Source organism: Dreissena polymorpha, chromosome 5 (genome assembly GCF_020536995.1).
Source record: "Dreissena polymorpha isolate Duluth1 chromosome 5, UMN_Dpol_1.0, whole genome shotgun sequence".
NCBI lineage: Eukaryota > Metazoa > Mollusca > Bivalvia > Myida > Dreissenidae > Dreissena > Dreissena polymorpha.
This window is the reverse complement of record NC_068359.1, coordinates 24,649,476-24,793,654: the sequence shown is the minus strand read 5'-3', so window position 1 is coordinate 24,793,654 and position 144,179 is coordinate 24,649,476. Positions and strand designations below refer to the sequence as shown.

General features: G+C 36.3%; 3 protein-coding genes and 1 long non-coding RNA gene across 6 annotated transcripts in view; 1 reads left to right on the top strand and 3 right to left on the bottom strand.

Annotated features, from left to right (window-relative positions):
• The window catches only part of LOC127880683 (uncharacterized), a 9,186-nt gene extending 2,933 nt beyond the window's left edge, over positions 1 to 6,253 (bottom strand). The window contains exon 1 of the long non-coding RNA XR_008049695.1: positions 6,101 to 6,253. This is a non-coding gene — a long non-coding RNA (uncharacterized LOC127880683). The remainder of the gene's footprint in view (positions 1 to 6,100) is intronic.
• Positions 6,254 to 11,871: 5,618 nt separating this feature from the next.
• LOC127831106 (uncharacterized) lies at positions 11,872 to 25,030 on the top strand. The gene is made up of 3 exons (XM_052356097.1): positions 11,872 to 11,980; positions 24,091 to 24,282; positions 24,867 to 25,030. The coding sequence occupies exons 1-3, from the start codon at positions 11,929 to 11,931 to the stop codon at positions 25,028 to 25,030; spliced, it is 408 nt and encodes a 135-aa protein (XP_052212057.1). The 5' UTR covers positions 11,872 to 11,928.
• Positions 25,031 to 33,465: 8,435 nt separating this feature from the next.
• Positions 33,466 to 89,740, bottom strand: LOC127880680 (nonsense-mediated mRNA decay factor SMG8-like). The gene is made up of 23 exons (XM_052428014.1): positions 89,572 to 89,740; positions 78,391 to 78,511; positions 77,661 to 77,696; positions 76,660 to 76,779; positions 76,079 to 76,162; positions 75,220 to 75,287; positions 73,507 to 73,681; positions 72,740 to 72,828; positions 67,801 to 67,925; positions 65,096 to 65,226; positions 64,423 to 64,562; positions 63,162 to 63,249; positions 62,190 to 62,345; positions 60,367 to 60,507; positions 54,678 to 54,815; positions 45,312 to 45,411; positions 44,780 to 44,902; positions 41,008 to 41,154; positions 39,118 to 39,300; positions 37,871 to 37,992; positions 36,794 to 36,855; positions 34,819 to 34,998; positions 33,466 to 34,188 (listed from the first exon to the last, which is right to left on the bottom strand). Exons 1-23 carry the CDS (start codon positions 89,631 to 89,633, stop codon positions 34,074 to 34,076), a joined length of 2,706 nt encoding a protein of 901 aa, XP_052283974.1. The 5' UTR covers positions 89,634 to 89,740; the 3' UTR covers positions 33,466 to 34,073.
• Positions 89,741 to 96,321: 6,581 nt separating this feature from the next.
• Positions 96,322 to 140,583, bottom strand: LOC127880676 (multidrug resistance-associated protein 1-like). 3 transcript variants are annotated; one of them, XM_052428010.1, is made up of 20 exons: positions 140,488 to 140,583; positions 139,956 to 140,022; positions 134,458 to 134,584; positions 133,492 to 133,668; positions 131,665 to 131,832; positions 130,843 to 131,032; positions 128,481 to 128,574; positions 127,724 to 127,883; positions 126,171 to 126,317; positions 125,513 to 125,603; positions 124,169 to 124,313; positions 119,915 to 120,080; positions 117,569 to 117,768; positions 115,587 to 115,713; positions 113,692 to 113,793; positions 111,036 to 111,179; positions 101,559 to 101,725; positions 100,059 to 100,253; positions 98,057 to 98,179; positions 96,322 to 96,587 (listed from the first exon to the last, which is right to left on the bottom strand). In XM_052428010.1, exons 1-19 carry the CDS (start codon positions 140,573 to 140,575, stop codon positions 98,059 to 98,061), a joined length of 2,676 nt encoding a protein of 891 aa, XP_052283970.1. In that variant the 5' UTR covers positions 140,576 to 140,583; the 3' UTR covers positions 96,322 to 96,587; positions 98,057 to 98,058. The 3 variants fall into 3 exon arrangements, with proteins under 3 accessions (XP_052283970.1, XP_052283969.1, XP_052283971.1); XM_052428009.1 differs by lacking the exon at positions 113,692 to 113,793 and adding an exon at positions 106,591 to 106,749; XM_052428011.1 differs by lacking the exon at positions 133,492 to 133,668 and adding an exon at positions 106,591 to 106,749.
• Between the last annotated feature and the right edge of the window lie 3,596 nt (positions 140,584 to 144,179).

Below are 144,179 nucleotides of genomic sequence, written 5' to 3'. Positions count from 1 at the left end.
TAATGATTGCAGTGGTCGTTGTAAGCTATCAAAATGGAGATTTGGGAATGTAAAAGGATGGTCGTTGGTCTTTGTTCACAGGTGGGCTTTATTCGCAGGTTCAATATATAGTGAAATCGTTCGGGAGGAAATCGGTGTGGTCGTTATTGACTGTTGGTCGCTATTAACAGGCGGTCGCTCGGGCAGGTTGGACTCTAAGTATAAACGGGGCAATAATTCTGTCAAAATGCTTGATACAGTGGTCTGCTCTTGTTTATAGGTTGGGATCATGTTGGTAAACAAGAGTATGCAAAATATGAAAGCAATATGTCAATGGACATTAAAAATATTTGGGGTATTACGCAAACTTTAACATTTGCACGCTCACTAAAACGCCAACGCCGGGGTGAGTAGGATAGCTCCACTATATATAATTCATATATAATAGTCGAGCTAAAATACAGTCAACAAATAAAGAGTTGTTGTCACTGGGAATGTGATCTTGCATATATACACTTCATGTTGAAAACATATTTTTTTCAATTAAATTGTTAAACAAGAGCTGTCTCCATAGGATGACGTATGCCCCCAATAAATGCTTTGATAGAAATTATGAGCATTTTTCGAAATCTAAATGCATTTTTCGAACCCTAAACGCGGACCCTAATGTCAAGGTCATGGGGTAAAAATTTGTGTGCGTATGGAAAGGCCTTGTCCATATACACATGCATATCAAATATGAATGTTACATCTGAAGCGACAAAAGAAGTTATGAGCATTTTTCGAAACCTAAACACAAAGTGTGACCGACAGACAGACATCAGATGGAAGGACAGTGCGATCACTGTATGCCCTCCTTCGGCGGCATTAAAAAAAGTTAATCCAGAAATGCAAAATAAGTCCCAAACTAGAGAGCGGACACCATACTTAATCCTTGAAATGCACTAAGTGACCCCGTGACCTAGTTTTTGACCCGGCATGACCCATATTCGAACATGACCTAGATATTGTCTTGATACAACTTCTGACCAAGTTTGGTAAAGATCAGATAAAAACTACTTCAATTAGAGAGCGGACACCATGCTTAATCCTTGAAATGCACTAAGTGACCCCATGGTCTTGTTTTTGACCCGGCATGGCCCATATTCAAGCTTGACCTAGATATTGTCTAGATACATCTTCTGACCAAGTTTGGTAAAGATCGGATAAAAACTATTTGAATAACAGAGCGGACAAGAAAAGTGTGACAGACGGACAGACAGTGCGAAAACTATATACCCACTTTTCTTCGAAAGGGGGCATAAACATGTGGAGTAAAGTATACAAATGTGTACTTTTTCTTTGCAGACTGACTTACAGTACCTATCAAAATAAATACATAAACAAATATGTATAATCAGGGATCATATTTTTTCGGTTTTGTCGGTCCTAGACCGATTGGGGTCATGAAAGACCGATTGAAAATCCCAAACAGTCGGTCCGATTCTATTTGCTATTAAAATTCTCATGTCATGAAATCGATTACACAGTGTACATGCTAACACACCCTTATGGCATTCTTATCTCGATAAGATGTGATAAACCATTCGCTGCAGTCTCTAAACCGGTCAGGACCGGTTTATTGCACGTCAGACCAAGAACCAAAAACTTGTGAACAGCGGATTAAAGACGCATCCGAAAAGACGCGTCTGAACGCACGCGCTGTAACTAAACAAAACATGCCGATACATTTTCCACCAGCGTAATAATCCGGTAATATAATTATGAATGAAAGTCGCGGATCTGATCGACAGAACAGCCGAAAGTTATTTTTATGGGCGGAACTTCACATAAAATAGTACACAAGGAAAATAATATACATAGAATAAATCTTTAGTAAAACCGTGTTAGAATCGAAATAATTCGTGTACTTTATACTTTGTTGTTTAATAACTCACGACCGGAAAATTAGATGCGTGGTTTCAAATGCTTCGCTCTCGTGATTAAATCCCTACGCATCTAAACTATCGGCCGTGGGTTATTTGACAACACATTATTTATTAAATATTTGGTTGTTGTTGTCAGTAGCCAACCTACGCACAGACATTTGTTTGGTTCAGTGCATGTTTGTAAGCTATTATCGAGTCGACAACAATTTAAAACATCGGTATAGACTTACACAGATTAATAATATTGACAACTTTGAAAAAAGTCTGATAAAACAGCACACGAAACAACAATGAAATACCAAATGATAAAACCAGTTCAGAAAACTCGTTCCGACTAAAAAAAATGCCTAAGGGAATTTTACTTGTACATGTATTATACCACCTTCATGAATGGCAAAATCAAGGGTATATATTTTAACGTAATTTGTCATGATTTCGGATATACATTTTCGGATATTTTTCCCCGTTTATATCCGGACCGATTGATGTTGCGGAAAAATATGATCCCTGTGTATAATTATATTGTTTATATTATGCGCATAAATAAAACATTTGCTATTTCATGTAAAATTATTTGTAGACAGCAAATAATGAAACAAGAAACCGTTTGAGACGGGTGATGCTCCACAAAGTTTTTTTTTTCACAATATTGCACTATATATTCAGATAAAAGGAAACGTCTTGAGGGGCATAACTTTGACAAAATAATACGATGGATGGTTTGGCACCTTAAAAATTTCAAAGGGCCATAACTCTGTAAATAAATCATCTAACCAGAACCCACTTATAACATGCGCATCTCCTCAAGGTAGTTAAGCTTCCCATAAAGCTTTCTTGTATTCCAGTCAGTAGTTGGGGAGAAATAGCCCGGTCAAGAATTGCACTATATGTACAGTTTATAAAAAAAGGGCCATAACTCTGTGAAAAATCATCCGACCATAACCGGTTTATAATATGCACATCTCCTGTTGGTAGTGAAGCTTCTCATAAAGTTTCATTGAATTCCCGTAATAAGTTGCTGAGAAATAGCTCGGACAAGAATTGCACTATATGTACCATGGAAAATTTCAAAGGGCCATAACTCTGTGGAAAATCATCCGACGAGAACCGGCTGATAATATGCACATCTCCTCTTGGTAGCAGGGTTGGCACCAATCGACCGCCCCCCGGTTTTAACCGGCGGTTCTTACCGGTTAAAACCGCCCCGGTCAATACTCCCAAAGTGGTCATTACTGGTCAATACTGGTTGATTGAACTTTACCCCCAATTTTGATTAATATTCCATGCTTAATTAAACAATATTGATAATATAAATTAAACAGGCATGTTGCCAATAATTAATGTCTTAAGCTATTAAAACCCACTATTTTATACCTGTTCATGCAATTTGTAGGCCAATCTCTCAAAATTTTGCAAATGAGTCAAGTTGGTCAATTGGATTTTGCTGGTCGATTGATTTTTTTCAATTCTAACGAATTATGAATGCTCAGAAAATTCTGTGTTTGATTCAACAAGAACCTGTCAATTACTGTGTATTAGTTGTTCCTCATGCCCCACTGTCTCCACAGTCTTTCACAGTCTTCAAACCTATATAGGTTAGGGCTCCCAAAACTGATAATAGGGCTTTACATGGCACCTTTGACACAACCCTTACTTGTCATGTACAATGTATTCTTGCCTGGATTTCTTTAACAAAATAGTGAAAAAATATTTTATTTTACCATTGATATAAAAAAAAACTTACTAAGAAATAATTATTAAAAGAAAGATATAATTGAAAAGAAGAGTCTAGAGTAGACCCACAATTGGTAAACAGTATTTGTTGCCAAAATCAAGAACTTTGATTGCTTATTCATTTGAAGACCAATTGAACTTTAAAATAAGAAAACCCTCTTAATATAGAAAGGAGATAAGTTAGAAGTAACTATGAAATTAATAACAGTAATAGCAAGTTATCTCATTTTGTTTGAGTGAAATGAAATAGCCGATTTGCTTCATTGTCACTTTCAGAGACATACCAGTGCATGCATTTTATTACCAATTAAGGCTTAGGGTCATAAATGATCTGGCCCAGATCATTTATGACCCTAGAAACCACAAGAGTTCTGTTTGTCCATCAGCTTATCAAATAGATATATCAATAGATCAGTGAAATACTATGGTAACTACAATAGTAATAATACTTCAGTAACAGATGTGATACACTGCGATAAAGATATTGCCTTAGTTCTTTTGTATTTGAGACCGTTTCCATAAATAATAAAGAAGTATTTTTTACAGCTTTAAAGCTTTTTTTTACGATAACTCAAAAAAAGTTTATCAATCACAGAATAATGATTGATTTAATATAGAATGGCTTAAATTCTTCCTTTGTCATGTTTAAATGCTACAATTTTCAATCGACCAGTATTGACCAATAATGACCAGTAATGACCAGTATTGACCGGTTTTAACCGGGTATTGACCGCCGGCCCGGTCAATACTCAATTGACCGGTCAATATGCCAACCCTGCTTGGTAGTGAAGCTTCCCATAAAGTTTCATTGAATTCCAGTCATTAGTTGCTGATAAATAGCTCGGACAAGAATTGCACTATATGTACAGTTAATGGAAAATTTCAAAGGGCCATAACTCTGTGAAAAATCATCCGACCAGAACCCGCTGATAATATGCACATCTCCTCTTGGTAGTGTAGCTTCCCATAAAGTTTCATTGAATTCCGGTCATTAGTTGCTGAGAAATAGCCCGGACAAAAATTGTGCACACACGGACAGACGGACTGACGAAGCGGCGACAATATGCTCCCCCCAAATATTTGGGGGGAGCATAAAATGTCAAATTAACATGGATAAAAGAAAATATTGTGAAATGCTTTATTTATAAATTAGAAACTAGATCACACTTCTACAATGATTGCAAGTTTCCATGACTCATTGAGGAATAAACCATGTAAAATGTTAGTTTTGCAAATTTATATAGTTATGGGAAACAACTACATTAAATTTAAATATCAAAGCTTTTTTTTATAATTGTTTATGTACCGGTAAAACACCGCTTCATTCGTAAGAATGTCATTTGAGCCTAGATGAAGATACAGCTGTTGAACATCCATCTTCCGCAAGTCTCTCAACAATGCATGGCGAAAATGATCACAAGAAAATTTGGCACCTTTGAAAACAGAGTTAGCGAATGTCTGTGTAAATAAATCACAAATATACAATGAATGAATACACAAGGAAAATGCATGCTTTGCCTCAGGATTAAAATGAAAAGTTTGCAAATACAATTCCCTACAATCTGTAAAATATTCCACATGCTTAAATAAAATATATAACCATGCAAATTAGTAAGAAAACGCAATCATTGCACATCAGCATAATAAAAAATTTCCTCAAAAATGTTTACAAAAACAGTAAACATTTAAACGACTGTTGATATCAACATAATCCATTTAAGTTCATTACGTTACAATGTTGCAAAACTTATTAAAAGCTGTTAAAAAAGACTCGTTTACATTTGTATTATGTGTGCCAGATGGCCCTTATTCACAATAGCATAAACATAACAAAACACCATGTACGACCTAGACGTCTTGAATATTTGACACACGTCGGCACAAAGTGCTCGGGAAAATTTTCCAGCTATTTGTTGCATGATCATGCCCCGAATTGTCTTGAACATTCGACGCGCGTCAGCACAACGTGCATGAGAAAATTTTCCCGACATTTATTCATCCGCATTCATTTTTAATTTAATAAACAGATACTCGTTTTTATGTACATCTTGTTAGGTAGAAAACAATAAAAAAATTACACAGGTGTAGTCTTATTGAAGAAATGTGGGATCAATATTTATTCGTCTTTGTTATAAAATACTACAGCATGTAAGTAGAAAACGTGTACCCAATGATTCGACAACGGCAAGAACAGTTGGTTTTAATATGACGTTATTGCGCAAATGGGTTATGATCTGAATATAACTTCTGGAAATAATCATTACTTTCAGTTTGGAAATGCGATGTCAAGGACGCTTTTATAACTGACATATGGATACCGTTTAAACGGTAACCTTTTGTTTATTTCATTAATCATTTCTTTTTAACGTTTAGAAAAATGTGTTCATGTGATACCATTAATAGAAACAAACCTGAAACTGTAGCTACTGTTCTATACCATTTTCATTACATATTCTCACCAGAGATTGGCAGGCATTTGACAGCTATATCGTCAGGAAGAATATCCTTAATCCGATGAACATTGGAGTCCCCAGCAATAAGGTTCACTTTTCTCCTGTCTTGGGCACCTGAAAAAATAAAAGGAAAATGCTTCCTGACACAACGCTGCATCCTGTTCAAAAGAGCCTGCGTAATAAATCTACTAATTATAAAAAGACAAGTCTTAACAATCCAAATACTACCTTAACAATACTTTTGCAACAAGACTAATAAGGACGACTAAACTTGTCTTATGTGTGTCTAACTACACAAAAAGAATATAAACAAAACAGATCAATCACGCTTTAATAAAAATAAAGGTCACACAAGTTAAAAAGCACTAGTTTTCAATAATCAATAAGTGTCATAATTGCAATACACTGGTCAGTGTTCAGTGCAAATATCACTATGAACATGTCAAAAGTGTCAATTATTGCACTAGCGTGTAACACACTGTATGTGTCCAAATGCGCGAAGCACCTGTTTTTTAATAATTAGTATAAAGTGTCATTCAAAATTACAATCCACTGGTAAGTGTTCAATGAATGCAAATATCACACAGTCACTATAAACACATCAAAAGCGTCAATTATTGCACTAGTGTAAAACACACTGTAAGTGTCCAAATGCGCGAAGCACGTGTTTTTAATAGATCACAAAATGGGTAATAAAACACACAGTTGAACACAAAGTAAACACAAATCCTTCGTTCACTCACACTGAGTTACTAGGACTAGGTCGCGAAAATGAATGCCACTTTTGAATTATACACTTTACAACGTCGAAATACACCAAATCACAATTAAAAGATAGCTATTGCAAGTTCAAAAACAACACTGAAATATAAAAGCGCCGAAATGACTTCTTGATCTCAAAACAATGTCACAAACGTATACAATACCGGATCTTAACCGTTTGAAAGCTCGTGGGCAATCAGAAGGGGAGATTATTCCAACGATGTTTTTTATTGTTTCTCCATTCGGTACCCATCGCACGTTATTTGATTACGCTTTCGCCATAGATGGTCATATTACAATCATTCATCACGTTTATTTATATATGTTTGTGTTGTGACATATATGGTTATGATTACCATATAAGGTAAAGACGGTCAGGGACCAGAGTCGCTCTGCTCTTGCTTGTCTAGTTGATTTTTGTTTGTGTTTAAGATTAAGATCCCCCTCCCCCCCGTGCTCTGAAGATTCGCTTATGTACTTTTTTTTAATTTGTACAGTAAATAAAGAAATAAGAAAGAAAGAAAGAAATCTAAAATAGGTTTATGTTTACAACAGCTTCTGAGCAAGTAGTATTTGAAGAAACCAAACCGACTTCAGGCATGGCATACAATAATGCAACCCTCTTTAAGATAAATCGTTTCATTTTATTACTAAAATTCTGACGTGTCATCGGATCAAAGAGTTGGTTACCTGGTAGGTCATACTGGGTATAACGTCACATAAACCTTAAATTGTATGATTGGTATTATACAAAGGGGCGCAAGCAGTAAAATACTATTTATCATATACACAGACGAGCAATTTCCCTTCGTCAGAGTCTTGATTTTGATGATATATGACTTAAATCAACATATCAATCAATAAACAAAGAACTCGCATTCACATCAGTGTAGTCAGAAACGGCGATGGGTTTATTATGTTTATCCGGAAAATGCTACATTTCAGATAAATGTACGGTTCTTACTGGCACCAAAGTTTGCGTCGGGAATCCGAATTGAACACATGGAATTTCATTCGCTATCCAGGGGGCTGTGACACATGCTATTGGAAGTTTACAAAACTAAAAAAACACACTTATTATTATTTATTATTATTTACCATATTTATATAGCACTTTTATCATGAATTCACACGTTCAAAAGTGCTGTACAATACAAATGCATGGTTCAACCAGTAAAATTAACAAAGAAATTTAAAACTATGATAAACAGCGATAGATGGACACATATAAAACTGAAAATAGATAGAAACCTACATACTACGAGGATATAAATGACAAGCATATTTAAGAACAATTATAAAATATGGTATTTAAGAATTAAAACAAATTATAAAATAAATACCTATAAGCGCTTAAAAGAAATTAATACCAAGCTAAACATAGAATAAACGTTTAAAATAGCAAACTACTCGTAAACTGGTATAACATAAATCGGTGCTTTGTTTAGTCTTGTCACAGAATTAATTTTGAAATAATCATCATTGCAAGTAAATGTTTGCGAAATAGTGGGTTTTCAGTGCTTTCTTAAAGGCTGGTAATGTTTTAATGTCTCTGAGCGATGCTGGTAGCGCGTTCCAAAGTGTTGGAGCGGCAGACCTGAACGAATGGCCTCCGTACGACACAGTCCTGGTTCTCGGCGCGACTAGCAGGACTGAGTTATTCTGAGATCTGAGTTCTCTGCGTGGAGTGTAAATCTCAAGCATACTCTTGATGTAGCTTGGTGACTGTCCTTGAAGTGCTTTAAACACATGCATCAGTACTTTGTACTCCACTCTTGCATGTACAGGAAGCCAGTGGAGTTCCCTAAGCACCGGTGTAATGTGACCTTGTCGTGGTGTCCTGGTGATTACACGAGCAGCGGTATTTTGAACACTTTGAAGTCTGTTCAGAGCATAACTCGGTGATCCACATAACAGGGAATTACAGTAATCAAGTCTTGATGTTACCAAAGAGTTTATCAGAGATTTTGTTGCATCCACAGTCAGGTATTTCCGAATTCGACCTATTTGTCTGATCTGGTTGTAACATGATCTGGAAACAGAGTTTACCTGCTTTTCCAAATCTAAATGAGAGTCTAGAATGGCACCAAGGTTCCTAACAGCTGTTGTTGGTTTGATAACAGCTGTGCCGATTTTAACGGTGAAATTTTCAGTTTTAATGTGCTTTGGTACAAAGATAATCACTTCTGTTTTGTCGGCATTAATTTTAAGTAAGTTGTTATTCATCCACAGTACTATATCAGTCACACACGCTTCAATTCGTTGCAGCGCATCTTCGCGCGAAACAGAATCCTTGGGTTTAAATGACATGTACAACTGGGAGTCATCGGCATAGAAGTGAAAAACTTAAAAGGAAAAGTTTTATGAATGTTTATTCACCCCATGTGATATTCCAGTCAGCATATGGGTACTAATAGTTTATACACAGTAAATTGGCAAACCATATAAAATCTTCAAAAACTATTTTCTCCCAGGGCCCTGGTCACGTTTTGGTAAATTGACAAAAAATAATAAAAAATGTTTCAGATTCGCAAATTTTCGTTGTATTTTTTATATTTGTAAGGAAACAGAAATACTGAACATTTATCATGCTCTAAAATATCGATTAAATGCATCTTTTGACGATTTAAAAACCTGAAATTTACTAAGCGTTGAATTTGGAGAGTTCTGTTGTTGTCGTTATGTGTTTCGACACAACGAGGATTGCTATATAAAATATAAAATACATCACTCATGTATGAGCACAAAACGGATGGCCGAGTGGTCGAAGCGTTAGACTTTTACTCCAGGGATCAGTGGTTCGAGTCAAGTTGAAGGTTACTTTTTTTCTTTCCTCAATTATATTTTTTTTTTTTTACTGGAGCTTTTTGTATCCAATGTTTACATTTATCAATATAAAGCATTTAATGTCAATCTTCAATACATGCCCAAATATGTGAAAAGGTCCCTTTAAATGAGATGAGGTATTATTATTGTTATTATTTTTTTTTTATTTTATCATTATTATTATTATATATTTTTATAATTTCATGGGAAATAATTTAAATTGATTAATAAATATGTATTGCTGTCTGAAAAAGTTATTGATTATCAAATGATGTGCTATGTGTGGTGTATAGCAGACATTATTAATTTTTGCATAAGGCAATCTGCAATTAAACAAATTATGTAATAATCAGTTTTATCAGTTCTGTCACAGTTTCCTGTTAAATGAACGTCTCCAATTCTGATTGGACAACTTATTTCCTTAGACCATTTCTTAGACGTAGGTTGACCCTTTTAACTGCAAATAAAATGATTAGACGTAGGTTGACCCTTTTAACTGCAAATACAATGATTATTTCATATTTCATAGTTTTAATAAACACCGAGTAAATATATAAGCATACTCTTTTTTAAAGTACAATATATTTCATTTATAATTGTAAAGGCCGGTAACACAATGTTATAGTGTATTTATTCACCGACGTTTAATAATAAATCCTCGTCATGTGCATACGTTTTAGTATGTTATACTGTTAATATTTGTTTGATATGGCTACCGATCCGCAATGCAATCAAATACATTGTACCATTGTTAAAACACTAGCGAAATGTTTACATTGATCACCCAGTGATTAGCAGAACGGGCCGAGGGTTATACAAATAATACCGTTCTTGTGCTACATTTGCGATTACAATTTCGTAATAGATTTTGACCGTTTATGTTTTGTCAATAATGCTATTGGCCTGCGTGAGCCGATTAACAAAAGAATGTATTTTAAATAGCCACGATGAAGTTACCTGCGATTATTTTTTGCAAAATGTTTAAAGGCACTTAACAGCGACGTATAACAGGGCATGTTGTTATCCCCACGCTTTTTATAAAGCGTGGGTAAATTGTGGATATCTCCGCCGTCCGTCCGTCCGTCCGTCTTGGCCACTATCTCCTCCTACACTATTATCACTAGAACCTTGAAACTTACACACATGGTAGCTATGAGCATATGTGCGACCCTGCACTATTTGGAATTTTGATCTGACCCCTGGGTCAAACGTTATGGGGGTTGAGGTGGGCCGCGTGAGAGATTGCCACTCATTTTTTATGTTATTTTACATTAACTTCTTCATTTCTACACCGATTTACTTCAAACTGATACTGAACTCTTATGACAATACGGTAAATCTAAACTATGCATGGCCCCATTAACAATCATGGGGCGCCACCTGGGTCAAACATGCGGCGTGGAGATACGCGTCGGCCTCTGCCGCTCCATTTCTAGTTTACTCATGGACTGATTTAACATTTGAAATATTGTCAAAATGTATATGACGTTTTACACAGTTTTTCTATAATTAATTTATTTGAAAACACTGTTCAAATAAGCTTATTTAAGAAAATTAAGAGGGAGTACATGAATTCAGGAAAAATAAAGCTGTTTTGATTTCAACAATTATGCATTTCTTGTGAAAAAACTACTTAATAAATTCGATGCAAATTACCCAGCCCAGATCCTTTTATGTTTCGGAACACGCTGCGCATTAAGGGGAGTGAAAGTATAAAAATTATTACGAATGAAGTGTACAAGAGAACCGCATACACCGCATGACTTTGTGTACTATCGATAACAATCCGTGGTGTTACATTAATATTTCAATTAAGCTATGTTTGTTGACATTAATTTGAATACCTCTGAAGGCGTATGTCTAAAAAATAATTTCTAAACAATCTCATCGGTAGACATTCGTCTACATTTCAAGGGAATACCGTCTAAATGCCCCTTTAATCTGCTTTACCTGGGTCCAATGCGGTGCAATTGAAAATGTTATGCCGGTAACTATTGGATCGAATTATATCCTACTCGCATTCTATACATAGATGGTGACGTCACTACGTTATTGTGGTAGGGTGTGGGTCTATTGTCACTCGAATAAACCGGTTAAGACAGCCGCCATGTTTGCTTATATAAATAATTCTTCTCTGTTGGATACTTATTAAATCATCTGCGGTCGTTGGAAGACTTCGTAAATTTTCCTTTACACATTTTTTAAGCGCCATACAATCACTGATCGATTAGGATTTAAAAGCGATTATGGAGTACATTGCGATACTAGTGGCTGTTATTTGCCTGTTTGTCGTTACCGGTAAGTAAAGTGGTATTTTTTCTTGGCAATGCACAGGAGTTTGAAATTCTATCCATAAAGCTAATCTAATGGCTAAATTAAAAAATACCCATCATTGACGAACCATCTTTCGAACCTCTTAATTTTTGACACGTCAATTTGACTCAAATATAATATTGAAAGTAGTGAAACATATTTATAAGTACTTTATTTGATTAAGAACTTGTTTCTTCATGGCTGGCAACTGTAATTGCTATGTAAATCCTCTTTTGAAAACAGATTTTTTCAAGTTTCCAGAACCACTATATCGTCACCTTAGCGCAAAAGGTTTAGGTCAAGAAAGGCCGAAAACCTAAAACACCGCATACCAAAAAGGCCGAATACCAAAAAGGCCTTACCAAAAAGGCCTCAAAGGGTACCAAAAAGGCCAAAAAAATGAACCAAAAAGGCCTTAAAGCAATTATTGGTATTTTAGTATGTTATACATTTACTTCTACTTCTACAAGCAAACATTTACAGACAATATACAGTCACACTGACAAAATACAACATAATTACATAATAATATTGTGAAACATGTGAAATCTATTTTTTATTAAATAAAGTGGAGAAAGACATAAAACATGTATGAAGTTTTTTTTTCGTTATTACAAAATAAACATGTCTGCAAATAATTGAAAATAGGGTATGACATAAAACATGAATTAAGTTTTTATTTTCTTAATTACAAAATATACATAATTTCAATTAATTTCAATTACTTGATAATATTGTTTAACATGTGAATTCTATGTTCTATTAAATCAAAATGGAGTACGACATAAAACATGTATGAACTTTTTTTTATTTTCTTTATAACAAAAAAAAATACAACGAAAATTACATAGAATATACAGTCAACGTGACAAAATACAACAGATTTTAAACTACATAAAAAATTTACATGTGCATTACTCCAGCACAACACCGTGCACTTGACCGACCTTGGCCAGGAACTCGGAGGTGGTGCATTGTTCGCCTCATACTTGTCACATAAATTAGAGATCGAAAGCGGTCGTTATAATAAGATACTACGCGAAAATAGAAAATGTAAGTTTTGCAATGGACACGCTATAGAAAACGAGTATCACTTTTTACTTGTTTGTCCTCTGTAAAGAGAAATTAGAAAGGAACATTTAAAACCATATTTTCAAAGGTGGCCAACGTTAAATAAATTTGACATTCTAATGCTTATAAAAAGACATTATAAAGTTTGCTAAATATATTTGTAATTCTAATGAAATGCGTAATAATATAGAGAATCAGTTATAACTTTTAATAATATAACATAGAATAAAGCATTTTTATTTCTTTCGGTTTAAGTCTTCCGAATTTAATGGATCTAATTTTATATCGTTAAAAGTTAAGAAACTATTTTAAAATGCGCAAGTAATTATCACTAGTTGCCAGTTAGTGTCATTTTACGCCATATGTGGGCTTTCTACTAATCCGTTATCATAACAGATGCCGCAAACAGTGAATGACTCTTAACATTTCGATACCCGATCTGATTAGCGAGAGGTTTTTTTGTACATGCAAATTCTTTCAACTTCTTATATTTTAAACATTGCAAAAAATAGTTTAAGAGGAAATTAATAATATATAATAATATATTATAGCTTAATTATATATGTTAATATTAAATATTTGTCTTTTAGCAGTAATTAATCCATATGCGTATATTTTATTTTATTTATTTTATTGTTTTACATAGTAATTAAAAATAACTTTGTACAATATATTGCGTATGTTACTTTTTTTACGACATAGACTATGTTATAAGATTATAACAATGCTTCTTTTCCTTACACATTGTAAATGTGTTATATCGGATTTAAATGAAACAGGGTTGGCATATTGACCGGTCAATTGAGTATTGACCGGGCCGGCGGTCAATACCCGGTTAAAACCGGTCAATACTGGTCATTACTGGTCATTATTGGTCAATACTGGTCGATTGAAAAGTGTAGAATTTAAACATCGCAAAGGAAGACTTTAAGCTATTCTATATTAAATCAATCATTATTCTGTAATTGATAAACTTTTTTGAGTTTTTTATTGTAAAAAAAAATCTTTAAAGCTGTAAACAATTACTTCTTAATTATTTATGGAAACGACCTAGAATACATAAGGACTAAGGCAATATCTTTATCTCAGTGTATCACATCTGTAACTAAAGTATTATTACTACATGTATTGTAGTAACCATAGTATGTCACTGATCTATTGATAGATCTATTTGATAAGCAGATGGACAAACAGAACTGTTGTGCTTTACAGGGTCATAAACCTGGCCCCTTAGCCTTAATTGGTAATAAAATGCATGCAGTGTTATGTCTCTGATATTGACAATGAAGCAAATCTGCCCTAATATGCTATTTCAATTCACTCACACAGAAGGAGATAACTTGCCATTAATTTTATAGTTACTTCTAACTTGTCTCCTTTCTGTATTAAGAGGGGTTTTTTTCCTTTCATATTTAAAAGATCAATTGGTCTTCAAATGAATAAGCAATCAACGTTCTTGATTTTGCCAACAAATAATGTTTTCCAGTTGTGGGTCTACTCTAGACGTTTCTTTTCAATTATTTTTTTCTTTTAGTAATTATTTCTTATGTTTTTTATTGTATATCAATGGAAAATAAAATATTTTTTTCACTATTTTGTTTAAAAAGTCCTTAAAGAAATCTAGGTAAGAATACATGACAAGTAAGGGTCGTGTCAAAAAGGTGCCATTTAAGGCCCTATTATCAGTTTTGGGTGCCCCAACCTGTATAGGTGAGAAGACTGTGAGAAGATCGTGGGGACAGTGGGCATGAGGAACAACTCATACACAGTAATTGACAGGTTCTTGTTGAATCAAGCACAGAATTCTCTGAACATTCATAATTAATTAGAATTGAAAAAAAGTTCAATCAACTAGAAAATCCAATTGACCAACTTTGACTAATTTGCAAAATTTTGAGAGATTGGCCTACAAATTGCATGAACAGTTATAAAATAGTGGGTATTAATATCTTAAGACATTATTGACAACATGTCTGTTAAATTGATATTATCAATATTGTTAAATTAAGCATGGAATATTCATCAAAATTGGGGGTAAAGTTCAATCGACCAGTATTGACCAGTAATGACCACTTCGGGAGTATTGACCGGGGCGGTTTAACCGTTAAAAACCGCCGGTTAAAACCGGGGGCGGTCAATTAGTGCCAACCCTGAAATAAAATGTTTGCGATGTTTCAATCGGTTACACCAGTCTCACTCTACTGCATGCTGTCGGGGCGCGCATTCTATACAAGGATAGGAGGCCATACCACAACACTCACACAATGTCAACACACAAACAATCAACACTCGTAAAGAAATACGTATAATTTGCACGATTTAAAAACATTATTTTAAACGCCAAATAAAGTCCAGTGTACAACACCTTCATTACTCATTTGTTACACATTACGATGCAAACAGGAAGTTCAAAGAAAAATATAATTTTCTTAAACGGATAATTCCTACGTGCTAATTGGCGATAATTATTCCGACTTTGATTACACAAATAACGGCTTTTAATTAAAAAACTGAAACATCTATTACTCAATGAAAAATATTGTGAATAACGAACAATTCATACAGTATGCGATAATTCGCGACACTTTTGCAGACTTTGCTTATAAAATTAAAGGCTTTTAAGTAGACTAATAAAAAAAGTTATGACAATTTAATAGATATGATAATTATATTCAGCATATTCTTGCTTCAAATTAGCAGTGCAAATTTATTTTGAGTCGAATCTTTTTCTCAATTAAAAAGAGCGCGAAAATTATGCAGCATGTACAATGTCGCGTGACGAGCCAGTTTGTATATTGTGCTATGCAGATGACCTTGTGTTGATTGCGGAAAACGAGCAAGATTTGCAATGCATGTTAGATGTATTAAGCCAATGGTGTACCTCGAATAGTATGGTGGTCAATGCAAATAAAAGTAACATTGTGCATTTCAGGCCAAACTCTGTGCCCAGATCTGAATTCAACTTCAAATGTGGTGTTCATGGATTAACTTATGTTGACAAATACTCCTATTTAGGTTTATTACTATCAGAACATTTGGACTTTAGTATTTCTGCCAAATCTGTTGCACAGAGTGCTAGTAGAGCACTTGGCTTACTTATTGCTAGATATAAAAGTATGGGTGGTATGTCATTTGCAGTTTATAGCAAGATGTACAATTCTACAGTGTGGCCAGTTATCTCATATGCATCAGCTATATGGGGCATACGGACATATGCATGTATAAATGCTGTTGAAAATAGGGCCCTACGCTTCTTTATGGGTGTTGGTAAATATACTCCATCAGCTGCATTAGCCGATGATATGGGATGGCAACCACCTCCAGTTAAACAGTACAAACATGTTTGTAATTTGTGGCATAGATTTGGTAGTATGAATATGAACCGGGTCAATAGGAAGGTTTTTCAGTGGACTGTTAATACTGCTGGAGTTAAGTGTAAGAACTGGGTGTTCAGTGTGAAAATGATGTTTAAAGATTTGAATCTTGAAGAATTCTGTATTTATCCAGCTACTGTGTCTAAACAAACTTTTAGTGACAAGGTTGATAGTGCTATGTTCTGTAAGTTTAAAAGTGATTGGAAAGATACTGTATTACAACCAAATGCAATAAGAGGGAATGGCAGAAACAAGCTAAGAACCTATTGTCAATTCAAGAATGAATATTGTACAGAAGAGTATTGTAAGATGATATTACCATATAGACATCGTTCTGCTTTTGCTAAATTTAGATGTGGGGTAGCCCCAATTATGTTGGAAATTGGGCGTTATGCTAATGTGCCTGTTGAAAATAGATTCTGCCCTAACTGTACAACTTGTGTTGAATCAGAAACTCATGTTATGCTATACTGTCCACTTTATTCTGATATCAGGACCTCTCTTTTTGAAAAATGTCATACCATTACTGATTTTAACTCTATGTCAGATATAGAAAAGATGGTAGTTTTATTCTCCAACAAATTATTGATAAGAGATACTGCCAAAGCCTGCTATAATATTTTAATGACCAGAAATGCTTATTTGTATAGATAGGTTACACATTCTATATGGCATTTTAGTTTGTAGATTCTATCAATTATTTGTAGATAACATAAACAAACTACATTTTTGTACAATAAGGGAATAGGACCTTTGATTGTTGCTTTAAATTATTCCAACATGACACTCTGGAAGTAAATATCTTAACTAATACTTTTAAATTCTACACACAGGTTTCATGAGATTATTTTTATATTGAAACTATCAAAGGTCTCAATATTCCACTTATGCAATATTGTTTTATTGTTTTATAATCCATGTTTTATAATTTTAACATATTTGGTTAACTTTTAACTGAGGCATAGTAATTGTGTTCTTGACTACTGTTATGTCTCTTATAAATCCATTATATGATTGGCACTGTAACTGATATGAATACTTTTATTGTTGTATATACTTGTACAGTGATGAGACAGAAATAAAGATAGAATATAATATGTATTGAGCGTTTTAACAAGCACACAACACGTCAGGAGACTGACGCATGTTCAGAGGCAATATTTCATCAAATCTATAAATAGTCACTTAAAATTTATTTGATACTATAGAAAAATGGCAAGGTTTGTGTTAAAGAAATAATTGAGAGCTTTTATCGTAAATATTTACCAGAAAGTGATTTATAAAAACGGAATAAACGGGATTATCGGGTAATAAATAGAAACTTAAAAAGTAGTAAGTATACAGAAATAGAGTCGGCTTGAAACGGATGTATACAGTAATAAAGTTTGCTTCAAACGGATGTATTGGGGAATCGTTCGAGTCGGGATTTTACTTTCTGTGCGGGAAAGTTTTAAAACAATTAAACAATATAAAAAATTATATATATTTTTAAATGACTGGGGGATTTTCTTTCAGAGTCATAGCGCACCAAATGACGTCTTTTGACGCTTTTTCTCTTTGAGTTATAACGCACCACAGAACGTGAATTGACACGTTAAATTAAAAAAAAAAATCAACGTCGGAAGGGGACACCCCTCCCGAAACACCCCTATCAGCCCCGTGGCGCCTGACAAAAATCCTGTGGAAAGCACTGAAATTGTATTCTTGATTTTTTACAGGAGATTTTTAGTTCAAATGTTTAAATTTATCAATATAAAGCATTTAAAGCATATACTGACAAGCTTCAATACATGCCAAAATCTGTTGGACGGCCCCTTTAACGTGCTTGACAAGTCTATTTCGTTCCTTTAGACAACACGAAATTACAACTAAGTCAACAACGTTTACATTTTCAAATAAGAAACATTATGATTAAAACGTTCACATTTAATAAACACAACCATTTATGAGTTCTACAGTAGTTTATATACGTACTTCTTAGAACTATTTTCGAGTCCCCGTACCTGACACTTTTTGTCAAAACAATCAATTTTCACAAAACAAATTACATAAACTGCCTTTTGCTTTTGCTACAAGCAATTGGCTGTTGAAAGTGGTGTCAAAAAACGTGTAATGGGCATCTTCAAGTTTAAACTGCCTTATGTTTTTGCTGCAAGCAGTTGTCTCTTGGATTTCACGTACAAACTGTTCGAATTCAACATCTTCTGCGTCATCTCTTAACGGCCACTTAAACAAATCTCCTTTCCCTTGAGTTTCCTCCACTGTCGCCTCCTGTTTATCATCATCAACCTTGAGAAGTTTCCCTGGGTTGAAGATATCATCCAAATGTACAAGATAGTATGCGTCTTCAGTGCTTCAGCTAGGATTTGAATAGGGCAGGGGGGGGGGGGCTTTTTGTCAAAAGGGAACTTTCAACGCGCAGTATTTTGTCAAAAGTGGACTTTTAAGTGCGCTTGCGTCTCTGGAATGCTTCCTGTTGCTGCTGCATGTTCATTTATATGTTTTTAATAATTGTTAAAATATATTGTTCCCATTATTATGAAACCATTCAATGTCTACAATGAGGAATAAATTAATAACAATGTAATAAGAGATTCATTACGAGTAATTATCATAATTTAATGTAAAAAAAAAATTAACAAAAATAAAAGGCAGGGAGGAGAGGGGGTCCTAAGAAGGGCAGGGCGGAGATTCGGAGGAGCACCCTTCAATTTAGACTTAGCTGAAGCACTGGTCTTTGACTGGTTTTATCAATCGGGATTCATTTTTATCTTAGACTTTGGGCAACACATTGTCATCTGCGATATGTGAAGAGCAATTTCTGTCTGCGCACATTTCAGGTATGTTTAGCTTCTGTACTTTTTTCTGTTTTCATCGACATTTCCTTCATGATCTATCAACTTCCGTTTAAGTGAACATTCGAGTAGGCTGGCTTCGTTACTTACATTGTGTTTTTCTGGTACAGTGTCTATTTTCCAGTGTCCACAGTATTCGCCTTTTGAACAGGCTTCACAGTAACATGAGACCTTGGCGGTATATAACTGATTGTGTGCTGCAAATAATGCATGCAACTTTATGGTTCCAGAAACAGAATTCGGGTTTTTCATCTCGAGTTCTTTGGCTGTGGTTTCATACTCAGTTCCATTATAAAACACAGTCATACTCGATGCTTTCATGTCAGGGACTAGTTTTTTTCAAGATCGTGACCACTACTGTGGAATTATGGTTTGTGACATCAGAAACAAAAATCAAATTCTTGTGATTCAGCTCTTCTTTTTTATAGTAAGCAACTACCGGGTGCAGTGTAACTCCTGTGCTGTTCCAATGAGCGCTTTGAACTTCGTCGGCGTTGCTGCATGTGAAATTTTCTGCAAAATCCATATGGTTCAATATTTCATTTCTTGGCAAGTTGGCTTTTAGATTTCTTATGGCAGTATATTGCGTCTTTACCTTAGAAACATGCTGTAAGAAATCTTGGAACTGCAGTTGTGTATGTTTGATTATACTCTTCTTTTGTGTTCTTGGATTTAACTTTTTTTCATTTTCTTCTTCCCCTCTACTTCTACGCGTTTAACTCCTCAAACTCGACTTCTGTGTCATCCTGTATTTTATTGGTTAGCATATCTGTCATGTCCTGTTCAGATACTTTCTTGCTAACCGTTTCTGGGTTTGGTGAAATATCAATTCCTACAGAGCGAATGCTTTTAAATTTCATAGCGAATTTTTAATGTTTGCTGCATGAACATGTATTTCAGGTTATCAGCTTTGTCAAAAGTATATAGTCAGGATGCAGGCAACAAAAAAACGATTTTGATACCTTGGTATTTGGGGTTTTAGCACAGAACTCATGTCGCTCCATGAAGTTGATCACCTTTTGATTCTTTCTCTTTCCAGGACCTTTCTTCTCTTTAGAATAGCCATCAATGCCTTTGCAGTGGCCCGTCTTAGTACTTTTCTCGAAATCCCTGTTTCTTTACTTAGCGTGGAAATACATTTGTACTTCTTAAGGATATTGCCGCTCACAAAACTTGCAATTGCATAGCCTGAAAGGACTTTCAGGCCTGGTTACAAGCAGACTATTCCGCAGGCTAAATATAACAGTCTAATGATGCATTCTACAAAGATTTGCCCTGTGAATGATAACCAAATTGTTACTGTTGTTTTTACTCTCAGCTACAATAATGATCAAATTTATGCTGGATATATTTGCCTGTAGTGTTTTGTAAGATATCATGGTATTTTGCAACAAAATTTAAGAAGAAAACTTGAGCTTTTATCTACTTAAAGTTAAAAAGTGCAATAAAATTCTCCAGTTTTATCAAAAGTGTATGTGGGCTAATCAGTAGCCTTTTTATATATCAATACTTATATACTGGGAGTGTGACAGTATAATCCAAGATAATAGTACTGTCAACTTCAGCCAAGGTTAAGCCATTACATTGTAATGATTCATCAATATAGAAGAAAAAGCCATGTAGTAAAAGATGTCTTGTTTGTCTCATTGGTTAAACTTTTTGTCATTCAAATTTGACAAATTGTATTCAACTCACATTAAATAATATATAGCCAGTATACTGTATCAATGTATGGTGATGTCATACTCATCAATTTGTGCCCGTTCCAATGAAATTATTTTTCTGAAGTTTACAAATTAAATTTCGATGCTTTTTGTTACAAATATAATTATGTTAAATGAAATACCAGTGTAATATTATTGTTTAAAGTTGATTAATAAATTATTAAACAATACATGTGTTTTTTTCAGTAATATGCAAGATGTTTCTTAAAAAATGAAAAAATATTCATTTCATCTTAAAAAGATTCATAATGCTATGCATGACAGAACCCCGGTGCTCATAATTTTGCTTCCTACATCAAAATCGGTGTAAACATTATTTTGTTTTTTAATATCCTTAAACATTTTATTCTTAATTTTACAAGGAATTCAGTAAATTGTTTGATTTTAAACCATAAAACCTTACCTTATTCAGTTACATGTATTGCACAAAGCAAGTCCAGTGCAATATAGGAATAAGTGCACTTGTTACAGTATTGCACTAAAAATATCTGAGTGTCAAATGAGGTTATGTGCAAATTCGTCAAATATAATATAACTTGGTAGCAATACACTGAAATACATTTTATCTAATATATTTTAGTTTTAAAACTGTATAAAAATGTTAACAGTGTTAATATCAAAGCTCAGTCTTTTATAACAATCAGTTTTTTTATTCTGCTGTAAAATTTTGAAATATGGACTTATCACTGTTTTACACTAAGGTGACGATATCATGTAAAACTACCAATGCCTCCCAAGCAACGGAAACCTGCTTTCGAACCCTTCAGTGTACAACATTTAAAATAAATAAGTCACATGTTTTGTCCATGGTTACGTGACTTATTGCAGCAGCCGAAATGTGTAAATTGTCAAGCAAAGTTGAGAACAAAAATTAGACCATGTTTTTATAGTATTTTTAAGGAAAATCTTTATATATGTAAAAAGCATTAAGAAATACAGTGATTATTACGTGTTTTGTGATTAATCTACTAATTCTATCGGTTTTTGACGTATTTTCGTCGATTTGCAGCTACGCCCGAGTCGGCGTAAACAAATAACTTATACACAAACAAGGGTGATGTAGTGCGCATGCGTGAATGCGCATGAAATGTAAACAAATAAGGGTTCAAAAAGAGGAGATGTTCGAAAAGAGGTACTTTTAACGATATTATATAGTATAACACTAGCGATACAGCCTACAGGAGTTAAACGCAGCAGACCCCGGACCCGCCCATTTTATAGTAAACAAGGGAAATTACTGGAAAAACAGGGTACCCTACATCGACCCATGGAATAATAATCAAAACGCCGGTGAAAGAAACTACGAACACTGCTAACCGTGAACTGCCTTCCTCTTAATTCACAATTATTCAACACTTTCCGCTCATCGTCGGATCCATTGCGTGTTGTTGTTGTTTTTTAGGCTAGATTGCACTCTACCGGTACGCAGTTGTTTACCACTATCGACAAAGCGGGGGTTTGGGGGCGGTAGCTCCCGATACTAGGGAAATATATTTTTATCAACGTTTCGGCTTACGCCTTTATCAGAATAATACAAATAATAACAGAAAGCGGATGTTACGTCATTGACTTAACGTACATTAAAATGCGGGAAAATGTACGTCAATAAAATGAACGTTATTTAAATAAAGCTTAACTTTCGGATTCAAGAATACACAATTTCCTATAAAATTATATTATTTTTTTTTATTAAGAGTTCGTAGTTTCTTTCACCGGCCTTTTGATTATTATACCATGGGTCAATGTAGGGTACCCTGTTTTTCCAGTAATTTCCCTTATTTACTGGAAAATGGGCGGGTCCGGGGTCTGCTGCGTTTCATTCCTGTAGTCTTACACTATATAGGGGTATTATTTTTATTTAGCCATTACATTAGCTTAATGGATAGAATTTCAAACTCATGTGGACAATTGTTATTTAATATGTTAACTTAAACCGATAGATTGAATTTAGTATATGTAATTTTATAGATTAAATAAAAGAGAATCAAATGACCCATGGTCTGAAATGTTACAGAGTAAAATCAGTGATCGTTTATCAACATTGAGTAACGACGAAAAAAATCCAAAGTTTGAAGGTTTTTGACCACGTAACCTATGTTTAGAAGCTTTTAAACGTAATTATTATTTATTTTTTTATTTTTAGTTTTCTTTACATAAACGATTAATTTTATAAAATGTGACATTGGAACAAAAACAAAGAAAAACGACCGTGAATCTTACTTTGCGTAAACGGGTAGGTGGGGTGTGTGTGGTTAATTTAGCCACTCGACGAATAATTTATGATTACGTTTTCTTGTAACAGCCCCAGTTGTTATATGGAAATAGTTCATATTGTATATATGTATGTGATTTTCTGTAGTGATGTTTATATTATTGGCTAAGGTCGTACTTTTTAATGATTATTTTTTATTGCAAATTTTTATTCTGTCGGAGAATCTGAAGCATCTATCGAGTAAGTAAATTCTTGGAGAAAATCTTTCTTTTGCTATAATAAAATGCATTTAAAACTGCTTGGAAATGCAATATAGAAGGGTATGAAAATATTTAAAATCAATTTTCGTCCGCGGGGGGGGGGGGGGGGGGGAGTTCGCTCACCTGGTCCCCCTAAGAGGGCGCTGCTCCTTTACCAGACCCCCGGCTTGTTTTCAGGACTGGTAATCTGGTCCTGTTATGCCCCTGAAAATCCAGTCTGCAAGGGTCATTTTCAGCGGTTTTCTATTTTTTTAAGTAAAGCAAAATATTTATTTTAAGATAACAATTCTCAACACTGATACACAATTATTCACACATCTATTTAATATAATACTTATTGCAATTTAACTGCAGCGAGGCAGCAAAGTTACAAATAATTGTATCAGTTATAATATACAGTATAAATACTTTTAAACACGTTACACAGTTTTGCAATAAACAATGCTGTTATTGGGTAAAGTAAATAGTATTTTTTGTTTTCAACATATATAGTTCTGAACACCTTAAACGCCTTATATATCTCTATAGCGCTCGAATTCCTATCTGGCAGTTAGTAAATTAATCGTACGTTAATTTTCGTGTGAATCCCTACTTTACAGTTCCCGCGTCGGGTCTTACCTGCTACGTGTGCGATTCGGTAACCTACCCTAATTCATGTGACGTAGAAAACTTCGACCCAAGCAAGCATGCGCAGACCACCACCACCACCGTACTCCATCCCCCCGACACCGGAAAGACATGCGTGTACTGCACAAAGGGGTACTACCACAACCCATATACGGGCGTTTACAGTAAGTGATATGATGTCATCTTTCAAATTGACATTGTTCTCTTTGGAAATTGCTTCGTTGTAAATGAACCATCCTGATCTTCAAGTTGTAAACTACGTAATAACGACGGACAATATACACATTTGTTACGTTTTCATCACATTCATGCATAGAAGTCCGCTATTTACACATCTGATAGACAGTCATTGAATTCTGACAAAACATGAAACGATTTCTGATTTTCAAAGCAACTTTTATTGAACACCTCTTAACAAAGAATAGTATGATATGGTATATTTCTATAATAGTCGATAGTTATATTTATCTAAATTATCTTATCTATACAATATAAGCATCGGTCTGGGAAAACTGGGCTTAATGCATGTTCGTTAAGTGTCGTATCAGATAAGCCTAAACAGCGATGCCACCTCCTGCTTGTATGGTATTTTTTGTTAAAAGGAAGTGTCTTCGTAGCGAAAATCAAAATTGGGCGGAAAGTTTCGTCCCTGATTAATCTGTGTGGACTGCACAGACTCATTTGAGACGACACTTTACGCACATGCTTGAAGAATGCGGCTAATATTAAAATGATGTCATCTGCTAAGGTTATGCACGTGGTTGTGAGAATTCCCCACGAGGCGTCGGATGTCTGAAGGACGCTTGCTCCTGTACGACTGACCTCTGCAACAGTGCTGTAACCATGTCATCAAACGCACATGCATTCCTAGCACTCGTAGCATTTGGGGCCGTCACCTATTTGATGAATTAAAGAGCCTTATGATAGCAGAGATCGATCTTCTTTACAACGAACAAGTTGTTATGCTTTTTATGTGAGTTTCGTGACTCAATTCGTAGATATAGTATGCATTTCTTTTGTATTACTTATATGTGTGACATATTCGTGAAGACACACTGTGTGATGCTTGTTTCGAAGTGTTTTGTAAACATTTAATGTTTGTACCAATTCTACGACATGTTTGTGTTAATCTGTATACTAATGCTTAATTACTTAATGCATGTAACATATTTAAATTGTAAGTTTACCTTAAATGAGCATAACTTTATTTGTGTAGCCTTTATCATGACCATCTAATAATAAGTCATGGCCGTCATCATGATGCGTTTTTCAATACTCACTCGAATATAATCGTGGATAAAAATGTTATATGCCCCAGATCGAATGATTGGGGTTATATTGTTTTTGGTCTGTCTGTCTGTCTGTCTGTCTGGTTAAAAAATTTCAATATTGAATAACTTTTGCAATATTGAAGACAGCAACTTGATATTTGGCATGCACGTGTATCTCATGGAGCTGCACAGTTTGAGTGGTGAAAGGTCAAGGTCATTCTTCAAAGTCAAAGATATGGCTTCAACGCGGCGTCAAAACTTTTACCTTGGTCATTACTTTTGCAATATTGAAGATAGCAACTTTATATTTTGCATGCACGTGTATCTCATGGAGCTGCACATTTTGAGTGGTGAAAGGTCAAGGTTAAGGCCGTCCTTCAAGGTCAAAGGTCAAATTTATGGCTTCAAAGCAGCGCAAAAGGGGGCATTGTGTTTCTGACAAACACATCTCTTGTTTGTTCATGTGGGATACTGTAATTTGGAATAATCAAAGAAAAATGATAAAAGATTTCAATAAAATGTTTTTCATATTTATGTTTGGGCTAAATCGTGTGAAATTAGAGTTTTACTGACAGAGTTGTGAATTTTGTTTGATTTTTGACCACATTCTAACGGATTTCTTGAAACATAAGCAACTAGGAAGGTAGGGATTCCGTTAACAAAGTCCTTCTTACTTGGGCTCTCAAAGAACGCAATCAAACCTGCTCAATCGAATACGTAAAATAAAAAGAATAGGGAAATAATTACACTCCGCTTTCAACCGACATATATACATTATCATAGTCGTCGTATGATCCACAGTCCTCGCTGGAGGCGATTGAACGGTGTGAGAATTTCAGGGTCAGTACTAGGTCATGAACTATTTGAAATACATGTATAAATAACACGAATTTCAGTCATCAAAGAAAACCTATTGATAATTGTAAATGACAATTATTTTCTTTTTTCGAAAACAAACACTGCCAAAAATGTATAGTGTCATGTAAAGAAGGAAATCGTTATCGTCTAACCACACCGTACCTGGTCAGCGTGTTTGAAATTATTCCTGAAAGTCTGAATAGGCTACCGAAATGTGCCAGTTGGCTATAAATAACACAGTTTGACACCCATGTTCTCTCAAAAGATATCGTAGTGAGATGTTCCATTTACAAGACGCATTGAGATTTTTACACACACGCATCATGCGAAAATAGGTCTAATGCCTTATGCGGCTAGCGTTACCGCAGCCCAGCTTGCTCATCACACAGTCTGGACAGAAGATACCTAAAGAGACCACGAAACATTGCGTGATTGCAAATGCGCAGGCAATTTAGTATCGTTTTAATATAAGTGCACGTAATAACACATAGTTTATGCTGTAGATATGTGACCAACCGTTGACAAAAAAGACACAACATTAACATAATTGTTTTCAATTAAATTATTTAGAAACTTGCATTGTCAAACTTTGTCTAAAAATCAGGTATACGCCGAATATCTTTTTTTAAAGAAAGATATTCCTTGTATATTATTTAAGAACTGTTGCTCACTATTCTGATATTTTTACACCAAAATATGGGCCGCGCTCAGTTAAAAGGGGGCTTAATGTATCTGCGTAAAGTATCGTCCCAGAGATTAGCCTGTGCAATAAACACAGGCTAATCAGGGTCGACAATTTTCGCTTTTATGGTATTTTTCGTTGACAGAAAGTCCCTTCTTTGCAAAAATCCAGTTTATGCGGAAAATATCATCATTTATTAGCCTGTGCGGACTTCACAGGCTAATCTGGGACGCCACTTTACACACATGCATTAAATCTTCTGTTTACAGAGCACGGCCCATATCCTTAAACCATGTATGCCTAGCGTCTAGAAAAAGGCATTAGCAAACAGCGTGGACCCAGATGAGACGCCGCATGATGCGCCGTCTCGTCAGGGTCTGCGCTGTTTGCTTAAAGGAATTTCTGTAAGAAATATTCTAAATATAGAAATAAATATACTAGACATCCCTAATTTTGGAAATAAATTGATCGAATTTAGAAGGACGGGAGAGTCCACTAGGCATAAATGGGATAAGTGTTTTCAAAATTGGACTTTGAGCATATAAAAGTATCAATTTTAAAACAAGCCATATCTTCAGCGGTGAAATTGTGGCCTCATTATACATACATCGCATTCCATCCCGAAAGGTATCCAAAGTTCACTGTAAGTCTTCCCGTGAACCGTTATTTCAACGGTTTTTTTGTCAACATTAATCTCAGCGAACTTATAGATTTTCAATTCTCTTCCATTTTTTTGTATGTCTGTGATTTATATGGATTTATGAGAAATAACAAATAATAATGTGAACTACGTCACGAGACTTTGCGCAACACCCCGAAATTGATGCGGGTGAAATGCAGCTAAGAGGTGCGCAGAAAAGGGCCTTCTCGATCTTTGATCGATTTGATATAGCTGATTATCTTTCATCAACGCAAATCAAAACCAATGTCTTAAATATTTTTTTAATTAGTTTGGCTAATATTAAGTTTTCGACTATTCGATTGCCATGAACAGTTTTGGTAGATATGCAAACGTAACTTAACCCATTTATGTCTAGCGTCTAGAAAAAAAAACTTGGAAAACAGCGTAGACCCAGATGAGACGCCGCATGATGAGCGGCGTCTCTTCAGGGTATGCGCTGTTTGCTTTAAGGAATTTCTGTAAGAAATATTCTAAATATAGAAATAAATAAACTAGACATCCCTAATTTTGGAAATAAATTGATCCAATTTAAAAGGATGGGAGAGTCCACTAGGCTTAAATAGGTTAATGAACGTTGCTTCCGTTCCAGTAGAACCAGATTTCTAGCGAGTGTTGTTGTTTAGCATTACTTCTTTGTAAAATGTTTCAAACTAGGATCACCAGAGAACGAATTGCGCATCTACAAGCGTCTATAAAAGCCGCGTTCTGAGAAAACTGGGCATAATGCATGTGCGTAAAGTGTCGTCCCATATTAGCCTGTGATGTCCGCACAGGCTAATCAGGGACGACACTTTCCGCCGAAACTTGATTTTGTGTAAGGAGGGACTCATTGAAACTTAAAATACCATACATGCGGAAAGTGAAGTCCCTGATTAGCCTGTGCGGACTGCACAGGCTAATCTTGGACGACACCTTACGTACATGCATTTTGCACAGTTTTCTCAGAACGCGACTCATATGTACATGGTTGGAACCGTATTAATAGTCATAAGGTTTCCTGATAAATAATGCCAGTTTCAGAAAGGTCTTGTATAACCCTTCAGTCTAAAACGTTAAAAGATATAATGATGTTCCATTTAACGAAATATTGTTTATATTCATGTAACTGTCTGATAGTGATTCGTTTCATTCTTAAAATGCGTTGTAAAATGTATATTTGAGCACAAATGTTATTAACGGAAGTTACAAATGGCTTAAAAACGTTTGTTGCCTAGAAGCATTATAATTAATTGAAACCGCGTACAAATTTAATCAACAGAGGTTTAAAGAGAGTATGCACGATTTTGTCAAATATTTATGAATATAGATCTATATAAAATGTGTAAACAACTTATTATACATGAATTGCGCCATGAGAAAACCAGCCTTATTGACGAATTTTTCGATTTTTCTTTGTTTGCATTTTCGGTATGCACGTTCTTTTCCGGTTCGAAATATGTATAAAACGTCATACTTTTATTGCTATAGCCTATAATCATTTACATTTTCGTGAACCTATCTAACGCTGAGACGAGCGTCATTACGACGTAATTTTGACGTCATGTCGTTCGGAGTTTATTTAAAAAATAATCGACGGGTTACCGTTAGTTATTGTGGTAATAACCAACGGTATGGAGTTCCGATGCGTAGGAATTAAACCACGAGGACGTAGCCCGAGTGATTTGATAACAAGCATCGGAACGACATACCGTTGGTTATTTCGATTCTAACACGATTTCATCAATAAGTTATCCGCGATTTAAAGGTTATAAATGAGAATTATATTAACCGAACGTCTTTTCCGCGAAAACGTGACGTCACCACAACAATGACAATCAAATGACGTCGTCTTCATTCATAAACAGTGCGCGGACAATCAAAGTGACGTCATACTTATCTTCGTTGGTATATCGGGGTAATAACCCACGGTATTTTTCCTTCTTTGTATATAGAAAACAAGCTACGTGCCGTGGTAGAATTTCTATTTCACTACGGATATCTTTTATATTTGCAATGTCCGTAAGGATTGATTGATAATTTCAATGTTTTTCTTTTTGATACCGATGACGTTTATGTGTTACTGTTTGGTTATGCCATATAGATCTATATAGGATCTGGCACGAGTTGTCATATCATACCATATTTTATTAAACGAGTTCAGGAATTGTGTTAGTAAGCGAGCCTTTGGCGAGCTTACTAACGAATTTCCTGGACGAGTTTAATAAAATATGGTATGATATGACAACGAGTGTCAGATCTTTTTTATCACATGCTTTTAAATGAGCAAATTAAATAAATATTAACGCATACATAATGATTAATCCCGAATGTTGTTTACATTTTGTGACGTCATTTTACGTTGCAACGTCATTTCAGCAAAATAACAAAATGCGATTGATCAATAAACGAAAACTAAGCCAATTAAAACGCTTAAAAATGTTGTATTACACATGTGTAATAAAAAAAAATATGTAATAGAGGATATTTGTTGGATCCGGTGGTTTATCGATTTTAATTCACGAGTGATCATAGAAATAATATTTTCACGAGTGGCGCAGCCACGAGTGAAAATATATATTTTCTATGATCACGAATGAATTAAAATCGATAATCCACCAAATCCAACAAATTTTCTTTTTATTTAATGCATTTTTCACAGTTTATATACATTCTTTAAGAGTTTAACTAAAGAATTTTGCTGGGATAATGACGTCATTTCGTCAAAAAATGACGTCATTTCACAGTAAACAATGAAAATTATCGATAATTCTCACTGATAATTTTCACTGTTTGAAACAGTGAAATTATCAGTTTTAATTCACTGATATTTCTCTATAAACCACCAGAAAGCATTAAATAAATGGTTGTATTACATGGGAGACAGGGTATAGCATGTGATAAATTGTGATATTAATTTATGATTTTCTTCACAAAATTGAATGCCGTTAATTTATTTCAATTTAAATAATCGCATACTCATTCTATCTTTTTGTGATACAAACAAACGTGCAGAATACATAATATATTTACCATAACTGGTTAGATGAAACACTTTAGCAACAATACAAATGCCACATGCTGTCTAACACGGAAAGCCTTTGCGACCCCGAGCTGACAATATAGACCGCACGTTGTCACGCAAGTAGTCGCGCCGTGCTGCAGATAATCCCGCGGCAAGTATCGGCACTGGGCGGTGTACATAGAGCGAACACGTTCGTTCTTCAGGAAACAAAAGTCTTCACCATGACTACGCCTGGGGTTGCAGACGACCTTTGGAAGTACAAATATTTCCTGTAGCGATGTACACATTCTATTTGCGGTAGTTTGTCAAAATGAAATAAGTGTAAATAAATATTTGCGTACAATTCACTTTTTTATTATTTCATAGCTGCTACATACCGGATGCCAGATAGCGCATTGAAGTGTTCGTATTAAAGATCGACTTCCAGTTACACCAGGGCCTTTATTCACCAAACAATTCTTAGACTTAAGTCTAAGAATAAAGAAAATTCTTTAAATTAGAATATTCAAGATTTTCTTTAATTTTGAGTCAAACTCTGCAGTAAACATCTTTTTCTATATTATTCTTCATATAGAACATTTTGTTAATGACATAATCACCAGTGGAGGCCTGTATATATTCAAACACTGAACACATTTTTCTTGGTTCTAAGTCTATTTTTTATTCTTAAGTCTAAGAATCGGTTGGTGAATATGGCACCAGCTCCACGCAGTCTAAGTAAACGTTTCTTTCATGTAAATATATGAAGATAGATTAATTATCAATACCAATTACCGCTTTGGTTTTCATTTTCACTGGCATTTTAACTAAACATACACAATATGGGAATATTACATTACATTATTACTTAGATTTACACATATTAGACAGTGAATCATGGTTTAAAAAATCAAAAATAATCAAGTAATCAAGTAAGTGTCTGAAATATTCAACAAAAGTGTCTTTCATTCAATGATTCAGTGCAAAAAACAATACGTGACGTGGTTCAATTATCAATAGGAGGCTCTAATAAATGACATTACACAGTTTATTCAGTGACGATTTAAAAAACAACATCAACATTACATAAAATAAATGTATGAACTATAAAGTAATTAAGGTTCTTACCTTAAGTTTGGCATCCATTCCTCAAGTTCTTAAAGGAACCGTCAACCAGATTGACGAAAAAAGAAAGTTCTAAAATACCGTATTTTTTTACAATTATAATATTAGTTTATATTGATTAAAATATCACGACTGGTATATTACATTACTTGAAAAAAGTTGTAAAGTTTTCAGAATTTCAGTATATTCGGTACGGAATACAGATAGTGCCATCGCGGTTACACATTAAACTCCAGAGGGCGACAATGCGATAGTACGATGACGACAGTGCGACAATACGATGACGACAGTGCGACAATACGATGGCGACAATGCGATAGTACGATGGCGACAATGCAACAACGCGATAGTACGATGACGACAATGCGACAATACGATGGCGACAGTGCGATAGTACGATGGCGACAATGCGATAATCATATCTTACTCTCGCTATCGTATCACTCAGACTGGGTGCATCATACTCGGACTGGGTGCATCATACTTCGACTGGGTGCATCATACTTGGACTGGTTGCATCATATTCGGACTGGTTGCATCATACTCAGACTGGGTGCATCATACTCAGACTGGGTGCATCATACCCAGACTGGGTGCATCATACTCAGACTTGGTGCATCGTACTCAGACTTGGTGCATCATACCCAGACTGGGTGCATAATGCTAGGACTCGGTGCATCATACTAGGATTGGGTGCCTCATACTCGGACTCGGTGCATCATACTTGGACTGGGTGCATCATACTCGGACTGGATGCCTCATACTCGGACTGGGTGCCTCATACTCAGACTTGGTGCATCATGCTCAGACTGGGTGCCTCATACTTGGACTAGGTGCATCATACTTGGACTAGGTGCATCATACTTGGACTGGGTGCATCATTCTCGGACTGGGTGCATCACACTCAGACTGGGTTCATCAAATTTGAACGGGTTGCATTAAATAATTTAACTATATAAATGAAGACGTGTTACTATTGATATTATTTTAATCGATTTTTTTCTAGTTGTTTCAGCTGCTCCACCCACATCTGCTGAAGATTAAATTTTGAGATAGACTCACAATTTTGTTTTGACTCGCGTCATTGAAATCTTCAACAGTAGCTAATGAATGCATTACATCATGCAAACGTGAGGAACAAGAAGTATGAAACTATTTTATCAAACAAGTTTTCTTATATTTACACAAATAAGCGGCGAAAAAGAAAACAAAAGTATTAAAAAAAACAACACAAAACCACACATGATAAAAAGGTAATTATCTTATAACATTCATAATCGTTGATTCTTTCTTTCGCAAACTATGTGGCTTTAGCTTCAAAGCTTTGCTAAAAAAGACATGAAATACATGTAACATGTATTTTATGTCTTTTTATACGTGATGTATACGATGATCTATGCGTATGAGTACTTTTTTGAAGTATTAGCAAATGAATACAATTAACATATAAATGATAACTAGATTTTAGAAAACTTTTACCCTTTAAAACCTTAGTCGGTAAAATAATGGTAAATAGAACCATTCCGGCGAAAATCTCACATACAGGCTTTAAAATTCACGAAGGCTTGAAAATCGCTAGCGCCAACTCGGATCTGTCTCGGATTTACTTTCGCTCAAATGACCCACGTCGTTGTTTATGCTAACGGGCAAAAAGAAAGGTTCCTCGCAATAAACTGAGATATGTGGTGACTCTTTGGTTTTATGAGCTTTTAGAATAACAACAAATATGTATCTTTATTTTTTAAATATATATTTTGGAAACAGACAATATTGTTTAAATGTCAAGAACATTAAAGGGTAAATATACTCAAACAACATATTCATAACAAATATACACCTAATATATCAATGTACATGTACATGACAAAATACTCGTCAATCATGTGCAAATTGTTTTCTTTTATGAAAACATTCTTCTGACATAAAAGCATCAACATCTACATTTGTGTTAGACTTACGTGTATGCTAATGATTTTAAAAAGTTTCTGAAGTCTGAGTCTAAAACAGTCAAGTCATATATAAACTTCTAAGATAGATATTGACTTTATTTCGGTGCGAAAATTCGCACATTTTACATTTTAACGGCCTCTTTATGACGTCATTTCATGTAAAGTTGATTGCTCCTTTCAGTTTGGTAGCTTCATTATGCCGTTATTTCATCACGTAATAAACGCTCAATTCTGTTAAACGGCAGTACAAAAATGTCATTTTCTTTACAAGACAAACGCTACCTTCAGTTCACCGTTCTCATTCTGAGATCATTTCCAAACGCGATAAATGCTCCTTTCTTTTATCGACCTCATTACAACGTCATTTCCTCATTTCCGGTGGATGGACGCTCCTTTCAGTTTACATTTTCATTCTGACGTCATTTCCTTGAAGTTAAAGGTTCCCTTCAGGAGCCTGCAGGCAGGCAGCTGGGCTGCATCAGATGGTATTGTATATGGACCTTCGTCCCCCATGTACACGGAACTGAACTCACGGTTAGGGATCATAAATGTTAATATGATCCTCGTCCTGCGAAAACGGGACTTAAAGCATGTGCGCAAAGTGTCGTTCCTGATTAGCCTGTGCAGCCGTCATTTTCCGTTTGAATGAGGTCTCTTGTGAGTGCACACGCTTATCGGGACGACACTTGTCGCACATGCATAAAGATACGTTTTCACAGAACGCGGCTCAATTTGATTGTCAACCTACTTTTTGTGACACAGAGCTGCATAAGGCATGGCTCAAAGTGCGTATATTGTTCTTGATATTAAAAAGGTAAATGAACACGTGAAATAACTGTAAATAAGAGCTACCAACTTGTTTGTTTCATGTAACATGATCAAGAAAGTAATAGCATAGATTGGATAAAATTGCAAATACCGGGGTAGCTTGCTTGAATGTTTTTCGTGGGTAGCAAATACCCTCTACGACAGAACTGGGATTATTTGTTTGAATTGTTATAATAAATGCATACTTTAAATTTGCGGCTGTCAAAATAAATAAAAAATCTAGCTGAAATTAAAGCAAAATAAGACATTAAAATAGATGAATGATAGTTACCAAAAGGAAACTGGAAAAGAAAATAGAGTGCATATAATTTTGGATGAAGGATACGGAAGCCTGAGTACCCAGACTGACGCCGGGGTGAGGTCAATCTCCTCCCCGACCCCTGGGTGGAAGGTGGGGCAAGGATGGGGTGCAGGTTGCACCAGGGGATTCACGCTGACCTGTAAGGGACCATCCGGGGTCACAATGTAGATACGCATCATCTGGGCCATATACCCCTTGGATGACCTGGGATACACAAAGGGATGCATGATTTTTAAATTAAAACTTTACTATTTCTTTTATACCTAATAATAAAATATGACATTTCTGCAGTGAAACAATAGCATTGAAAATAAACAAATTGTTATGTTCACCGGTGAAAATAACACATTTTCGGAACTACTTTTTCTATTTAAAGATTATCATATCAAGATTTATTTCATTAAGATGTATTTTTATGATCATAACAGAATTAAAATCGATATTCCATCGAATCCAACAAATTTTCTTTTTATTTTATGTTTTTTTTTACCATTTATTTACATTCTAAAAGAGTTTAACTGGATTATATCGCTGAATTTATGAAGTCATTTTGTGTATTGAAATGTATTGAGGCACGCCACTGGAGAAAGGGTAACTTTTCTGCCAAAGGGAAGCAGCTGTTAATTATTTTCTTGAAAAAAGGGCATAAAAGAAGCAGAAAATTTGCTCATGTCAGGGTAAGATCGTTTGTTATTTCACTCATGATCATAGAAAAATAAAATTTTCTATGATCACTCGTGAAATAACAAACGATCTTACACTGACATGAACAAATATCTTCTATTTCTTTATTTTTTTTGTAAATTGCCAGTGTAAAATTGTTTATATTGATATTAGAGCCTAATTCTGTCAAAACTGGGCTAAATGCATGTGCATATTGTCCAATATTGGACTGCACAGGCTAATCTGGGGAAACACTTTAGGCACATGCAATAAACCCTGTTTGTTCAGAGCAAGACTAAAATTATGTACTCACCTGCAGTGCAGACACGGGCAGTAGAGGGGCATGTCCAGGTACTAACCTGCAGTGCAGACACGGGCAGTAGAGGGGCATGTCCAGGTACTCACCTGCAGTGCAGACACAGGCATTAGAGGGGCATGTCCAGGTACTGACCTGCAGTGCAGACACGGGCAGTAGAGGGGCATGTCCAGGTACTCACCTGCAGTGCAGACACAGGCATTAGAGGGGCATGTCCAGGTACTGACCTGCAGTGCAGACATGGGCAGTAGAGGGGCATGTCCAGGTACTGACCTGCAGTGCAGACACGGGAAGTAGAGGGGCATGTCCAGGTACTCACCTGCAGTGCAGACACGGGCAGTAGAGGGGCATGTCCAGGTACTCACCTGCAGTGCAGACACGGGCTGTAGAGGGGCATGTCCAGGTACTCACCTGCATTGCAGACATGGGCAGTAGAGGGGCATGTCCAGGTACTCACCTGCAGTGCAGACACGGGCAGTAGAGGGGCATGTCCAGGTACTCACCTGCAGTGCAGACACGGGCAGTAGAGGGGCATGTCCAGGTACTCACCTGCAGTGCAGACACGGGCAGTAGATGGGCATGTCCAGGTACTCACCTGCAGTGCAGACACGGGCAGTAGAGGGGCATGTCCAGGTACTCACATGCAGTGCAGACACGGGCAGTAGAGGGGCATGTCCAGGTACTCACCTGCAGTGCAGACACGGGCAGTAGAGGGGCATGTCCAGGTACTCACCTGCAGTGCAGACACTGGCAGTAGAGGGGCATGTCCAGGTACTCACCTGCAGTGCAGACACCGGCAGTAGAGAGGCATGTCCAGTATGTACTCACCTGCAGTGCAGACACGGGCAGTAGAGGGGCATGTCCAGGTGTACTCACCTGCAGTGCAGACACGGGCAGTAGAGGGGCATGTCAAGGTGTATTCACCTGCAGTGCAGACACGGGCAGTAGAGGGGCATGTTCAGGTGTACTCACCTGCAGTGCAGACATGGGCAGTAGAGGGGCATGTCCAGGTGTACTCACCTGCAGTGCAGACACGGGCAGTAGAGGGGCATGTCCAGGTTGACCAGCTTGTTGGCGTTGTCCTGGAAACGGACAAAAACGGCTACATATTTTCATGCACATTTTTAGTGAAAATAGTTGAAGTTATCCAATCAACACAGTTTTACTATTTTTTATATAAAATAGATTTTCCTAACCAAAAGTTATTGTGTGCAACAAAAATGATTTGTTGTTTGAATAAAGATATCTCTGTCTAAATAACGGTCATTGTGTGGAAACTGATTTGTTGATACAACCAGTTAAAAGTAGCTAGATCCCGTGCAAGCTTTAAGACAGGTAAATGCCCAGAGTCCTCTGTAGATACCTTTAAATGTTTATATATTTGTGCCTCTCACTCTAGTAAAAGGGGGTTTAAATGTATTTGCGTAAATTGTCATCCCAGATTAGCCTGTGCAGTCCACACAGGCTATTCAGTGACAACACTGTCGGCCTAAACTGGATTTTTGCAAAGATGAGACTCTCTGTAAACTAAAAATATTATAAAAGCGGAAAGTGTTGTCCCTGATTAACCTGTGCAGACTGCACAGGCTAATCTGCAACGACACTTTAGGCACACGCATTTATACTCTCACACTGCGCTTACAGCTACGTCCAAGAGTTAACTGAGGAATGTGAGAGTTAATGGGAAGGAAAAAGTATCTTATACACATATATGTCTTGGTGATGACATATTTGTTCTTTTGGGAGCATTATTAAGTAACAAAAGGAAAACACTGTTTTGTTGGTTTAAGGTTTTTTTTCTTTTAGGGGCTGGGTAAATATTGGCTTATTTTTACAGAGCCAATGTTCACCAACCCATTGTTAGATTAAGGAATAAGGAAAGACTTAGACCAAAGAAAACATTCTTCACAGGGTGAATATATACAGGCTATAAATTGTGCTTCCACCATTCAAAACAAATGTTGCAATTATAGGTTTTTAATGATGTGCTAGACTTCACTTGTAATTATTCCTTAAATGTAAGTTTTAAGAATTTTTTTCACTTTTCAGACTTAAGTGTAAGCATGTGTTGGTGACTACGGGCCCAGTCTCCCTAACCTTGACACTGCTGGTGCTGGAGACCTTGATGACCTTCTCTGGACCACTGCAGCAGAACCTGTGACCCCTGGGGCACTCATACTCCTCTCCCAGGTACACACGCAGGCTAACCTCCACTAATTCTGAAAATCACAGATTTGTTTGATACGGTTTAGACACATCCATTTTACTGCATGTACACATGACGGATAACCTCCACTAATTCTGCAAATCAGAGAATTGGTCAATCAATTTTTACATATAACCTTTTCACCAAGATCCTCGTGAAGGCGAAATTTCCACTAATTCTCAAAATCAGAGAATTGGTCAATACCATTTGGACATACACAACTTTTTTCACCAGGTACACATGCAGGATACCCACGACTTATTCTCAAAATCAGACATGAATTGGATCACATACGACTCATTCTTGCAAATCTGCTATAGTGTAGTCCCAGATTAGCTTTTGCCATCACAGAAGGCTTATCAGGGAAGTAACCTTCGCCCTAAAGTGGATTATTGGTTAGAAGAGACTACCTTTAAATGAAAATTCCATAGAAGAGTAAAGTGTGGATCCTATTTATCCAGTGAAGACTGTACACGCATCCATTAACCCTTTGCATGCTGGGAAATTTGTCGTCTGCTAAAATGTCATCTGCTCAATTTTTAAAATTAGCATTTTCTTTGATTTTTTTTCAAATAATATTATCAGAATAGCAAACAGTTTGGATCCTGATGAGACGCCATGTTCTGTGGCGTCTCATCTGGATCCAAACTGTTTGCAAAGGCCTTCAAAATTCGGTTCCTGCACTGAAAGGGTTAAGCACAGTGTTCCCAGAATGTGGTTCGTATTGATAAGCACAAAAGTTCTGTTGCACTTTTCCACACCTTTTGAATAACAAGTCTGGCAAGCAATGTTAATTAAAACATTGAAGAAGTGAGTTAAAGAGAAAACTTTAATCCAAGACAGCCTGCTTTAGTCTGCCTTTTTCAACTTTATGAAGAATTACCATCAAACCCTACAACTCCTTTAGAATATAAAGCATGAGAAGTCTCATTGATTTCAAATGAAAATTTTATAATAAGTTCAAAGAAAAATACATGTTAACAGACTTTAAAAAGGGCAACCAACAGACCAACATACTTGATGACTCATGTTCTCCCACATCAAACGTTTTTCTGGGCGTACAATTAGCTTAAAATATTACCAGGCAAATTATATTCAAATGATGTTATTAATTAAAAACAGCTATATTGTTTTTCACCTTTTCCTCTGGAGGATTTCTTTTGCTTTCCTTTCTTTACTGCAGTTTCCCCTACTGAGGGCCATTTGTCTCTCTTGCTGCTACTTTCCCCTACAGTGGGCCATTTATCCCTCTCTGCCTGCACAGTGACATCCCAGGGCAGGAGGAAGTTGCTTCCAGGCAAAAAGCCTGGCATTTCAAGTCCTGTAATGAATTGCAGTATCCATCCTGATAAGTCTGTGACACATAACAAATATGAGCCTGGTTGGAAAAACTGAGCTAAATGCATGCATGTAGAGTGTCGTCCCAGATTGGCCTGTGCTATCTGCCCAGGCCAATCAGGGAGAAAATTTGTTGGCTTAAACGGATTTTCCTTTACCCGTTAAAAGAGACTTCCTTTAAATGCCAAATTCCATGAACGCCGAAAGTGTTGTTTCTGATTAGCCTAATCGTAGTGCACATGGTAATCTGGGAGGACACTTTGAAACATAAGCTTTTAGTCCAGTCTACCAAGAACAAGGCAAATGTTAAGTCTTCACAGTACGCTCAGTTGGGAGTGTTCTGGACAACATATCCTATAACAAGGTCTTCTCAGTATGATCAACTGCGAACGTATGGGGGCAGAAAGTACCGATATCATTAATATCGAAGTAAGGGAAAACTTGTTCTTTTCAATTATACATATTATATACATATTATATAGATGTGTTTTATTATTATTTAATGCTTTCCGGTGGTTTATAGAGAAACAATATATATTTTTATTTTTTTTGTTGCCATAGCAACCAGAATTCTTGACATAGGAACAATATGAAATCACGTGCATACTCTCCATATTGCCATCTATCCATGTTTCAAGTTTCATGAAAAAATACGTAGAACTTTAAATTAAATTTAAAGTTATCGCAGGATCCAGAAAAGTGTGACGGACAGACAGACTGAGCGCAAACCAAAAGTCCCCTCTAGTTTCACCGGTAGGGGACAATAACAGTGAAATAAAACTGATATTGCACTGTTTCAAACAGTGAAAAATAACAGTGAAAAAAATTGATAATTTTCACTGTTTTACTGTGAAATGACGTCATTTATTCGACAAAATCACATCATTATTCCAGCGAAATTCTCCAGTAACACTCTTTTACAGTGTTTAAAACGGTGAAAAAAAAGCATAAAATAAAAAGAAAATTTGTTGGATTTGATGAAATATTAATTTTAATTCACAATGATCATAATAAATATATTTTTTCACTCGTGGCTGCGCCAGTCAATATTCCACCGAATCCAACAAATATCCTCTATATATTACATTTGCTTCATATTAGCATATTATCAAAAAAATGTTTTAAAATCTAAAAAGCACAAACTCCATGTATCTTAGTTATTGAAAAAACTTACATCCCCCTTTACAAGGTTGACAAAAACTTTTCAATTGTACCCACATCACGCAAGGAGTGACAGGGGACAGTGCCCTGAATTTTACCTATTATCTCAACAGTTTCCCACCTTTCGTGGTTGTATATAACTGACTCTCTCAGGTTCAAATTTCACCCATGATCCCAACAGTTTACAACCTCATTATTTTTTCACCATTTTGAGAATGGGGCATGCTGTCAATTGGATTGGAAAAAATCACGCTGTTTGCCCAAAAATCTGGGTTGGGTGTATTTAATTGTTACTAATAAATACTTTGAAATTGGGAATAGGAGTTTTCTATTAAATTCTAAATTCTATTAACAAATGTTCCACCAATAAAGCTGCATAGGATAATTAACTATATGTTTCATTTTATGAAAAAAACAACATCTTTTCAAACCTGCAATAAAAATTTTTAGGCACTTATTTGGGATGAAATTTACACCTTAAGGTTGGGAATGGGGCCGAATTGCCGCCCCAAATTTGAAAACACTGCACCTTGATTATGGTTGTAGATACTGGATTTTCCAAGACACACGAGGGACCAGGATGGGAACTTGGGCAGCAGCCCTGCGGGAGAGTCCGTGTGAATCATGCCCGGCAGGTACTCCGTTGTCGAGTGTTGGCGGGCTGGACTCAGGCATTCTAAAATATGTCACAATATATATGAGCCGCGCCCTGTAAAGAAGGGGTTTAAAGCATGTGCGTAAAGTGTCATCACAGAGTGTACGGACAGCACAGGCTAATTTGGGACGACACTTTACGCATATGCATTAAACCCCCTTTTCACAGAAATATACCCATATATATTCAAAAATGTGACACAAGTCTACCATCCATTGCACATCCTCTGTTATTCAGGCTGTCAAGTGACCTTTTTTCAAAAAGTAGGAAAAAATAGGAACTACTTTTGCAAGAAAAGAAGGAAAAAAGTAGGAAAAAGTAGGAACTTTTCCCTCAAAAGTAGGAATACATAATACTAATTTTTTAGCCACAGGTCCAGGAAACATAGCTGGAAACAGAGCAGGAGTGCCATCACATGTTCTGTATGGATACCAACTTGAAGCTACCTTAAGGGCCCAGATGATTTCAGCCTTTTGTATCTGTTCCTTGTGTGATGGATGTACTTGCATACAGAAAGATTTATCCCCACCACCCTGAGAGCTGCTTGGCTTTGGAGCACTTCCAAACAAACGCTTTTGTGAATTATCATGCATGTATTTCATGTTTTCCTTGTGTTTTTGTCCATCTGCCTGACTTATCAGTTGATAAGCACCAGAATTACAACACGAGATGGACTTCATGCAGACAGTACAATATCTTGCAAACTCATTGCAGGTATCTCTCTTGCACCATGATCCAAGTGTTTTTCCACTGTTGTCCAACTTCTCCATCCATGAAGGGTAAAACTTTGTTTTCCCACTAGGCATTTTAGCACTTATCTATGATAATTAAGTTTCAAGCAAAGCTACCCTGATTAAGAAGTATAATTAGATGCTGTTCATTTTGGTGTATCATCAAATAAGTGGTTAGAGGTCTTCTGTGTATCGATATACAAATGGTAATATATTGTGCATGTTATATCCTTACTGTAGGCAGAAGACCAAATTTATTTAGTGATACACTAACTTGTTGTACAATATGAATACTAATATATAAAGCTTTAAATTGACAATAGGGTGCAGTTATAATGACTTAAGTTACATTCAAAATGACTGGTCATTGCATAGCAGATTATGCAACTGGAGATAGACCTTATCACCTGACATCTTTTATGACATCATTGATTGGGCAATGAAACAGTTGCACTATATTGTTTATTCCAGTTTCAAATAATGGTCTTTACATTATTGATGACTTCGCGGGAGTGTAATAATGCCGTTTAATAATTTTAATACCACGCTGTAACACCTTAAAGTTACCTCACTAGCTATGGCATCATTAGACAAGAATTGTGTTTGTCAGAAACACAATGCCCACTATTGCGCCGCTTTGAAATAAAATTTCAATATATCATTTGGCAGGTTTAGAAATTATCTCCCTCTTAAAGCTTATTACTTCCCTTTTTGAAGCTATATATATTTGACTTTTGACCTTGAAGGATGACCTTGACCTTTCACCACTCAAAATGTGCAGCTTCATGAGATACACATGCATGCCAAATATCAAGTTGCTATCTTCAATATTGCAAAAGTTATGGCCCATATTAAAGTTTTCGGACAAACACACAGACAGACAGACAGACAGACAGACAAATGAACTGACAGTACAACTGCTATATGCCACCCTACCAGGAGCATAAAAATGTATCGGGGCATTTAGGCTCTGTGCATTTATCTTTAATTACTAAACATGATGTACCTATGATATCAATAGAACATCATATCCGTTGTCATGTAATACAGAATTTATTACATTATATTTGTAAATGATGAAAACTCGGCAAAGCATCATTTTATCTTTTTCAAATAACTTGTGTAATAAATTCCATATTACATAACCACTCATACAATACATGTATCTCTATATCTCTACATTCCAAACAGCAATATCATGTAAACATGCATAAGGTTTGGTCAAATTGTTGTCAATGGAAACAAAATAAAACTGGAATAAACAATGGGTTCCCTCAGCTCTTGCATCACTGGGAACTGTGTAAGGTAGTGAAGTCTGCAGTGTACAAATGCTAAGGAAGTAAACAAGGCACTATTGTTACTTAAAAAAAACTTGTTAATAATTTTAAAAGTTACATAAGAAATAAATATTTATGCTTCCTGAAGAGGTGCTAGCAGACAGTCAGCATGGGTTGTCAGGTCTCATCTAGATGAATGCACATTAACAGGGATACAGTCATGCCATAGATTCATTCGTCCTGCAAGTTTACTAAATAAACTCTTGAAAAAAAAAAATTCTCCATTAAAAATGAAAAAGTAGGAATAGTAGGAAGATTTGGTAAAAAAATAGGAAAAAGTAGGATCCTGATGAAAAAGTAGGAAATAGTAGGAAAAAGTAGGAAAAAGTATGACCGCTTGACAGCCTGGTTATTGTGACAAAATAACACCCATGGGATTTATAATTATACCAACTATTCTGCATACTAAAGAATTCAAAATTATAAGTATAAGTAGGTAGGTATAATTATTGACTAACCAAGTACAAAGTGAGTAAACATTCAATAGGACTAAATTTCCACTTGCTACAATCAACATAGTTAAGAATATAAATGTGGCAGATATCTCAGATTTCAATCATTGTAAACCATTTGTACATGCATCCACTTTTTATTGTGTTCATCAAACTTTATATTGGTTTCATTTGCATATAAACTCATTATATTTCATTATATTTCTGATTGCAAATTACAGAAAACAAAAATTGAAAACAAGCTATGTGTTTGTGAAACACTATGTCCCCATATATTTGACCTTTGACCTTGAAAGATGACCTTGACCTCTCACCACTCAAAATGTGCAGCTCCATGAGATACACATGAATGCCAAATATCAAGCTGCTATGTTCAATATTGCAAGTGTACATGAAATGAGCGATTTTGACCCATATCTTTGACCTTGAAGGATGACCTTCACCACTCAAAATGTGCAACTCCATGAGATACACATGCGTACCAAATATGAAATTTCTATCTTCAATATTGAAAAATGTGTTTGTTAGAAACACTATGTCCCCTTCTGCGCCGCTTTGAATTTATTTTTTTTACCATTGACCTTAAAGGATGACCTTGACCTTTCACCACTCAAAATGTGCGGCTCCATGAGATACACATGCATGCCAAATATCAAGTTGGTATCTTCAATATTGCCAAAGTATTCATAAAATGAGCGATTTTGGCCACATATATTTGACCTCTGACCTTGAAGGATGACATTGACCTTTCACCACTCAAAATGTGCGGCTCCATGAGATACATGTACACATGCATGTTAAATATTAAGTTGCTATCTTCAAAATTGCAAAAGTATTCATAAAATGAGCGATTTTGGCCACATATATTTGACCTCTGACCTTGAAGGATGACCTTGACCTTTCACCACTCAAAATGTGCAGCTCCATGAGATACACATGCATGCCAAATATCAAATTGCTATCTTGAATATTGAAAAAGTTATTGCAAATGTTAACGTTGGAGCAAACAGACCAACAGACCAACGTACAGACCAACAGCAGGGCAAAAACAATATGTCCCCCACTAAAGTGGGTGGGGGACATAAAAATTAACAACCCAAAGTGCATTAATCAAACCCATCCTTACCTGGTGACGCTGGTGACTGGACGTCCGTGTGATCTGGAGGATTGGATACTGAGTCTTGGTCAGGCAGAGGACTGCAGTTACTATGGTTATTAGCCACAAACAGGTCAGAACTGCCCGGCTGACCTTAAAGAATAATGGTTAAAATGAGGTCACTGGGTTCTGGAAAAAAAATTGGCTTAAAGGGACTGTCAACCACCACGACAAAGAAAAGAAAAGTTGTAAAATACCGTATTTTTTTACAATCATTTGTTTATATTGATTAAAATATCACGACTGGTATATTACATTACTTGAAAAAAGTTGTTAAGTTTTCATATTTTCAGTATATTCGGTAATAAATTTTACTGGGTATGTCTACCAGGTAACTACCAGTTAACTATAAATTACGCCAGTAGATTGATCATCATCGTCACGTGGGAATGCAATTTGTGCATGCATAGTGAATTGTATATATTTCAATTTATTATAATAAATCAAACAAGCAATTTCTCACTTTAGGGTATACTAACTCAATATGATAGGGTATACTAACTCAAGCTGAGCGCCAGACTAAGGGTGGCCATGCCCTGGGTAGCTGCAGTTAGGTCAGTCTTGATGGCCTCAAGGTCGCCACTCCGTATTGGTGCTCTGACCTTTGTAAGGACAAAACAGAACAGAACAATGGGTTATTCATCCCAGGTAAACATCAATATAACAATGGGGAACTTAAAATGTTCATAGTACAAAATACGTAATTTTGTTTCCATTTCAAGCGTGGTACAGTTTAGTATATAGTAGGGATGGCAAAATTATTCGAATATTCGAATATTCGATTGAATGGTCAGTATTCGAATGACATAATTGATATTCGCATATTCGCATTTTTTTTCAAACGTAACTGCCTTAGTTTGTAATGACCTGCGAGCCGCTTACTAATTGGCTACTGAAATCACTTGATATTAACATGTCTGATGTGACGTTCTCCGTGTCAAACCAGGTATGTGTATTAGTACGCTAATACACATACCTGGTCAAACTGATAACGCGGCCCGTATCAGCGTTGATTGCGCAATGCAATATACACACTCTAAGAAAGTCCCCGAACTGTTGTTTGTCAATGGGGTGCCAATTACCGGCTTCATTTGACTGGCGAATAATAATTAAGTTTCTGTGATCACAGTATGAACAGCCATTAAAATGAGCATATTACTCATTTTGCGCATAATTTATATTTCACCTGATCTGTCGATCAGATCTCCGACTTTCATTCATAAAATACCGGATTATTACGCTGGTGGAAAATGTATCGGCATGTTTTGTTACAGCGCGTGCTTTCAATGTATAAGCTCCGCCCATAATTATTCCAGAATAACCCATTGACGATTTCTTCTCTGTTTATATGAAATTTGGCACGTGCTGTGTTAGAATGCTACATCGAGGCACGCTTTACGTAACCTACTACGGGCTTCTTGGTTTCTAACCGGCATCGGGCGGCTAGGCAACGACATATGACATTATTCTCGTTCGGATAAATACGACTTTGTGTTAGTATTGTGCTTGTTGATTTTGCAAAGAAAGTGCATTAATCGTTCAGCGCAAAAAATGACAAAAGTGTGTCGTTCTTGCATAAAAGTACGTAATAAAGCAAAATAAAATTATATGACATGATGTTTTTCCTTATATTTGTTCTTGAATATTTGGTGTACTTTGCATGCCTTATGATATGTTTCTTTATAAAAATGTACACGCAATCGTTACTTAAACATTTCAAATAAAAATAAAATGATATAACATGATTTTTTCTCTTCTATTTGTGCCCGATTACAGAATCGGTCATAGTATTAGCCGACAGCGATACAATTATTTGATAGCAATTTTAGCAAACAGCATCGTATTCAGCATACAGATATAACTTACAAAGCAATGGAAGTTAACACAGAACAAGTTTCACTCTTTTCTGATATATTTCGCTTCAATAGGCTTTATCAAAGTTTGTTTTTACAATAAAGCTACATTTTCTTTCCATTTCTCATCACAACAATTGTATATTCAATTGTATTTCTGTGTCAATTTATATTAAATATCGCAACTGGATACGAAACTGAGTAAAAGAAGTTATATCGAGCCAGCCATTTTATGCGAATATTCGAATATTCGATTGAATAGATTTGCGAATATTCGAATACCGATATAGGAATTCGATGCCATCCCTAGTATATAGGTAAGTCATTTAAGCAGTGTGAATCACTGTAATAGTTGGATTGAATTTTTGGTGTGAATTCAGTACAGTAATGATGAATATTAACATAGGTCTACAAAATGAACATTCATGCTACTATAATAACAAGGGCTGTTTGTAAAACATGCATGCCCCCCATATGGGCTGTCCGTTGTAGTGGCAGACATTGTGTGAATACGTTTTTTGTCACTGTGACCTTGACCTTTGATCTAGTGACCTAAAAATCAATACGGGTCATCTGCGAGTCATGATCAATGTACCTATGAAGTGTCATGATCCTAGGCAAAAGCGTTCTTGAGTTATCATCCGGAAACAATTTTACTGTTTTGGGTCACCATGACCTTGACCTTTGACCTAGTGACCTGAAAATCAATATGGGTTATCTGCGAGTCATGATCAATGTACCTATGAAGTTTCATGATCCTAGGCGCAAGCGTTCAAGAGTTATCATCCGGAAACCATTTAACTATTTCAGGTCACCGTGACCTTGAACTTTTACCTAGTGACCTCAAAATCAATAGGGGTCATCTGCAAGTCATGATCAATCTACCCATGAAGTTTCATGATCCTAGGCATATGTGTTCTTGAGTTATCATCCAGAAACCATTTTACTATTTCGGGTCACTGTGACCTTGACCTTTGACCTACTGACCTCAAAATCAAAAGGGGTCATCTGCAAGCATGATCTAATTACCTATGAAGTTTCATGATCCTAGGCGTATGCGTTCTTGAGTAATTATCCGGAAACCATTTTACTATTTCGGGTCACCGTGACCTTGACCTTTGACCTAGTGACCTCAAAATCAATAGGGGTCATCTGCAAGTCATGATCAATCTACCTATTGAGTTTCATGATCCTAGGCATATGCGTTCTTGAGTTATCATCCGGAAACCATTTTACTATTTCTGGTCACCATGACCTTGACCTTTTACCTAGTGACCTCAAAATCAATAGGGGTCATCTGCGAGTCATGATCTATCTACCTATGAAGTTTCATGATCCTAGGCCTAAGCGTTCTTGAGTTATCATTCAGAAACCACCTGGTGGACAGACCGAAAGACCTACATGTGCAAAGCAGTATACCCCCTCTTCTTCGAAGGGGGGCATAATAATCATAATAATTATAATAATAACTAGAAAAAATGTCGCGGCAGTGGACAACGCGTATCCCAACACCGCATGTTTGACCCAGGGGGCGCCCAAGGGTATGTAATGGGACGATGCATAGTTGAGACGGTATTGTCATAAGAGATGTTCAGTATCAATTGGAAGTGAATTGGTGTAGAAATGAAGAAGTTAATGTAAAATAACATAAAACAAGAGATGTGTTTGTCAAAAACACAATGCCCCCTCCTGCGCACCGCTTTGATTTATTAACAAGAGGGCCAAGATGGCCCAAGTTCGCTCACCTGAGAGGAGTCAATTGTTCAATCTTTACCAAATGTCAAACTTGACCTATATATTGTCCAGACAAACATCCTGGTCGAGTATCATCATTATTTCATCTGCGAGTCATGATCAATGTACCTATGAAGTTTCATGATCCTAGGCGTAAGCATTCTGGAGTTATCATCCCGAAACCATTTTTCTAAGTTGAGTCACCGTGACCTTGACAGCCGTTGTGTGAATATGTGTTTTGGCACTGTGACTTGACCTTTGGCCTAGTGACCTGATAATCAATATGGGTCATCTGCGAGTCATGATCAATATACCTATGAAGTTTCATGAAGCTAGGCATAAGCGCTCTTGAGTTATCATCCAGAAACCATTTTACTATTTTAGGTCACCGTGACCTTGACCTTTGACCTAGTGACCTGAAAATCAATAGGGGTCATCTGCGAGTCATGATCATTGAACCTATGAAGTTTCATGATACTAGGCATAAGCGTTCTTGAGTTATCATCCAGAAACCATTTTACTATTTCAGGTCACCGTGACCTTGACCTTTGACCTAGTGACCTGAAAATCAATAGGGGTCATCTGCGAGTCATGATCATTGAACCTATGAAGTTTCATGATACTAGGCATAAGCGTTCTTGAGTTATCATCCAGAAACCATTTTACTATTTCAGGTCACCCTGACCTTGACCTTTGACCTAGTGACCTGAAAATCAATAGGGGTCATCTTCAAGTCATGATCAATGTACCTATGAAGTTTCATGATCCTAGGCATAAGCGTTCTTGAGTTATCATCTGGAAACCATTTAGCTATTTCGGGTCACCATGACCTTGAACTTTGACCTAGTGACCTGAAAATCAATAGCGGTCATCTGCAAGTCATGATCAATGTACCTATGAAGTTTCATGATCCTAGGCATAAGCGTTCTTGAGTTATCATCTTGAAACCATTTTACTATTTCGGGTCATCGTGACCTTGACCTTTGACCTAGTGACCTGAAAATCAATAGGGGTCATCTGCGAGTAATGATCAATGTACCTAAAGTTTCATGATCCTTGGCATAAGCGCTCTTGAGTTATCATCTGGAAACCATCTGGTGGACGGACGGACCGACATGAGCAAAACAATATACCCCCTCTTCTTCGAAAGGGGGGGGGGGGGCATAATGAGAAACTGCCCCCCTCTCAGCAGCCATGAACTCAACTCTTGTGTCAAGGAAACAAATGTTCAGAGCAAATTTCATGAAAATTGGGCCAAAAATGTGAATTCTACTGTGTTCACATGTTTTCACTATATACATATAGAGAAAAATGCCCCACCCACTGGCGGCCATGTTTTTTCACCGATCCCGACCATTTTCAAACTTGTCCGAGATATCAATAAAACCAATGTTTAGACCAACTTTCATGATGATTGGGCAAAATTTGTGACTTCTAGTGTTTACAAGGTTTTTCTATAGCCAAATCGAGAAAACTGCCACTATATACATAATTATAGAGAAAAATGCCCCGCCCACTGGCAGCCATGTTTTTCACCGATCTCGACCATTTCCGAACTCGTCCGAGACATCAATTGAACCAATGTATTGACCAACTTTCATGATGATTGGGCAAAAATTGTGACTTCTAGAGTGTTTACAAGGTTTCTCTATAGCCAAATTAGGAGAACTGCCCCGCCCCCTGGCGACCATATTTTTCAACGGATCGGAACCACTTTTGAACTCAATCAAGATATCATTAAGACAAACATTTTGACAAAGTTACATGAAGATTGGGCATGAAATGTGACTTCTACAGTGTTTACGAGGTGTTTCTTTTTTTTGACCTAGTGACCTAGTTTTTCACCCGGCACAACCCAGTTTCGAACTCTGCCGAGATTTCATTGGGACAAAGCTTCTGAACAAGTTTCATGAAGATGGGACAAGAAATGTGACCTCTAGAGTGTTTACGAGCAAATGTTAACGGACGGACAGACAGACGGGCGGACATACGATGGACAAAGACTGGTCACAAAAGCTCTCCTGAGCAATCAGCTGAGCTTAAAAAAACACTAGAGCTTTGTCACAGACGTGACGTATACCCCCACATGATGCATTGACACAGACTATTTTGCATACTGTCTTCACATAACAAGAGAATCTAATTTATTGCGATTGTTAAGAATTATTATGCCATTTTTGACCTTTGAGTTCCAAAGTGTGACCTTGACCTTCTAGATATCAACATAATTCTTTCGTGCGACACACAGTCCAATGATGATGAACAAATTATTTAAAATCTCACAATGAACGACAAGCTCATTTATGGCCATTTTGACCTTTGAACTTAGTGTGATCTTTGCCTTGGAGATATCGACGTAATTCTTTCGCATGACACACCGTCCCATGATGATGAACAAATGTGCTAAATGATTTGAAAATCTCACAATGAATGACATAGTTATGGCCATTTTTGACCTTTGAACTCAAAGTGTGATCTTGACCTATGAGATATCGACGTAATTTTTTCGCGCGATACACTGTCCAATGATGGTGAACAAATGTGCCAAATAATTTAAAAATCTCACAATGAACAACATAGTTATTGCCCGGACAAGATTTCGGGAAAGACCAACAGACCGACCAAGTGACTCCTATATAGCCCCCATTACCAATGGTAATAGGGGTATAATTATCATTTGGCAGGTTCATTACTTACCTCCCTTTAAAGCTTATAACTTCCCTTTGATTTGTTTTTTTGATCTTGAAGGATGACCTTTCACCACTCAAAATGTGCAGCTCCATGAGATAACATGCATGCCAAATATCAAGTTGCTATCTTCAATATTGCAAAAGTTATGGCCAATGAACCATACCGGGGGCATAAAAATGAGTGAAAATCTCTGACCCGGCCCCACCTCAACCCCCATAACTTTTGACCCAGGGGTCAGGTCAAAATTCCAAATAGTGCAGGGTCGCACATATGCTCATAGCTACCATGCATGTAAGTTTCAAGGTTCTAGTGCTTATAGTGTAGAAGGAGATAGTGGCCAGGACGGACAGACAGACGGCGGAGATAACCACAATATTCCCACGCTTTTCAAAAAGCCTGGCGATAATAATAATAAAATCATAATAATAATGGTAAGAATAACAATAATAATAATGATAATAATAACAAGCAAATTGTTGAATTTGTATCCCCCGCAAACAAAATGCTTTTGTGACAGACAGATGGACAACCCCAATTCTATATCTCTCTCCTTTGGCGTTGGATAATAATGATGGTAATAATTATAATGATAGTAATAATAATTATGATACAAATAATGATATACTCCAGATCTGTTAAATTGCGGTCCCCAAGATCCATGGATTGCCGTATATTTCGATCGCCATATAACTTGTCAGGTCATTGATATGTATGGATTAACATACTTTGGTAATTTCAAAACACGCTTTTTACCTACCGGTACTTTATTTTATTATGTGTTATATTCATATGTTATACATTGGTATAAAACAAAAACATTATTCAATGTACTCAGTTTTATATCCAGTAGGGATAAAGATATACATATTTCATAGTAAAAACACTCTTTTATTAATATTTCGCCCAAACGGGCTTTATCAAAGTTTACAAATACGAATTCACTACATAGTTATAACTGTTGTATACACCAGTTATAACTATGTAGTGAATTCGTATTTGTAAACTTTGATAAAGCCCGTTTGGGCGAAATATTAATAAAAGAGTGTTTTTACTATGAGTTATTCAATGTAAGTATTTTCAAATGCGTATAATAACATTTAAAAACAAGAGCACCGCCTTGCGGGTGCAGACCGCTCATCTATTTTCTGTTTAAAGGTGAAGGGACTCTCAATTTCAATCACAAAGGAGGGAGGGGTAGAGTGAAGAGGGGTGTTTTGTGTGGGGGTGTGGACATTTATTACATTATCTTCCAAAATGCGAAAAAAAAATGAAAAAAAAATAAAAAAAATCGGGAGTGGGGGGGGGGGGGGGTTGGGTGGGGTAGGGTGGGGGGAGGGGATTCTTGGGTGCGATGGTTGGACGGTATTTCAAAAATAAAATAATAAAAATAAATATTTGTGTTTTTTTACCGTTTCAAAAAAAAATGGGGGGGGGTTGGGGTGGGGGGGGGGGGGGGGCGGGTAAAGTGTGAGTGTGTGGTTGTCATTTGTGAGATGATCTTAAAAAAAATAAAAAAATATTAGGGGGAGGGGATTTGGGGGGGATTCGGGGGGGGGGGGGGGGGGGGGGGGGGGTGGGGAGGGCACAAGGGATGGTTTGGGTTTAGTCTATTGTGGTATGTCAGGTAAGAGTAGTTTTGTCAAAGCATCAATCAAATCTAATCATAAACAAGGGCTGTTTGTAAAACATGCAATCATAAACAAGGGCTGTTTGTAAAACATGCATGCCCCCCATATGGGCTGTCCGTTGTAGTGGCAGCCATTGTGTGAATACGTTTTTTGTCACTGTTACCTTGACCTTTGACCTAGTGACCTGAAAATCAATAGGGGTCATCTGCGAGTCACGATCAATGTGCCTATGAAGTGTCATGACCCTAGGCAAAAGCGTTCTTGAGTTATCATCCAAAAATCATTTTACTATTTCGGGTCACCGTGACCTTGACCTTTGACCTTGTGACCTAAAAATTAATAGGGGTCATCTGCGAGTCATTATCAATCTACCTATGAAGTTTCATGAGTTATCATCCGAAAACAATTTTACTATTTCAGGTCACCATGACCTTGACCTTTGACCTAGTGAACTCAAAATCAATAGGGGTCATCTGCGAGTCATGATCAATCTACCCATGAAGTTTCATGATCCTAGGCGTATGCGTTCTTGAGTTATCATCCAGAAACCATTTTACTATTTCGGGTCACCGTGACCTTGACCTTTGACCTAGTGACCTCAAAATCAATAGGGGTCATCTGCGAGTCATGATCAATCTACCCATGAAGTTTCATTATCCTAGGCGTATGTGTTCTTGAGTTATCATCCGGAAATCATTTTACTATTTCGGGTCACCGTGACCTTGACCTTTGACCTTGTGACCTCAAAATCAATAGGGGTCATCTGCGAGTCATGATCAATGTACCTATGAAGTTTCATGATCCTAGGCCCAAGCGTTCTTGAGTTATCATCTGACAACCACCTGGTGGACGGACCGACAGACCAACAGACCGACCGACCGACAGACCGACCGACATGAGCAAAGCAATATATCCCCTCTTCTTGGAAGGGGGGCATAATAAAGAAGTTATGGCAATTTTAGCAAAATTTAATAATTTGACCTTGAGAGTCAAGGTCATTCAAAGGTCAAGGTAAAATTCAACTTGCCAGGTACAGTAACCTCATGATAGCATGAAAGTATTTGAAGTTTAAAAGCATTAGCCTTGATAATTTAGAAGTAAAGTGGATCAAAACACAAAATTTAACCATATCTTCAAAGTTACTAAGTCAAAAAAGGGCCATAATTCCGTAAAAATAACAACCAGAGTTATGCAACTTGTCCTTTCACTGTACCCTTATGATAGTTTGCGAGTGTTCCAAGTATGAAAGCAATATCTATGATACTTTAGGTGTAAAGTGGACCAAAACACAAAACTTCAATTTTCTAAGTATAAAAGGCCCATAATTCCGTCCAAATGCCAGTCAGAGTTACATAACTTTGCCTGCACAGTCCCCTTATGAATATTAATAAGTGTTGCAAGTATGAAAGCAATAGCTTTGATACTGTAGGAATAAAATGGACCTAAACACAAAACTTAACCAAAATTTTCAATTTTCTAAGTATAAAAAGGGCACATAATTCTGTCAAAATGCACGCCAGAGTTATCTTACTTTGCCTGCCCAGGCCCCTCATGATAGTAAGTAAGTGTACCAAGTTTGAATGCAATAGCATTGATACTTTCTGAGAAAAGTGAACCTAAACGCAAAACTTAACCGCCAATGCTGACGCCAAGGTGATGACAATAGCTCATAATTTTTTTTCAAAAAATAGATGAGCTAATAAGATATTTTGTTCACAAAAGATGACAAAATCTAGCCACAAATAAACAGTGATAATTATAATAATATCAAGCAAAGTTGTTGAATTGATTTCCCCAAAAAATTTCAAAATTTATCACAGAGAGGCTGACAGAATGACGTTTGGACAGAATGAGGGACGGACAGAATGACGGACGGACAGACGCCAAATTGCATATCCCTCGGCCTTTGGTGGTGGATAATAATGACAAGACTACTATTTCTAAAAGTAACATAATAATGACCTTTGTTTGCGGGCTGGTGAAGGCTAGCGTTGCTGCCTTGATGTCCAGGGTGCTGGGTTTGAACACAGGGAATGCATAGCTCTCCAACGTGCCACAGCAAGTCTCCTTCAGCTTCTCGTAGAAGTCAAAATTAGCGACCTATAACAAAAGTGTTTGTGTGTGTGTGTCAAATGTTACGAAGTCATTCGCGTATGAGGAGCCATAATGTATGGCCCCAGAATGTGTCCCTGCACTCAAACCTCATTTACTTGCTTGATATTTTGAATTATAGCTGAAATTTCCAGCTATTTTGTTCTAACTGAAAGATTTTAACATTTGGTGTGATCTGATGTGTTTGAGAGGGGGGAAGGCGGAGTACCTAGAGGAAGCCCAACCTGTCCTAAATGGTGACCACCAACCACAGTGTCACATGCTTCCAGGAACAGGCATTGATCCTGGGTTGCCTAGGTGATGGGAACAGGCATCGATGTTGAGTTGCCTAGGTGAGAAGCACTTGTATCAACCACTGCGCTTACAAGACAAATCTATATCACAATTCACATGCATTAGAATACATCCCATATTATTTGATTTTCCTTCAAATTTTCCAAACTACCTGTTCCCAAGAAATACAGCAGTTGATAGTGGCCAATTCTGAAAAAGGCACAGTTTGAAAAACGCGTTCTCCTGAAATTAACAGTTATTTTGCATTTTTTTTTGCTTTACTGTTCAGCCTGAATGTTCACATATCATTGTATATAAGTTTGTGGCTTTGAATACATGCAGAGATTTATAGTATGACATGGCATGTTTCATTTAGCAGTTCATATTCGTCAAAGCTGGCCTCTTAAAACAACAAAATCTTTAGGCATAAGAATTTTTCATAGTGATTTCTTTTATTCTTAAAAATGTTCAACTGCTTGTGAAAAAACAACCCATTAGATAATACCTACCAAGTCCTTAATAAATAGTTTCCCAGTATATCAGCAGGTTTTCTTTACTTCCTCATGGAAGATAGCAATTATAATGTATACTGTTGATTTATTTTCTATCATTGATATGACATTTTGTGGAATCCTAAAATTGGACATGATCGTTGGATACTAAATTTGTGATTTTGTTAATACTGTCTGATATAAGCCTTAAAGGAGCCTTTTCACAGATTTTGGCATGTTCTGAAGGTTGTCATAAAATGCTTTATATTGATAAATGTAAACATTGGATCTAAAAAGCGCCCGTAAAAAATCAAGAATACAATTTTTAAAAAAGAAAAAAAGGTAACCCTCAGCAGGGCTCGAACCCTGGAGTCCTGGAGTAAAAGTAGTACCCACTTAGACCACTCAGCCATTCTTCCGAATACAATATATTGTATTTTATACTTTACATAAGCAATCTTCGTAGTTTCACAGAATATAACGACAACAACAGAACTCTCCAAATTATGAATTTGTTTCGCGTTGCAACGCTTTATAATTTTCGGGTTTTTAAATCGTCAAACTATGCATATAATGGTTATTTTAGAGCAAGGTAAATGTTCAGTATATACTGTTTCCTCACAAATATCATAACTAAAACAAAAATTTGCGAATCTGAAAAAACTTTTTTTCAATCTCAAAGTTTGTTGAACCTTTGATTTTGTTGTTGAGTGGTCACACAAAAATCGATTTAAATAAGCATCCTATAAAAGGTATTGCTTTCAGAGCAATACAACCATCAGACTATTGGATATATTTACAGTTCTTGAATATCCCAAAAAGTACTAATAGGCTGGCATAAAATCACCTGTGTTAAGCACATTTAGTAATAAGCCATTGACAAGAGAATAAATGTAATGCAGAGCCTATGATACATTACTTGACCTGTTAATATGCAAACCATATTACACCTATGTAATTATAATAAACTTTATCTATGTGAAGACCTTCTAAAACAAGTTCCATATTTAGTATTTTTGTTGACAGTTCATGCCAAACGATCATGCCTATACTGTCAATAAACATCAGTATCTTATTCTTGTATCATTTTTGTCCCGGTCTTTGCAGCCATGATCAATAATGTTCAAAATATCTCAAATTTACTTCCAAATAAACACGCAAATGCGTAGATTTGATATCCCACCAAAAATCAATTGTTTTGACAGACACCAATTCTATGTCCCTCCGCCTTGGGTGGGGGATAATTATTCGATAAACTTAAACAACTGGCTCTACGAAAATGTAAGAATATTTAATTCATTTTTCTAAATAACATAGCCAATGTTTTTTTTCACCATTGTGGTAATGGGGCCAGGCCCATTTGGGATGGAAAAAGTATGTGACATTTTGACTGTAAATGGGGTATTTGTGTTTACTTACAAATACTTTAACATTGAAGATAAGTGTTTTCAGTGTTATATTTACTGAGGTTCAATTTATAGACCTCAATAGGAAAATGAGCTGTAATTATTTTTTTAATTTATTTACTTTATTATTTTTAAACCTTCAATTGGAATTTAATTATTCATTTCGTACCAATATATACTGTTGGCGATCATAAATGGGGCAGAATTTCGGCACAAAAATTTAACCAAGTAAACCCACTAACAAGAGGGCCAATATGGCCCTAGTTCGCTCACCTGAGAGGAGTCAGTTCATTTAATCTTTACCAATTGTCAAACTTGACCTAGATATTGTCAAGACAAACATCCTGGTCAAGTTTCATCATTATTGAACCAAAACTCTGGCGTATGGAGTGTTTTTGTTTTTGTAAGATTTTACCTGGTGACCTATATTTTGAGTTGACCCCCCTTACCAAACATCAAACTTTGCTTACAAAAATAAATATTTTGACCAAGATAAAATCTGAAACAAAATTGTGACCTCTAGAGTGTTTACAAGGATTTTGTATAATATAATGAAAATTTGGACAATCTAAGGGCAATAATTATGGCATTAATTATGTGATTTTGCTCATTATCAAACTTGACTGAGATCTTTCAGCAACTTTCATAAAGAATGCTTGAGAAGTGTGAATGCTATAGTGTTTACAAACCAAATGTGGACGAACGGAGGGCGGACAAAGACCAATTCACAAACCTCACTGAGCAATCAGGTGAGCTAAAAAGTGTGTTTCACCAAGTTTCATGATGATTGGGCAAAAAATGTGACTTCTAGAGTGTTCACAAGCTTTTTTTAACTATGTAGTTATAAGAAAACTGCCCCCCCCCCCCTGGCAGCTATGTTATTCAACTGACCGGAACCATTTTTTAACTCAACTCTTGTATCAAGGAAATAAATGTTCTGACTAAATTTCATGAAAATTGGGCCAAAAAAGTGACTTCTAGAGTGTTCACATGTTTTCACTGTATACATATAGAGTAAAATGCCCCGCCCACTGGTGGCAATGTTTTTCACCGATCTGGACTATTTTCGAACTTGTCCGAGATATTAATAAAAACAATGTTTTGTCTAACTTTCATGATAATTGGGCAAATATTGTGACTTCTAGTGTGTTTAAGGTTTCTCTATAGCCAAATAAGGAAAACTGCCCCGCCCACTGGAGGCCATGTTTTTTAACGGACCAGAACCACTTTTGAACTCAACCAACATTATCATTAAAACAAACATTTTGACAAAGTTACATGAAGATTGGGCATAAAATGTGACTTCTACAGTGTTTACAAGGTTTTTCTTTTTTTTGACCTAGTGACCTAGTTTTTGGCCCAGCATGACCCAGTTTCCAACTCCATCAGGATCTCATTGGGACAAATGTTCTGACCAAGTTTCATGAAGATCGGGCAAAAAATGTGGCCTCTAGAGTGTTCACAAGGTATCTCTTTATCCAAATAAGGAAAACTGCCCCGCCCACTGGCGGCCATGTTTTTCAACGGACCTGGACCACTTTTGAACTCAACCAACATATCGTTAAGACAAACATTTTGACAAAGTTTCATGAAGATTGGGCATGAAATGTGACTTCTACAGTGTTAACAAGGATTTTCTTTTTTTTTTTACCTAGTGACCTTGTTTTTGACCCGGCATGACCAAGTTTCGAACTCGACTGAGATATCATTGGGACAAAGCTTCTGACAAAGTTTCATGAAAATCAGAAAAAAAATGTGCCTTCTAGAGTGTTTACGAACAAATATTAACGGACGGACGACAGACAAAGACCGGTCACAAAAGATCACCTGAGCAATCAGGTGAGCTAAAAAAAACAACATGGAACCTCGAATAACAATTAACACATAAATGATACACACAACTACACTGTATTATTATGAAAACATTAATAGTCAAAGGGGAGTAACTACTGTTAAACTTAAATGCAATATTTAGAAGAGTTGTCTCCCATGTTACATGACCTTAATTCATGATTTTTTACAAGCCTTTTTTACTATATAAATATAAGGAAAACTGCCCCCTCCCCTGGCAACAATGTTTTTCAACGGACCGGAACCATTTTCGAACTTAACTCACGTATCTAGGAAACAAAAGTTCTGACCAAATTTCATGAAAATTGGACCAAAAATGTGACTTCTAGAGTGTTCACATGTTTTCACTAAATACATATAGAGAAAACTGCCCCGCCCCCTGGTGGCCATGTTTTTTCACCCATCTGAACCATTTTCGAACTTGTCCAAAATATCAATAAAACCAATTTTTTTATTAAGTTTTATGACGATTGGGCAAAAATTATGACTCCTAGAGTGTTTACAAGGTTTCTCTATAGCCAAATAAGGAAAACTGCCCCGCCCACTGGCGGCCATTTTTTTCAACGGACCGGAATCAATTTTGAATTCAACCAACATATTATTAAGACAAACATTTTGACAAAGATTAGGCATGAAATGTGACTTCTACAGTGTTTACAAGTTGTTCTTTTTTTTGATCTAGTGACCAAGTTTTTGACCCGACATGACCCAGTTTCAAACTCGACCGAGATTTCATTGGGACAAAGCTTCTTACCAAGTTTCATGAAGATCGGACAATAAATGTGGCCTCTAGAGTGTTTACGAACAAATGTGGACGGACGGACAGACCACGGACAAAGACCAGTCACAAAAGCTCACCTGAGCAATCAGGTGAGCTAAAAACACAACAAAAACCAAGCCATCAATATGAACAATTTTTTGGCTCAAAACTTTGATGGCCAGTTAAGGTTACAGTCTGTTAACTTCAGACCTAGATAAAACTAGAGCTTTGTCACAGATGTGACAAATACCCCCACATGCCGCATTGACACAGAATATTTTGCATGTTGTCTTCACAAAAAAACAGCGGACACCATGCTCAATGTTTAAAACGCACTAAGTGACCCTGTGACCAAATTTTTTGACCCGGCATGGCCCATGTTTGAACTTGGCCTAGACATCATCTAGATACAACTACTGACCAAGTTTGGTGAAGTTCGGATAAAAACTACTTGAATTAGAGAGATGACACCATGCTCAATGTTTAAAACGCATTAAGTGACCCCGTGACCTAGTATTTGACCTGGCATGACCCATATTCAAAATGAGCTAGACATCATCTAGATACAACATCTGACCAAGTTTGGTGAAGATTGGATGAAAACAACTTGAATTAGAGAGCGGACACTTAAAACGGAACGACCGACAGACAGACTGACAGACAAGCTTACTCCTATATACCCCCCTAAACTTCGTTTGTGGGTGTATAACTAATTTTAAAAGCAAAAATGTTCCATTCGAAATGCAATTCCTTCAAACCTTGTGAGTAAAAGGGTCCTCTTTGTCTTCGATGCGACGTCCACAGTTGCACGCAGCAACCATCTTGAGTTGGCTAGAGTGGGGCATCATGGGAAGATGACTCAGCGAGGGTGCGATGATGTCATCATCCGTGCGATGAAGCTGCAATTTATTCATAAAATTGTAAAAGCAATCGACACCTGGCTTACTCCTAAAAAAAATTAAATAAATGTGCATATATTTTCTATTGTCTACATGTTTGCATTTTATTTGAATATTCATTGACATTTTGTGTTTGTAAATTTGTTTCAAGTTGTAAACTCATACCATAATCTACATATTTGCTTCAATCTGTGAACTCACATCACAAATGCATGTCCTGTGTATGAATTAACTGCTGTGTTGCATCATTGTGGGGAGGAGGAGGGTGGAGCGGAGATTTATCTTATTATTACAAGTGAATGCTAAAAGCTTTTGGAATACACTGATCCCGGAATTCGCTAGAGTTTAGAAAAAAACACTAATCCCTCGGTACAAACAATGCTGGTCCGTTATATCAACCAATTATAGCTTGATCTAAATAATAACGGTTGATACAGTGTGTGATTTTGAAAGGTTTATAAATGGGTCAGATTTTTTTGTACCCACAGATAAGTGTTTTTCTCGAAAGGTTGCATTTCCGGGATACATAAATTCAAATGTTATGTTATGCAAGTGTAATTTAAATAGTTAATGATTAAAATTCAACATAAAAATCCAGTAACTAGCTTAAACAATAACAAAATGTTTATCATGAAAGAGCATTTTGAACTTTTTTCCACAAAAGATTTGCTCAGTTTGAAAATTTAAATAACAAACGTATAGTGGTTAATAGAAAGGTTTATGAAATACTTGATTATCCCTCTTAGCTTTACATATTAAAAGCTAAAAAACTGAAGCAATTAATTCTACAAACCATGTTAACACAGTTCCTGCCAAAGAGAATTGGTCAAATCAAAACCATCTTGAAACATAAACAATTTTGCAATAAGAGCAAACTTGTTTGATCCTAGCTCTAGGAAAACGGGCTAAATGCATGTGTGTGAAGTGTTGTCCCAGATTAGCAGGTGCAGTCTGTACAGGCTTATGAGGCAGCGCCCTCACACTACTTTGGGGGAAGGGGTCCGCAGCCCTTAGGAGGGGGAATTTTCGCGGCGTTTCCCTTTTTGGGGGATTTTTTTACTTACTCTCTCATTATTACATTTGTACATGTTTGCACTATATTCATTGCATTTTTCATAATTTAGTATGTTTGCAAAGATTAAATTGAAATAGAATAGAGATACAATAATCATGAGACATTTTTTTTTTTTTTTAGGGGAATTTTTCCCCCCAAAAGGGAAAAAAAGTATACTTTTCAGGTGGGGGACTGCCGCTGAATTTCGGCGGCAGATTTAATAGATTAAGGGCCCTGTGAGGGATGACACTTCCCGCTTTAATGGAATTTTTTTGTTAAGGAAGTTACTTTTGATTAAACATAAAGTTCACTGCACAGGCTAATCTGAGAGGACACTTTACCCACATGCAGTAAGCCTCATTTTCCAAGAGCAAGAGTCAGTTTCATTTCAAGAAGTTAACCCTTTGCATGCTGGGAAATTTGTCGTCTGCTAAAATGTCGTCTGCTGAATTTCTAAAATTAGCATTTTCTTCGATTTTTTTCAAAGAATATTATCAGAATAGCAAACAGTTTGGATCCTGATGAGACGCCACGTTCTGTGGCATCTCATCTGGATCCAAACTGTTTGCAAAGGCCTTCAAAATTCGGTTCCCGCACTGAAGGGGTTAAAAACAATCCCAATACAAACCGGGTTAACGCAGTGGTTCCCAGTGAGACTGGTCTCCTCACAGAGTTGTCTCCCATTTTTCCAGAACGTGTCACATGACTCCTCCAGCTGGTTCAGGTATTTGTCACATGCCGGTCCCCGGGCCAGCTGGGTAAACACCTTCTTGGCATGGGCAAGCTGCAGGGAGCCAGTAAAAATATTTGAACATATTTATAACGTACTATTCTTAAAACGTGATTTTGTTACATTTTTTATATTTTAAAAATACATTTTGCTACATATTTTAAATTTATGGAAGTAGGGTTTAGCTTATCGAATAAACACACAACATTTATGTGTAGTTATTTGAGAAAACTTTATATATGATGGTGCTCTAGATATATACTCCATAAAAATTTGGACTCAAAACAGTCAGTTCTCATTACAGTAAACAACATACATGTACACATTTCTGCTTTATTCATATTATCACAAACAAAAATTGTGATTTGTTCTGTACTTTAAAAAAACATTGGAGCCTGCTGAGATATGAGAGATACAATGGTTTAAGTTTAAGATGCCAATTTCGATATATTGTACAACAGTACAAAACATTAAATAAAATATAAAGGAACAGTGTGTTTCCTGTGACAAAGCTGAAAGATAAGTATGCAGTCAAAATATTAAATAATCTTTAAGTCTGTGCTGCATTAGTTTTTAAAAATGAGCATTGCTTTGCTAAAACAGGGCTTAATTCATCTGGGTGAAAAGCTGTCCCAGATTAGCCTATGCAGTTTTCACAGGCTAATCAAGTACTACACTTTCTGCCTAGACAGGGTTTTCTCTAAGAAGAGACTTCCTTAAAAAAAAGAAAAAAACAGCTGAATGTGTCGTGCCTTATAAGCCTGTGCAGACTGCACCGGCTAATTTGGGAAGACACTTAACGAAAATGCATTAAGCCTGTTTCCCCAAAGCAAATCTCACATCGTTTTTTGCTTATAGAATACCACCAACCTTGCTTAGGTGATAGGCAGTGACATAGTGGGTTGGAAGGTTCTCCTGGTATGCACTCTCAGCCAATGGCAACACCTTGTTACAGCGACTGAGGAGCAAAAAAAAACTGTTTCACAGGGCTTCGTGTCAAAGATGGCACTACAGACTTGCACTTGTTTTAACACATTTTTGTTGTCATGTCTGTGTTTGAGGTTTTAGAGTCCACAAGCAATCTGCACATGGTGAACACACAAATGAATACTGACCCATTTCCCAAAAACTTGAAAACAAATTCAACAAAGGTACCCCTATACAAAAGGTTCTTGCCAAAGTGGAGATTTGGGGCACCCTTTCAGAGGCTTGTAAACAGATTTTGTAAACTGAGAATTGTCTCATATTTATATAAGGATGTATGCATTTTTTACACAAGCAAAATAACAATTCTGGCTAAGAAAAAAATGTTACAAATATATGTTTGTTTATTCATAATCTCCTATCAAAATCACAAAAATAGTTTAGCATTTGTAACACTTCTCTTTTATAATTTAGCAAAAACTTGTATCATCATCATTTAGTTTCAATTACCATTGAAATTTAAAAGCCTGCATGATGTAGTGGTAACAAGTCCCAGGTTCAAATCTCAAGACTGGCACTTTTTTTAAATTTAATTGTTTATCTTATTGTTTAAATAATTTAAAAATCTTCAACATTTTCTTTGGATTTGCATTTCAGTCCACTAAGACAAGGCACAAGACCTCTTTCTATGTATACAGTATATCCAGAATTTAAGTGCAGAAAAATTTATCTGTTCAACAGTCCTATATCACATACAATAGTTTTACACATTAACCATGAATTTAACTTTATTGTTCTTTTGTGTTTTTGCATTTTATGACATTAACCATCGTATGTTAATCATTTCAAATTTTGTAACATTTCTGAGAATTTGAGGTATGTTTTCAATAAAAACATAAAGGATAAAATGCTTTTTTAACAGTAACCCTTTCCCACTTAGAGTCAAAGGGACAATGGCTATGTACAAACAGCATAAAACCAGAACAGCCTGCTAGTAACTTGCAGTCTGTTGAGGTTGTATGCTGTTTGCTGCTCATCATTATGACAGTATCTAAGGGTTGGAAATGAAGCCTTTATCACTTTAATCTAGTAAAAAAGGTCTTTCATTAAATTTAAATTTATGAGGGACTACAAACACATCAAAATACATATCTAAGTGGTAATGGGTTAAAAAGAATAAACATAAAGCATTCACTAGGTATGCTACTTTTCTGAGAATCTCCGGTCTGTTTCCAGCAGAGACTTCAGTGTGTTCCAGTGCGGCTGTAGTTTGGCATCCACTTTATCACCGAAAAACATGGCGTACAGGCGACCAGCTAGGTTGAACCATGTCTCACTTTTTGCTAGCTGAAAACACACAGAAAGTCTTAATTTGAAGCTATTAAAACTTCTACTGCAATTGATCAACAGTTTGTTTTTTAGTTTCTTAGTTTTAGAGGTTTGAGTATGAATAACATTCATCTAATTAATAGAAAGATTCTCACAGAATGTAAAACATGACAAGTCAAACAGTGATGCATTCAAGCATCAAAGTGATGCTAGTCATTTGTCTCTTGATACATTCAAGCATCTAAGTGATATTGATAATTTGTCTCCAGATGAATTCAATCATCTTAGTGAAATTTATCATTTGTCTGTTGATGCATTTAAACATCTTAAGAATATCATTTGTTTCCTAATATCATGTAAGTGATAGTGATCAACTCTTTTAGAGTGCAAAACAAGACGAGTAAAATTGTGATGCATTCAAGCATCTAAAAGATCTTGATCATTTGCCTTTCAATGCGTTGAAGAGTCTAAGTAATATTGATCAAATATCTCTTTAAAAAATAAATGCTTACAAAGCACATCTTGGATTTCAATTTTCAGATCTTGTTTACCTCAAAATGAGCAGCCACCTGGTGTCTCCCTACATTGTCATCAAATCCCTTGGTCAGAGCCATCTCTATGTGTTGCCATAGAAACTCCTTGAATCTGACCTGCCCTTCACTGGGGCCCTTCTTAGGTCCAACTGAAAATTTGTCACATCAGTGAGGCAAGACTATATACCCTTTACAGCTTAGATATGCCTTTTTATGAGTTTGTAGTCGCTTAGAAAAACAATTTAAATTAAAGACATTTCTTACTATATTTAAGTTTTAAAGAGTTCATTTCCAACCCTAGATACTGATAAGCAGAAAACAGCCCAAAACCTTAACAAACTGCTAGTTACTTGCAAAAGCAATTTTTACTTTGCGTAACTAAGCAAAAAAGGGTCAAGAAACAAATTTGAGGTAGAAGTCAATGCTCCCTTGACTGGGCTTTATGATAAGTCAGTAGAAATCAAGAAGTAATGTGTTTTTGGTTACATATTATATCTTGTGATAAGTTGCATTATTTTACCCTTTAAAAATATTGTACTTATTTTTTTTTTATATAAATTGTAAATGATAAATACTTGAAAAACAAAATTAAGGTGTAAAATATCTTAAGTATAAACTGAATTTACCATAAAGAAAACAAAAATACCAACAAAACAAACAGCTCATAACAATCTTTGCCATCAAGTGTGCATGTAACTGCATTTATAATAGCTTCACATCCACACCTTAACCATTTTTTAAGCCTTTCACCCATAAGAAGTAAAGTGGAAATGGCTTTTGCAACTACATGTAGCATATAACCAGTACAGCCTGCGAGTTACTTGCAGCCTGTTCAGGTTTTATGCTGTTTGCTGCTCATCAGTATCTGAGAGTTGAAAATGAAGCTTCTAAAAATTGAATTTATAAATAAAGGTATTTAATTAAATTTAACTCACTATGGGACTACAAATGTTTCGAAAACGTATCTACATGTAAGTGGTAAAGGGTTAACAAAACATTATACCGGTACTTATATTCCAACCATATATCACATTAAACAACAATAAACCTGTTAAAAATACAAGACTTGATAATTACCCCTATGGGACAGAATGACAGCTTGTTAAGTCATACAAATATACCATAAGAAAAAAGAATAATCCCATGACGTACATATACATTTTTAGAATGATGTTATGAAAAAATCTTTTTAAAGTTGAAAAAAGGGCTCATCTTTTGGACTCTTTATTGTAGAATGAAAAAAAGCATAAGCACAACTTCATAAGGAACAATTGTAAGCAAGTTTAAATATTGTTAATTGAAAAGTGTAGGAAAACACATTCAGACAAGGTTGTGACTTCAGACAGATAGATGGCAGAACAAACTAATATACAAATACCATGTTGATTCAAACACACTGCAACATTACTTAGTTTGCAGAATAATAATTTATTTCCGCTAAAACCTGTTCATTTAACTTGATTGGGTCAAATATTTTAAGAAGAACAGTGAATAGTGACAAGTATTTTCAATATCATCATTTTACCAAACTGTGAAAAAGTCCCTTTAGAACCCTAAATAAAAATGTACAGTCAATCTTGTATTTAGAGACCACTAAAGGGAGTATCCAAAAGTAGTCTCTTAATAAAATGGTCTTTAAATAAAAAAAAGGCCATTTGTGATGAATGCGCACCTTTGATTTTAAATCCAGATATCGGATTATCTCCTTTTGACACAGCGATTTCTGCTTTTGTAATCAAATGAATCTAAATATAAATAAAATGAATAAAACAATTTTTTACTTAAAATAAGTTGTATTTGTTCTCTCTAATTCTAAATACAATTTAAATGGTTTGCACGGAGAATGGGTTTTTCCGACTCCAAACTCATTCGCGATAAAATTTACGTGCACTTTTACTCTTCGACACTTCCAATACCCAAATTTTCTCATTTAACGTTAATACTTTCAGTTTTGACATGTTAATTTCTGCATGTAAGATAATATATATCTGACTGGGTTATGGTACATAGGGAAATAAATAAAACACCTTGATTTAAAACTAAATAAACACGCCTGATTGGAAAATTTGCTAACACAAACTAATTAGCATAGTAACAATTACATTTTTTAATGAACAGATTTCGCTACATGTTACCCATTAATAATTTTTTACACCTCTCGAGAACACTGTGAAAATATTTGTCGCATCGGCGCATTGTTTCTGCAATAAAATCGGCAATCAAATTTGTCACTTAACGTCCCAGATAGTTAACTCTTTAACCTGAAGACTGTTGGCAATACCTCAATGTATTATTCAACACCAAAATTGATACGCAGTCAGCATTAACACCGGTCAGAACCGGTCATCAAGACAAAGGAAAATGGCTGGTGTGAAATCAAAACAAAGGTGTAATCATTCATGTAATCGGCTTAGATAAACAATCAACACTGATTTGTCCCTGAACGGTCAACAGATTTGCCACTTTTACCTTAAAGTGGTCGCTTAATTCAAGACTCGGGCATCAAAATACACTAAAATCAGCGGTCCCTGGTCACGTAAGACAAAAGTCGCTTAATACAATATGAAAATATAGTTAAAACGCTCGGGCAGAATTTAAAGTGGTTGCATAAGACAAAAGTCGCTTAATTCAAGTGGTCGCAAGCACACGATTGACTGTACGTTCTTTTTCATTTTAAATTGAATGAAGCCATTTTTTTCTAAAGAAAATAACTGGTATGTAACCTGTATGAGTGATGTTTTCCCGTAACTGGGACAGGAAGAATTTAACAGGATCAGCTGCCTCGTTTTCACACACGTGTAGGAATACAAACTCCTGATTGGCCGGGACTGCGAACAGCGAGTTGTTGCTAAAAATAAAAATGAACCTCGCTCTAGGAAAACAGGGTTTTCACTTGCCCTTGCGTATGGTGTCGTCCCATATAAGCCTATGCAGTAGGCTGCACTTGCATATGGTGTCGTCCCATATAAGCCTATGCAGTAAGCTGCACTTGAATATGGTGTCGTCTCATATAAGCCTATGCAGTAAGCTGCACTTGAATATGGTGTCGTCTCATATAAGCCTATGCAGTAAGCTGCACTTGAATATGGTGTCGTCTCATATAAGCCTATGCAGTAAGCTGCACTTGCATATGGTGTCGTCCCATATAAGCCTATGCAGTCAGCTGCACTTGAATATGGTGTCGTCCCATATAAGCCTATGCAGTCAGCTGCACTTGCATATGGTGTCGTCCCATATAAGTCTATGCAGTAAGCTGCACTTGCATATGGTGTCGTCTCATATAAGCCTATGCAGTAAGCTGCACATGCATATGGTGTCGTCCCATATAAGCCTATGCAGTAAGCTGCACTTGAATATGGTGTCGTCCCATATAAGCCTATGCAGTAAGCTGCACTTGCATATGGTGTCGTACCATATAAGCCTATGCAGTAAGCTGCACATGCATATGGTGTCGTCTCATATAAGCCTATGCAGTAAGCTGCACTTGAATATGGTGTCGTCCCATATAAGCCTATGCAGTAAGCTGCACATGCATATGGTGTCGTCCCATATAAGCCTATGCAGTAAGCTGCACATGCATATGGTGTCGTCTCATATAAGCCTATGCAGTAAGCTGCACTTGCATATGGTGTCGTCCCATATAAGCCTATGCAGTAAGCTGCACTTGCATATGGTGTCGTCCCATATAAGCCTAAGCAGTCAGCTGGATTTTATCTAACAAGAAACTTCCTTTAAACTAAAAATACTTAAAAAGCGTAAAGTGTTATCTCCGTGATTAGCCAGTGCGAACTTCATAGTCTGATCTGGGATTAAACTTTATGCACATGCATTTAGCCCAGTTTTCCTAGAAGGGCGCTCAAATATTGATACAGGTTCATATAACAATGGCTTTTATATGAATGCAACACAGGGCCAGCTAATAAAACATCATCTGGAGATAATATCTAAATTACACAAGTAAAAATGATAATTAAATTAACACCATTAATTTTGTCTAACAAATCAAATCAATCTAATTTTATAATTGGAACTTCATATAGATTGACAAAAACATTTGAAACTTGGATTGTTTAAACTACAGCAAAGTGACATACAGCTCAAAATTGAAACCCGACTTCACATAATTGTAACATCATTTTACTTGCCGAGGTCTTATTTCTGAGTATCTCAAGGTCAAAACAAAGAAGCAACAATCATTAATCTTCACAAAATTTAATCTTGCAAATGATTATGGAAATACTATGGTTATTGTAAATGAAACAAAAAAACATTTTTTAAATAAAAAGACCAACAATTTTAACATTAAAAAATTAACTGATTATAAATGGCACATATCTCCAAAGCATTTGTAAAGCCCAAAGTCAGCAATGTAAAAATCTGTTTACCAGTAAAAATACTTGCCCTGCAGAAAAAAAAGACAAAAATGTTTCCCTAACCTTATATGTCACAATACGATTTTAAAATGTTTACAGTCGTTCATTCTAAATAAATCGCACAATCTTTTTTTTATTGATTGATGGAAAATAAAATCTTTTGATGAACATATTACCCCCACATAATCACATTCCTTCCTAACAAGAACTTGTTTCATACTGAAGATGCTGACTGATCTAGAGATAGATTTCCCTGAACTTGTTTCATACTGAAGATGCTGACTGATCTTGAGATGGAATTCCTGAACTTGTTTCATACTGAAGATGCTGACTGGTCTAGAGATGGAATTCCCTGAACTTGTTTCATACTGAAGATGCTGACTGATCTTGAGATGGAATTCCCTGAACTTGTTTCATACTGAAGATGCTGACTGATCTTGAGATAGAATTCCCCGTTTGAGCAAGTATTTCTGATATCGTATTAGCAAGGTGCCTGTACCACATGACTTTTTAAGATCTGTGTTAAGAGAATAAACCGCGACCCAGGTAACATTTTGAACGATGTCTTTTTAAATATTTCACCATTTTTAATGGGATAAAGTGGAGAGCCTGCTCATTCGTGAGATTTTTCTATGTAGGTAAAATATTTAAAAAGACATCCTTCAAAATGTTATCTGGCTGGCGCTTTATTCTCCTAACACAAATCACGTGGTATAAGCATTGTGATTAGGATTCAGCAAAACTGTAGTCACCTATTCAAGCAGGTGAGTGGAAACTTACACCTCTGAGATTTAATGTTTTGCATACATGCTTTTTTTGTATATATGACAATTATTTTCAAAATTGTCATTTTACCATACTATTAAAAAGTCCCTATAGGACCCTAAATAAACAGGAGCTGCGTTCGTGAAATACAATGCCCCCTACTGCGACGCTTTGAAGCCATATATTTGACCTTTGACCTTGAAGGATGACCTTGACCTTTCACCACTCAAAATGTGCAGCTCCATGAGATACACATGCATGCCAAATATATAATTGCTATCTTCAATATTGCAAAGTTATGACCAAGGTTAAAGTTTGTGACACATAAAATGACAAAAGTTTGTGACAGATAAAATGACAGACACATACAATGAAGGACGGCCATAAAAAGTACATTCTTTTTAATAATTTAATGTAGCCATTTTCTGAAGAAATTTTCTGGTATGTAACCTGTATGAGTGATGTTTTCCCTAATAAAATGCAATGTTTTAAAGTACCTTACTATTATAACAAGAGCTTGTCACAGTAGTGCCAAATCCCCGCCGACATGTGTTTGCTTGTATGACAACATTTGTTTTAGAGAGTAAAATAATATTTGTAAAACAAATAAAGCGAGATAATTCAAAAACTATGGCTGAAAGAGTTATGGCTCATGTTCACTGCACATCTCCTAGTTGCCATCTGTTAATATTTCTAGTTTCAAGTAAATCCCTTCAGTAGATTTAGAGTTATGCTCCGGACAAAAATTTACTTTGTAAATAAGCAAGATCTTGTCACAGTAGTGCCAAATCCCCGCCGAAATGTGTTTGCTTGTATGACAACATTTGTTTTAGAGAGTAGAATAGCATTTGTAAAACAAATAAAGGGAGATAATTAAAAAAACTATGGCTGAAAGAGTTATGGTTCATGTTCACTGCACTCCGAACAAAAATTTACTTTGTAATTAAAAAAAGGGAGATAATTAAAAAACTAAGGTAGATAGTGTTATGGTTCTTAGTCACTACACTTCTCCTACTTGCCATCTGTTTTTATTTAAAGTTTCAAGTAAATCCCTTCAGTAGATTTAGAGTTTTGCTCTAAACAAAAATTTACTTTGAAATTAAATAAAGGGAGATAATTAAAAAACTAAGGTAGATAGAGTTATGGTTCTTAGTCACTGCTCTTCTCCTACTTGTCATCCGGTTATATATATATCAAGTTTCAAGTAAATCCCTTTAGTAGATTTTGAGTTATGCTCCAGACAAAAATAAAGGGATATAATTAAAAAACTAAGGTAGATAGAGTTATGGTTTTTAGTCACTGCACGTCTCCTAATTGCCATCTGTTTATATTTTAAGTTTCAAGCAAATCCCTTCAGTAGATTAAGAGATTTGCTCTGGACAAAAATTTTCTTTAAAGTTATATAAAAGGGGAGATAATTCAAAAACTATGGTAGATAGAGTTATGGTTCTTGGTCACTGCTCTTCTCCTAGTTTCCATCTGTTTATATTCAAAGTTAAAAGTAAATCCATTGAATAGATTTGATGTTATGCTCCGGACAAAGTTTTGGACGGACGGACAGACGGACGGGACCTATTACTATATCCCCCCAAAATATTTTTTTGGCGGGGATAAAAAAAGGGAGTTTATTCAAAAACTAAGGTAGATAGTGTTATGGTTCTTGGTCACTGCACTTCTCCTACTTGCCCTCTGTTTTTATTTAAAGTTTCAAGTAAATCCCTTCAGTAGTTTAGAGTTATGCTCGGGACAAAAGTTTACTTTGAAATTAAATAAAGGTAGATAATTCAATAACTAAGGTAGATAAAGTTATGGTTCTTAGTCAATGCACTTCTCCTACTCGCAATCTGTTTATATTTCAAGTTTCAAGTAAATCCCTTCAGTAGATTTAGAGTTATGCTCCGGACAAAAATTTACTTTGAAATTGAATAAAGGGAGATAATTCAAAAACTAAGGTAGATAGAGTTATGGTTCTTAGTCACTGCACTTCTCTTACTTGCCATCTGTTTATATTTCAAGTTTCAAGTTAATTCTTTAGTAGATTTAAAGTAATGCTCCGGACAAAAATTTACTTAAAATTATATAAAAGGGGAGATAAATAAAAAAACTATGGTAGATAGAGTTATGGTTAATGGTCACTTCACTTCTCCTAGTTGCCATCTGTTTATATTTCAAATTTCAAGTAAATCTCTTCAGTAAATTTAGAGTCATGCTCCGGACAAAATTTACATTAAAGTTATACAAAAGGGGAGATAATTCAAAAACTAAGGTAGATAGAGTTATGGTTCTTGGCCACTGATGGTCACTGCACTTCTCCTAGTTGCCATCTGTTAATATTCTAAGATTAAAGTAAATCCATTGAATAGATTTTGAGTTATGCTCTGGACAAAGTTTTGGACGGACGGACGAACAGACAGACAGGACCAATTACTATATCCCATCCGAAAAAAAATTTGGCGGGGATAATTAATGTGTGCTGAGAGTGTGCTTGAACGATAGCATGTATATTAGTTGCTGGAACCCTCACCTTATATTGGTGATCACACGAGACTTTCGCAATATCTTGTATATCTGGTCTTCCATACAGTGCTGCAAACGTTTCACAGTTGAGATTTTCTGCAAAATATTGAGCAAAAATAATGCAAAACTACTAATAACAAACCAGATCTTTTTCACATTATGAATCATTCTTCATTAAAAAAAAAATCACCAAGTTGTAGTGAAAACAAGAAATGTATCTGTATGCAAAAATGCACACACACTCAACTTTCATCTCAAAACTCTAATAATGAAAAAAGGATCACCATATTTAGGTACTCAAGCTCGTATGCTGGTTAATATTGCCTTTAAATATCAACATGCAAACAGCATTAATTGTTTGCTAAATAAACAATATTTAAGTGCAACAACTATAATCATTTTTTTTTCTAAATATCAATACGAATGTCTTAAAGCAAAATTCAGTCTAGTAATTGTTTTGCTAAATATTATAAAACAAGAGATGTGTTTGTCAGCAGCACAATGCCCCCTACTGCAGCACTTTTTTTTTTGGACCTTTGACCTTGAAGGATGACCTTGACCTTTCACCACTCAAAATGTGCAGCTCCATGAGATACACATGCAGGCCAAATATCAAGTTGCTATCTTCAATATTGCAAAAGTTATGACCAAGGTTAAAGTTGGTGCCACATACAATGACAGACACATACAATGACAGACAGACAGGCCAAAAACAATATACCCCCGATCATTCGATCCGGGGGCATACAAATATCCAAGGGCAACAACACTAACCTGAGGTTTGCTCCTATATGCGGAGTTGTCCACCGCCTCTTCAGAGTCAAACTCCAACGTGGACATCTCAAACAAAAAGAGAACGCGGGGAGAGCAAGGTCGAGCGTTGTACTTCCAGTCGGGCGACACTCCAAGGCTTGCAATCTGGTCCTGGACACATTTCTGAGTCTTGACTCTGAGAGGCAGGAAACATGGTACCATATGGATACATTCATATCTGAACAATTTGTAGTCCAGTATTTGTTAGCAAAAAAAAAACAATACCAAATTTCTTTTCTTTTTTTAAACAATGTTATTTTTCCCACTAAAAAAGGACCAAAGCACTTTTTCCAAAAAAAACTGTAGTCAATTAGACAATCAAATTAAATTTAAGACCTTTCTAACTAGATTCTAGTTTTAAAGACTTCATTTCCTACCCTAAGCTACTATTGAGCTGCAGACAGAACAAGAAACCGTCGGAGATGGGTGATGCTCCCCAAAGTTTTTTTTGTCACAATATTGCTCTATATATTCAGATACAAGGAAACGTCTTGAGGACACAGTAGTTGGGGGGACAAGAAATTTTTTATAGAAAATTTCAAAGGCCATTACTCTGTGAAAAATCATCCGACCAGAACCCCTTGATAATATGCACATCTCCTCTTGGTAGTGTAGCTTCCCATAAAGTTTCATTGAATTCCAGTTATAAGTTGCTGAGAAATAGCCCGGACAAGAATTGCACTATATGTACAGTTAATGGAAAATTTCAAAGGGCCATAACTCTGTGAAAAATCATCCAACCAGAACCCGCTGATAATATGCACATCTCCTCTTGGTAGTGAAGCTTCCCATAAAGTTTCATTGAATTCCGGTCATAAGTTGCTGAGAAATAGCCTAAACAAAAATTGTGCCCGGACGGACACACGGACGGACAGACGAAGCGGCGACTATATGCTCCCCCCCAAGGCTGGCTCTGGTTTTATGCTGGTTGCAGAGAACCATTTTAACGCTGTTTCTTAGCGGGAAACAAATAAATAACAGACCTCTTATGCTGAAAGTTTAAAGAGAATTATTGTTGGTATAGACAAAATTTCATCAATCATACCTTAAATGAGCTTATTGTTGGTATCAAACTAAAATATTGACATATTTTGCATCAATACATATTCCCTTTTCTCACACATATATCTAGAGAAGCTAATAAAAACAGTATTTTTTAAAAATTAATAAAATATCAATGTGTTTCTTTGATACAGGGGCCCAGTGGGACTAATAACTACAACAGTCATTGAAGATGACAAAATCCCCACACTAGCTCATTTAAAGCAGGTGCCAAACTTAAACATTAAATGCTGATATGTGGAAGATATTACTTATCGGATGGAAGATATCATTTACCGAATGGAAGATATCACTTATCAGATGGAAGATATCATTTACTATATGGAAGATATCACTTACCAGATGGAAGATATAACTTACCGTATGGAATATATCACTTACCGTACGGAAGATATCACTTATCGGATGGAAGATATCACTCACCGTATGGAAGATATCACTTATCGGATGGAAGATATCACTTACCAGATGGAATATATCACATATCAGATGGAAGATATCACTTACCATATGGAAGATATCACTTACCGGATGGAAGATATCACTTATCGGATGGAAGATATCACTTAACGGATGGAAGATATCACTTATTGGATGGAAGATATCACTTACCGTATGGAATCCAGTATCCTAAAGAGCCTCACGTATGTGGTATCAAATGAGGACCCTGGATGTGAGATCTGTTAATACATGAAAAACATAGGAGAAGAAATTGTGACCATAGGTAAATTATTGTGTCACCAACCGTGACCATTGCTTATCATGTATCGGAAAGAAAAAACCTTGATGTACAATTAAGTTTTTTTTCTTCTAAATTTATATTAAAAACATAAACAAGTAACAGATATCTGTAATATTTTGACAACTGCTAAGTCCCTCATAACCAAACCTAGCAGATATTTTTAGTTTTAAAACCTACATTTTGAATGAAGCTTGGCCTTTTCCCGTAATATAGTTGGATTTTTTTCCATTGTGTACAGATGCACAAGGTATGAGTCCTTACGATAATACATTATAAATATACCATTTAATGTGCCATGTTGGAATATATCTATAGAAAATATATACATGTTTTGCTTCACATGTACCTGTACATGTTTCTCTTTGTTAGACAGATATGACCTAAAGTCTATATTACTTGATAACATATGCAACAAACATTTTTCAGGTTTACAGTACCTTTGGCCATGATAATCAAATGTAAAACATTGTATGATGCATTTTAAGCTAAACATGTAGAGAATCACGTTTCTAATGTTATAATATACCATGGTGGACTAAATTTGAACGCTATATACATCTGTTTTATTGTATTTGCCTTCTTCAAATTAAGTTAAATTTGACCTGTTTAAATTCTACAAAAGCAGAAAGTCTAATCCCTGATTATTCTGTGCAGACTCTGAACGTGGCACATATCATGGAAACTTTAAAGTACTAAAATTGATAAGAGCAGTAAATTTGGGTTACATACCACTATTAGATGTGAAACTTGGAACAGGAACAACATGCACTTAGCATAGTGGCACTCCTCCTGTTGCCATAGCCCCTGCAATTCCTAAAAAAAAAAAACACAAAAAATTTGAATTTGGGCTGGGCTCTGTGAAAAAGGGGTTTAATGCAGTCCACATGCTAATCAGGGGCAAAACTTTTTGCAGTTATGATATTTTCATTTGAACAAAGTATTTTTGGGGCAAAAATCCAGTTTGGGCAGAAAGCGGACTGCACAAGCTAATCTGGGACGACAGTTTCCGCACATGTATTTAGCCCACTTTCAACAGAGCGCGGCTCTTTTCTACATTACCACTGGCGACAACTGACATGAGCCACCATGAAACATCAGAAATATATGAAAAGGGTTTTAAGACAGGAACAGGTAACACATTAACAGGACCTTACAAATATACATTGAATATTAAAATCAAGACTTAGTTACCTTCATTGTCAGAAGCAATTTGCATCTGTTCAGACAGGTTGGACAAATAACACATAAACAAGACCTTACGATTAATAATTATACCCTGAATATAAAAATCAAAACCTAGTTCAAACTACCTTTTCAGAGGCATTTTTCATTTGTTCACAGACGGCTGAAAGTCTGTACGTATCATGTAGACTGGTGTGGTGTAGATAGACCACATTATTGTCACCATCGTAGTAACACTCTATCTCTCCCTGTGAAAATAGAGAAACACCGGGATACACTTCCTGACATTGTCGAAATAGTACAATTAAATAAAGTAAAAACATATAATTAAACAAGAGCTGTCCACAGAGATCGCTCATGGCTATTCTTTCACTTTGCTTGTTTAATGATCATTTTATGACAGTCACCTGACATTATGACCACAAACACAGATTTGAAGTTGAATATCTTTATTAGGTATACAGTATAAGTAAACTTAAATATGAATATTTACAAATAAAGGGCAATATTAGTGTAGAGATAATTTCATATCAAATCCCTATACACATATTTCGCTGGGTTGGGCATTGAACCGCTGATCAATGGAGCCACAGTCTGGGAAAACAGGGCTTAAGGCATGTGCATAGTGTTGTCCAGATTAGCCTGTGCAGTTGGCACAGGCTAATCTGGGAAGACACTTTCTGCCTGAATTGGATTTTGTTTAATTCCATAAAGGCTAAAAGTGTTAACCCTGAAAAGCCTTGCTGCATGCAGGGGCTAATCTGGGATGGCACTTTAAACACAGACATAAAGCCCAGTTTTCCCCGAATGAGGCTCATTGAATGTACAGTCCACCCTACCAACTGAGCTAGCCAGTCCTGAGCATGAGGATTCATAAAGGGAGTTTTGACATCAGTCAGTAGTTAAGTTGTTCATACAAGTAATATATGTTTGTGGCACTATTCAGGGTCAAATGACGTTTACCCGCACCATATGTTTTTTAAAACATTATTTGTGTTCAAAGTAGTATATTTAACTGAACAATAGTATTAAGGTGTACTATTGTTAAGATTATTATTTCATTATTATACTATTATAGATTGTTTTTTTTGTTTTTTTTCCTATCAATATGAAACAAAAATTGTGTTACCTTATTTACCAATGTCTTTAATTCTTTACTAACACCCTGAAACAAAATGAGGATATAGTTATAAAAAGACACAAAATTGTTAGAACAATATACAAAGATGTCTTGATCTAACAACCGTTATAAAGATATTCTACTTTGCAGAATTAGATTTACACAGACCTTATCTAAAGACTGCTACATGACAGTGATAAATCTGATGAAGTTAATTTATTTTCTGCAAAATCATTTTTTGGGGGACACATGAATGTTTTGTTTATTCTTGGGTCACAATTTAATAGCATTTTTTCAAAAACAAACATCTGTGACATTGCCTGACCCTACCCCGTGACTTCATGCTAACTAATTTCAATGATACATGTACTACAGTATTTGTGTCATGGTTTCAAGGCTTGCTTTTGGGATTCCTGGCATTCTCAATATTGTTCCAAGCATTGCACAATACAAAATTAATGAAGTCATTATCCAACACTCGCACAATAATCTAGTTTCTCTTAACTGTACAATCACTTATACATGTGTATTCATATGCTTGAAATTCTGTGTTTTTCGTTTAAAGGAAGTCTCTTCTACACAAAAATCCAGTTAAGGCGGAGAGTGTCGTCCCTTATTAGCCTGTGCGGACTGCACAGGCTAATCTGGGACGACACTTAACGCACATGCATTATGCCCAGTTTTATCAGAACGCGGCTCAATTAACCTTTTAACACTATGTGAAATACACAAGCATTACCTGAAAGGCCTCTGCGTCTAGTACATTGTTGAACTTGGATGCCTTGGAGGTGAATCCGCTATGGCTGCTCTTTCCAATGATGGACACCACACACACCTTGTTGGACTTCCAGTGCTCTGGACTGATCAAGATCATAATTCTATCTTAACCCTTTACCACTTACGGTAGATACATATTTTGGCATGTTTGTAGTCTCTTAAAAAGTTAAATTTAATCAAAGACATTTCTTACTAGATTCAAGTTTTAAAGGCTCCAATTCTAACCCTAAGATACTGATGAACAGCAAACATGAATCAATTAACCCTTTCCCACTCAGAGGCAAAGTGAAAATGGCTATGTGCAAACAGCATTAAACCTGAACAGACAGCAAGTTACTCGCAGGCTGTTCTGGTTTTATGCTGTTTGCACATAGCCATTTTCACTTTTCCTCTGAGTGGGGAAGGGTTAACTGATTCAGGATTTTTCCATTCTCAAACTGTTAATAAAACAAGCACATGTGCATAGTAACAAACCTTAGCGACCAATCAGAAGGGCCCGTAAGATGAGAAACATAATTGACAGGATACAGATTACTACAGGGAGCTAAATCTAGCCAGTTTTTGTCAAAATCATTTTAATGCAGTTTTTGTTGTTCTGTTCAAGAATAACTTTTTAACTATAAATGGACGTACTAGTATAAAACATTTGTGTTTTTAAATATTTATATTTAGAACTTACATGTAAGGTGTATTTATTTAAAGGGCCTTTGTATGAAATCATGCAAATGATCTACAAAATAATTGTTAATAAACAGAAAATAAATAAAAACTCCTTAAAATGGAAAATCATTAACTGTTCAAAATTACTAAATGGCTATTTAAAGTCGAAGAAATATTCTATCAAACCAATTGGATTGTGAGGACCGATGAGAACCAGGCATATATATTGGTAAAATTCTATTTGTTTTATGCCAAATACATGTATGTTATTGTTCAAAGTTCTTTTATTAACTCTTTCAGTGCTGGAACCGAACTTTGAAAGCATTTGCAAACAGTTTGGATCCAGATGAGACACCACAGAACGTGGCATCTCATAAGGATCCAAACTGTTTGCTATTCTGATAGTATTCTTTGAATTTTTTTTTAAAGAAATGCTTATTTTAGAAATTCAGCAGACGACATTTTAGCAGACAACAAATTTCCCATAATGCAAAGGGTTTAAGTGTAACACATGAGTCTTGGAGATTGAGAAGACTATTGGCTTGCAGGCAGCAATTTATATTGACTATCAGGGGTATCGCTAGGTCTATTGGCTCGCAGGCAGCAATTTATATTGACTATCAGGGGTATCGATAGGTCTATTGGCTTGCAGGCAGCAATTTATATTGACTATCAGGGGTATCGCTAGGTCTATTGGCTCGCTCGCAGGCAGCAATTTATATTGACTATCAGGGGTATGCATAGACTATTGGCTTGCAGGCAGCAATTTATATTGACTATCAGGGGTATCGCTAGGTCTATTGGCTCGCAGGCAGCAATTTATGTTGACTATCAGGGGTATCGCTAGGTCTATTGGCTCGCAGGCAGCAATTTATATTGACTATCAGGGGTATGCATAGACTATTGGCTTGCAGGCAGCAATTTATATTGACTATCAGGGGTATGCATAGACTATTGGCTTGCAGGCAGCAATTTATATTGACTATCAGGGGTATGCATAGACTATTGGCTTGCAGGCAGCAATTTATATTGACTATCAGGGGTATGCATAGACTATTGTCTTGCAGGAGGCAATTTATATTGACTATCAGGGGTATGCATAGACTATTGGCTTGCAGGCAGCAATTTATATTGACTATCAGGGGTATGCATAGACTATTGTCTTGCAGGCAGCAATTTATATTGACTATCAGGGGTATGCATAGACTATTGGCTTGCAGGCAGCAATTTATTATCCCCACGCTTTTTGAAAAAAAGGTGGGGATATTGTGGTTATCTCCGCCGTCCGTCCGTCTGTCTGTCTGTCTGTCTGTCCGTCCGTCCTGGCCACTATCTCCTCCTACACTAAAAGCACTAGAACCTTGAAACTTACACACATGGTAGCTATGAGCATATGTGCGACCCTGCACTATTTGGAATTTTGATCTGACCCCTGGGTCAAAAGTTATAGCAGTTGGGGTGGGGCGGCGTCAGAAATTATCACTCATTTTTTTAGGTTATTTTACATTTACTTCTTTATTTCTACACCGATTCACTTCAAATTGATACTGGACCTCTCTTATGACAATACGGTCAATCTCAACCATGCAAGGCCCCATTCCCAACCCTGGGGCGCCCCGCCCACATAGGCCACACCCACCAAAAATTTCCATTTACTATAATTTTTTCATTTCTACACGGATTCACTTCAAATTGATACTGAACTTTTGTTATGACATTAGGGTCAATCTCAACTATGCATGGCCCCAATCCCAACCCTGGGGCGCCCGCCCACATAGGCCACACCCACCAAAAAATTCCATTTACTACAATTTTTTCATTTCTACACGGATTCACTTCAAATTGATACTGAACTTCTCTTATGACATTAGGGTCAATCTCAACTATGCATGGCCCCATAACCAACCCTGGGGCCCCGCCCACATAGACCACACCCAACCAAAATTGCCTTTACTATAATTTCTTCATTTCTACACCGATTCACTTCAAATTGATATTGAACTTCTCTTATGACAATACAGTCAATCTCAACTATGCATGGCCCCATTACCAACCCTGGGGCGCCCCGTCCACATAGACCACACCCACCCAAAATTGCCTTTTACTATAATTTCTTCATTTCTACACCGATTCACTTCAAATTGATACTGAACCTCTCTTATGACAATACGGTCAATCTCAACTATGCATGGCCCCATTACCAACCCTGGGGCCCCGCCCACATAGACCACACCCGCCCAAAATTGCCTTTTACTATAATTTCTTCATTTCTACACCGATTCACTTCAAATTGATACTGAACTTCTCTTATGACAATACGGTCAATCTCAACTATGCATGGCACAATTACCAACCCTGGGGCGCCCTGCCCACATATGTCACACCCACCCAAAATTGCCTTTTACTATAACTTCTTCATTTCTACACCAATTCACTTCTAATTGATGATGAACTTCTCTTATGACAATACGGTCAATCTCAGCTATGCATGGCCCCATTACCAACCCTGGGGCACACCTAGGTCAAACATTCGGCGTGGGGATACGTGTCGGCCTCTGCCGCGCCATTTCTAGTATTGACTATCAGGGGTATGCATAGACTATTGGCTTGCAGGCAGCAATTTATATTGACTATCAGGGGTATGCATAGACTATTGGCTTGCAGGCAGCAATTTATATTGACTATCAGGGGTATGCATAGACTATTGGCTTGCAGGCAGCAATTTATATTGACTATCAGGGGTATCGCTAGGTCTATTGGCTTGCAGGCAGCAATTTATATTGACTATAAGGGGTATCACTAGGTCTATTGGCTTGCAGGCAGCAATTTATATTGACTATCAGGGGTATGCATAGACTATTGGCTTGCAGGCAGCAATTTATATTGACTATCAGGGGTATGCATAGACTATTGGCTTGCAGGCAGCAATTTATATTGACTATCAGGGGTATGCATAGACTATTGGCTTGCAGGCAGCAATTTATATTGACTATCAGGGGTATCGCTAGGTCTATTGGCTTGCAGGCAGCAATTTATATTGACTATCAGGGGTATCGCTAGGTCTATTGGCTTGCAGGCAGCAATTTATATTGACTATCAGGGGTATCGCTAGGTTTATTGGCTTGCAGGCAGCAATTTATATTGACTTTCAGGGGTATCACTAGGTTTATTGGCTTGCAGGCAGCAATTTATATTGACTATCAGGGGTATCGCTAGGTTTATTGGCTTGCAGGCAGCAATTTATATTGACTATCAGGGGTATCGCTAGGTCTATTGGCTTGCAGGCAGCAATTTATATTGACTATCAGGGGTACCACTAGGTTTATTGGCTTGCAGGCAGCAATTTATATTGACTATCAGGGGTATCGCTAGGTTTATTGGCTTGCAGGCAGCAATTTATATTGACTATCAGGGGTATCGCTAGGTTTATTGGCTTGCAGGCAGCAATTTATATTGACTATCACGGGTATCGCTAGGTCTATTGGCTTGCAGGCAGCAATTTATATTGACTATCAGGGGTATCGCTAGGTCTATTGGCTTGCAGGCAGCAATTTATATTGACTATCAGGGGTATCGCTAGGTCTATTGGCTTGCAGGCAGCAATTTATATTGACTATCAGGGGTATCGCTAGGTCTATTGGCTTGCAGGCAGCAATTTATATTGACTATCAGGGGTATCGCTAGGTCTATTGGCTTGCAGGCAGCAATTTATATTGACTTTCAGGGGTATCGCTAGGTCTATTGGCTTGCAGGCAGCAATTTATATTGACTATCAGGGGTATCGCTAGGTCTATTGGCTTGCAGGCAGCAATTTATATTGACTATCAGGGGTATCGCTAGGTCTATTGGCTTGCAGGCAGCAATTTATATTGACTATCAGGGGTATTGCTAGGTCTATTGGCTTGCAGGCAGCAATTTATATTGACTATCAGGGGTATCGCTAGGTTTATTGGCTTGCAGGCAGCAATTTATATTGACTATCAGGGGTATCGCTAGGTTTATTGGCTTGCAGGCAGCAATTCATATTGACTATCAGGGGTATCGCTAGGTCTATTGGCTTGCAGGCAGCAATTCATATTGACTATCAGGGGTATCGCTAGGTTTATTGGCTTGCAGGCAGCAATTCATATTGACTATCAGGGGTAACGCTAGGTCTATTGGCTTGCAGGCAGCAATTTATATTGACTATCAGGGGTATGCATAGAATATTGGCTTGCAGGCAGCAATTTATATTGACTATCAGGGGTATGCATAGACTATTGGCTTGCAGGCAGCAATTTATATTGACTATCAGGGGTATGCATAGACTTTTGGCTTGCAGGCAGCAATTTATATTGACTATCAGGGGTATGCATAGACTATTGGCTTGCAGGCAGCAATTTATATCGACTATCAGGGGTATCGCTAGGTCTATTGGCTTGCAGGCAGCAATTTATATTGACTATCAGGGGTATCGCTAGGTCTATTGGCTTGCAGGCAGCAATTTATATTGACTATCAGGGGTATCGCTAGGTCTATTGGCTTGCAGGCAGCAATTTATATTGACTATCAGGGGTATCGCTAGGTCTATTGGCTTGCAGGCAGCAATTTATATTGACTATCAGGGGTATCGCTAGGTTTATTGGCTTGCAAGCAGCAATTTATATTGACTATCAGGGGTATCGCTAGGTTTATTGGCTTGCAGGCAGCAATTTATATTGACTATCAGGGGTATCGCTAGGTCTATTGGCTTGCAGGCAGCAATTTATATTGACTATCAGGGGTATCGCTAGGTATATTGGCTTGCAGGCAGCAATTTATATTGACTATCAGGGGTATCGCTAGGTCTATTGGCTTGCAGGCAGCAATTTATATTGACTATCAGGGGTATCGCTAGGTCTATTGGCTTGCAGGCAGCAATTTATATTGACTATCAGGGGTATCGATAGGTTTTCAAAACAGGAGTCCTAGGACTCCTTACTTGGAAAAGTAGGAGTTGCATTAAATAGTGCACACATCTTCAAATTTTCAGCAAAAAATCCATTTCAATATAGCGTGAATATAAAATAATACATAATATAATTGTTGGTTTCATTATTAAAAACACATATTAAACTATTCCTTGCTTGAATGTCCAGTTAAAACCTGTGGTCATGATTTAATTGAATAAATTTACATTGTAACTTCAATAAAACGCTTATGGGTCAAAACCTAAAACCTGGGTTATAAACAAACCACGTTTTAAGTAAGTTCAGTGCTCTTTTTGCCATGTGTTTTCTTACTGAATTTGCAAAACAATTCATATAAACTCTACTGTATTCATAACCCACTTGAATGCTGTAATGTATATGAATTGTTTGTTTTGCTGTTTTCTTTTCTCTTGATGGTCAATTTAATTAACAATTAATATAATTGAATGTGAATAATACACATTAACAGTTTGTACCCATACCATCAAAGGAAGGAACTGCATCATATTTGGTATTATACCTTTTTTTTTAACAAAAAATATATTTACCTTATAATTATATAACCCAGTTGAAACAACAATAAAACCAGTTTAATACACATGTTTTGACAGTGTTACCAGATGACATTAATTAAATCTATGCCTAATTTTTTTACACCTGTTGGCAGACATCAAATGTTTCGATGTTAATGCTGAGTTGGGGCCAGTTTCTATAAAGATAAAACTGTAAATTTGTAACATATCAGTAAGTGGCCATTTCAAAATGCATTAATAAATTCTATATGAGAAGAAGCACACACATACTGTCAGATACAGCATTAAAGAATAAGTTTCATAGAGGATGGGATGTGAGAAAACTATCGGACATTGCACTACATTGGATTAATTGGATTTTAAACAGGTGTGAGGATTAGTTTCAATAATTCAACTCTCAGCTTTATAAACCAAAGGGTTGCTGAGAGTTGCTTGATTGCTCCACAAATAGCACGGACAATGTTATGGCATATCAACATCTGCTTTTGTAAAACTTAATTACTGCTTGTATTGATTGTTTCCTCGACCCAATTAATAAAAATGGTTGTCCACGGGCAATTTAATTGTAAAAATATGAGCTGCCCAGACTAGCAAATGTACGACTCAGGCAACTCGGACATTTGATTTCGCCACCCCTGGACTCTCAAGAGTCATCACAGCAACAATTATCATCGACTAGTGCGAGGATAAAAATTGTGTTGGCTAGAATTTTAATAGGATATTGCTTTACATGCATTGTTTGTTAATGGAATGACTTGAATATGTGCATCCCAGGGACTCTAAATTGGTTTCCAACTAGTCCATATAAACGTACTCCCAGAGCCTTTGATAATTTTTGCTATGGCAGCTCTGGCAGTCCATATGCACCCCTTCATAAACATGGGTGCAGTTCAGCGAACGGAATCCGTGCGCCTCACTTAACAGACGTCGTTCGAGAAAAATTAAGGAAAATAATGAATAAACTTCATAAACATGTTTAATTTACCAGAATGGCAACCTATGGATGTTATCCTTTGCATGCACCCTATAAAAACACGACGATGTGTCAACACACTTTTCTCGCTGACATTTTTATGTTTAAATTTGAAACAGTGTATTCTGTATCGAATACCACATCGTTATGGACTTTAATAGCTCCATCACATAACCAACATGCAAAATATTGGTGTACTGCAACCTAACCAATATTGGATCAATTTTCCAATATGGCGGATACAGCGTACGAAAGAAAAACTAATTCAATAAAAAGCAATTATTTCTTGCTTTAATGGTACCATTTGGATGAGTTTGTGGTTTAGACAGGTAAACTTTAATAAGTTCTTGCAGTTTCAGTGTTCCTTAACCCTTGCATTATTGATAACATTTTGCACCCATGGACAAGAGAGAGCGCATTGCAACTCTCGGCAACCCATTGGGTTATAAAGCTGAGAGTTGAATTATTGCAACTAGTTTCCAACAAGCGTAATTTGTTTTAAAGCGTTTCTGGAGAACCCTGACTATATATATATAAATATATATAGAGTTATGGAGGTTTCGGTAAATGACAAGTTCGGTAAATTGATTTATATAGTAAATGCCGTGGAGGTTTCGGTAAATTGGTATAAATAGGGATTATCGCACCTTTTGTCGATAAGCGTGCACATTAATTGAGAATTTATTTATAGAAATGTTCATACACAGATGAGTGCATGGGAGAATATACCACTTTAAAATAACATTTTAATTAACTGATATCATCTTTTGCAACGTATAACCAGTATGTTCAAGGGCCAACGCGTTTGTAGTTTTACTGCAACATTGCACAATCATTTAAAGTTTTGCAACAAGTTCACTTTTCAAATAAACAACTTGATGTACTGTATTGCGAAATGATTTATTTGACATTTGATCAAAACGGTTTTTGTTTTGCGACTAATTGACTGCATCAACATAAGCTATGGGATGAGGATATATTAGATGTTGTTTTTGTAAAATTGGTTTTGCCTGCGAAAACACTAGTTGTGAATTATAAAATATTCTCCGCCCAAAGATTGTTTCGCATATGGCTTGGTTAATTATTTCTTGTTTTGATTGCATTGACATTCCTCTCAAAATATATTCTAGCATCATACGTTAATGTTCTTCTGGCGGCGCCACATACATTATTTCCGTGGATTTTGTTTGAATGGGCAATTTCGCGGTTGCCAAATATATTTACATATAAATGAATATTTAACCCCAGAAATATTACCATGACTTAAGTCAAATAACCAATTGGCTTGACATAATATTAAATTATCAAAATATTATATATTTTTAAAAATCCGAATTCTCGGTTAGAAATTTGTGTAATAAACTGTTTTTTATTTCACTAGATTGAAAACGTTGCATTTGTACTCTAATAACACTGGCATGTTTTGCAAACGAGGCAACTCGCTACGTATAGCGACCTTTTCTTTCGTAAATAGAAATGTTATGCTTCATATCCGGTTGCGTGTATTTCTGTTTACCTGTTTTATCGATTGAGTTAGAAATAATAAAGGCGTTTTGAAATTAAGGTAACGCACTTCCTTTTAAATGAGTCATGTTTATAGGCAAATCGTATAGAAATGGCCATTTCTACTGAATTATCAAACGTGCAAACTGCGGGGTTCCATCTGGAAGAAAGTTTGTACACATTTATGTTTCCTTTTTCAGAAATAACGGCTTACTGGTTTTGATGCAATATATAATTGTGGATAAACATATTAAATATTATAAAAATATAATATATTGCAACGGATGCGAACACACGCTTTATACAATGCGCATTTCAATGGAAGCTATTTTTGTATCTTAAAGACCCAGATTACTGACACGAACCACTTTCTCAAGGAAACTCGGCCAAACTTTTGCTATAAAATCCCCTAAACAACAATAAAGAACATAACATCAAACATGATTTCTTTGTAACAGCATTTTAGGGAAACAAAATTTAATATTATTGTATATGACTTGATATGGATTTTTAAATGATTTGCCTGTTTGAATAAATTGTCACAATCAGTTCCATTGATGTGTTTTGATTTCTTACTATGAATCATCATTGAACATTGAACAACAAGTCCCAATTTATCTTACTTTGCCTTAATATGGTGCACGGATGGGAGAAGTTTACCATCATTTGCTTTTTATGGTCTTATTTTTTACTTGAAATAATAAAGTTTTGATTATGCGTGTTTGACTAGGCGGGTGATTTCCATATTCTCAATTTAATTTACTGATTGGCTGAAATTATTTGTAATGTGTGCATGAATCAGCGGGTGATTTCCATATTTTTCAGGGTAATTCACTGATTGGCTGAAAGTAATTCATACATACGAGGCTCAGTGGCGCTGTATATTTCAGCGACCAGAATACATTTTTGAAATAATTAGGTGTATGATTAAATCAGTGAAATACTCATTTCAATTAAGTATCAGCGCGTTTGCAATATTGCAATATTCGGGATGACTGAACAACATTCTTGAGTATATCAGGTAAGCCTTTGATGTACAGCGACTTCGATTTCAATGCAATGTTTTTGCACCAACTTATTATGAACTTTTTATCAAAATGCGTTTGGTTATATATATAATGGCGTTACATATAAAACTTTATGCATTCAGCTACATTTTTTTTAATGACATGAAATATTCACATATGTCCTATATATATATATATATATATATATATATATATATATATATTGTATCCATGTTTTACTTGTTGCCTATTTATAATATATGGTAAATAAAACGGATTACAAAGTCAATCAGTTATTATTTGTTTATTCAACGGATTTGTTCAGGCAAAAAATGATATCAGTTATTTTGGCCGTAAAACCCATTGTTCCAGTACAGTAGCCAGGTGCCTGTGTATTAAGCTGATACGATAGTGATCATCACAGCAGCTTGCTATTACACAGTGTATTCATTCTGCTGGCGTTGTGTTAGATGTCATTTTTATCAGTTTTCAATTATGTGTATCTCTTCGCTTAACTCAACGTTCAATGGCACGCGCACTTAACAAAATTATGAAACATAACGCGTATCATTATATTACTTTTTATTAATTACGTACACGTATAAGATTATATATATTATTTTTTTCTTGTGTTTTTCTCAACCAGAAAGAAATAATAAAACATGTTATATAAAATTCAACATTTGGCTTTTACAAGAGGTGGCCTCCACGTGGCAAGAGCTGGGCAACATATTCATTATGTTGGCAAACTACCTCATGATTATATATTGAGAAATTGAGTATTTATCGGTGGTCTAAAATACTATTGCGCTTTTTATTTAAACTGAAATCATTTTTATTAAATCATGCCTACAATATTTTACAAGAAACTTTTTTAAATAGCATTAAACTTAATTGAAGATCTTACATTGATATCGCCATAAATCATTATTTATTATTACTATTATGTTATTTAAATAAAAGCACCAATTGTTTAAAAAAAACAGTATTGCGTTATTTAAATTGTAAATTTACCTACAATTTCCTAACAGAATTTGTTGTTCAGAGGTAGCTCATTCATTTCCCTTAATTTTTTACCGTAGGCATAGCATTTATTACTCAACTCAAAATTAATCCACAGTTTGCAAATAAATGCCCCTGATGTTAATGTAAGCCAATAATAGGTGTCATTAACACCTTGTTGTAGGTATACCACCTCTATAAAAACCAATTTACCGAACCCTCCACGGCATTTACTATATAAATCAATTTACCGAACTTGTCATTTACCGAAACCTCCAGCACCCTATATATATATATATATATATATATTAAGTATGTTATTTCTGGGGATCCCTATAGTGAATGATTTTCAAGTTCAACGGGTAAAAAGACAATGCCAAAAAAGTTTAAAAGGCATATTTTTTTCTTTTCTTATTATTCGTACGTGATCAGAGAATTAGTATCCGAAACTATCTTTATCCGAAACTGATTTTAACAGTAGTCTCATAAAGTCAATATATGCAGAGAAACCCTCACATCAAAGTTTCCGGGATCGGAAAGGGCACAGCTACTGCTCCTGTTGATGGAAAATAACTCATGGCATATCAGACAAACGGGAATTTCTGCTTAATACTTTTGTTTTTATTTTGTACTTTACCGGAACCTAAAATTACACAAACAAATTTTACTGACATGGGTGTAGCGATTTTAGGTTAGACATCAGTAAAATACTGGACAGATTGTCAGCTAGTCTGGATTATCTGCCCCTAACTCTTTGTATTGGTATTAGAACGACGGCAACCAGAATAATTGTCAGCGAGTTATGTGTGAATTAATTTCTAAGATTGATGTAGAAATTAAGAGAACGATTTTTTTTAGTTTTTTTACTGGACTCTTGTGCATGTGTTAACATGTAAACAAATATAAGTGTGCACAAAAATGGGAGTAGTAAAAGATGTGTTCTGTTCTGATAAATTCGTAACAGTGATTTTGAGGAACTCGATAGCAATCTTACTAATTATTGTATGGTTTGCAATATCTTTTTATGTACTTGCTTAGGATGTTTGAATATTTAGGACAAATCAATAAAAAAGTTTTTTTTTCTATCATTCCCTAAAAAAATGCATACTCTTACTTACCTCGTTTTTAGTAGTTGCCGCGTTCATGCGATGATACTCTGAACTTGGTTTATGAAATTCTTAAATGCGATTTTTTTTTATTTGAACGTGTGTTTAAAATATGCAATAGGATTGTAGTCTATTTGAATTGTTTATATTTAACTTCTAATTTTGTTTAAAGATATCTAATAACTGTTGTTGTAAAGTTTGAAAGTTTAAAGGCATATTAAATTGATTCACCCATAGGTTACCTAATCCATATTCATATACAAATTGGACTTAATTTCTGTGGCTCATTTTTTTTCCATTCTATGTGTTTCCATTACCCTAATGTAATGCTCATGTTAATTATTTATTTTAAAAAAAGATTATATATTACATCAAGCTACTATAACAAAAATTACACCAATGACCGAATGTTTAAAAATTTGGATTTCTTTTCCTTTCGAACGGTGATTTAAAGCGTCTGTCCTTTACTTTATTGAATGCGTTTTATTCCTACTTTTCTGTGCTGTCATTTGGCATACCTAAAGCAGACATTTCATGAACACTGTATACAACATGAGTTCCGCGGTCGGAAACATATGCCCCCCAAACAGGGCTTTGAACTAGTGACCCCCAATTCAATTTTAATATGGGTCATCTACTGTCCAAGGCGAATGCACACGTGAATCAGTCAATTTGTTGAAGAGTTATTGATTGGAAACGATTTTCACACTTATTGTGACAGTGAAGGGGTCATCTACTTTTCAAGGCCAATGGGCATGGGAAGTATCGAGCCAATCGGTCAATTGGTTGACGAGTTATTGATCAGAAACAAGTTTGACACTTATTCAGACAGTGACCTTGACCTAATGACCTCAATTTATGTAGGGGTCATCTACAGTCCAAGGCCAGTGCACATGTGAAGTATCAAGCCAATCGGTCAATGCGTTGACGAGTTATTGGGAAATGATTATACAATTATTTTGACAGTGACCTTGGAGCTAGTGATCCCAATTTCATTAGGGGTCATCTACTGTCCAAGGCTAATATACATGCGAGTTATCAAGCAAATCGGTTTATCCGTTGACGAGTTATTGATCAGAAACGATTTTCACGCTTATTGAGACAGTGACTTTGACCTAGTGACACCAATTTCAATAGGGGTCAACTACTGTCCAAGGCCAATGGAAATGTGAAGTATCATGCCAATCGGTCACTTCGTTGACGAGTTATTGATCAGAAATGATTTTCATAATTATTGTTACAGTGACCTTGACCTAGCGACCCAATTTCAATAGGGGTCATCTACTGTCCAAAGCCAATCCACATGTGAAGTTTCAAGCAATTCGGTTAATCAATTGACGAGTTATTGATCGGAAACGAACTGGTCTTCTTAGTTTAGTATTCCACAATTGCTCCATGGTCTTGCGGTATTCGCCCGACCCGCTGAGTTTTTCGAGTCCCATTATTTGGAAATCATCCATGGAGTGTCCGTCTGTATAGAAATGTTCAGCTACCGGGTCACTGTGCTGTGTGCGAATACGCGACAGAGTCAACAGATGTCGCTGGTACAGAGTTCCGCCAGTCTCTCCCACATACACATACCTGCGACAGCGACGAAAGTTGACCGCGTACACAACGCTCGACACTTCGTCTGCATTATATGGTAAACTTAATGAAACAATATCCATGTATGGATTGACTGATGTAATTAAAACAGCAACACGCTTTGGGAATAATCGTAATATTTTACTTGACCCTATACTTCTAAGGGAATCATGTTAATGTCCTGAAGCGTCTGTTATAAACATGGATGCGTCTTTAAGAGACCACGCAGCATGCACTGCCAATATTGAAATACCGTTTATTTTTTTCGAAACGTTTTCAACGCGAAGTATGGGTTTATAAGCGTGCTGACTTTGATCGTTTCAATGAACTTATAAGTAATATAAATTGGGCAGTGTTTTTATCTTCATGCGGGTCTCTAGACCAAGCTTGTGCATCGTTTACATCGAAGTGATTTAATAAAATTTAAGCACCAACGTAACAAAGTTAACAATATGCACAAACATGTCCGTTTGCATTTTATGAGAACGTTGATGGCATAATTGAAAGTTTACACGCATCGGATCCGAAATCGTACATGAGATTGATTAAAAGACTAACAAATAAATCTGGGTCGTGCAACGATATCCTTCCTCTATTAGATAATAGTGGCATTGTTATCATGGACAATATGAACAAAGCCAATCTTTTAAACAATTATTTTAGTTCCATATGAACTGTTAAAGGGGCCTTTTCACAGATTTGTGCATGTTTTGAAGTTTGTCGTTAAATGCTTTATATTAATAATTGTAAACATTGGAAATAAAAAGGTCCAGTGAAAAATCGAGATTAAAATTTAAAAAAAAAGGAAAAAGTAATCCACAACTGCCTGCCTGGTTTCGAACCACTGACCATCCGCACTCACTCAATGTGGAAAGTATTTTATACGTCATATACGCAATCCGCGTAGTTTCGCAAAATATAACAACAACAGAAATCTCCAAATTATTCAATCGTTTCGCGTTGCAACGCTTTATAATTTTTAGGCTTTTAAATCGCCAAAAGGTGCATATATTGGCTATTTTACAGCTTGTAAATGTTCAGTATTACTGTTTCCTCACACATATCATAACTTAAACGAAAATTTGCGAATCTGAAACAACTTTTTTTAATTTTGTCAATTTACCAAAACGTGAAAAGGCCCCTTTAATGACGAAAACATTGACCCCCCCCCAAACCTCAATAAAAACATCAATGCAACATGTGCATCATTTACATTATCAGTATCGGAAATGCAAGATATATTCAATATATTTAAGCTTGGAAAAGCATCTGGTTGCGATGCGATGGTATAAGCCAATGTATGTTAAAAAAAACATCCACAACGGTATGTGTTCCCCTTTGTATATTGTTTAATATGTCCTTAAATCAATGTCAATTTCCAACACTATTGAAACAAGAATATCAGTGAAACTGATGGATGCTCCCCGATGATGCGCTTTGTCAATCTATGTGTTAATAACCACCTAAAAATCTATTATTAGCCTCTGTGACCATGACCTTGACCCCAGTGACCTCAAACCTCATCAAAAGGTAGAGGTCCATGCAAGGTACCTACATGCCAAATATGAAAGAGATCGGTAAAGTATTGAAGGTGTTATGAGAAACTGTAACAAAAGTGTGACGGAAAAATCTATTATTAGCCTCGGTGACCTTGACCCCAGTGACCTCAAACCTCATCAAAAGGTAGAGGTCCATGCAAGGTACCTACATGCCAAATATGAAAGAGATCGGTAAAGTATTGAAGGTGCTATGAGAAACGGTAACAAAAGTGTGACAAAAGGAAGGAAGTACGGAAGGAACTTCAAAATGGCAACTATATGCTCCCCGAAAATTTTCGGGGAGCATAAAAGCATATGTAATTCCCTTGTTTAAGAAAGGAGATAAACACAATTGCAGTATTTACCGCCCTGTTTCACTACTCTCCTGTTTTGGAAAAGTATTTGAAAGAGTATTATTTAAACATTTGTTTAACTATATGTTGTCTAACGTTCTGTTTCATAGTTCTCTGTCAGGATTTCGGCCGGGTCATAGCGCGGTCTATCAACTGCTAAAATGTACGATTCTGTATGTAAAAATCTTAATGAAAAGAAGAACTTGTCTTGTCTTTTGTGATGTTTCAAAAGCATTTGATAAAGTTTGGCACAGAGGTCTTATTCATAACATGGAAGCTTATGGTTTTAAAAACGAATAGCTATTATGGATTACAGATTATATCTCAAACTGGTCACACCAAGTTCTCATTAAAGATACCATCTCTGACAGTAAGCCTATTAAAGCAGGTATACCCCAGGGTTCTGTACTTGGTCCTCTGTTATTTTTAATCTATATTAATGATATATCTGAAAATCTTGATAGTCTAACAAGACTTTTCGCTGACAACACTTCTCTTGCGTATGCTTCTAAAGATATTGCCGAAATAACCGCATTATTAAATCTGATCTTGACAAACTTAATTGGTCTAGGAAATGGCTCGTGTCTTTTAATCCAAACAAGAAATATCTTTAAAAAAGATATACGGCGTTGATAGTTCAATGAATGAGATCAAGGATAGCGAATGTCTTTTTTCTGTGCAGTTCTTAGCTGCATCACACGCAGTACGGGATGTTACGTGGAGTTTTCGCGGCTTATTTTACATTATTACATATTGCTGGTCATAAACCTATAGATACAAAACAGAAAACCAAAAGAAGAATGGAAGTGAAATTAAAACATACGAGTCAACCGGCCACACGAGAAGTATCCGTATTTATAGGCGCGTTCTTCGAACAAATCTGTTTCAGTGGTTTGTCGGGCATTGCTATTTGATTCGATTATTAACAGTATCGATAATCATCGCGCTCATGCTTAATACATTGGTCAATATGGTGGAATAATTATTGTTAAATTAATCAAAAATAATATTTATCATTGTATTGTTTAAAACACATTAAGAATCTACATATTTCTGGTCTAAAGAAAATTCCAGGTCACCTAGTTCACCGATAGCGTATTTATTATATAACTATTATTTTACTGGCCGCGAACTCCGGTGATGACCTGTATATAAACTCTGACATTCATACACTGGTCGCGAATTGACCCGGGTTGAAATGCAATGTATTAAAGTGAGGCCTCGCTTCCACTGCTCTTTATACTTTTACATGTTAACATGTTGACAAGAATATGGAAGTAAGTACTAAATATGAGAACATAGCCTTTAAATATAAACGCGTTGCGCTGGTAATTCTCTGAAAATAAAAAAGTGCACGCACAAACTGTATTGATGTCGAGAATTGAGTGTAAAACTGTTCTATCTATTAAGCCTTTTCATTAGAAATAAAATTGTTTCATGCAGTAAAACAGTGTTACAAAGACGCGTATATGTTTCCAATGTTCTGGTGGAATACTCAAATCAGCCAATGGAATAAATGAAGTGTATTCATTCGTACCTAGCCGCGGGAAATTTTATTTGAATTTTATTGGACACTTACAAAGGTCAGGAGAGGTGAAAAGCTGGCTTAATACAGCTTACGCCGAATAAAACTGAATTCATTTTTGTGTCGAAAACCTTATCTGGAATGACCTTAATATAGACACAAGAGAAAAATCTACAATATCTTCTTTCAAATCAGCGATAACCCCACAGTCATATGTGTGCCCAAAATACTATAATATAGGCAGTAAAAGTAAGCATTGCTCACACTAGACTTAGAAATATATGTAGTAGTTTAAACTAAAATCTTTATAGACCAAATCTAATCGTTGATACAGCTTGTTCTTGCGGAGCTCCTTGTGAAAATGCGTGACATTACTTTTTTGAATGTATAAAATTTACACAGATAAGAGGATCAACTATAAGCAAATTGAACCATAACTTTAATCTTATTGTTTTGCTATGCGGTGAACCCAATTTGTCTTTGAATTTTAATGAAATTGTGTTCAGAACGGTACAAGAATTCATAGCAGGCTCAAAAAGGTTTTAAATTTTACATGCAATTGTCAATAACATACATACAATAGTAGATACCTTTATATTTAATAACTATACCTACATGTACTTCCATACTTATACATCTTTGTATATGTTATTCTAACTGATTGTGTTGTTGAATTATAAATCATGTATTTTAGCAATTTATGTGATATAATTATCAGGGGGAGGATCCAGAAAATGTTGTAAAAACTTGTACTCCAATCCCATGCATATTTGATGCAATAAATACGTTTAAACTAAATTACCTGCATCATACTTTGATTGTTTATAAGTTCTATAAGTTCATGTGTTTTCGTTTTGACTTATTAATATAAATAACAGTCAGTCAGTCCGTCAGTCCGTCTGTCAGTCAGTCAATCCGTCTGTCCGTCTGTAACACTTTTGCTTTAAGGTTTTGAAAAATGCTCATAACTTCTATGTCCCTTCAGATGCAACCTTCATATTTGGTATGCATGTGTATATGGACAAGGCCTTTCCATACACACACAAATATTGACCCCTTTGACCTTGACCTTGAACTTAGGGTCCGCATTTAGGTTTCGAAATCTGGGTTTAGGTTTCGAAAAAGCATTTTTCGGGGGAATATGTCTTCAGATGGAGACAGCTCTTGTTATTTTTATTCAGTTGAACATTGTATACATTAAAACACAAATTTTATGTCTCCCACGTTTTCTTTTCACAATGCCACAATGTTTAAAGCTTAGTCCCATATGATTTCAGGGACGCTCCTGCTTGCTCTGACAATCAAATGCCCCTGTCAGCTCGTAACCTATTCTCAGGACTCGGGTACAGTCTTTGTTGCAACAAGGGACCAGAAGCAGCGGAGTCCATCTCTATTTGAAGTCACGAAATCATTCCAAACCTGCCAACTAATAAAAAGATAATAAGACAATATCAGTGGACTGTTTAGACATATCATTTACACATTAAATTTGGGCTTTAGGGATTAGGAACGTGTGCTTACTTTAATTTTTATTGTTGGTTTATTTTTTATAACCAGCCCTCAATCTCAAACTTGGTCTTAACTTAAAAATCATTTTATTTCTTTAATACTAGGTGATATTGGATGTTATTTCATAACATTAAATGTGACAAATAAAATATAAATAAAGACTGTTACGGTAGTTATAATAAGTTGTTTCGAAAGTGTATAAATAGGGAAAGAGAAGCATGTTTTGTGAAAAATAAACTCATAATAAAAATGTCTCATTTATTTTTATATAGAAAGATAGATTTATTTATTTTATCAGTATTTACTTTTTGACGATGCTGCGAAGCAGCTTGTCTTAGTTATCATGAAAAAATTCTTCACAATGGCGACCTATGTAAAAGACCGAGCCAGTCGATTGAGATAGCTCGATTTTTCTAATCGGCATACCTCGCAATTATCATTGATAAAGGTATAGGAAGCTCAGCTATAAATAGGACAGAATATTCTGGGAAAAAGATTTAATAATAGTTTGAAAATGTTAATTTTAAATCAGTTATATTCAATCCATTATATGTTTATAAATCAATGAAACAACTATGCATTTTCTGTATTGTATTTGACATTTGTCGTGATTCAGTAAATAAATTGCGAATAAAAACGTGTCTAAACAACTTTCAACGCGATCATGAGTGTAAAGAAAACAAATTATTTCGAACCTGCCATTTGTAAACGTTTTAAAGACTATGGTATTTAAACAGCATAATAGCCGTATGACATCTGTGAAACTCGTTCTTATGCGTGCTTTATCATTTTGCATATTTTATAAAATTTTCAAACAGAAATTACAGAGCCACATCAGTGCACATACTATTGTTCTATGTGATTGCTATATTAAATCAAATTCAATCCACATAATCCAATTTTAATACCACTGAAAACACAATCCAGAGTGGTGCAGTGAACAGAGCAGTTGACTACAAAGTTGGAGGAGAGCAGTTCAATTCCAGGGCCGGGTAAGTTTATACTTGTTCTATATGAAGTATGCTATGTTTGATGTGAACGATATGACAGAAAATATAAAAAATTATTTCAGCAAATAAACATGAAAACATGTGGGAATAGTGCAGTAAATTACAATAAAAACCAACAAAAATATCCCAATTTATAAATAAATTGCAATTAAAAAAAAAGTTTTTACATTAATTGTTTCAACGTGAATTTGTTTTAAAACACAAGGGCCATTAAAGTGTACATGGCTCATCAAAGTAAAATTACTATGTGGTTTCATAGAACAATAATTTTTATTTGATTTTGTTTAAATAGTCTACATGTATATGCCCCATGTTACCCTGCAGCTTTTCCAGTTTTGACTTCAGGGACCGGATTTGAACAAAAATTGGTTCATACCTTTATTCACAAGACACGAGCCCTGCATCCTTGGCCATGGCATAAAAAGCAGAGTTGCTATCAGCCAACAAGGTCTGAGGTCGGTCGTATTCTAGGATTCGTCCATCACTGAGAACGAGGATTCTGAAAACATAGAAAACATGACAGAACTATATTATTTTAGGATTTTTCCACTTCAAAGAATGCCTTAAGCTCATGTGTTTGACCTTTGACCTCTAAGTGTTACAAGGTACTTTGCTCAGTACTCGTACATGACACACATTCTCCATATGTAGAACAGTACATTTATTTCTTATTTTAAAATTGCATGATGAAGTTACAGTCCAAACAAGCATAATAATGCCATATGACCTGTAAGCGTGACCTTGACAATTGAGCCAGGGAGACAGGTCTTTCAGCTGACATGCAATCTGCATCAGGTGAACATTTGTGATTATATTGAAATAAAATGTGTCTTGTTCTGTGAAAGCTGAGCATAATGCATGTGCGTAAAATGTCGTCCCAGATTAGCTCGTGCAGTCTGCACAGGCTAATCAGGGACGACACTTTCCGCTTTTATGGTATTTTTCGTTTAAAGGAAGTCTCCTCTACACAAAAATTCAGTTAAGGCAAAAAGTGTCATACCTGATTAGCCTGTGGGGACTGCACAGGCTAATCTGGGACGACACTTTACACACATGCGTTATGCTCAGTTTTCTCAGAACGCAACTCAAATGATGAATATGCAGCATGGACAGGCTGCATAATGCTCAAATTCCATTGTTGACCTCGAAGAATAACCTTGACCTTTTAGCAAGGGTCTTACACGCAACAAGCTGCTTTCACATGGTGACCATTTTGGATAATTTTAAAACTTCAAGATGAACACATTCTCATACACTCACAAATAGTGGAGGCTATTTCAAACTTTCAGCACATTGGCTTCACAAAAAAAGAATTAACTCTCTTGATATTTTTCTCAATACTGGGTATCTTAACCTTTCATGAAATATAGATCTTAGTTTTGCTATGGGCTTAATGCATGTGCGTAAAGTGTCTTCATAGACTAGCCTTTTTAGTCCACAGAGGTCGATCATTGACAACACTTTCCACCAAGACTGGATTTTCTTAGAGAAGTGATTTACTTAAATAAAAAATCCCATTAAGTGCAAAGTGTCATCCCTGATTAAACTGTGGCTAATCTGCGACGACACTTTACCCACATGCACATTCATTAAGCTCCATTTACTGACAATACTTTTGATGTTATTTAATTTTGATTGAAAACGCATAACCCAATGGATTTAGGGCAGTTGTATTTTTACCTTGTGCAAATTAGCAGAAAACAATCATACATACATTACATTATGCAGATGCATTAAGCCCTGTTTTCCCATAAAGAGACTCAAATATACTAATATGAGATGAATATTCACATACTGACAATATATTAGAGGTAATTTTATTTTGATTGAAAACTCATAACCACATGGATTTAGAGCAATTGTATTTTTACCTCATGCAAATTAGCAGAAAACAAGTGTATTGTTATTATACATTTAATCACATAAATTAAGCCCCGTTTACCGAGAGCAAGGATTATTAATATCTTACTTATTGTACTCCATGACCGTGATGAGCAATGGTGAGCACCCTACAATACCCAAAGTCTTACTTATCGTGCTCCATGACAGTGATGAGCAATGGTGAGCACCCTACAATACCCAAAGTCTTACTTATCGTACTCCATGACCGTGATGAGCGATGGTGAGCACCCTACAATACCCAAAGTCTTACTTATCGTACTCCATGACCATGGTGAGCGATGGTGAGCACCCTACAATACCCAAAGTCTGAGCTGATCATGACCTAAATGAGTGAGTCCTTCTGTTAAAGTGTACAAGATCAGCAAACTGCACATGCCACAGTTTCCCAGAGTGAGGTTGGGACAACTCTTTATGCACATAAATAAAGCCCCATTTTCCCAGATTAACATCTTATTTATCATACTTTCATCACTTACTTATCGTACTCCATGACGGTGTTGAGCCGGTGAGCGATGGTGAGCACGGTACAATCCCCGAATTCTGAGCTGATCGTGTCCTGAATGAGTGAGTCTGTCTCCAGATCCACGGCTGCGGTCGCCTCGTCGAGGACGAGAATCTTCATCTTGCGGAGCAGGCTTCTGGCGAGACAGATCAGCTGACGCTGACCCACACTGAGAATGATTAAGGGTTTTCTAGGACAACAGGGCTAAATGCATGTCAGTGTGTAACGTGTCATCCCAGATTAGCCTGTGCAGTCCACACAAACCAATCAGGAATGACACTTTCTGCCTACACTGGATTTGCGTTAAGAAAATACTTTCCTGGCTTTACAGGTCAACTGACGATTAGGGACACTTAGAAATAAGGATTATGAAAAGATTAAACAAGGGCTGTTTGTAAAACATGCATGCCCCCCATATGGGCTGTCAGTTGTAGTGGCAGCCATTGTGTGAATACGTTTTATTGGCACTGTGACCTTGACCTTTGACCTAGTGACCTGAAAATCAATAGGGGTCATCTGCGAGTCATGATCAATGTACATATGAAGTTTCATGATCCTAGGCGTAAGCTTTCTTGTGTTATCATCCGGAAACCACTTTACTGTGTCAAATCACCGTGACCTTTACTTTGACCTTGTGACCTCAAAGACAATAGGGGTCATCTGCGAGTCATGATCAATGTACCTATGAAGTTTCATGATCCTAGGCGTAAGCGTTCTTGAATTATCATCCGGAAACCATTTTTCTAACTTGAGTTACCGTGACCTTGACCTTTGACCTGAAAATCATTAGGGGTCATCTGCGAGTCATGATCGATGTACCATTGAAGTTTCATGATCCTAGGCATAAGCGTTCTTGAGTTATAATCCGGAAACCATTTTACTATTTCGGGTCACCGTGACTTTGACCTTTGACCTAGTGACCTGAAAATCATTAGGGGTCATCTGCGAGTCATGATCAATGTACCTATGAAGTTTCATGATCCTAGGCATAAGCGTTCTTGAGTTATCATCCAGAAACCATTTTACTATTTCGGGTCACCATGACCTTGACCTTTGACCTAGTGACCTGAAAATCAATAGGGTTCATCTGCGAGTCATGATCAATGTATCTATGAAGTTTCATGATCCTAGGCATAAGCGTTCTTGAGTTATCATCCGGACACTATTTACTGGTTCGAGTCACCGTGACCTTGACCTTTGACCTAGTGACCTGAAAATCAATAGGGGTCATCTGCGAGTCATGATCAATGTACCTATGAAGTTTCATGATCCTAGGCCTAAGCGTTCTTGAGTTATCATCCGGAAACCATCTGGTGGATGGACGGACGGAAATACGGACCGACATGAGCAAAACAATATACCCCCTCTTCTTCGAAGGGGGGCATAAATAAAGAAAATACATGTCAAATGTTCTTAGGCTTTTGCTACAATTTGGGCTAAAATTAATAAATAGGTTTTAACTAAATCGCAGTACCTCAGATTTTGACCACCTTCCCCAACTTCATACTCGAGCTGACCGGGAAGTCCTTCAATGAAAGTCTTCAAGTGCGCGTGATCCAGCGATGCCCACAATTCATCATCATTGTGGGCCCCGAGGGGATCCAAATTCATGCGAAGACTTCCTGAGAAAAGGATTGGCTCCTACAAGTTTTGAGATAAATCAGCCATGCATTGGAAAAACAGGGGTTAATGCAGGTGTGTAAAGTGTGTTTTCCCTGAGAAAAGGATTGGTTCCTGCAAGCATGGCGATAAATGTAAAACTAATCTAGTTTTTAAAAGTTTGGAGATAATTGTGAAAGTAGACTGGTTCTGACAAGTTTGGATATAAATGTAAAAGTAGACTGGTTCTTACAAGTTTGGAGATATACTTATGTAAAACTAGACTGGTTCTTACAAGTTCGGAGATAAATGTAAAACTTGATTAGTTCTTACAAGTATGGCGATAAATGTAAAAATAGTCTGGTTCTTACAAGTTCAGAGATAAATGTAAAACTAGACTACAAATTTGGAGATAAATGTAAAATTAGACAGGTTCCAACAAGTTTAATGACAAATATAAAATTATACTGGTTCCAACAAGTCTAGAGATAAATGTAAAACTAGACTTGCAACTACAAGTTTGTAGATAAAGGTATAACTAGACTGGTTCTTACAAGTTTTGAGAATATGGGCCAAGATCTGTGTTACATCATGTTGCAAGTTGCAATAATAATGTTAGTTGACTTAAGCAACTTTCAGCATGAATTGAATATATAATAATTGCAAAAGCACAACTTTAGATCCTTAGAAACTCTGCATACTGTTTGAATGGTACACCTTACCAAGTAAAGGAGTAAAGTCTCAGACAACTGCATACTGTTTAAATGGTGTACTTTAACAAGTAAAAGAGTAAAGTCTCGGACAACTGCATACTGTTTGAATGGTGCACCTAAACAAGGATAGAAGTAAAGTCTCAGACAACTGAATACTGTTTGACTGGTTCACCTTGACAAGCAAAGGAGTCAAGTCTAGGACAACTGCATAGTGTTTAAATGGTGTACATTAACAAGTAAAGGATTAAAGTCTCAGACAACTGCATACTGTTTAAATGGTGCACCTTAACAAGGAAAGAAGTAAAGTCTCAGACAACTGCATACTGTTTTAATGGTGCACCTAAACACGGATAGAAGTAAAGTCTCAGACAACTGCATACTGTTTGACTGGTTCACCTTGACAAGCAAAGGAGTTAAGTCTAGGACAACTGCATAGTGTTTAAATGGTGTACATTAACAAGTAAAGGAGTAAAGTCTCAGACAACTGCATACTGTTTTAATGGTTACCTGAACAAGGAAAGAAGTAAAGTCTCAGACAAATGCATGCTGTTTAAATGGTGTACCTTAACAAGTAAAGGAGTAAAGTCTCAGACAACTGCATACTGTTTAAATGGTGTACCTTAACAAGGAAAGGAGTAAAGTCTCAGACAACTGCATGTTGTTTGAATGGTGCACCTTAGCAAGTAAAAGAGTAACGTCTCAGACCTCTGCATACTGTTTGAATTGTGAACCTTATCAAGTAAAGGAGTAAAGTCTCAGAAAACTGCATACTGTTTGAATGATATACCTTAACAAGGAAAGGAGTAAATTCTCAGACAAGTATTGTCATTGAAAGACAAAATGTGTAGAAGGTTGTGAATGGTATAAGGCCCACCTTGTATTGTTTTAAGGGAATCCCTTTCTCTTTTTTTCACCAAAACAAATACAAACACAGATAACACATTTGATTTTTATTTATAATTCTCAAGCAGAACTGCTGTATTACTTATAGAAAATGTAAAAAATAAGACACATAAAGGTTTGAAATTAATATATGTATGTTTGATTCTACATAATGTAGACCACGAGTCATTGCATTGGTTGTATGACCTTTTGACCTTATTTTTCAACATTATTTGGCCAACATTTTCTAAAATAACTTTTTTACCCAAACTTTAATTCTTAAATTGGGTCCATGGGAAAACAAGAGGGCCAAGATGGCCCTAGTTCGCTCACCTGAGAGGAGTCGGTTCATTTAATCTTTACCAAACGTCAAACTTTACCTAGATATTGTCCAGACAAACATCCCGGTCAAGTTTCATCATTATTGAACCAAAACTCTGGCGTATGGAGTGTTTTTGTAAGATTTTACCTGGTGACCTATATTTTGAGTTGACCCCCTTACCAAACATCGAAATTTGATAACAAAAATAAATATTTTGACCAAGATTCATAAAATCTGAAACAAAAAAGTGTTTACAAGGATTTTGTATTATGTAATGAAAATTTGGACAATCTAAGGGCAATAATTATGGCATTAATTATGTGATTTTGCTCATTATCAAACTTGACTGAGATCTTTCAGCAACTTTCATAAAGAATGCTTGAGAAGTGTTAATGCTAGAGTGTTTACAAACCAAATGTGGACGAACAGTCGGCGGACAAAGACCAATTCTAAAACCTCACCTAAGCAATCAGGTGAGCTAAAAAGTATGTTTCGACAATCTGAGCCATTTTCCAACTTGTTCGAGAAATCAATAAAACCAATGTATTGATTAAGTTTCACGATGATTAGGCAAAAAAAACAAACTTCTATAGTGTTCGATCACAAGGTTTCTCTCTAGTCACATAAGGAAAACTGCCCCCCCCCACTGGCGGCCATGTTTTTTGACCGATCGGGACCATTTGCAAACTCATCCGAGATATATATAAAACCAATCATTTCACCAAGTTTCATGATGATTGGGCAAAAATTGTGACTTCTAGAGTGTTCACAAGCTTTTTTTTACTATATAAATACAAGAAAACTGCCCCCCCCCCTGGCAGCCATGTTATTCCACTGACCAGAACCATTTTTTAACTCAACTCTCGTATCAAGGAAACAAATGTTCTAAACAAATTTCATGAAAATTGGGACAAAAATGTGACTTCTAGAGTGTTCACATGTTTTCACTATATACATATAGAGAAAAATGCCCCGCCCACTCAGCAGCAATGTTTTTCACCGATCTGGACCATTTTCGAACGAATCCGAGATATCAATAAAACCAATGTTTTGTCCAACTTTCATGATGATTGGGCAAAAATTGTGACTTTTAGTGTGTTTACAAGGTTTCTCTATAGCCAAATAAGGAAAACTGCCCCTCCCACTGGCGGCCATGTTTTTCAACGGACCAGAACCACTTTTGAACTCAACCAACATATCATTAAGACAAACATTTTGACAAAGTTACATGAAGATTGGGCATAGAGTGTGACTTCTACAGTGTTTACAAGTTTTTTCTTTCTTTTTGACCTAGTGACCTAGTTTTTGACACGGCATGACCCAGTTTCGAACTCGACCAAGATATCATTTGGAAAAAGCTTCTGACCAAGTTTCATGAAGATCTGAAAAGAAATGTGCCCTCTAGTAAATACAATGTAATATTATGAAAACATTAATAGTCAAAGGGAGGTAACTTCTGTAAACTTAAATGCAATAAATGTATTTAGAAGAGTTGTCCCGCATGTTATATGACCTTAATTCATGATTGTTTAAAAGCCTTTTTACTATATAAATATAAGGAAAACTGCCCATCCCTCTGGCAACCATGTTTTTCAACGGACCGACACCATTTTCGAACTCAACTCTCATATCAAGGAAACAAATGTTCTGAACAAATTTCATGAAAATTGGGCCAAAAATGTGACTTCTAGAGTGTTCACATGTTTTCACTATATACATATAGAGAAAAATGCCCCGCCCACTGGCGGCCATGTTTTTTTACCGTTCTGGACCATTTTCGTTCTCGTCCAAAAAATTAATAAAACCAATGTTTTGTCCAACTTTCATGATGATTGGACAAAAATTGTGACTTCTAGAGTGTTTACAATATTTCTCTATATCCAAATGTGGAAAACTGCCCCGCCCACTGGCGGCCATGTTTTTTAACTCAACCAACATATCATTGAGACAAACATTATGACAAAGTTACATGAAGATTGGGCATGAAGTGTGACTTCTACAGTGTTTACAAGTTTTTTCCTTTTTTTGACCTAGTGACCTAGTTTCTGCCCCGGCACAACCCAGTTTCGAACTCAACCGAGATTTCATTGAAACGAAGCTTCTGACTAAGTTTCATGAAGATCAGACAATAAATGTGGCTTCTAGAGAGTTTACGAACAAATGTGGATGGACGGACAGACAGACGACGGACAAAGACCGGTCACAAAAGCTCACCAGAGTAATCAGATGAGCTAAAAAGATAATTTACACTCTAGCAGTCACATTAAAAGTCCAATCTTTGTGAAACTTGGTCAGAATAAATTGATTGAATAATATCTCAATTGCGTTTAAAAATGTTCTCGGTTTGTTGAAAACAAGTCCAACAGGGGGCGGGGCAGTTTTCCATATATGGCTACAGTAAAACCATGCTTACTCTCTGGAAGTCACATCTATAGTCCAATCTTCATAAAAAAAACAAAGAAATAAAATCATACATGGAATACAGTAATTGAGAATCAAATGTACCAAATTAAAACAACTATGGAGCTACCAAAATACTGACACTGTATGTACACAATATAAAGGTACTTAAAATAAACCTTTATTTTAGTGTTATATAAACACTTATTACACAATTTTGTTCAATGTAGGCAATCCCATTTTATTTTTCCCCATAATTCTTTGCCTTTTCATTTAAGGCAGAACTTTAATTGATACGGCTTTATACCTTTCAAACAAACAAACAAAAAAAGACTCATTCTTGGAATATGGAATTTTGTGCATGTACGAAAAGTGTCTGCACAGGCTACTGCACAGGCTAATGAGGGACAACACTTTCCACCTCAAAATGATTTCCACTAAGAAGAGAGTTCCTTTGAACAAATAAGTATCATACAAGCGAAAAGTGTCTTCCATGATTAGCCAAAGGCTAATCTAGGACAAAACTTTACACACATGCATAAAGCCGAGTTTTTCCAGAGCAAAGCTCAAATAAATTTGTTCGACCCAACCTGTGGCAGAATTGTCAGACGGGACCGTAAATCATGGAGACCCAGACGACTGATGTCTTCACCGTCAATGACAATACTTCCTTCTGCCGCCTCGATCAGTCGGAACAGCGCGAGGGTCAGCGAAGATTTCCCCGCACCTGTCCGCCCCACTATTCCCACCTGTTGTTAAGAGATGATATTCAGACAACACCTGTCCGCCCACTATTCCAACCTGTGGTTAAGACATGGTATTCAGAAAATATGACATACTTGTACAATTTTTTGTAAAGAATGCTAATGAAAATGGTTTGAACTTATGGGAGAAAACACTTGAAATCAGGCCCTGTAGTCCCCAATAATAGAATAGAATGTTCTACATGAAGAATAATGTAGATAGAGGCAGCTAATCCAGGATTTGACTAACAAGAGCTGTCAGAGGACAGCGCGCTCGACTATTCGAGTGCTTGACAGTATAACGTAAGCCATCATGGGGAAATTGTTCATATTCAATAATTTATTAGACGATCTTTAAAAAATAAAAAAGGAAAAAAAAAATTAGGGGGGGGGGTGTGAGAGGGGGTATAATGTGGGGTGTAGTCATTTATTAGACGATCTTTCAAAAATAAAAATAGGAAAAAATAAAAAAATGGGGGGGGGGGGTAGGGGGGTGAGAGGGGGTATAATGTGGGGTGGGGTAATTTATAAGATGTTTAAAAAAAATTGAGGGTGGGGGGGTAGGGGGTGAGAGGGGGGTATAATGTGAGGTGTGGTAATTTATTAGACGATGTTAAAAAAAAGGGGGGGTGGGGGGGGTAGGGGGTGTGAGAGGGGGGTATAATGTGGGGTGTGGTAATTTATTACATGATGTTTAAAAAAAATGTTTGGGGGGGGAGGTTGGGGGGGGGGGGAAGGGATTCTGGGTAGGGGCGTGGGGTATTGATTGGGTGTAATCCATTGTGGTATTCAGGTAAGTTTTGTCAAAGTAATAATAAAATGTGATCATAAATAAAGAAGATATGGCAATTTAAGTAAAATGTTCAATTATCTAAGTGTAAAAGAAGCCATAATTATGTCAAAATGCTTAATACAGTGGTCTGCTCTTGTTTATAGGTTGGGGTCATGTTGGTGTAACAGGGTATTCACTCTGACACTAATCCTTTTAACAATACTAACCCAATCAAGACTGAGAGAAGTTCAGTGTGAGAGATACTTTGTGATGTATGAGTGAGTTTAATTATCATCTATATAATTTCAAATCATAACTGAACATTTGGTCACTTGTTTGTAAAACCTTGTAAGAGGTAGTAGGCTTTTTCCAATTGCCACTTTCTACAATAAGTCTTGAGGTCACTGGTAAGTGCATTATTTTATGTTTATATAATTGTATTTTATTGAATTACATTGTATTGCATATTATTTTATAAAATTGTATTTTCTTGAATTGTAATTGTATTGTATTGCATATTATTATGTATTACAATGAATTATTTAAATTGTTATTATAATTGTCATTTGTTAATTATAACATGATTTTTATTCATGTTTCAGGCCATCATTTACATCATTTATACTTTATAGTATTCAAAGCTTGGAACGTAAAACCCAGGTTGCGTTATAAACTCAAACCCAGGCTACATTAGTAAACAAGTATGCAAAATATAAAAGCAATATGTCAAAGGATATAGGAAATATGTGGGATAGTACGCAAACTTTAACATAGATTTATCAATAATATGCATATTCTAAGTATAAAAGGGGAAATAATTATGTCAAAATGCTTGATACAGTTGCATGCTCTTGTTTATAGGTTGGGGTCATGATGGTAAACAAGTATGCAAAATATGACAGCAATACGTCAAGGGACATTGAAAATATTTGGGGTAGTACGCAAACTTTAACATTTGCTGCATATTCTAAGTGGAAAAGGAGCCATAATTATGACAAAATGCTTGATAAAGTTGTCTGCTCTTGTTTATAGGTTGGGGTCATGTTGGTAAACGAGTATGCAAAATATAAAAGCAATATGTCAACGGATATAGGAAATATTTAAGGTTGTACGCAAAGTTTAACATAGATTTATCAATAATATGCATATTCTAAGTATAAAAGGGGCAATAATTCTGTCAAAATGCTTGATACAGTTGTATGCTCTTGTTTGTAGGTTGGTGTCATGATGGTAAACAAGTATGCAGAATATGAAAGCAATATGTCAAGGGACATTGAAAATAGTTGGGGTAGTACGCAAACTTTAACATTTGCTGCATATTCTAAGTGGAAAAGGGGCCATAATTATGACAAAATGCTTGATAGAGTTGTCTGCTCTTGTTTATAGGTTGGGGTCATGTTGGTAAACAAGTATGCAAAATATGAAAGCAATATGTCAAGGGACAATGAAAATAATTGGGGTAGTACGAAAACTTTTACATTTGCACGCTAATGGAAACGGAAACGCCACGGAAACGCCGACGCCAGCGTGAGTAGGATAGCTCCACTATATATATTTCATTTATAATAGTTGAGCTAAAAATGAAAGCAATTCTTGAACAGTCTAATGTAAAGTCTATTCTTTATTCAAAGAATTAAGTCTAAGAATTGTTTGGTGAATACAGGCACAGAAACAAAATCTTTTCAGTTATGTTCCATAATCACTTAGAATCTCAATCAAAAAATGGAGATGCCTCTTGCGTTACACTACAATACTACAATAAGTTTTTAATCCATTCATATTTTATATTCTTTTCGAAAATTGATTAAGGCACTTGGTACAAAAGACACAGTTTTGAGTTCAAAAAACGTAATTAGAACTAATTCCAAAATTAAGATTAATTGCATTAATATATATTTTATGGGCTGTGATATTAAATGCAGGATCTCAACCCACATGTATTTCATTTTCAAAACAGAGAAATCCACTATAATTAATAAGCAGAATTCTGGTAAAACTTGGTTTCATGCATGTGCGTCCAGTGTCGTCCCAGATTAGCATGTTCAGTCTGCACAGGCTAACCAGGGACCACACTGTACCCCTAAACTGGGCTATTGTTCAGCAGTCTGCACAGGCTAACCAGGGACCACACTGTGCCCCTAAACTGGGCTATTGTTCAGCAGTCTGCACAGGCTAACCAGGGACCACACTGTGCCCTTAAACTGGGCTATTGTTCAGCATTCTGCACAGGCTAACCAGGGTCCACACTGTGCGCCTAAACTGGGCTATTGTTCAGCAGTCTGCACAGGCTAACCAGGGACCACACTGTGCGCCTAAACTGGGCTATTGTTCAGCAGTCTGCACAGGCTAACCAGGGACCACACTGTGCGCCTAAACTGGGCTATTGTTCAGCAGTCTGCACAGGCTAACCAGGGACCACACTGTGCGCCTAAACTGGGCTATTGTTCAGGTGAGTCTTCCTTTATAACTGAAAAATTCCATAAAAGAGGAATGTGTCGTCCAAGATTAGCCTGTGCAGACTTCACATTCCTGGGACCACACTTGACAAACATGCAAAAGCACAGTTTCTCAGAACTCATATAAAGGGTAGTCACTTAATGAACTTGGTCAATCTTTCATTTTCCTTGCCTGAAAAACAAATGTGAAAACATATCTTGAGTTTCCTTTAAGGGGTAATTACCTTCACAATTGTCCTAAATGCAGCAATTTGTATTTTAGGCCAGGAATTTTTCAAAGCAAATCATGAACTAAATGTAAGTTTTTTAGTTGTGTAGCAACTACATAACTTTACAACAAGAATTTGATTTCCTGATCAATTGGAATCCATTGGAAAATTATTGGCCCTTTCTTTTTAAAAATACGTCACTGAAATTAAAACAAATCAGAACAATGCAAGCACATATGTATTTATAAATTTGAAAATCTTATCAACAAAATATAAAGCATTAAACATGTTCCACTCAGATTCGCATTCTAATGCATTGCCTTTGTAGTGCCTTAGAAAATAAAAATAAATAATAATTAATAAAATTAAAATTCCTTACAAAATAAAATTAAATTTAAGACTTTTCTTACTAGATTCAATTTTGCAATGTTTCACTTTCAACCCTAGGATACAGATGAGCAGAAAACAGCATAAAACCTGACTTACTTGCAGGCTGGTAACAAATAGCCATTTATGCTTTGCTTCTGAGTGGAAGAGGGTTAAAGCACCTTAGATATAATCTCTCACCTTTTCATGGGGTTTGAATTTCACATGTATATTTGGTAAGACCAATACCAGTATAAGTACCATTGATAAAATTTCTTACCTTTTCACCGCCCAAGAGCAAAGCTCGGGTATGGTATGAAAGTACTGAGGGTGTATATCTCATACATCCTCAATTTCACATGTAAATTTGGTAAGACCAATACAAGGTATTAAAGTACCATTGATAAAATCTCTTAGCTTTTCAGCGTGTATGAATTTCACATATCAACAATATGAAAATATTAATGTACCATTGATAAAATCCCATACCTTTTCACCAGGTTTGAATTTCACATGTAAATTTTGTAGGACTAATGGAAGACCATCTCTATACCGAGTACAATATGATCGCAGCTCAATCAAGCCCTCAGACGGCCAATCAACAGGCAGCTGAACGTCAGAATGCAGGGGTGCCTGGGACATAAAAAGGCATATAATATTTTATTTCTTATAATATAATTTCCACTAACCCAAAATCCCTTATTCTATGTCACAAACCTTAATTTGTATCATTTTTATTTATATTCCAGGTTGACTTTTCATTAGTTTTTACTTTTCATGTGGTGCCTGGGACATAAACAAGAGCTGTCAGAAGACAGCGCCCTCGACTATTCGAGTGCTTGACAGTATAATGTAATCATGGGGCAATAGCTTGGGTGGGATGGTTAGGCGGTCCGTCAAAAATAAAGTTAATAAATATTTGTGTGTGTTTTTTTTAAATCTTTTTGGGTGTGTGCGAGGGGGGGGGGGATAAGGGTGGGGGTGGAGGGGGGGGGGTATAATGTTGGGGGGTTGTCATTTATTAGATGATCTTTCAAAAATAAGAAAAAAAAGGAGAAACAAAATATTTTTGGACAGGGGGATTCTGTGGTGGGGCGTGGGGGATGGTTTGGGTGGAGTCCATTGTGGTATGTCAGGTAAGTGTTGTTTTGTCAAAGTATGAATCAAATCTGATCATTAAGAAAGAAGCTATGGCAATTTAAGCAAAAATGATTAATTTGACCTTTAGAGTCAAGGTCATTCAAAGGTGAAGGTCAAATTCAACTTGCCAGGTACAGTACCCACATGATAGTCAGAAAGTATTTGAAGTTTAAAGCAATATCCTTAATACTTTAGAAATAAAGTGCATCTAAACACAAAATTGAACAAAATATTCAAAGTTACTAAGACAAAAAAAGGGCCACAATTTCGTAAAAATGCCAGCCAGAGTTATGCAACTTGCCCTATACAGTCCCCTTACAATAGTTAGCAAGTTTTCAAAGTCTGAAAGCAATAGCTTTGACACTTAAGTAGTAAAACGGACCAAAACAAAAAAAACAGATTGACATAACTTTGCCTGCACAGTCTCCTTATGATAGTTAGTAAGTGTTGCAAGTATGAAAGCAATAGCTTTGATACTTTAGAAATGAAGTGAAGCTAAACACAAAACTAAACAAAATTTTAAATTTTCTAAGAATAAAAAAGGAAACATAATTCTTACAAAATGCTTACTACAGTTGTCTGCTCTTGTTTATAGATTGAGGCCATGTTGGTTAAGAAGTATGAAAAATATAAAAGAAATATGACAAGGTACATAGACAATATTTTAGGTGGTACGCAAACTTGAACATAGATTTATCAATAATACGCATATTCTAAGTGGAAAAAGGGCCATAATTATTACAAAATGGTTGAACCAGTTGTCTGCTGTTATTTATACATTGGGGTCATGTTGGTAAAGAAGTATGCAAAATATAAAAGCAAAATGTCAAGGGACATAGAAAATATTTGAGGTGGTACGCAAACTTTAACAGAGATAAATCTAAGTTGAAAAAGGGCCATAATTCTTACAAAATGAATGATACAGTTGTCTGCTCTTGTTTATAGATTGTGGTCATGTAGATAAAGAGGTATGCTAAATATAAAAGCAATATCTCAAGCGACATAGAACACATTTGAGGTGGTACGCAAACTTTAACATAGATTTATCAATAGTATGCATATTTTAAGTGGAAAAAGGGCCATAATTCTTACAAAATGCTTGATACAGTTGTCTGCTCTTGTTTATAGATTGTGGTCATGTAGGTAAAGAAGTATTCTAAATATAAAAGTAATATATCAAGGGACATAGAAAATATTTGAGGTGGTACGCAAACTTTAACATAGATTTATCAATAGTATGCATATTTTAAGTGGAAAAAGGGCCATAATTCTTCCAAAATGCTTGATACAGTTGTCTGCTCTTGTTTATAGATTGTGGTCATGTTGGTAAAGAAGTATGCAAAATATAAAAGCAATATGTCAAGGGACATAGAAAAAATTTGAGGTGGTACGCAAACTTTATCATTCCAACGCTCACTATCATGCAGATGCCGGGGTGAGTAGGATAGCTCCACTATATATATTTCATATATAATAGTTGAGCTTAAAAGAGATGTTAAATAAAAATTAGTCCCGCTCAGGAAAAATGGGGTCTTTATGCCAGTGCGTAAAATTTTGTCCCAGATGAGCATGTGCATTCCATATAGGCGAATCAAAGACAAAATTTTCCAAGTTATAGTATTTTTGTTGCGACCAGTGTAGCCGTACACCAGCCTACCCATTCTTGAATTCAGGTCAAGAATGACCATGACACTTAATGAGACCATTAAACCGTGCATGACGTTCTAGCAGACATGATGGCATCATGACTGGACTGCATGTATAACCTTGTCTGGAGGTATGCTCGATGTATATGGCATAGGACCCATATTGGCATGAAGGGGATCATATATTTGAGAAACCACGCAGTCTGGTCAGGAGATAGGCAGTCTAGTATAAAGTCAAGTAAGGTTTCGTGGTATCACTAGCAGACGGGATAGCTCCTTAACAGACTACGATGGCCGCATATGGTATTAGACCCATTTTCGAAATATGCCACTCATATAATTGTACATGTTAAACACACCTCTGTTTTGTTTGCCGTGTATTGGCCTATCCGTTCCACGCTTACAATGTTGGTCTCGAATTCACTCACCATCCTCACAAACCAGGCAAGGATTTCAGTGATCTATTGAATAGAAATGAGAGAAAATGTGCTAGTAAATAAATGATATAAGCAGCGATCTCAGAAAACGGGGCTTAAAACTCACTATTCACTTTTTCACTATAGAGCTGGATGTCTGATCTTTTTTTTTCTACTGTGCCAAATATCTCCTGTCTTTTTATAAACCAGTGCATAATCAACAAATTGTAACGCACTTTCACACATTGACAAAAAAATGTATAAATCACTAGTTTTTTTTAATCAAGACTTTGTTCACATTTTGAAAAAAGAAAGAAAGGGTTGGGGCTTCCTAGCTGGTATCTACTACGGCATTGGGCCCAAAGTGCACATGGGGTTTTCTTTTACTAATATTGCACCGATCATTTCATCCTTTGTTTCTACCAATTTATAATTAATGAATGTATCAGCAACATAGACAACACAATAATAACTTTCTGGAAGTAAGTTCTAGTCCAGTAGATATTAACCTTTTGAAAGATGTCTCATATAGAATGTTAGATTTGTTTAAATCATTTAAAACAAGACTATTGCCAAGCAATATATGTCACCTACCGGCTCCACCATCGTCAGAAATCCCACCATTGTCAGAATTGTTGTGTTTTTTTTTTGTGTTTTTTTTAAATATTTGTTGCCATAGAAACCAGAATTTTTGACGTAGGAACAAAATGAAATGACGTGCATGATGTCCATATTGCCATCTATCCATGTATCAAGTTGCATGACAAAATATGAAGAACATTTAAATTTATCGCAGGATCCAGAAAAGTGTGACGGACAGACAGACTGACAGACGGAGCGCAAACCATAAGTCCCCTCCGGTGAAACCGGTACTGGACAAAAATAACATAATTTGCAGTTTTGAACTTTTTTTCAGTTGTCAATATCTAATTATAGTAATAAAGGGCTACCACACAGTGCAACTTAGCTGAGTGTAACCTGTGTGGCAACGTCATTCATTAATATTTTGCATGCCTGGTCCATATTAATCACACAAGGTCTAATAAGAAATTATTGATGGGACCATACACTCTTGCATGATTGCCTCTATCATATTTTACGGACCTAAACTGATCACATCCATAAAGAAGGTCAAATTTATGCCGAGTATATGTGTGCTTTAACGCCTTTTTTTTTGGGGGGGGGGGGGGGAAGGGGGGACTTCACAAACATGAATAACCTTTAAAAGGTGCATTACTATTATATCAATTAAATTCTAACAAATGATAAAGTATGAAGTGTAAAACAATCGGTGCTAAAATATCTTTCTTAATATGAGCCATGTTCTAGGAAAACTCGGCTTAATTCATGTGAAGTGTCGTCCCAGATTAGCCTGTGTGGTCCGCACAGGCTTATCAGGGAGGTCCCTTTCTGACTAGAATAGATTTTTGTTAAGACTTCCTTTAAACGAAAGATTCAATAAAAGTGAAGGCCAATCAGGGACTACACTTAACACACATGCATTACCCCCCTTAAACAAGAGTCCGGCACATATCAATTAATCACTACCTGATAAAGTATGACATTTAAAACAGTGCTTAAATACATTTCTAAAGATGATACTTGATAACATAAAAAAGCCTTATTGAACCAACTCAGGTCTCTGTGCCTGTGGCATAGAAGATATTGTGTCCGCTTAGCGGCCATGAGATTACAGTTTGAATCTTCCCTTTGGCAGTGTCTTAAGATCACCCCCAAAGACACCAAATGGTGGTCCTACTCAGGCATTTTAATTAGTTTTCGGGAGCTGGATTCAATAGTGATAAAATAAATAGGTCTAAACTAAACCAATATGTCACCTGCAGGGCATATGATACTGAAAGTCCAACAATAGCGCTCGATATTTTGCCTCTTTCCAGGACTGAGAACAAGGATGCCGCCAAGACCACGACTCCTCCCATGATATCCAGGCGTATACCGAGCCATCTGAATCATTGACAACATTACTTTTGTAAGTATATGGATACCTATGAGATTGTCTCTTGGAAACTGGACTTCATGCATGTGCGTTCAATGTCGTCCATGATGAGCAGTCTGTGCAAAGGATTATCAGGGACAACAGGGCCGGTATTCACCAACCAATTCTTAGACTTAAGAATAAAGAATAGACTTAGAACCAAGAAAATGTGTTCAGTGTTTGAATATATACAGGCCTCCACTGGTGATTATGTCATTAACAAAATGTTCTATACGAAGAATAATATAGATAGAGATGTTTACTGCAGAGTTTGAATAAAAATTAAAGAAATTCTTGAATATTCTAATTTAAAGAATTTTCTTTATTCTTAGACTTAAGTCTAAGAATTGTTTGGTGAATACGGGCCCAGTTGTTTCAGTGTAACTATGGACAGAGGTTTGTCTGTTTGGTGACATTAATTTAGTTTTTGTTAATTTGTGCAATTTAGTGTCTTCATTAATATGCCCCCCCCCCCCAACAAAAAAGCGGAACAGTTTTTTTCTTTTACGACTCGTTCATGGGATTGGTAAGACCTTAAGAAATCTTGCACAACTGATAGATATCATGCTCATAGATGCAACATTGAAACTATGTTAACTGACAAGTTGCAGGATATAATTTTACAAATAGGTCTTCTTACGAAAATCAAGAATGATTATGTTTTCAAACTCAATGTTCATTTTTATTCAGGTGACAATACACCTTAATGCACTTGAGCACTGGACAGAATAAAAGTTGTCAAACCCATATACAGGCAGACATCTAAATAACTATAAATATAGTGTAAATTAATTCATATTCGCCAGTATAAAATTTCGTGGTTAGAAAAAATCCTGGACACGTAAATTGCTTTTTTTTTAATTTGGAAAAAACACAATAATTTGAGTCAGTTGTTTTCCGATGTGTGTGTGAAATTTGTGGATCGGTAGACCTACAAAGTCAAAGAAAATGTATGTGCCATGCAAAATAATGATTTTACAGTGACTAAAATTAAGCAAACATACATGCAAACTTAAAGAGTGTTAAAGACAATTTGAAAATGTACACAAGAACAAATGCTCTCACTGTACACAGTAGAGGCCTCTGAAAAGTATTGTTATGACCCAAAAGTATTGTTTTGACCCAAAAGTGTCAAAGTTTGGGAACACAGACAAGTTTTATTTATTTATTTATTGAAAACAACAACCGAAAAGTGAATGTTCCATATTGATTTTTTTTTCCATTACAACTGATTTAATTGTAATAGTTATGCTTTGCTCAATAAAATTTAACAAATGGAAACACTCCATAAATATCAAAGAAAGAGTTATGGGTCCTAAACTTCACACGTTAGCTAAAGTTTTCTGTTTCCATGTTACCGGTATATGAATTTTACTTGTGCTTTTTTTAGTTATGATCAGCACATTAAAACAACAATATGTAATTGGGCTCTGCAAGAGAAAAATACCAAGGACACTAGCCAAAAAAAAACACTTGGGTAGGTCATTTTAGATCTATAAAGTTTCATGTTAATATTGATAATGTAATGGAATTGTAATGAAAATAAACAAAGGGCAATAATTCTGTAAATATTGAAGAATGATTTATGGCACCTGTACTTCCTTTTAAAGCCCTTTATCAACATATGAAGTTTTATTTTAATCTATAAAACAGTTTTTACGTTAACCTTTTCACACGAAAAATGCACTTGAAGCTATGTTCTGCACATAAAAATAAGCAAAGGGCAATAACACTCATTTATGAGTTTTTCCTTTCAAACTTAAACAAAATCTTTACAATGCTTTGTAATGTTTTGGTATGCCATAAGTTCTGAAATTAACTTGCCTCTCCACCGTATTACTTGCAAATGTGTACTCTTGATTCAAGTCTACCCTGCTGTCAGAAATGTCCATGAACCGTTCTTGGACGCGGAAAGCGCGAATAGTGCTCACACCTGCCAAACTTTCCCCGAAATTGTTGTAGATTGGTGACCGAGTCTTTGTCTCCAGCCGTTTCAGCTGTCGTGACGTAGGTATATAAAAACGCTGAAATTATACACACAAATATCATTTTTATTTGTCTGATTGTTTCTCCGTTAATTTATGTTTTTTACATGGTGCATTTATCAAATACTAGATTGTTTGAATTATTTTTGTGTTTCAGAAAGTTAATGTCAGATGTCTTTACACAATGCTCATTTTCATTATAACGGCATTGGACTGGAAAACAGTCCGCACAGGCCAATCAGGGATGACACTTTTGCCTAAACTGAATTTTCACTATGAAGAGACTTCCTGTAGAATCACTGTAAGGAATATTGAGGTGCTGTAGGCTGCATACCTGCATGATGAAATAAAGAAATCCCAGGGGTAGAATCACTGTAAGGAATATTGAGGTGCTGTAGGCTGCATACCTGCATGATGAAATAAAGAAATCCCAGGGGTAGAATCACTGTAAGGAATATTGAGGTGCTGTAGGCTGCATACCTGCATGATGAAATAAAGAAATCCCAGGGGTAGAATCACTGTAAGGAATATTGAGGTGCTGTAGGCTGCATACCTGCATGATGAAATAAAGAAATCCCAGGGGTAGAATCACTGTAAGGAATATTGAGGTGCTGTAGGCTGCATACCTGCATGATGAAATAAAGAAATCCCAGGGGTAGAATCACTGTAAGGAATATTGAGGTGCTGAAGGCTGCATACCTGCATGATGAAATAAAGAAATCTCAGGGGTAGACTCACTGTAAGGAATATTGAGGTGCTGTAGGCTGCATACCTGCATGATGAAATAAAGAAATCCCAGGGGTAGAATCACTGTAAGGAATATTGAGGTGCTGTAGGCTGCATACCTGCATGATGAAATAAAGAAATCCCAGGGGTAGAATCACTGTAAGGAATATTGAGGTGCTGTAGGCTGCATACCTGCATGATGAAATAAAGAAATCCCAGGGGTAGAATCACTGTAAGGAATATTGAGGTGCTGTAGGCTGCATACCTGCATGATGAAATAAAGAAATCCCAGGGGTAGAATCACTGTAAGGAATATTGAGGTGCTGTAGGCTGCATACCTGCATGATGAAATAAAGAAATCCCAGGGGTAGAATCACTGTAAGGAATATTGAGGTGCTGTAGGCTGCATACCTGCATGATGAAATAAAGAAATCCCAGGGGTAGAATCACTGTAAGGAATATTGAGGTGCTGTAGGCTGCATACCTGCATGATGAAATAAAGAAATCCCAGGGGTAGAATCACTGTAAGGAATATTGAGGTGCTGTAGGCTGCATACCTGCATGATGAAATAAAGAAATCCCAGGGGTAGAATCACTGTAAGGAATATTGAGGTGCTGTAGGCTGCATACCTGCATGATGAAATAAAGAAATCCCAGGGGTAGAATCACTGTAAGGAATATTGAGGTGCTGTAGGCTGCATACCTGCATGATGAAATAAAGAAATCCCAGGGGTAGAATCACTGTAAGGAATATTGAGGTGCTGTAGGCTGCATACCTGCATGATGAAATAAAGAAATCCCAGGCGTAGAATCACTGTAAGGAATATCGGGGGGCTATAGACTAGTCTACATACCTGCATGATGAAATAAAGAAATCCCAGGGGTAGAATCACTGTAAGGAATATTGAGGTGCTGTAGGCTGCATACCTGCATGATGAAATAAAGAAATCCCAGGGGTAGAATCACTGTAAGGAATATCGGGGGGCTATAGACTAGTCTACATACCTGCATGATGAAATAAAGAAATCCCAGGGGTAGAATCACTGTAAGGAATATTGAGGTGCTGTAGGCTGCATACCTGCATGATGAAATAAAGAAATCCCAGGCGTAGAATCACTGTAAGGAATATCGGGGGGGCTATAGACTAGTCTACATACCTGCATGATGAAATAAAGAAATCCCAGGGGTAGAATCACTGTAAGGAATATTGAGGTGCTGTAGGCTGCATACCTGCATGATGAAATAAAGAAATCCCAGGGGTAGAATCACTGTAAGGAATATCGGGGGGCTATAGACTAGTCTACATACCTGCATGATGAAATAAAGAAATCCCAGGGGTAGAATCACTGTAAGGAATATTGAGGTGCTGTAGGCTGCATACCTGCATGATGAAATAAAGAAATCCCAGGCGTAGAATCACTGTAAGGAATATCGGGGGGCTGTAGACTAGTCTACATACCTGCATGATGAAATAAAGAAATCCCAGGGGTAGAATCACTGTAAGGAATATCGGGGTGCTGTAGGCCACGACTACAAAGACGCTGATTACTGCGTAGAAACTCCACAACACTTCCACAATCTTTTCTGGCAACGTACTGTCGACAGCCTCAATGTCTTGTGAGAACCTGGAAGAATGGGAAAACGGGGCTTAATGCATGTGCGTAAAGTGTTGTCCCTGATTAGCCTGTGCAGTCTGCACAGTCTACATACAATCTAAGACAACACTTCAAGCACATGCATTAACCCCAGTAGAAACCCCAAAACACTACCACGATCATTTCTGGCAATGTACTTTAGACTGCCTAAATGCCTTGGAAGAAGCTTTATGAAGAAATTAAAGGGAAATACAGAGAAACCTCGCTATTAAGACCACCTGTGAGACTTTTGAAAAGTGGTCTTAATAGCGAGGTGGTCTTAATTCTGAGTTTTCATGAATTTGATGGACAAATAATACAAAAACGTTAACATTCAATGAATTTTAATCTTTTTGCATAAAATATACCAGTAATTAATTTATGCAGTATACAAAGATATGTCTGGCTTTGTCCTTAATTGTGGTTAATTGGTTCACAATGGCTTTGTACACAAACGCGATCGAACCATAACACCAAATCCAGTTAAAGGTGCGAAAATTACTTGTCGTTTGGCGGGTGTCAATTTATAGCAATTTCGTTCATTGCCACTGATAAAAGTGGTCGTAAGCGGATTAGCGGGATTGGTCGGATTAGTGAGCGTCAAAAACCAGGACTTAAAAATAGTCGTCGTCTTAGCGAGTTGGTCGTAATACCAAAGTGGACATAAAAAGAGTTTTTACTGTACCGACATCCTTTTTAGCACTGTCAGCATTCCACATACTGTAAAATCATTTGTATTGGTTGGATGAAATTTCTTGTTTTTTACCAAAACACAACTTTTTTCATGGACATGTACATTTGTGGACTTCTGTTGTTGGGAAAACAAAAAATGAGGAATTTTAGTCATTTTTAGACGTGTTCGTATTAAATACGTGGATCTGTCAACCCAGAAATCAACAAAAATTAAACTCCAACAAATATTAATGATTAGATAGAATTCATGTGTTGTTGTTTTTTTTCAACTTACTGTCACCAGACGGTGAAAATATTGATGCAATACAACTACACATAAAATCAAAACTTTAGAAAGAGACACGTCATTCTGGAAACAGAATTCCATTCTGTATCTTGGATTACAATGCGATGAAAAATCACGCTTAACTAAACACCAACACATACTAAGTAGTCGAGAGTTATCTGTCTAATACCCTACTGAAACATACAAAATGGGCAGAATACATATTTTATGTCAATAAAAGTGACAGTGAGACACATTTAACAAATTTCTAATTCATACCTTGACACATAATAATACTATACATTGCAACTGGCCTGAATCAACTCTGTTTTTGTTTTCGTACACATAACTGAAAACTTATAGATATACATGCAAGAGTATGTCAGATTTAAACAAAATTCTTACCAAATGGCTTATTTTATTTGCTGCATGTACAACACGAGTCTCGTTTTAGGAAAACTGGGTTTAATGAACGTACATTAAGTGTTGTCCAAGATTAGCCTGTGCAGTCCTCACTCAGCAGGACTACCCAGGAAATGGACTCAGCAGGACTACCCAGGAAATGGACTCAGCAGGACTACTCAGGAAATGGACTCAGCAGGACTACCCAGGAAATGGACTCAGCAGGACTACCCAGGAAATGGACTCAGCAGGACTACCCAGGAAATGGACTCAGCAGGACTACCCAGGAAATGGACTCAGCAGGACTACCCAGGAAATGGACTCAGCAGGACTACCCAGGAAATTGACTCAGCAGGACTACCCAGGAAATGGACTCAGCAGGACTACCGAGGAAATGGACTCAGCAGGACTACCCAGGAAATGGACTCAGCAGGACTACCCAGGAAATGGACTCAGCAGGACTACCCAGGAAATGGACTCAGCAGGACTACCGAGGAAATGGACTCAGCAGGACTACCCAGGAAATGGACTCAGCAGGACTACCCAGGAAATGGACTCAGCAGGACTACCCAGGAAATGGACTCCAGAGCGTTTCAATAAGCCTTAGGCTTTCGATGCAATCAAGCTTAAATAAATAAGGATACAAAAGAATAATGAAAGATAAAAAAAAAAAGATGAATTTACATTTTCAAACATGCTTTACCCATGTAAATGTTTTATGTACATAGAAATAGTCAAAAGATTTCAAATAAACTAGTGACCTGAAAATCATTAGGGGTCATCTGCAAGTCATGATCAATGTACCTATGAAGTTTCATGATCCTAGTTGTTAGCGTTCTTGAGTTATCATCCAGAAACCATTTTAATGTGTCAAGTCAACGTGACCTTGACCTTTGACCTAGTGACCTGAAAATCAATAGGGGTCATCTGCAAGTCATGATCAATGTACCTATTAAGTTTCATGATCCTAGGCGTAAGCGTTCTTGAGTTATCATCCGGAAACCATTTTACTGGATGGAGTCATCGTGACCTTGACCTTTGATCTAGTGACCTGAAAATCAATAGGGGTCTTCTGTCTTCATGATCATTGTACCTATGAAGTTTCATGATCCTAGGCGTAAGCATTCTTGAGTTATCATCCGGAAACCATTTTACTGGTTCGAGTCACCGTGACCTTGACCTTTGACCTAGTGACCTGAAAATCAATAAGGGTCATCTGCCAGTCATGATCAATGTACCTATGAAGTTTCATGATTCTAGGTGTAAGCGTTCTTGAGTTATCATCCCAAAACCATTTTACTGTGTCGAGTCAAAGTGACCTTGACCTTTGACCTAGTGACCTGAAAATCAATAGAAGTCATCTGCGAGTCATGATCAATGTACCTATGAAGTTTCATGATCCTAGGCATAAGCGTTCTTGAGTTATCATCCGGAAACCATTTGGTGGACGGACCAACAGACCGACGGACCAACCGACATGTGCAAAACAATATACCCCCCTCTTCTTCGAAGGGGGGCATAATAAGTTAAAACTAATCAGGGAAAACACTTTTCACTTTTACTTCACTTTTATTTGCATTTATCATTCAAAGGTTGTCTCTCCAAACAAAAATCCAGTGTTTGCAGAAAGTTTTGTGCCTGATAAGCCTGATCAGACTGTGATGATACTTAACTCACATATATTAAACCCAGTTTACCCAGAATGAGGCTCATAAGTACATTGAAGACCCTGGGACAAAACGTAAGCAAGGGCTGTTTGTAAAACATGCATGCCCCCCCTATGGGCTGTCAGTTGTAGTGGCAGCCATTGTGTGAATACGTTTTTTGTCACTGTGACCTTGACCTTTAACCTAGTGACCTGAAAATCAATAGGGGTTATCTCCCAGTCATGATCAATGTACCTATGAAGTTTCATGATCCTAGGCATAACCATTCTTGAGTTATCATCCGGAAACCATTTTACTGTTTCGAGTCACTGTGACCTTGATCTTTGACCTAGTGACCTGAAAATTAATAGGGGTTATCTGCCAGTCATGATCAATGTACCTATGAAGTTTCATAATCCTAGGCGTAAGAATTCTTGAGTTATCATCCGGACACCATTTTACAATTTCAAGTCACTGTGACCCTTGACCTTTGACCTATTGCATGAAAATCAATAGGGGTCAGTCATCTGCCAGTCATGATCAATGTACCTATGAAGTTTCATGATCCTAGGCATAAGCATTCTTGAGTTATCATCCGGAAACCATTTTACTGTTTCAAGTCACTGTGACCTTGACCTTTGACCTAGTGACCTGAAAATCAATAGGGATCAGTCATCTGCAGTCATGATCAATGTATCTATGAAGTTTCATGATCCTTGGCCTAAGCGTTCTTGAGTTATCAGCTGGAAACCATCTGGTGGACGGACCGACAGACGGATCGACGGACGGACCAACATGTGCAAAACAATATACCCCCTCTTCTTTGAAGGGAGGCATAATAATGTACACATACAAAATTGCCCTACTTTGCCATGGCTCAGTGGATATGGGGTCAGCGTAGCGACCAAAAGGTCAAAGGGTTCAATCCCCACTGTGGGAGCATTCTTTCGATCCCCCCCTTAAGGCACCAAGTACTGGTTCTACCCAGGAATTAGACTCGAGAGCATTTCAATACGACTTTGGCTTTCAGTGCAATAACGCTTAAATAAATAGGCTTATACTTATAGCCCTACCGGTTGACAATGCGGCCCACAGGTGTAGTGTCGAAGAAGGACATTGGACCTCGCAGAACATTCACGAGTAACTTTTGGTGCAGAACTTTCGCTGCTTCTATTACACAGAATGCTTGCACAAGGGAATATATCAGCACTGCAATTGCTGGAAAAGCAAAAGCAAGTAAAATATATAGTAACACTTTAATATATAAATCTAAACTTGGATGGACATCATTTTGGTGATTTTCCCAAACAAAGCGGTCCATTTCATGTTGAATGTTTGTAATATTCTGTCTTGACTTTTAGTATTGTTAGAACTTCTCTATGACTGTTTCATGAAGAAAAGTTGTATTTTTTATAATTTTAAATGTATTTTTAAACAGTGTTCATGCCCCAACGATAAGGTTTTCATTCAAAAATCCAATTCAACATCCAGTTTTGTAGTAATTAATTCAATTTGAATGATGCAATTATGTATGCGTCTATTTTACTTTTATTATGTCAAAATTAACAAGACTATTGCCAAGCAATATATGTCCCATTACGGCTCCAGAATTGTCAGAATTTTTGTATTATATATATTTGTTGCCATAGCAAACATAATTTTTGACGTAGGACCAAAATGAAATGACGTGCATCATGTCCATATTGCCATCCATCCATATTTCAAGTTTCATGAAAAATATGTAGAACTTTTAAAGTTATCACAGGATCCAGAAAAGTGTGACAGACTCACAGACTCACGGACTGACCGACTGACGGACACACAGAGCGCAAACCATAAGTCCCCTCTGGTGAAACTGGTAGGGGACAATAAAAACAACAGAAAAAATTGCATTTAATTCATTGTTTAAAAAAAAAGTTTCTTAAAAGATTTAAGTGTTATTTCAACAACACATAATATTGTGTTCATTAATAAGAAGAGATGTTTGTAAAGATAAATGCCCCCCCCCCCTCCCCCACCCTCCCTTTACTCACATAAATTGTGGACAGACCAAACGACCAACAATCTTACCAAGGGAGATATGCAAAGTATACTGCTTCTTCCAAAGGGTGCATATTTATTTAATGACCAGTTAGAATTATCCATTTCAATAAACATATGCTCTGGGATACAGGGGTTTAACGCAAGTGCAACAAATGTTGTCATAGTTTGCCTGTGCAGTGTGCACAGGCTAATCAGGGACAACAATTTCAACCTCAACTGGAATTTTTGCTGAAACAAAACACATCATAAAGGCAGAAAGTGTTGTCCATGATTAGCCTGTGCAGACTGCACAGGCTTATCTGAGACGAAACTTTATGCACCTTCATTAAACCCAAATTTCCCATAGCCAGCCTTAAATAGCATTGAAGTCCCACCTTGGGCGATACCGAATTCTCCGTAAATCGTGAGGTAGTAATTGTTGAGTTCCCTCCTTGCGGTACTATTGGCAGGGTACAGGGTGAGGTTCTGTAGGTTACAGCATAGTATATAATTGAAATGTGCACTTAAATGCTCTCTACAATATCATATTGATTTACTTGAAAAAGAGATGTTTTAGTTAATGACACTCGTTTTGTTATTCTTTTCATGACTTGTGCGCTGGGAAAGCATTGCTGTTCACCAAGAAATCACTGTAATGTTTTAAGATTAGAGATAGCAGCAGGAAATTTGCCCAAAGGCACATAACAATCTATTAAAAAGTGACTGAAAGAAAAAACGTTGAAAAAAAACCCAACAACTTTGTTTCAAGTTTTTTCTTACACATTGCATGACAAGCCTTTTTTACTTCTGAAATGCATTAAGCTTAGAATGCTTTTTTAGAAAATATATGGTTATAGGGGTCCCTATGTTAACTAATTTTGATTTAAATATTTACAAAAATTGAATGAGTATATTGTGACCTGCATGACATTACATAATGATTTGAATTAGTATACACTGTATTGTGACCTGCATGACATAACATAAGGATTTGAATTAGTATATTGTGACCTGTATTACATTTCATAAGGATCTGAATTAGTATATTGTGACCTGCAGCTGTGGGTCTGCAGTCCAGTTAGCGAGCCAGATAGCCGACCAGATATACAGGGACTGATAGATGGCATACAGGACCACGAGACATACGGCGTACTTCAGTCCCAGAGCCCTAGCGTACTGCATGTAGACCTTCCATTGTACCTGCAGTTGTAATGGAAACAATTGTACTGCATGAAGACCTCCCATTGTACCTGCAGTTGTATAGGAAACAATTGTACAGCATGTAGACCTTCCATTGTACCTGCAGTTGTATTGGAAACAATTGTACTGCAGGTAGACATTCCATTGTACCTTCAGTTGTAAAGGAAACAATTGTACAGCATGTAGACATTCCATTGTACCTGCAGTTGTATAGGAAACAATTGTACAGCATGTAGACCTTCCACTGAACCGGCAGTAATATACTTCAACATAGTATATACTGTAAAATCATTATTGTTCAGATTCCTTTTGTTGATTTTTAGGGTTGACTGTTCCATAATTTTAACACAAACACATAACACAACACACATTTCTCTATTTTCCAAAATCAGAAATCGCACAAATTTACAATTTGACAAAAAAGTCATTTTTTGAGAAACCACAAAAGTTCATGCCAACGAATATAAATGTGTCTTGTTCTGACAAAACTGGGCATAATGCATGTGCATAAAGTGCTGTCCCAGATAAGCCTGTGCTTAAACTTGATTTTCGGTAAGAAGGGACTTCCTTCAAACTAAAAATACCATAAAAGCAGAAAGTGTCGTCCCTGATTAGCCTGTCGGACTGCACAGGCTAATCTGGGACGACACTTTACGCACAAGCATTAAGCCCAGTTTTCTCAGAACAAGACACAAATGATCACAAAATTAGTCCTATCCAGGAAACAGATGTAGGACTGTATTTCAATGCCTTAGGTTTCAAATACAATCTAGCTAATAAATATTTTTTCTTTGTCATATTCGGGGTCAAACTTTGGCCACTTTCCCAATGTCAAAAAGTATATATCTGTCCAAAATGACTGCCTAAAATTATCAATTACAGGTCCCCCATCCCAAGTTTAAAACAAGAGCACAGCATAACAGGTGCCACGCTCGGCTGTGAAAGCTTGTCAGATCTAATTTTTTTTAAAGGTCATAGTGACCTTAACCTTTGACCTAGTGACCCAAAATGGGTGTGGAGTGTAGAACTCATCAAGGTGCATGTACATATGAAGTTTCAAAGTTGTAGGTGGAAGCACTATGATTTTAGAGGCAATGCTAAGGTTTTATCACGACCCCGGCGGACGACGAGCAGGCTATGACAATAGCTCGGGTTTTCTCCGAAAACAGCCTGGCTAAAAATAAATGTCATCATTAAGTTCCTTTTCTTATCCATCTCTACAAGTTAACTCAGTAAATATAATACTGAAAATTATTTTTATTCTCAATTTTTAAGTATTTGTAAGCAAAAAACCAAAATCACCTATTTCCAGATTTTCGTCAAAAATAAGTTATTTTTTCCGAATCCAAAAGGCCCAAGCCCATTTCCAAAAATGTTGAAATAAACAAGTCTTAAAAAGTACTTACACGACCAATTTCAACTTCCTCTTCTTCTATAAGCCTTGCAGGGTCAATATTTTCAGTTGAAACCGGAGACGTCTGCGCCGAATATTGAATCATTTTGTCTCCTTGTGAAGTAAGGCGTCTAACATCTGTTGTACTTTTATCTGATTCTCTTTGAGATTTTCTGCATGATGGTAAAGTTAATTAATATTTTTTTTTAAGAAAAAGTGAACTAAATGACGATAAGAGTGTTTTTACATATGCATTTTTTTTTCGCTGTGGTTAACAAGTAAATATCAGCGGAAAGTGTGGTCTCTGCAAACTGTACAGGCTAATCTGGGAAGAAATTTAGCCCACGTGCAATAAGCCTGCTTTCCATGAGCATAGCTCAAATACCCGTTGTATCATATAATTATAATCTATGGTTCACCCAACTGTTTCTATTTTGCAATTATAATTAAAATTGCCGTTTTGAACAACTGCAAATATCTGTGAAGAATTTCCTGTTAACCGTTTCCCCCTCAGAAGCAAAGTGAAAATAGCAATATGTAACCAGCAACAAAAACAGAACAGCCTGCCAGTAACTTGCAGTATGTTCAAGTTTAACGCTGTTTGCTGCTCATGAGTAACTTAGGATTGAAAATGAAGCCTTCAAAACGTGAATCTAGCAAGAAAGAAATTTAATTTAAAATAATTTCTGAGGGACTACAAACAAGTAAAAATGGGTATCTTACTGGTAAAGAGATAAACAAACACTTCAAAGTAGGAACTATATGTATACCTCCAGTGTATCAGTTTGTCAGTCAAATCGGAATGATCAACATCAGGCTGAATGGATACCAGTCTGTGGAAAATGTCTTGCTTCAAAACTGCATCTGAAAAATTATCATTTATTTTTAAATCTTAAATCTGAAAAAAATAACATTGATTTGAGCAGCACTATGGGAAAACAGGGTTTAATGCATGTGTTTAAAGGGTTTAATGCATGTGTTTAAAGGGTTTAATGCATGTGTTTTAAGGGTTTACTGCATGTGTTTTAAGGGTTTAATGCATGTGTTTTAAGGGTTTAATGCATTTGTGTAAAGGGTTTAATGCATGTGTTTAAAGGGTTTAATGCATTTGTGTAAAGGGTTTAATGCATGTGTTTTAAGGGTTTAATGCATGTGTTTTAAGGGTTTAATGCATGTGTTTTAAGGGTTTAATGCATGTGTTTAAAGGGTTTAATGCATGTGTTTTAAGGGTTTAATGCATGTGTTTAAAGGGTTTAATGCATTTGTGTAAAGGGCTTAATGCATTTGTGTAAAGGGTTTAATGCATTTGTGTAAAGGGTTTAATGCATGTGTGTAAAGGGTTTAATGCATGTGTTTTAAGGGTTTAATGAATGTGTTTTAAGGGTTTACTGCATGTGTTTTAAGGGTTTAATGCATGTGTTTTAAGGGTTTAATGCATTTGTGTAAAGGGTTTAATGCATGTGTTTAAAGGGTTTAATGCATTTGTGTAAAGGGTTGAATGCATGTGTTTTAAGGGTTTAATGCATGTGTTTAAAGGGTTTAATGCATGTGTTTTAAGGGTTTAATGCATGTGTTTAATGGGTTTAATGCATGTGTTTTAAGGGTTTAATGCATGTGTTTTAAGGGTTTAATGCATGTGTTTAAAGGGTTTAATGCATTTGTGTAAAGGGTTTAATGCATTTGTGTAAAGGGTTTAATGCATTTGTGTAAAGGGTTTAATGCATGTGAGTTATGCATCATCAGGAACGACACTTTCTGCCTAAACTGGATTTTTGCTAGACCAAATATACCACACAAGCCAAAAGTGTCATCCCTGATTAGCCTATACGGACTGCACAGGTAATCTGTGATGACTCTTAAGGCAAATGCATTAAGCCCCATTTTCCCAGAGCGCAGCTAAAATTCATTTTTACGGTGGACAATTCTGGATTCTTTGTCTTCTTAATCTAAACAAGATGTGCCACAAAAAGGCACAGACATGGATGTCGTCAAAACAAACGGCATCATCAATGGCATTTTTGCCATTTTTCAAATTTTGACCTGCAAGTGTAACCTTACAGCTATAAGTTTAAACCTATTTATTTTAGCTTGATTGCATTGAAAGCCCAAGGCTTGTTTTAAACCATCTCAAGTCCGTTTCCTGGGTCTAGAACCAGTACTTGGTGTCTAAACCGGAGATCTAAATTATTGAAACTTATCATAAAATTGCATCATAAATAAAGTTCCAGTAGGAAAAGGTTTAAGGATGTATGTAAGTTCATACATACAAAGGGACAGACAGACAAGCACATTGCTTAATGTTAGGGAAAACTTAAAAGACAACTCTTGCAATCATACACAGCTTTCAGAAAGCATACAGATTTCCCTCCTTTGAATAAAACTGACTTCCTCATTGCTGTTTCCATTTGCAAATTATAAGAAAATACCTTCTTCTTCATGGTTTTGAAACTGCCTGATACGTGGACAAAGTTCCCGTCTGAAAACATTTTCCCGATGTGAATCATAGAGGCAGACAAGAGCCTCCCCACTTTGAGGGGGAACAACAACTCTTAAAGACAACCCATGTTGTAATCCTACATCCTGTCTTCAGTAATAAAACACATTTCTCTCCCTTAGTTAAAACCTAATATAGCAAGATTGCAAGTACTTGGTGTCTATGGGAGAGATCTAAAGAATTATCCCAAAATGAGGATCAAACAACAAGTCCGTTTCCTGGGTAGAACCAGTGCTTGGTGCCTTTAGGGGAGATCTAAAGAACGTTCCCACAGTCGGAATCAAACACATGCCCTCCCAGATGCTAGGCCGATTATATCCACTACGCCCGGGCAATGTCTTTACCTTAAATGAATTTAGTTCAACAGTTCCGCTACAAATAATCCACACTATTTGAAGATACCTTTATACAGATTTCTTTGTCTTGGTTTAACCCAGTTCAACAGTTCTGCTTAAACAAGACGTAATGGTCAATAAGGCGCTCACCTGTGACCCGAAAGAACTAAACTATTGAGAGAAGGAGGAGTTCAAAATAATTTTGAAGTACGATATGAAACATCAAATATTTCATTTCTAGGACAATTTTTATTTTAAAACGCAGCCAATATATTATGTGAACAAATGTGTATTTAAAGATACCTTCTTCCTCTGCTGCTTCTAATTCCTCCTGGTGCTCGATGAGATATGTCTTCAGGAACTTGGAGAACGCTCCGTCGTGACCCAGTAGGGCCTCGTACGATCCCGTCTCCGATATCTCACCATTGGTAACCACGACGATGGTGTCTACATGAGGCAGCCAGTGGATACCATGGGTCACCAGTACCCTGGTCTTAACCAATCAAAATGAAAATAAATAATATGGCCTTGTTTAACTTAGCTATTTATGAGTAGTTTGCTTATTTCAGCTGCATTGTGAGAAAACTGGGATTATTGCAATCAAATTAAGTGTCATCCCATAAAAGTCTGTGCTGAGACTTGTAGAAACATAATGTTTATGTACCGATTTGTGAATGTTTGTGTAATAACTGGAGTTGTTTTCTATGTTTTTAGTTGTTTCCTTGCGAACAACTAAGATAAGTAGTACGCGTTGAAAGTTTTGACGCTAGGATCATAATTTGAACAAATTTTTGAGAGGACCACTAGATTATGTAACACCAAGTGCTTAAAAACTGACCCATGTGGTTTTAGCGATATTTTAAGTTTTCATTTTAAAACTTTATTTGTATATTTTAAGCTCTGCTGACCCAAAGGCTGGTGCAGGTTTTTCTGGTTTAATGCTGGTAGCACATAGCCATTTTAACTTTGCTTCCCAGCAGGAAGGGATATAGGCTAGAATCATTCACTGTCTATCATTTACTTTATTGATGCAGACACTAGTATTTTCAATAATAAGCTGAAAGATGTGTTTTTAAACATGGGTTTATTTAAGATATGCAATATAAACCACTGTTGATCATTTACCTTGTCCTTGAGAACACCGTTCTTTCCGATAACGTGCTCAAAGATGTGTTTTCCTACATTGGCATCGACAGCGCTGAGAGGGTCGTCTAGAATGTATATGTCGCTGTCAAAGTAAACAGCCCTTGCCAGACTGACTCGTTGCTTCTGTCCACCGCTGAGGTTTATACCCTGAAAAATTGAGCCTTGTTCTCATAAAACTGAGCTTAATGAATGTGCAGTAAGTGACGCCCCAGATAAGCCTGTGCAATTTGCACAGGCTAATCTGGGAAAATACTTTCCGCTTACCCTGTATTATTGTCTCGAATAAACCTCCCTAAAACAAAAGTTGAATAAAGGCAGAAAGTGTTGTCCCTGATAAGCTTGTGCGGACTGCACAGGCTAATATGTGACGACACTTTACGCACATGCATTAAACCCCCTTTTCACAGAGCATGGCTCAAAAGTTTTGTTTATTTAGCCACTAATGTTTTTTTAACTGCAAAGCTGAGATATCACCAGAACAATTCTAAAACTCCGCTTACATATCATATATCATTAGAATCAATCTTCTCAGCAAGTTCCATGATAATTGGGCAAGAAAGGTGACTTTCTTCACAAGCTTTTTCTTTAATTTGACCTATGACCTAGTTTTTAGCCCACAGGACCCAGTTTTCTAACTTAGCCAAAATGTAATTTGGACCATCTTGACCAAGTTTCATGAAGATTTGGAAATAAATATGGCCTCTAGAGAGTTCACAAGCTTTTCGTTAATTTGACCTAGTGACCTAGTTTTTGACCCCGCATGATAGAGAGTTTCAAACAAATCCTACCAATCATTAGAACAAATCTTCTGTCAAAGTTTCATTTAGATTGGACAATAACAAAGGCAATCACAAAAGCTCACCATAAGCATGCTACTCTCTGGTGAGCAAATACATTGTTCCTTGTTAGTTAGGGAGAAAAATATTGGGAATTATTTTTTCAATCATTGTTTATTTTACACCAATTTTACTTTAACATGTTTTGTCAACTAATACTAGCCAAATAACATGTTCCACTGAGAAAGCCTTCCCCATGGCATGTGTTAGCAAAACATTTTGCAAGAGTTAACAATAATCTTAATATTAGGAAGACCTATTTATTTGAGCTTGATTAAATCGAGTCCATTGGGTAGAACCAGTACTTGCTGTCTTTTGGGGAGATCTCAAAAAGGCTCTCACAGTGGGGTTCAAACCCATGACCTCTTGTTCACTAGGCAGAAACCATATCCACAAAATTAATGATAATATAGATATTTAATTGACTCTGTAGATGTGGTATGTACAAAGTTTGCCCTGGCGTAATGGATATGATGTCTGCCTAGCAATCGGGAGGTCACAGGTTCAATCCACACTCGGAGAGCGTTCTCTAGATCTTCAACAAGGACACCAAGTACTGGTAATAGGCCTACGAAACGGACTCGAGAGCGCTTCTATAAGCCTGAGACTTTCAATGCAATCAAGCTTAAATAAATATGTTAAAAACTCAAACATGAAACGTGAACAAGTCTTTACAGAGAGTGACCACTGGTATTCTCTCATAAAATTTCATGAAATGCCCCTTGTCTTTCCACTAGTTTATTGTTTAAATATCTATCATGTTGGTTCTGTCAAAACAAAGAGCTTGAAACATAATAATCCACCAAAAAATGGCACATGATCAGTAACTAGACTTTTGCGTAATCATAGAGAAATATCCATCATAGTCTATCTATCACTTCTTTATTGGAGATTTTGTTCAAGACCTTTGCACATTTCCTTAACAGATTTTTGTCATAAAAGTCACTTCTACAACAAAACCTGAGCAAACCTTTTCGCCAATTTCTGTCAGATCACCTGCCGGCAACATATCAATATCTGCCTTCAGTGCGCAGGCCTCAACCACATTGTCATATCTGGACTCTTGGAAATCGTTCCCAAACAAGATGTTGTTTTTCACTGATGCATTTTGGATCCAAGCTTGTTGAGCCACGTAGGCTGTAGAACCCTAATTCACAAAATTTTATACAATATTTTCTAGTGGAAAAACAGAAAAAGGGCCACAATTCTGCCAAACTTATCACACCTAAAAAGATCATCTACCCATTAAGGCCATTCAGCTGTAAGCGAGATCACTTGAAGTTAAATTGGAGTTGAAAATACAAGCCTAAGAACATACATACAGATGGCACTGATTTATGTTATGACTATATTTATGTTCTAGTTGAAAAACAGAAAAAGTGCAAAAATTCTGCACAAAAAACTTAAAGAAGCCAAACAAATATCTTTATGATCATCTAAACATTAAGGTCATTCAACTGCAAAAGCATAATTGAGAACTATCTACACTGTTATAAAGGATCAGTTAAAAAGACACTCTTTTGGGATTATATATTCTTTAGCAAAAACAGGCAAAGAGCAATAATTCAGTCAAAACTCTTTGCATCTACAAATTATTATTTCATTACAATTATCTATGCATTAAGGTCATTTATCTGTGAGGGAGATCTCCACCAAAGTAAAATTGGAGTTTAACACAAGTTTTGTGACATACATACTAATGGACAAACGTATGTACAGACTTACTCATTTTCATATCCTGTAGAGATAATAGTAAACAGACACAGAAATGTGTTCACTCGGTCCTGATATATTTTGCCTAAAAAAGTAAAAACGCTTTTTCAATTTTTCTTTCTTTTGCAAGTGACTACATTTTCTTATAGTTACCTAACAAAAAGCCTTTTGAGGCAAAATATATCAAGAAAGTGTGAACTTTTGCCTGTGTAAAATAACTTACGTCAACATTAACTGTGCCCCCAACTTTCTCCATCTCTCCCAACATGGCAGACACCAGAGATGATTTCCCAGACCCAACACTGCCCACTATGGCCACCAGACTCCCTTTAGGGATCTGTAGGTTTATCCTTAAATGACACAAACAACACTATTCTTAAATCACATAAAGAACGGAGTTACTAACACAATCCTTAAATCACACAAAGAATGGAGTTACTTACACAATCCTTAAATCACACAAAGAATGGAGTTACTTACACTATCCTTAAGTTACTAACACATCATTAAATAGCACAAAGAAACAAGAGCTGTAACCATAGGATGACTTATGCCCCTTATAAACGCTTGATAGAAGTTATGAGCTTTTTTCGAAACCTAAACGCAGATTTCGAAACTTAAACGCAGACCCTAAGTTCAAGGTCAAGGGGTCAAAATGTGTGTGTGTGTTTGGAAAGGCCTTGTCCATATACACAGGCATACCAAATATGAAGCTTTTATCTCAAGGGACATAGACGTTATGAGCATTTTTTGAAACCTAAACGCAAAGTGTGACGGACAGACAGATGGACGGATGGACAGTGCGAACACTATAATGCCCTCCTTCGGGGGCATAAAAAGTAACAAACTCATTCCTTAAATGACAAAAATAACATAGTTACTAACAAAGTCATTAAATGACAAAAAGAACCAAGTTACTTACGCAATCATTAAATGACAAAAATAACGAAGTTACTTACGTAATCCTAAAATAACAAAAATAACCAAGTTACTAACACAATCATAAACTGACAAAGAAAAAGTTACTAACCTATTTCTGAAATAACAAAGTTACCAACACAATCATTATATAAAAATTAACCAAATGACTAACACACTCCTCAAATAAAACAAGAGGGCCAAGATGGTCCTAGTTTGCTCACCTTTTTTTACAACGCCTTTTTTATTGCTTAGTTGAAAATTCAGTACTCTAGAGCATATAAGATTGGTTCTCTTCTGTTTACTTTTGCAGTGTGAGTATATGATTAATTCTGATTGAGTACTGTTTATTTGCATGTTTTTTTTTTGCAAGGCAAACATTTCGTGTAATGATAATTCTACATGACCAAGATTTTTACCCGACATGACCCAATGACAAACTTTGCCTAGATAACATCCTGGTCAAGTATCATCATTATTGCACCAAGACTATGGCCTCTAGTGTGTTTACAAGGTTTTTGTAAGATTAGACCCTATGACCTAGATTTTGTCCCCACATTACCAAACGTCAAACTTGACCTAGATATTGTCCAGACAAACATCCTGGTTAAGTTTCATCATTATTAATGAACCAAAACTCTGGCGTATTGAGTGTTTACGAGGTTTTTGTAAGATTTGACCTGGTGACCTATATTTTGACTCCTCATGACCAAACATCACAAATAAATATTATGACCAAGATTCATAAAATCTGAAACAAAATTGTGACCTCTAGAGTGTTTGCAAGGATTTTGTATAATATAATGAAAATTTTGACAATCTAAGGGCAATAATTCTGGCATTTATCATGCGATTCTGCTCATTATCAAACTTGACTGAGATCTTGTGGCCATATAGCTTCTCAGCAACTTTGATAAAGCATGCTTGAGAAATGTGAATGCTAGAGTGTTTACCAACCAAATGTGTATGGACGACGGACAAAGATCGATCCTATAAAACCTCGCATGAGCAATCAGGTGAGCTAACAATTTTATTTTTTTTTTCACCGATTTGAGACATTTTCCAATTTTTCCAAGATATCAGTAAAACCAATGTCTTGACTAAGTTTCACGACGATAAGGCAAAAAAAGTGACTTAAAGAGTGTTCACAAGGTTTCTCTATCATAAGTCATATAAGGAAAACTGCCCCACCCCAACCTGGCGGCCATGTTTTTAGACAAATATATATAACGAAAATGCGTCCCCCCCCTGGCAGCCATGTTTTTTAACGGACCGAAACCATTTTGGAACTCAACTCTCGCATTTAGGAAACAAATGTTCTGACCACATTTCATGTAAACTGGGTCAAAAATGTGACTTCTACAGTGTTCACATGTTTCACTATATACATATTCAGAAAAGTGCCCTGCTCACAGGCGGCCATGTTTTTTCACCAATTTGGACCATTTTCAAACTCGTCTGAGATATCAATAAAAGTAAGGATTGTTTTGACCAAGTTTCATGATGATTGGGCAAAAACTGTGTCTTCTAGAGTGTTCACAAGGTTTCTCTATAGCCAAATAAGGAAAACTGCCCCGCCCACTGGCGGCCATGTTTTTCAACAGACCGGAACCACTTTTGAACTCAACCAATGGAACTTCTAGTGTTAACAGTGTTTTTCTTTTTTTTTGACCTAGTGACCTATTTTTTGACCAAGCATGACCCAGTTTCGAACTCGATTGAGGTATCATTGGGACAAATCTTCTGACCAAGTTTCATGAAGATCGGACAAGAAATGTGGCCTCTAGAGTGTTTAAAAGGTTTGTCTATAGCCAAAAAGGAAAACTGCCCCACCCACTGGCAGCAATGTTTTTCAACGGACTGGAAGCACTTTTGAACTCAACTAACATATCATTAAGAAAAACATTTTGACAAAGTTACATGAAGATTGGTCATATGACTTCTATAATGTTTACAAGCTTTTTCTTTTTTTGACCTAGTTTCTGACCTAGTTTCGAACTCGATCGAGGTATCATTGGGACAAATCTTCTGACCAAGTTTCAGCCTCTAGAGTGTTTACAAGGTTCCTATAGCCGAATAAGGAAAACTTCCCCACCCACTGGCGGCCATGTTTTTCAACAGACCAAAACCACTTATGAACTCAACCAACATATCATCAAGACAAACATTTTGACAAAGTTACATGAAGATTGGGCATGAAATGTGACTTATACAGGCTTTACAAGGTTTTTCTTTCTTTTTTTACCTAGTGACCTAGTTTTTGACTAAATTGTTGACCTAGTGGCCTCTAAATTGTTTACTAACCAAATGTGGACGACGGACGGACGGATGACAGACAAAGACTGATCACAAAAGCTCACCTGAGCAATCAGGTGAGCTAAAAAGTTGCAGTAATCACATGAATATCAAAGGCAACACTTTCTTCTTACATGGAAGTCCCCATTGAATGAAAATCCAGTTTAGGCAGAAAGCATTATCTCTGATTAGCCTGTGTGGACTGCACAGGTTAATCTGGGATGAGACTACGCACATGCATTAAGCCCACTTTTCCCAAAACGAGGTTCAGATTTAAACTAGGAGAGTCACTGTAATGACACAAATACCCATGCATGCCATTTGTCTGACAGCTAGAAGCATTAGTTGAAATACTTCAACTCTCAGCTTTATAACCCAATGGGCTGCTGAGAGTTGCAATGCGCTCTCTCTTGTCCATGGGTGCAAAATGTTATCAACAATGCAAGGGTTAAGGAAAACTGAAACTTCAAGAACTTATTTAAGTTTACCTGTCTTAACCACAAACTCATCCAAATGGTATCATTAAAGCAAGAAATAATTGTTTTAATTGAGTTAGTTTTTCTTTCGTACCCTGTATCCGCCATATTGGAAAATTGACCCAATATTGGTTAGGTCGCAGAACACCAATATCTTGCACGTTGGGTTATGTGTTGGAGCCTATTAAAGTTGATAACGATGTGGTATTCGATACAGAATACACTGATTCAAATTTAAACATAAACATGTCAGCGAGAAAAGAGTGTTGAAACATCCTTGTGTTTTTATAGGGTGCATGCAAAGGATAACATCCGTAGGTTGCCATTCAGGTAAATTTAAAATGTTTATGAAGTTAATTCATTATTTTCCTCAATTTGTCTCTAACGATGTCTGTTTAGTTATGCGCACGAAATCTGTGTGCAGATTTGCTCTTGTCTGTATGAACGAGTGAATATGGACTCCCAAAGCCGCCATAGAAACAAGATGCGTTTGTGAAACACAATGTCCCCCTATATGACTTTTGACCTTGTAGGATGACCTTGACCTTGACCCTTCACCACTCAAAATGTGCAGCTCAATGAGATACACATGCATTTCTAACATAAAATTGCTAGCTTCAATATTGCAGAAGTGACATTACATGACCAATTTTGACCCATATATTTGACCTTGGAGGATGACCTTGACCTTGACCTTTCACCACTCAAAATGTGCAGCTCCATGAGATACACATGCAAGCCAAATATCAAGTTGCTATCTTCAATATTGCAAAAGTTTCATAAAATAAGCGATTTGGGCCACATATATTTGACCTCTGACCTTGAAGGATGACCTTGACCTTGACCTTTCACCACTCAAATTGTGGAGCTCCAAGAGATACACATGCATGCCAAAAATCAAGTTGCTATTTTCAATATTTCAAAAGTATTAATAAAATAAGCGATTTGGGCCACATATATTTGACCACTGATCTTGAAGGATGACCTTGACCTTGACCTTTCACCACCCAAAATGTGCAGCTCCATGAGATACACATGCATGCCAAATATCAAGTTGCTATCTTCAATATTGCAAAAAATTCATAAAATGAGCAATTTTGGCCACATATATTTGACCTCTGACCTTGAAGGATGACCTTGACCTTTCACCACTCAAAATGTGCAGCTCCATGAGATACACATGCATGCCAAATATGAAGTTGCTATCTTCAATATAGCAAAAGTTATTGCAAAATGTTAAAGTTGGCGCAAACCAACCAACCAACAGACCAACCAACAGACCAACCAACAGACAGGGCAAAAACAATATGTCCCCCACTACTATAGTGGGGGACATAAAAATTATCAAAGGCTCTGGGTGTTGGTTTATATGGACTACTAGAAACATAAGCATGTTGTAGCTATAAGATTCATAAATTAAAAAGAAATTGAACGAGGGTTATAATTCCTTTAATATATTCAAATTCATTTTTAGGTATAATCCTTATGCACTGCACTTCACCTTACTACCATTTTATTTTATCTATGTACAAAATTCAAATCTTTAGTTGTTTTTGAGAAATGGCAAGAGACAGATAACTGACAATAACTTTGAAAATATTGCAGCTAGAGTTACGATTTTTGGGTACTGACTTCTGCCAGACATGTTTATATATGTATGCCTTTTTTTAGTCTCCAAAGTTTATATTTGTTTGTTAGGACAGAATGTCAGACGGATGAACAAACAGTATACTCGGTTACAACTTTGTCGTGCTGTAAACTAAACAACTGATATACAGTTAATTCATTATTATTCATGCATGATTCATTTTCGTTGATCTCCCGTGTTGAACAATCACACAAATTCAACACAACACATTGAAAAATGACGGACTGAAATCTCTTACTTTTATTTTATTTTTTTCCAAAATCAGAAATCCAATAATGTAAGTTCCCACAAAAATGATGTTTTGTTTTTTTTAACAAAATGTCATGGCGAAGAATATAAATGATTTTACAGTTATAAAGCAAAAATACTTATAGAAATACAAACCTTTTTAATGCTGGACCTATTTCCTTATCCCAAAGAAATGTGCCATCCATGATTGATACTGCATTCTCTGTAAAACATTAAAAAATGATGCTTTTCATGGTTTTTCTAATTTATTTTGGTATGATTCATGTGAATTATCTACAAAAAGTTTAGTTCATGCGGATGCTTTTGTGTTAAAATTTGAGAAATATATATACGTATTACAAAAGAAAAGTCAATTCAAAACAACATGAAAAGAACTATTATTTAATAAATTAGCATTCAGCAATGTTATAATTGAATGTTTACATAAACATTACATTCAGTATCAAAGTTTGAGAATATGATTTTCATTATTAGCAAATAAACACACATTACTTAACCCTTTCCCACTCAGAAGCAAAGTGAAAATGGCTATGTGCTAACAGCATAAAACCAGAACAGCCTGCAAGTATCTCTGTTCAGGTTTCATGCTGTTTGCAGCTCATTGGTTTCTAAATGAAGTCTCAATGACAACTTTATTCAGGAAAAAATTAAAATAAACAGTAATTACTACTATCCGAGAGATGGGTCACATTGGAAGTGTCAATGTCCGCTTTATTCAGGTAAGCCTGTATCCTAGCAACAGACACCCAGCACATGACAAGCTCCATAATAGTTCCGGGGCCACGTTCATCGCAAACCGAAGAATGTTGAAGAGAACAATGGCAACGAATATGGACTGCGGGTCGAACCGATGGTCTTCTTTGGTAAAAATATATGTGGCAAATGTTGCTAGACCGACCTACAACACATGAAACTCATGACGAAGATCATATATTATTATATACATCCTAAAGTTGAAATGGTAAAAATATACGTGGCAAATGTTGCTAGACCGACCTACAACACATGAAACTCATGACGAAGATCATATATTATTATATACATCCTAAAGTTGAAATGGTAAAAATATACGTGGCAAATGTTGCTAGACCGACCTACAACACATGAAACTCATGACGAAGATCATATATTATTATATACATCCTAAAGTTGAAATGGTAAAAATATACGTGGCAAATGTTGCTAGACCGACCTACAACACATGTAACTCATTTGCTTCATGGCTTATAATAACTTAACACAAATGTGTTCTGAATAGGATTACAATTATTGGCAGGAAAAAGGATCGACCAGGGGTAAAGCCATAGTCTCGAGCGAACCAGTAGAGGACGCACTTATAAATGATCCGCGTTCCTGAGAAAACTGGCCATAATGCATGTACGTTAAGTGTCGTCCCAGATTAGCCTGTTGCAGTCCGACAGGCTAATCAGGGACCAACACTTTCCACTTTTATGGTATTTTTAGTTTCAAGGAAGTCCCTCCTTATAAAAAAATCAAGTTTAGGGGGAAAGCACAGGCTAATCTGGGACGACACTTTACGCACATGCATTAAGCCCAGTTTTCTCAGAACAAGGTCAAATATTCTGCTTACAGTAATGGTGCTACGGTCCAAGACAGAGTAGATATGCTGTACATCATTTGCTCCTTATACATCATGGCAGTTCCTTGCCTCGTATCAAGGTTATTTTCTCACCGAACGCCATCTCCCAGCGTACAACTTTAAAAATCTGAATAAAATATCAATAAGGCATATTAGAGCAACTTTCAGGGCTTTAAATGCCTAATTTGAAATGTTCTTGAGTCTGTTTCCTTGGAAGTACACTTGGAGACTTTTCTAACGCATCACTTAATCATATCAATATAGCTACCTTATTTTTGAACGGCTTGTGTTGAAATTTGGACCAAGAATAATTCAACACATATCTGATAATTCCTAAAAATTTAATTGAAATTGAAAAACAACAAAATATAAAACTTAACAAATTAAAAATGTCACTTCAAAAGCCAAATTTGCAAACTCGTACAACGTTAAATAATAACAATGTGAAAAGTAAAACACATAACCTTACACGTCTTAATAACTGACCGGCTTGCAACATGCCGATTAAGCCATTTCTCTCCTGAATATTCATACGAGCCATATTGTTTTTCTTTAATTAATGTTATATTTTTCTTGTGTAAAAAGTTACTTGAATTATGAAATTGAAATTAAATTGGAATAACATGTATATCGCCTTATACTACACTTGGTGATTTTTCTTACGCAACACTTTTAAAACTTACATATCTCAGTAATGAGTAAATATTTTTTATTTAAAATTGCACATGTGATCATTTGAGTACAATATGCGCAAGCTAACGATAAAATCATTCATCCGTGACAATCAGACGCTTAAGCAAGTGGGGAAGATAGCCTGTAAAATGCAAAGTGCGCGATTGCGCACCTGAATATTCATACGAGCCATTTCAAATTATGTATTTAAAGTAAAAAATCACACACAAGCAAATGATTAAATTGATATTCCCAGTTAATGGGTTGGTGTAAATCCCTTGATGTATGGTAGAATCCTAACAAAATAAGGCATATTTAATCAAAATTTGTTACATTTGACCTACATGTAAGGGTGTTAGGCAATGGCTTAATTTTGAATAAGTCATCAAATTTGTGACCTTTGAACTTCATGTGAGGCCTTTAACTTGCCTCTTGTGTGATTGGTCTAGTTTAAATCTATTTAATTCAGCTCGATAGAAAGTCTAAGGCTTATTTGAAACACTCTCGAGTCCTATTCCAGGGACTAGAACCAGTTCATCGTGTCTATGAGGGAGATATAAAGAACAAAACGCTCCCACAGTGGGGATGGCCCGTGACCTCCGGATCGCTAGGCAGACACCATATCCACCACACCACTGCAACCTAATGTGATGGGTCTGAAAAATGACTCTGTCCCAGATTATTGAGAACCTTGATGTTATGGTAGACTTCTTACTAAACAAGGAAAATTTTATCGAAATGTGTAACATTTGACCTCAGTTTGTGATCTTGACCTTGACCCTAGAGACCTGAATCTTACATGTGACATACCACCAGATAAGGAGGAACAGTTGTAGAAAGTTATTACAAAATTTAATGAGGTATAGTGAAGTAATGGCCAAATTATGAATAAGACATCAAATTTGTGATATTTGACCTCGATGTGTGACCTTGACCTTGCCTCTGAGGTTAAGAGTATCGCATTTGACTCAGTCCCAGATGATTGAGACAGATGTGGTAAGTTTCAGAGCTGTCGCTAAAATTTTATTGGAGATTCGATCAGCTCAAGACAGAAAAAATACTATAAAAAAAAAGTGTATTTTCAGGTCAAAAATAGCCGTGACTCCATAATTGCCAAATGGTTTGCGTCGCAATTTTACATGCATCGTCCTCTTTTCCACATATACACACATACCAAGAAACAATGAAATCTGCCCAAGCAGTTCCATAATGTGGCTTCGGACACAAAAGTTTTATTTTTTAACTAAAAAAAGGGTCATAACTCTGCTTTTTACAAATGGACTGTGACAGCATTTGACATGCATAATCTTCTTATCCATATGAACATGCATACTGAGATCTGAGATATGACAGCGGACACAAAAATATTCATGGTGGACAGAGTGACGGACAGACAAACGCCCAGACAGTATCCATCTGTCTATGGCGGGGGAAAAATAAATATGGCATATAGCATTGACTACATTATTTGATAGGTCACTTGTGAATTATTATATATCAAATGGAGAGATTCCAATGACAGATATTGACATAGCATGCATTTTGGATGAAAGGTTAAATAAGATTCAAAATGAAACAGTTGTTATTGATTTATCACTGTGTGATTGTCTTGAAAATAAATACCGGTATAATAATCTGAACTATTGGAAATTTTTACTTACTAGAGTATTTCAATATAATTAGACGATTGGATCATCATCATCAAAAACAAACTTCATTGTCACAATATCATAGTAATCTTGTTAATGTAGTAATCATCTTAATGCGAGATTATACGATTTTTTATATGTGTTAAAATTGTAATATATTGATAAAATATGTTGCAAAACACAAAAAGCAAGACAAATGATACTAGTACATGAAAGACAAATTCATAAAATGCAGCAAAGACAAATTAGCGCCCGAGCCGATTGTGACGGACATATTTCCTAAAATAACCGAAGCATTCGTCTTTTTATTAGGACCAGAGTTAGTGTTTGTGTGTCGTATGAAAATACATTGTTGCAAGAATTTAAAATGAACCGTTAAACTAAGTTTAGATATACATGCTTGCGATTTCGACTGTACAGCTGTTTTTGATTTCAGAA

Bases quoted from the DNA above. Each gene is read 5' to 3' on its own strand.
- LOC127831106 (XM_052356097.1), top strand. From the start codon at position 11,929: ATGGAGTACATTGCGATACTAGTGGCTGTTATTTGCCTGTTTGTCGTT. The intron at 11,981-24,090 runs GTAAGTAAAGTG...CCTACTTTACAG, and splicing joins TTGCCTGTTTGTCGTTACCG to TTCCCGCGTCGGGTCTTACC. The intron at 24,283-24,866 runs GTAAGTGATATG...TCATCTGCTAAG, and splicing joins CCCATATACGGGCGTTTACA to GTTATGCACGTGGTTGTGAG.
- LOC127880676 (XM_052428009.1), bottom strand. From the start codon at position 140,575: ATGTGCTGGGTGTCTGTTGCTAGGATACAGGCTTACCTGAATAAAGCG. The intron at 128,575-130,842 runs GTATCTTTAAAT...ATAATTTTTCAG, and splicing joins AGAAGCAGCAGAGGAAGAAG to ATGCAGTTTTGAAGCAAGAC. The intron at 98,180-100,058 runs GTAAGTGATGAA...CTATGTTTTCAG, and splicing joins ACCGTCATGGAGTACGATAA to AATCCTCGTTCTCAGTGATG.
- LOC127880680 (XM_052428014.1), bottom strand. From the start codon at position 89,633: ATGAGTTATTTTCCATCAACAGGAGCAGTAGCTGTGCCCTTTCCGATC. The intron at 75,288-76,078 runs GTATGTAACCCA...ATGTATTAACAG, and splicing joins AAGTTTCACATCTAATAGTG to ATCTCACATCCAGGGTCCTC. The intron at 65,227-67,800 runs GTTACATACCAG...ACAAATTTTCAG, and splicing joins GGAAAACATCACTCATACAG to TTGGACCTAAGAAGGGCCCC.